This window comes from Oncorhynchus mykiss, chromosome 26 (genome assembly GCF_057628025.1).
Source record: "Oncorhynchus mykiss isolate SJ-2025 chromosome 26, ASM5762802v1, whole genome shotgun sequence".
In the NCBI taxonomy this organism is placed as follows: Eukaryota; Metazoa; Chordata; class Actinopteri; order Salmoniformes; family Salmonidae; genus Oncorhynchus; species Oncorhynchus mykiss.
In genome coordinates this window covers 31,109,843-31,254,021 of record NC_143047.1, presented here as the reverse complement: position 1 = coordinate 31,254,021, position 144,179 = coordinate 31,109,843, and the positions used below count along the sequence as shown (strand labels likewise).

General features: G+C 42.7%; 4 protein-coding genes across 10 annotated transcripts; 3 read left to right on the top strand and 1 right to left on the bottom strand.

Moving 5' to 3' along the window:
* Window positions 1-14,911: 14,911 nt before the first annotated feature.
* On the bottom strand, window positions 14,912-19,024 carry LOC110514353 (nicotinamide riboside kinase 2). Of its 2 annotated transcripts, XM_036963636.2 has the most exons (8): window positions 18,378-19,024; window positions 17,771-17,861; window positions 17,467-17,515; window positions 17,095-17,281; window positions 16,004-16,075; window positions 15,711-15,817; window positions 15,464-15,558; window positions 14,912-15,211 (listed from the first exon to the last, which is right to left on the bottom strand). In XM_036963636.2, exons 1-7 carry the CDS (start codon window positions 18,401-18,403, stop codon window positions 15,473-15,475), a joined length of 618 nt encoding a protein of 205 aa, XP_036819531.1. In that variant the 5' UTR covers window positions 18,404-19,024; the 3' UTR covers window positions 14,912-15,211; window positions 15,464-15,472. The 2 variants fall into 2 exon arrangements, with proteins under 2 accessions (XP_036819531.1, XP_090078804.1); XM_090222678.1 differs by lacking the exon at window positions 17,467-17,515 and having other exon boundaries at window positions 18,378-18,946.
* Window positions 19,025-26,423: 7,399 nt separating this feature from the next.
* Window positions 26,424-34,504, top strand: LOC149971444 (CDC42 small effector protein 2-A-like). Of its 2 annotated transcripts, XM_090222677.1 has the most exons (6): window positions 26,582-27,091; window positions 27,335-27,415; window positions 28,630-28,878; window positions 29,094-29,195; window positions 29,322-29,397; window positions 33,710-34,504. In XM_090222677.1, exons 3-5 carry the CDS (start codon window positions 28,825-28,827, stop codon window positions 29,391-29,393), a joined length of 228 nt encoding a protein of 75 aa, XP_090078803.1. In that variant the 5' UTR covers window positions 26,582-27,091; window positions 27,335-27,415; window positions 28,630-28,824; the 3' UTR covers window positions 29,394-29,397; window positions 33,710-34,504. The 2 variants fall into 2 exon arrangements, with proteins under 2 accessions (XP_090078802.1, XP_090078803.1); XM_090222676.1 differs by lacking the exon at window positions 27,335-27,415 and having other exon boundaries at window positions 26,424-27,091.
* Window positions 34,505-35,334: 830 nt separating this feature from the next.
* Window positions 35,335-46,128, top strand: LOC110526651 (signal peptide peptidase-like 2A). 4 transcript variants are annotated; one of them, XM_090222672.1, is made up of 17 exons: window positions 35,335-35,591; window positions 36,076-36,186; window positions 36,424-36,606; window positions 36,783-36,872; window positions 37,082-37,215; window positions 37,343-37,500; window positions 37,692-37,788; window positions 38,391-38,492; window positions 39,384-39,465; window positions 40,265-40,339; window positions 40,447-40,503; window positions 40,958-41,005; window positions 43,162-43,261; window positions 44,129-44,209; window positions 44,307-44,467; window positions 44,703-44,736; window positions 45,586-46,128. In XM_090222672.1, exons 1-17 carry the CDS (start codon window positions 35,538-35,540, stop codon window positions 45,624-45,626), a joined length of 1,608 nt encoding a protein of 535 aa, XP_090078798.1. In that variant the 5' UTR covers window positions 35,335-35,537; the 3' UTR covers window positions 45,627-46,128. The 4 variants fall into 4 exon arrangements, with proteins under 4 accessions (XP_090078798.1, XP_090078800.1, XP_090078799.1 ...); XM_090222674.1 differs by lacking the exon at window positions 40,958-41,005; XM_090222673.1 differs by lacking the exon at window positions 44,703-44,736.
* An 810-nt stretch (window positions 46,129-46,938) lies between these two features.
* Window positions 46,939-141,140, top strand: LOC110513022 (transient receptor potential cation channel subfamily M member 7). 2 transcript variants are annotated; one of them, XM_090222671.1, is made up of 41 exons: window positions 46,939-47,160; window positions 64,401-64,480; window positions 79,813-79,851; window positions 81,948-82,158; window positions 83,196-83,409; window positions 83,758-83,882; window positions 84,194-84,365; window positions 87,442-87,616; window positions 87,734-87,857; window positions 88,396-88,468; window positions 90,794-90,894; window positions 91,603-91,737; window positions 91,946-91,999; window positions 92,124-92,264; window positions 92,443-92,577; window positions 93,263-93,540; window positions 93,898-94,126; window positions 94,602-94,757; window positions 95,820-95,963; window positions 97,797-97,925; window positions 98,273-98,524; window positions 116,547-116,721; window positions 120,225-120,357; window positions 120,503-120,687; window positions 121,010-121,142; window positions 121,299-122,080; window positions 126,811-126,905; window positions 127,295-127,391; window positions 127,527-127,606; window positions 128,051-128,088; window positions 129,080-129,111; window positions 129,249-129,296; window positions 130,492-130,536; window positions 130,682-130,747; window positions 131,009-131,157; window positions 131,317-131,451; window positions 135,138-135,220; window positions 135,354-135,559; window positions 139,464-139,515; window positions 139,679-139,785; window positions 139,980-141,140. In XM_090222671.1, the coding sequence occupies exons 1-41, from the start codon at window positions 47,158-47,160 to the stop codon at window positions 140,081-140,083; spliced, it is 5,715 nt and encodes a 1,904-aa protein (XP_090078797.1). In that variant the 5' UTR covers window positions 46,939-47,157; the 3' UTR covers window positions 140,084-141,140. The 2 variants fall into 2 exon arrangements, with proteins under 2 accessions (XP_090078797.1, XP_090078796.1); XM_090222670.1 differs by lacking the exon at window positions 46,939-47,160 and adding an exon at window positions 62,237-62,416.
* The last annotated feature ends 3,039 nt before the right edge of the window (window positions 141,141-144,179 follow it).

Sequence of the window (144,179 nt, the reverse complement as noted above, 5' to 3'; positions counted from 1 at the left end):
AGGGCTGAGAGAGGGAGGCTGGTGTGTTTTGACCAGAGACCAGAGACCAGAGACCAGAGACCAGAGCAGGGCAGGACAGAGACCAGAGACCAGAGACCAGAGACCAGAGCAGGGCTGAGAGAGGGAGGCTGGTGTGTTTTGACCAGAGACCAGAGACCAGAGACCAGAGACCAGAGCAAGGCAGAGACCAGAGACCAGAGACCAGAGACCAGAGACCAGAGACCAGAGACCAGAGACCAGAGACCAGAGCAGGGCAGAGACCAGAGACCAGAGACCAGAGACCAGAGCAGGGCAGAGACCAGAGACCAGAGACCAGACCAGAGACCAGAGACCAGAGACCAGAGCAGGGCAGAGACCAGAGACCTGAGACCAGAGACCAGAGCAGAGACCAGAGACCAGAGACCAGAGCAGAGACCAGAGCAGAGACCAGAGACCAGAGACCAGAGCAGAGACCAGAGACCAGAGACCAGAGACCAGAGCAGAGACCAGAGACCAGAGACCAGAGCAGAGACCAGAGACCAGAGCAGAGACCAGAGACCAGAGCAGAGACCAGAGACCAGAGCAGAGACCAGAGACCAGAGCAGAGACCAGAGACCAGAGACCAGAGACCAGAGACCAGAGCAGAGACCAGAGACCAGAGACCAGAGCAGAGACCAGAGACCAGAGACCAGAGACCAGAGCAGAGACCAGAGACCAGAGACCAGAGACCAGAGCAGAGACCAGAGACCAGAGACCAGAGCAGGGCTGAGAGAGGGAGGCTGGTGTGTTTTGACCAGAGACCAGAGACCAGAGCAGAGAGCAGAGACCAGAGACCAGAGCAGGGCTGAGAGAGGGAGGCTGGTGTGTTTTGACCAGAGACCAAAGACCAGAGCAGAGACCAGAGACCAGAGACCAGAGACCAGATACCAGAGACCAGAGCAGAGACCAGAGCAGAGACTAGAGACCAGAGACCAGAGCAGGGCAGGACAGGACAGAGACCAGAGCAGGGCAGGACAGAGAGCAGAGACCAGAGACCAGAGACCAGAGCAGGGCTGAGAGAGGGAGGCTGGTGTTTTGACCAGAGACCAGAGACCAGAGACCAGAGCAGGGCAGGACAGAGTCTGTCTGCATCCCAAATGACACCCTATTTCTTCTCTGGTGGGTGTTTATGTTTGTCCTATTTCACACATGTACTAGTGTGTATTATATGCATGTGTGAATTAGAAATGTGTTTTTGTATTTCCCATCACCCTCGGAGACACCCTGGATGAGTGGGGTCACGGCCAGGGTCTTCGTGCACTACACCATGGGCCCTGGTTAAAAGTAATGCACTATTTAGGGAATAGGGAGATTTGAGATTTTTATTTTACCTTTATTTAACCAGGCAAGTCAGTTAAGAACAAATTCTTATTTTCAATGACGGCCTGTTCAGGGGCAGAACGTCAGCTCGGGGGTTTGAACTTGAACCTTCCGGTTACTAGTCCAACGCTCTAACCACTAGGCTATGTGTTGTTGTAGAGGAGATGTGTTGTTATAGAGGTGAAGGGTTGTTATAGAGGAGATGTGTTGTTATAGAGGAGATGTGTTGTTATAGAGGAGATGTGTTGTTATAGAGGAGATGTGTTGTTATAGAGGAGATGTGTTGTTATAGAGGTGAAGGGTTGTTATAGAGGAGATGTGTTGTTATAGAGGAGATGTGTTGTTATAGAGGAGATGTGTTGTTATAGAGGTGAAGGGTTGTTATAGAGGAGATGTGTTGTTATAGAGGAGATGTGTTGTTATAGAGGAGATGTGTTGTTATAGAGGAGATGTGTTGTTATAGAGGAGATGTGTTGTTATAGAGGTGAAGGGTTGTTATAGAGGAGATGTGTTGTTATAGAGGAGATGTGTTGTTATAGAGGAGATGTGTTGTTATAGAGGAGATGTGTTGTTATAGAGGAGATGTGTTGTTATAGAGGAGATGTGTTGTTATAGAGGTGAAGGGTTGTCTGTATCTCAAAATGGCAACCTATTCCCTACATAGTTGTTGTCTTCACTAGGCTAAAGGCCTTCTCTTCTCAGTGATAAACAATCTTGTTGTTGTTGTCCCTGTCTGTGTAATTACTGCTCTGGTATGTTTCACATCTCAGCAGCAGTACACAAACACAGACTCTGGTGAACCCCAGGAGGTATAGACTTTTACCACCAACCCAGACTCTGGTGAACCCCAGGAGGTAATAGACTTTTACCACCAACCCAGACTCTGGTGAACCCCAGGAGGTATAGACTTTTACCACCAACACAGACTCTGGTGAACCCCAGGAGGTATAGACTTTTACCACCAACCCAGACTCTGGTGAACCCCAGGAGGTTTAGACTTTTACCACCAACACAGACTCTGGTGAACCCCAGGAGGTATAGACTTTTACCACCAACCCAGACTCTGGTGAACCCCAGGAGGTATAGACTTTTACCACCAACCCAGACTCTGGTGAACCCCAGGAGGTATAGACTTTTACCACCAACCCAGACTCTGGGTGAACCCCAGGAGGTATAGACTTTTACCACCAACCCAGACTCTGGTGAACCCCAGGAGGTATAGACTTTTACCACCAACCCAGACTCTGGTGAACCCCAGGAGGTATAGACTTTTACCACCAACCCAGACTCTGGTGAACCCCAGGAGGTATAGACTTTTACCACCAACCCAGACTCTGGTGAACCCCAGGAGGTATAGACTTTTACCACCAACCCAGACTCTGGTGAAACCCAGGAGGTATAGACTTTTACCACCAACTCAGACTCTGGTGAAACCCAGGAGGTATAGACTTTTACCACCAACACAGACTCTGGTGAAACCCAGGAGGTATAGACTTTTACCACCAACCCAGACTCTGGTGAACCCCAGGAGGTATATACTTTTACCACCAACCCAGACTCTGGTGAAACCCAAGAGGTATATACTTTTACCACCAACACAGACTGTGGTGAACCCCAGGAGGTTTAGACTTTTACCACCAACCCAGACTCTGGTGAAACCCAGGAGGTATAGACTTTTACCACCAACCCAGACTCTGGTGAACCCCAGGAGGTATAGACTTTTACCACCAACACAGACTCTGGTGAAACCCAGGAGGTATAGACTTTTACCACCAACACAGACTCTGGTGAACCCCAGGAGGTATAGACTTTTACCACCAACCCAGACTCTGGTGAACCCCAGGAGGTATAGACTTTTACCACCAACCCAGACTCTGGGTGAACCCCAGGAGGTATAGACTTTTACCACCAACCCAGACTCTGGTGAACCCCAGGAGGTATAGACTTTTACCACCAACCCAGACTCTGGTGAACCCCAGGAGGTATAGACTTTTACCACCAACCCAGACTCTGGTGAACCCCAGGAGGTATAGACTTTTACCACCAACCCAGACTCTGGTGAACCCCAGGAGGTATAGACTTTTACCACCAACCCAGACTCTGGTGAAACCCAGGAGGTATAGACTTTTACCACCAACTCAGACTCTGGTGAAACCCAGGAGGTATAGACTTTTACCACCAACACAGACTCTGGTGAAACCCAGGAGGTATAGACTTTTACCACCAACCCAGACTCTGGTGAACCCCAGGAGGTATATACTTTTACCACCAACCCAGACTCTGGTGAAACCCAAGAGGTATATACTTTTACCACCAACACAGACTGTGGTGAACCCCAGGAGGTTTAGACTTTTACCACCAACCCAGACTCTGGTGAAACCCAGGAGGTATAGACTTTTACCACCAACCCAGACTCTGGTGAACCCCAGGAGGTATAGACTTTTACCACCAACACAGACTCTAGTGAAACCCAGGAGGTATAGACTTTTACCACCAACACAGACTCTGGTGAACCCCAGGAGGTATAGACTTTTACCACCAACCCAGACTCTGGTGAACCCCAGGAGGTATAGACTTTTACCACCAACACAGACTCTGGTGAACCCCAGGAGGTATAGACTTTTACCACCAACCCAGACTCTGGGTTAACCCTTTACTATATCAGCCCTGGGTTGGCTAGCCAAGTGCTGGGTTTACCCTCGACTTGGCCTTCGGTTGCAGTTAGTGTTTGGTTAGCTGGATTAGTTAGTACTGCGTTAACTCTCTCTAGCCCTCATGCTGTATCGGCCTTCATTTTAAACTTTTTTTTTTGTTTCCCACAAAAATAACTTCTGTGAGTCCTCAAAACAAGGCTTCAGTAAAGAACCCATTAGAAACAGCAGATTTTATAAATCACCCTGGTTTCAGTGGGATGGGATCGGCTGCTGTTAAATTGGTAAGTATGCAATGTGCCCTACGCACAGAGAGAGAGACGCATTGAAGAGCTGGGTTACTGTGGTGGAGGGAAAGGATGATTTGATACCAATGTGTCCTGCCCTTGTTATTGCTCTACGTTGGGTAACAAAGAAGGAGAGAGAGAGGGAGAAAAAGAGAGAAGGAGAGAGAGAGGGAGAATGTTGACTGTGTACTTTGGGAGAATCAGAGAGTTTATTTTTTCAGACAGACGTCTTTCTGTTGTGTCTGCAGATACACAGTCACCTCAGAGGCCAGGAGAGATGTTGCTGGGTTCTGGTCTAGTGGCTGGCCTTAAGAGAGGTGTGTGTGTGTGTGTGTGTGTGTGTGTGTGTGTGTGTGTGTGTGTGTGTGTGTGTGTGTATTGTATGTACATATACGTATATGATATGCATGCACGTGAATATATGGGTAGATACTCTCCGGTCTAAAACAAACCTTTAACAGTAGAGCAGAGTTAGCCACCAGTCTCCACTTGAATTTATACTCTTGTTTATTCTCTTTCTGAGATGACCACAGACTGACTACTGCTTATCCTGCTGCATCCCTCAGAACAGACAGGGGAGAGTGGGAGGGGGTGAAGAGAGAGGGGAGGTAGAGGAGAGAGAGTGTGTGAGGTAGAGACAGAGAGAGACATAGAGAGGAGAGGGGGTGAAGAGAGAGGGGAGGTAGAGGAGAGAGAGTGTGTGAGGTAGAGACAGAGAGAGACATAGAGAGGAGAGGGGGTGAAGAGAGAGGGGAGGTAGAGGAGAGAGAGTGTGTGAGGTAGAGACAGAGAGAGACATAGAGAGGAGAGGGGGTGAAGAGAGAGGGGAGGTAGAGGAGAGAGAGTGTGTGAGGTAGAGACAGAGAGAGACATAGAGAGGAGAGGGGTGAAGAGAGAGGGGAGGTAGAGGAGAGAGAGTGTGTGAGGTAGAGACAGAGAGAGACATAGAGAGGAGAGGGGGTGAAGAGAGAGGGGAGGTAGAGGAGAGAGAGTGTGTGAGGTAGAGACAGAGAGAGACATAGAGAGGGGAGGGGGTGAAGAGAGAGGGGAGGTAGAGGAGAGAGAGTGTGTGAGGTAGAGACAGAGAGAGACATAGAGAGGAGAGGGGGTGAAGAGAGAGGGGAGGTAGAGGAGAGAGAGTGTGTGAGGTAGAGACAGAGAGAGACATAGAGAGGAGAGGGGTGAAGAGAGAGGGGAGGTAGAGGAGAGTGTGTGAGGTAGAGACAGAGAGAGACATAGAGAGGAGAGGGGTGAAGAGAGAGGGGAGGTAGAGGAGAGAGAGTGTGTGAGGTAGAGACAGAGAGAGACATAGAGAGGAGAGGGGTGAAGAGAGAGGGGAGGTAGAGGAGAGATAGTGTGTGAGGTAGAGACAGAGAGAGACATAGAGAGGAGAGGGGGTGAAGAGAGAGGGGAGGTAGAGGAGAGAGAGTGTGTGAGGTAGAGACAGAGAGAGACAGAGAGGAGAGGTGATGAAGGAAAGACACGAGACAGAGTAACATCCACTATGTCTGGCTCTTGGGCCGTTAGTGGTCAGTGTGGTTGAGATAATTCCAAGTCTCCACAGCCAGCCCAGCCCAGGGGTTATGGTTGATCTGTATAGACTAGACAAGGGGGGGGGGGGGGGGGGGGCAAGGTATACTCTTTGCACTACGATTTTTGGTTCCAAGTAGAACCCGGGTTCTACCTGGAGCCAAAAAGGGTTCTTCAAAGGGTTCTACTATGGGGACAGCCGAAGAGCTTAAGGTTCTAGATAGCACCTTATTTTCTATGATTGTAGAGGTAAGGAGACAGAGTGGTAGAGAAAGAAAAAGAAAGAGAGAAAGGGAATGAGAGAGAGGTGCAGAGCAGTTTGTAGTCAGGGGGCGTTCTGGGGCAGCCAGCTCCGCAGCGCTGCAATTATAGACATTTTCTTCCAAAGAGGAGCACCACTTCTTCCATAACTGCTTATCTGACGCTCTCACGCAGTGCACTCTATCTCATATACACAGAGAGCCTTATTCTAATGTAGCTCCAGAATATTGTGCGGTAACAGGAAAGGCCTCTTTATCTGTCTTCTCTTTGACCTAGAACATTTCCACCTCGTTTTAAAGTTACGTCATGCTGGGGTACGAGTAGGGGGTTGTGGGAGTGTACCGGATACTGTATGAGTGGTGGGTTGTGTGAGCGTATGGGTACGAATATGAGTGTGTGGGTACGTGTGGTGGGCTGTGTGAGTACGTGTGGTGGGTTGTGTGAGTGTGTGGGTACGTGTGTTGGGTTGTGTGAGCGTATGGGTACGAATGTGAGTGTGTGGGTACGTGTGGTGGGCTGTGTGAGTACGTGTGGTGGGATGTGTGAGTGTGTGGGTACGTGTGTTGGGTTGTGTGAGCGTATGGGTACGAATGTGAGTGTGTGGGTACGTGTGGTGGGTTGTGTGAGTGTGTGGGTACATATGGTGGGTTGTGTGAGTGTGTGGGTACGTGTGGTGGGTTGTGTGAGTGTGTGGGTACATATGGTGGGTAGTGTGAGCGTATGAGTACGAATGTGACTGTGTGGGTGGGTACGTGTGGTGGGTTGTGTGAGTGTGTGGATACATATGGTGGGTTGTGTGAGCGTATGAGTACGAATGTGAGTGTGTGGGTACGTGTGGTGGGTTGTGTGAGTGTGTGGGTACATATGGTGGGTTGTGTGAGTGTGTACGTGTTGTGGGTTGTGTGAGTGTGTGGGTACATATAGTGGGTTATGTGAGTGTGTGGGTACGTCTGGTGGGTTGTGTGAGTGTGGGTACGAATGTGAGTGTGTGGGTACATATGGTGGGTTGTGTGAGTGTGTGGGTACGTGTGGTGGGTTGTGTGAGTGTGTGGGTACGTGTCGTACCCACACACTCAGTGGGTTTTGTCCAACATGTCTCTGGACCCACTCACTGTCACAGTCATACGCTGGACCTAGTTTTGTCCCATGGAATAAATGTTGTGGATCTTAATGTTTTTCCTCATAATCCTGGACTATCGGACCACCATTTTATTACGTTTGCAATTGCAACAAATAATCTGCTCAGACCCCAACCAAGGATCATCAAAAGTCGTACTATAAATTCACAGACAGCACAAAGATTCCTTGATGTCCTTCCAGATTCCCTCTGTCTACCCAAGGACGCCAGAGGACAAAAATCAGTTAACCACCTAACTGAGGAACTCAATTTAACCTTGCGCAATACCCTAGATGCAGTTGCACCCCTAAAAACAAAAAACATTTCTCATAAGAAACAAGCTCCCTGGTACACAGAAAATACCCGAGCTCTGAAGCAAGCTTCCAGAAAATTGGAACGGAAATGGCGCCACACCAAACTGGAAGTCTTCCGACTAGCTTGGAAAGACAGTACCGTGCAGTACCGAAGAGCCCTTACTGCTGCTCGATCATCCTATTTTTCTAACTTAATTGAGGAAAATAAGAACAATCCGAAATTCCTTTTTGATACTGTCGCAAAGCTAACTAAAAAGCAGCATTCCCCAAGAGAGGATGACTTTCACTTTAGCAGTGATAAATTCATGAACTTCTTTGAGGAAAAGATTATGATTATTAGAAAGCAAATTTCGGACTCCTCCTTAAATCTGCGTATTCCTTCAAAGCTCAGTTGTCCTGAGTCTGCACAACTCTGCCAGGACCTAGGATCAAGAGAGACGCTCAAGTGTTTTAGTACTATATCTCTTGACACAATGATTAAAATAATCATGGCCTCTAAACCTTCAAGCTGCATACTGGACCCTATTCCAACTAAACTACTGAAAGAGCTGCTTCCTGTGCTTGGCCCTCCTATGTTGAACATAATAAACGGCTCTCTATCCACCGGATGTGTACCAAACTCACTAAAAGTGGCAGTAATAAAGCCTCTCTTGAAAAAGCCAAACCTTGACCCAGAAAATATAAAAAACTATCGGCCTATATCGAATCTTCCATTCCTCTCAAAAATTTTAGAAAAGGCTGTTGCGCAACAACTCACTGCCTTCCTGAAGACAAACAATGTTTACGAAATGCTTCAGTCTGGTTTTAGACCCCATCATAGCACTGAGACGGCACTTGTGAAGGTGGTAAATTACATTTTAATGGCATCGGACCGAGGCTCTGCATCTGTCCTCGTGCTCCTAGACCTTAGTGCTGCTTTTGATACCATCGATCACCACATTCTTTTGGAGAGATTGGAAACCCAAATTGGTCTACATGGACAAGTTCTGGCCTGGTTTAGATCTTATCTGTCGGAAAGATATCAGTTTGTCTCTGTGAATGGTTTGTCCTCTGACAAATCAACTGTAAATTTCGGTGTTCCTCAAGGTTCCGTTTTAGGAACCACTATTGTTTTCACTATATATTTTACCTCTTGGGGATGTTATTCGAAAACATAATGTTAACTTTCACTGCTATGCGGATGACACACAGCTGTACATTTCAATGAAACATGGTGAAGCCCCAAAATTGCCCTTGCTAGAAGAATGTGTTTCAGACATAAGGAAGTGGATGGCTGCAAACTTTCTACTTTTAAACTCGGACAAAACAGAGATGCTTGTTCTAGGTCCCAAGAAACAAAGAGATCTTCTGTTGAATCTGACAATTAATCTTAATGGTTGTACAGTCGTCTCAAATAAAACTGTGAAGGACCTCGGCGTTACTCTGGACCCTGATCTCTCTTTTGAAGAACATATCAAGACCATTTCAAGGACAGCTTTTTTCCATCTACGTAACATTGCAAAAATCAGAAACTTTCTGTCCAAAAATGATGCAGAAAAATTAATCCATGCTTTTGTCACTTCTAGGTTAGACTACTGCAATGCTCTACTTTCCGGCTACCCGGATAAAGCACTAAATAAACTTCAGTTAGTGCTAAATACGGCTGCTAGAATCCTGACTAGAACCAAAAAATTGGATCATATTACTCCAGTGCTAGCCTCTCTACACTGGCTTCCTGTCAAAGCAAGGGCTGATTTCAAGGTTTTACTGCTAACCTACAAAGCATTACATGGGCTTGCTCCTACCTATCTCTCTGATTTGGTCCTGCCGTACATACCTACACGTACGCTACGGTCACAAGACGCAGGCCTCCTAATTGTCCCTAGAATTTCTAAACAAACAGCTGGAGGCAGGGCTTTCTCCTATAGAGCTCCATTTTTATGGAACTGTCTGCCTACCCATGTCAGAGACGCAAACTCGGTCTCAACCTTTAAGTCTCTACTGAAGACTCATCTCTTCAGTGGGTCATATGATTGAGTGTAGTCTGGCCCAGGAGTGGGAGGGTGAACGGAAAGGCTCTGGAGCAACGAACCGCCCTTGCTGTCTCTGCCTGGCCGGTTCCCCTCTTTCCACTGGGATTCTCTGCCTCTAACCCTATTACAGGGGCTGAGTCACTGGCTTACTGGGGCTCTCTCATGCCGTCCCTGGAGGGGGTGCGTCACCTGAGTGGGTTGAGTCACTGATGTGGTCATCCTGTCTGGGTTGGCTCCCCCCCCCCCCCCCCCCCCCCTTGGGTTGTGCCGTGGCGGAGGTCTTTGTGGGCTTGTCTCAGGATGGTAAGTTGGTGGTTGAAGATATCCCTCTAGTGGTGTGGGGGCTGTGCTTTGGCAAAGTGGGTGGGGTTATATCCTTCCTGTTTGGGGTGTCCTCGGATGGGGCCACAGTGTCTCCTGACCCCTCCTGTCTCAGCCTCCAGTATTTATGCTGCAGTAGTTTATGTGTCGGGGGGCTAGGGTCAGTTTGTTATATCTGGAGTACTTCTCCTGTCCTATTCGGTGTCCTGTGTGAATCTAAGTGTGCGTTCTCTAATTCTCTCTTTCTCTCTCTCGGAGGACCTGAGCCCTAGGACCATGCCCCAGGACTACCTGACACGATGACTCCTTGCTGTCACCAGTCCACCTGGCCGTGCTGCTGCTCCAGTTTCTTTCAACTGTTCTGCCTTATTATTATTCGACCATGCCACGTGTGGTGGGTTGTGTGAGTGGGTGGGTACGTGTGGTGGGTTGTGTGAGTGTGTGGGTACGTATGGTGGGTTGTGTGAGTGTGTGGGTACGTGTGTTGGGTTGTGTGTGTGAATGTATGTGTTAGGGATATAAAGTACAGTGTTATCTGAAGTGTGTTTTACTGAGCCCAGCAGTGTAGATTACGGTGGAAAGGTTTGGCGTTGACAGATACATTTATTTCAGGGGCAGGATACGGGTAGATGTGCTGCTAAATTACAACTGTGCCAACAGTTGATATGGCCTATTCAGTTATTATGACATTCTGTAACGTCTTCTTCAAGAACTTTACTGTAACACCATTTAATACACATACTGGATATTGCATCATAAATGATAAACATTGCTTTAATCATTTATCTCAGTCATTAAATCACAGATTCACACGTTCCTCATTTGATCTTGTGAGATTTTATTATGACACAGGATCCACTTGATCCAGCTTGCTGGTAGCATGTTCATTCTCTCCCCTGCAGGGTCAGTTTGCTGGTAGCATGTTCATTCTCTCCCCTGCAGGGTCAGTTTGCTGGTAGCATGTTCATTCTCTCCCCTGCAGGGTCAGTTTGCTGGTAGCATGTTCATTCTCTCCCCTGCAGGGTCAGTTTGCTGGTAGCCATGTTCATTCTCTCCCCTGCAGGGTCGGTTTGCTGGTAGCCATGTTCATTCTCTCCCCTGCAGGGTCGGTTTGCTGGTAGCCATGTTAATTCTCTCCCCTGCAGGGTCGGTTTGCTGGTAGCCATGTTAATTCTCTCCCCTGCAGGGTCTGTTTGCTGGTATTATGTTAATTCTCTCTCCTGCAGGGTCAGTTTGCTGGTAGCCATGTTAATTCTCTCACCTGCAGGGTCGGTTTGCTGGTAGCCATGTTAATTCTCTCCCCTGCAGGGTCAGTTTGCTGGTAGCATGTTAATTCTCTCCCCTGCAGGGTCGGTTTGCTGGTAGCCATGTTAATTCTCTCCCCTGCAGGGTCGGTTTGCTGGTAGCCATGTTAATTCTCTCCCCTGCAGGGTCGGTTTGCTGGTAGCCATGTTAATTCTCTCCCCTGCAGGGTCGGTTTGCTGGTATTATGTTAATTCTCTCCCCTGCAGGGTCAGTTTGCTGGTAGCATGTTAATTCTCTCCCCTGCAGGGTCGGTTTGCTGGTAGCATGTTCATTCTCTCCCCTGCAGGGTCGGTTTGCTGGTAGCCATGTTAATTCTCTCCCATGCAGGGTCGGTTTGCTGGTAGCATGTTAATTCTCTCCCCTGCAGGGTCGGTTTGCTGGTAACCATGTTAATTCTCTCCCCTGCAGGGTCGGTTTGCTGGTAGCCATGTTAATTCTCTCCCCTGCAGGGTCGGTTTTCTGGTAGCCATGTTAATTCTCTCTCCTGCAGGGTCAGTTTGCTGGTAGCCATGTTAATTCTCTCCCCTGCAGGGTCGGTTTGCTGGTAGCCATGTTAATTCTCTCCCCTGCAGGGTCGGTTTGCTGGTAACCATGTTAATTCTCTCCCCTGCAGGTACGGTTTGCTGGTAGCCATGTTAATTCTCTCCCCTGCAGGGTCAGTTTGCTGGTAGCCATGTTCATTCTCTCCCCTGCAGGGTCTGTTTGTGAAGTGTAATCATGTGGCTCTGGTGAGCTGCTAAAATAGCCACTAGGAAATTCCTGGAGTGGTTAGGATTGCAACAAGATAGACTGCTTACTGCTACACTGCTCACACACACACGCACATATGCGCGTACGCACACAAACACATACAGTACCATGCACATGTAGGCTACTTCCACAGCTTTACATTGCAATGAGATAAAACCAAGACTGACAAAGTGAGGATGTTTCCATGTGCTAGTGGCTCCTCACAGCAGCTGCTGCAGGACACTATGTTTCTCTCTCTGTCCTAGTGGGACTGAGCACGCTCTCTCTCCATCCATTACATTACACACAAACACACACTGAAGCTGTTTGTCTGAATGTCATCAGACAGGCATTGCCTGTTCATACACGCTCTGTCTGGTCGCCAGGAGACACAGTGACTGTTAGGTTACACTGCCCTTACCTTAGTTCACTGTTTCAGCTGGTAACTTCCTGGTATTTACTGAGAAATTATGTGCTTTCTGGTATTTCAAATAATTCAAAACAATTGATGATGATTGGTTAGAGATTAATTTCAAAGAAACTAAAGCATGTTTAATTATTATATAACAACCACTTTCTCCTGATATGACCAAGCTTTGTTTTCAGAGGTTGCAAATTGAATTAAATTCAGTTTGAGGTGAATGTAATGGCATAATTGATACAATAGTGTGAATGTGGCAGAATGCACCTGGAACAGAGACAGAGTTATGATTGTGTGTGTAGGTATGTGTGTGTTTGTGCCCACCTGGGTTATTGTATTGTGGTGTCGTGGGGGAGTGTATGAGGAGAGCTATGTTATTGTGGTGTGTGTTGTTGGAGGAGCTCAGGGTGACTCTGGTGACACATCCAACATACACTCACACAAATAGCAAGTTCAAATGTGTCAATGGAGGCCATGTGTGTGTGGATCTTGTCTCTGCGTGTGTGTGCAGGACTATGTGTTTGTATGTGTGTGTACGGTATACATGTCATTTCCTTACATCCTCAAAGTACATATAGACATAGCATGCTCATAATGTATGGACACATTCAATGGGAGAGACAAACAGCTGAACTCTGTTAATTTGAAAAGTGGGCAAGAGGCCAATGCTTGTCCTCATATTTGGCTGTGTCCTATTTTCTCAGCACGTGTTACATAACACGCCTCTACAACCAGAGAGAAAAAAACTTCCCTGGAAAATTCCCCACCTCAACTCGCCTAGCGATCCGCCCTGCATGCTGACTCACACCCCCATGGCCCAAGACGTTCTGTCTGGTTCAGGGTTCTGATGTGGGTTGGTGGTGAGGGCCTTTTCCTTCCACTGCAACATTACTTATACTTCTGACATCTTATTCCCATTACAGGGAAGACATGCTTTACATTGAGTGCATATGAAGGACATATTTAAGACATATGTGGGCATAGTCCTATTTAGCAGAGAGCTAGGAAAGTGATGTGTATCTGGACGTGATCTGCAAAATGCCCCTTATATAAAGTATGTGTACAGTAAGCAACTTCTACTGCATCAGTTGAATAATTAAAGGTGGCACCTCTACTATACCCCTATCATAGGAGGAGTCCTATGGGGAAATCTTTATGGCATTACTAACTCTAGTTCACATCCATTTCAAGTTCAACCTTTTCATTTATCAAATAGCAGACTGTCTAAAATATTTAATTTAACAGATTAAAAGGTTTCAGTTTATAGGCCTATTTGTCTTATTCACCGTTTACTTGAAATGTGTTTTGAAAGGGCTGTTTGGCTCTGGTCAAAAGTAGTGCACTATATAGGGAGTAGTCTGCCATTTGGGATGCAAACATGGTCTCTATGGAAGAGACAACATTATTTGACCTCTCCCAGTCATAGGTCAGTTTGCTCTCTTTCCATAGCCTGGTGGAATACAAACTGAGTTGCCACGTTTCATTAGTGAAGCAGAGTAATTCAGTGTGGATTCCAACCTAACGATTCTCCCTAAACTGAAGGTGTGGCATTTATACTGCATGTCGTTGTACATGTAGCATTGAATCCCAGGCTTCCCCTCCACCAGATTCAATTCAGTAAGCAGAGTGACCGAGAGTATCATGGTGTCAGGCTGTGTGGCCTAACTCTGCTGTACACAACATGCCAGTGGACTAATGGTCTGGGGCTAGATCCAAAAACACACTATGTAGTCTTCTCTGAACAGTTGCACATGGAAATCTAGCCAAAATCAAATATTTTACTATGTCATTATCTGTTGAACAAAACAACGTTCTTCCATAGTTTTGGTTCATTGTAACAGTTCCTTCAGTAACAAAACAACCTTGACATATAGGCTATCCTGGGACAGCAGTGTTTTAGTCTAGAATGTACTAAATGTAATGAGCTACTTGTTGCCAATGAGACAGCAATGTCAACAAACAAACCCAGCGTGACTAGCCAATAGCAACAGAGCATGAGCTGGTGGTGTAGCAGTCTTTACCTGGAGTCCAGTTTGTTACATGGAAGTTCTACAATCTACTATCTATGAAGTCAAAACTCTGTACAAATAAGCACACTGTACAGCGTGGCTAAATTCAGAGAAAAAAGCAGCAACGTCATGAACTTTGAGGGTGGATTTTCCAGTGAAGCAGATCTTACTGGTTGTCTAGGTCACAGGGTAGTCTCGTGATCACACCCTGCTATCACCCGCGCCAACTGTTGCTGGGGGGATAGATAGCGAGCGATGCCGCGAGGACCTGTGTTTAGTGGTGTCCCGCCTCAGGTTACAGCGTTTAAGAAAAGAAAGTGTTGAAAAGGGAAAACCACAATGAGCAGTTAGCTCTGCCCTGGCTGGCTGGGGATGTGTCTGAGTCAGATGTAAACACACTGCCAATGGGAGGTGGAAGCGGAACTAGAAGTCATACCACAGTAAACAGGTGTCTAGTTGGAGCGAGAGTCATGGGATTAAACTCCATTATGTCCAGTAGAACTGGAGGAAGCCTTCATACCCTGGTCCATTTCAACAGTATAGGGATGCACTTCATGCCAACAGGTTGAATAATACAGTAGAAACCAACAGTTATAGAAGACAACAGAGAGTAGAGTGTTTTAGCAGGAGGATTGTTTATTGGTGTTATGCTTTGAGCTGCAACCCTCTGTTCTACTGTCATCTCTGTGACCGACTGCCTGGTGGCTCGTAACAAAGAAATAAATATGGAGGATATAAAACCATGCCTGCATATAACGCCAGGGAATAATTTACACTAGAAAAGAGTAATGACACGGTGGCAGCAGCCGCTGGTAGAAAGTGTGTTGCTAGCTGCAGGCCAGAAAGACGTAGAAATGTTTAAGGCAAGGCCTCTCCTCCTGCACAGATATAGCCTTCTCTTAGCCGATAGACTGACCTGGAAGAACACAGAACACAAATCTATTAGTTGTGACTTATACAACATATACACCAAGTATACTTTTACGCACAAGTATTAGTTGTTTTACACAAGAAAACTCACATTTATTTACACAACAAAATTCTCTCACAAAACACACAATGATACGTTTATTTACATACAACTATTTGTTAGTATTGACAGGTAGTGATGTTTTTAAGGTTGAGATGAGGGGGACAATAATGAGTGTGGGACAGGAAGGAAACGTACCTTTGTTGCTTACAGACACTTCTGGATGTTGTTCAGGACGTCTTCATAGACAGCGTTGTACAGATGTTCCTTTGACTTAGTTCCATCTAGCTGCACTGTAAACACCACACAAATAATCAGTAACATGAAAACAGATATTACACAAGTAGGAGAACACACACACACAGAAGCATTACACATTTATCACAAACACGTGATTTAACGGGAGCACGGATATACTGTGCACATACACAAACCAAACACTTACCAACATCAACTCCTGATGTTTCCATGATGATCTTGTGTTTGGTGTACATGGGCCAGACGTGACCATCAAACAGACCCGGGGGATCTGGTACCTTGTAGTTTCTTGAGCTGCACACAGGACACACACATACAGGACACACACACACACATACAGGACACACACACACACACGACATACACACACACCGGACATACACACACACCTGGGATTAGCTGAAAGGTTACTCCACAACAGTAAAGCAGCAGAAGCTGGATGTTCAGGTAGATATGTCCGTGTTTCAGTGTTTAACTTACCACCTCCTCTTTTTGCATACTTCGTATGGAATGGAAATAAAATAGCGTTGGTTCAGCACGTCGATCAAAGGTCTTCAGGAACACAAATATTATATTTTTAGTTTTATACATTTTACAAGTTGACCGAATGAGATGAAAGTACGTCTCACTCCTGTGTGGAATGGACTGGCCCCTCACCCAGAGTTTTAGGGAGAGAACAGACACTCCTGTGTGGAATGGACCGGCCCCTCACCCAGAGTTTTAGGGAGAGAACAGACACTCCTGTGTGGAATGGACCGGCCCCTCACCCAGAGTTTTAGGGAGAGAACAGACACTCCTGTGTGGAATGGACCGGCCCCTCACCCAGAGTTTTAGGGAGAGAACAGACACTCCTGTGTGGAATGGACCGGCCCCTCACCCAGAGTTTTAGGGAGAGAACAGACACTCCTGTGTGGAATGGACCGGCCCCTCACCCAGAGTTTTAGGGAGAGAACAGACACTCCTGTGTGGAATGGACCGGCCCCTCACCCAGAGTTTTAGGGAGAGAACAGACACTCCTGTGTGGAATGGACCGGCCCCTCACCCAGAGTTTTAGGGAGAGAACAGACACTCCTGTGTGGAATGGACCGGCCCCTCACCCAGAGTTTTAGGGAGAGAACAGACACTCCTGTGTGGAATGGACCGGCCCCTCACCCAGAGTTTTAGGGAGAGAACAGACACTCCTGCGTGGAATGGACCGGCCCCTCACCCAGAGTTTTAGGGAGAGAACAGACACTCCTGCGTGGAATGGACCGGCCCCTCACCCAGAGTTTTAGGGAGAGAACAGACACTCCAGACAGGCTTTTCACTCATAGGTGTGAAAGCATTTCATTTGACATGCTTGTTACTTAATTAAACTGCAACAAAGAGTCAAAGTATTGACGAAGTGTACTGGTGTTACTACTACTATATTACTGTGGTATCATACTTTACATAGAACTACAAAGCTGCTAAATGAACCGGATCTACAACTACTGATGTTCTACTGAGACACAGAAACACATTCTGTCCTCCTCACCCAGAGTTGAGGAGCAGGAGGAGAGGAAGGAGGGGAGAGAGACAAGAGTCCTCACCCGTAGGTGTAAAGCAGGAATCCTTCCACGATGAGGATGTGAGTTCCCTCATCCCTGTGGTCAGACTCCGGGAGAATCTCGGTATCCAAGGTGTTGTTGACGCCGTGCGACCTTTCAAACTTCACCGGGTCGTCAAGCCAGGCGTAGATGGTACTCATCATGGCGTCCATGTCGAGGGCAGTGATGACTGGAGGGATGAAGGAAAGAAAAAGGCATATAAATGGAGAGAGACAGTGAGAAATGGACAGATATACAGCTAAAATCCACCTTCTAGGTTAAGGAGCATGATGATTGTATTAAGTAGTAGTGTGTTACACACCCACACACAGACAGACTCACCCCCCCAACCCTTCCAGAAAGAACCCGTCTTACCATCATACTGCTTAAAGCCATCTTCACCAACTTCAATCTGATCTTGTGGCTGAAACATACATGAATGAGATGTACCCAGGTACATTCTAACATTCTGCCATATGAACACCTCAGGGTCTGCCAACCCTCCCTCACGCCTCTCTCCCAACACACACTGAAGGAAATACCTGCTCTTCTATCCATATAGATTCAAAGCTCTGACGAATCTAGCCCATGTGCAATGTGTGTTTACTCTATCACTAGCATAACGACCAACATAATAACAACAGTAATAGCTATAGTAATACACTCATAAGAGACTCACCTTGAAAAAGTCATCCTGATGAACCACACAACAGTTGGGAAGGTTCTTGATCAGTTTGTTGGTGAGGGTGGTCTTTCCCCCGTTGGTTACGCTGTAAAGACATACACAATCACATATGGTAAAAACACCACGAGGGAGGGCGCTGTATTGTACAACGTCGCTGTCATTACATGTGAATGGCAACTAGTGGGCAGAGGGACAGATAACGATTTACACACGTTTGTATTCTTTTAGCGCCGCAGGTAACATTGTAATGTTAAATCGCCCGACGCTGGCAACATTATTGTCGTGAATTTCGTTACAATGTACACCAACGTTTAATGACGGCTGCACACGTATTACATTGTCACAACCGGAAACGAACCTCTTCGCCACAGACAGAAGGGGTTATAAATATATTAGTATTCGCTCCCGGGGCGATGAGGCTATGTCAGAATCATATTTGGGGTATTTATTAGACAATGGAAATATAGTGCTGAAAAGGGAAGGGCTGTAAAGTCGCCACGATGACAGAAAGACAACGGACAAGCGGTATTCCTATGGAACGCGCCCAGCCCCACGTGCTGCGGCCTAGTAGGCTATATTACCGGTATTTCAAGACACTCACCCTCCGATGCCGATAATGCACTTCATCTTGTCAGACAGTGAAAGTTCAGGAAACTTGCAAAAAACGTCAAAAAAACCAGGACCGGTCAGCCCTCTAGGAACTCAGTGATCAGACGGAAGAAAGCTTCAAAAGAGAAGGTTCAGTAAATGTTAACTACTTGATTCTTCCATATTTCAGAATATGGTGAAAGGTTGGACGATGTCACTTCGCTGTGTGCTTCCACCAAGAGAGAAATTAACTGCTAGGCTCACTACTACGCTTACTGCCAGTTCAACGGTGATTGGCTATATAAACACTTCAGTCCCAGCAGAAACATAAAACCCACAGCCAATCAGGAAGCGATGAAATCTTCACCCCCGCTTTCCCCGCCCACCTGTTTTTCTAGAGCCAATTAAAATAAAACTTTATTGCAAAAAATTGAGATTTTGTTGTCTGAAAAAGGAATAAAATAAAACACTTGTTAGTTCTTTGTCCATTGCTCATGTTTTTCTTTTTCTTCTTTGCAGCAATTCGACCATGAAGGCCTGATTCACACAGTCTCCTCTGAACAGTTGATGTTGAGATGTGTCTGTTACTTGAACTCTGTGAAACATTTATATGGGCTGCAATTTCTGAGACTGGTAACTCTAATGAACGTATCCTCTGATGCTGAGGTAATAGGTCTTCCTTTCCTGTGGCGGTCCTCACAAGAGCCAGTTTCATCATAGCGCTTGATGGTTTTTTGGGACTGCAAGTTCTTGAAATGTTCCCTATTGACTGACCTTCATGTCTTAAAACAAATATGGACTGTCATTTCTCTTTGCTTAGGTTGTTTTTGCCATAATATGGACTCAGTCTTTTACCAAATAGGGCTATCTTCTGTATATCACCCCTATCTTGTCACAACACAACTGATTGGCTCAAATGCATTAAGGAAATCAATTCAAATTTAAGTTAACAAGGCACACCTGTTAATTGAAATGCATTCCAGGTGACTACCTCATGAAGCTGGTTGAGAGAAAGCCAAGAGTGTGCAAAGGATGTCCTCAAGGCAAAGGGTGGCTACTTTGAAGAATCTCAAATCTCAAATATATTTTGATATATTTGACATTTTTTGGGTTACTACCTGATTCCATATGTGTTATTTCATAGTTTGTATGTCTTCACTATTATTCTACAATGTAGAAAATAGTAAGAATACAGAAAAACCCTTGAATAAGTAAGTGATTACCTATGCAAACTTTTGACTGGTCCTGTACTTATGGTCTTAGAACACCCAAGATAATAAGATAAAGGTAATTATTTTTTAATTGCATCATGTTTTTGCTCTCTTCACTTTCTCCTGCTGACCTCGTCGCTTTGTTTACTAGTATCCACCCTTTCCGCAATGTGACACAGTTTGTGGTTTGAAACCAAAATATCTCCTACAGATGGTTTTCTGCCCCCTCAGAACCTCAGCTATGAGTAGCTGGCTGCCAACAGTATGTTTGCTTCCCAAATGGCACCCTATTCCCTACATAGTGAACTACTTTTGATCAGGGCCCAAAGAGCTCTGGTCAAAAGAAGTGCACTATATAAGAGAGAGGGTACCATTTGGGATGTAAAATGAATCAAATTCGGTTCTGACTTGTGTTGTGAGGCGGCTGTGGCCATTCATGGCTACAGGGACTTAATTGTCTTATATATCAATTGAGAGACATACTTTTTTTTCCCTTGTTAAAGTTGACATTGACCATTAAAAGCAAGCTATTAACAACTAAAATACCAAGATAGGATGTGTAAACATTTATAGCCACTTTTATCCATTTCTATTCTGTGACAAAACAGAATATACCAATTAACAATTCTGGTTAGAGTGCCTTGGTCTTTAGGGTTAGCTCCTTAAACATTTAGCCTTTCCTTTCCCAACACTTTCATGTTTTATTTGTGAAACTGAATGCATTCCTCTCAAAACATAGGATTCCGACACCCACCATCTCAGATTGTTTCCCAAAATAGTTTGTTGTTAGAAACAGGTAAGATTAGCATTCCTGCAACATTATTTTGTTGAAATATAATTTGATCTTTGAGAAATTAAGATAATTGATTGCACCCAAATTGGCCATTGTTAATTTATAAGATGTATATAATATTAAATAATTATATTACTTAACATCCGATTTGGACCAAACTTTTTTCCAACTATGAGTAAGACATGGCGAATCCAAAGAAGTGATCAAAAGCCATCCACGGACCCCCCACTCTAATCTCACCCCCAAAATGAGTATATAGTACTGTAGTATCAGTTCTCTATGTTTGACTAGTAGTATGGAGCTGCAGCTCTGAATATGATTTATTCATCCAATGTAATGTATTCTCAGTGAAACTGTTAAAGGGATAGGTCACCCAAATTACAAAGTTATATACATGTTGGTTTTCTTAACCTGTAAGCAATGTATGGACCAGGTATAACAGCAACCAATGCTTTGGTTTTGTTTAACTGGCCACTGTTTCAACTGCTAACTGAGTGCGGAAATGCTAATATAGGTATCATTGACTTGCATTGGATTTGTGAAACAAATGTTAAAAAGTTAGTATTTGAAACAGTGGCCAAGTAAACAAAATCAAAGCATGGGTTGCTGTTATACCTGGTCATTTGACTGCTTACAGGGTAAGAAAATGCATATGTAATTTGTGTGAACTATTCCTTTAACATTGTTAGGTTAGATTACTCGTTGGTTATTACAGCATTGTCGGAACTAGAAGCACAAGCATTTCGCTACACTCGCATTAACATCTGCTAACCATGTGTATGTGACAAATACAATTTGATTTGAACAATGTGGGGGAGAACAGCACCATGTAGTGGTCAGAACCTGGTAATATCAGGATGTCGGATGGGACATAAACCCAACAACTTCAATGATTAAAACATCACCAAATTCACTGAGAATACATAACATAGTATGAATAAACAACACTGAGCCTCAGCTCCGTACTACTAGTCAAACATAGAGAATTGATACTATGTACACACATTTGGGGTGTCATTAGCGTGGGACGTGGGAGGGGGGGGGGGGGGGTCTGTGTATGGCTTTTGACAACTTCTTCGGATTCCTCATGTCTTACTCATTGTTAGAAAAAAGGTTTGGTCCAAATCGGATGTTAGGTACTATATTTATTGAATATTATATGAATCCTATAAATTAAAATGGCCAATTTTCTTAATTTCTCAGAGATCAAATTATATTTCAACAAAATAATGTTGCAGGAATGCTTATCTTCTAACTACAACAACGATTTAAGAGAAATCTAACATGGTGGGTGCTGAATGGCTTGCTGAAATGACATGGAACGACCAATGAGAGTGAGAGTTTCCAGGAGCAAATGCAGTAAGTGTGGAGTATGTAGTGTATGGCTTATTCACTGTATACACATGACCGTCAGCTACAGTTACAGTTGATTTTACTGTTAAATAATATGCACACACAGAATGTTACTCAGGTCTGGAGAGATAGAGGAGACTGTAGTGTGTGTGTGTGTTCAACATGGGAATGTCCAGCAGCTCTATCCTGTGTTCCGAATGGCACCCTATTGCCTACACAGTGCAGTTTTTTTTTACTAGGGCCCAGGGTGTAGGGAATAGGGTGTAGGGAATAGGGTGCCATTTCAGATGCATCCCTAGACAGCCCAGCTCCCGTTTCAATACACAATGCACAACGCCTGACTGAATGGGAGGAAAGAGTTCTCTGAAACTGAATGCCTCTCTGCTTTGTGTTCCATATTTCCACAAAATATGGGATTGTTTCCACAGTGTTATAAAGACTCTCTCTCTTAGATAATGATTTACTGGTATCCATATTACATTCCCAATTCTTTGTTCACAGATAAACAAGTGCGTCAGATGCCAACAAGAATGAACGTAGCATGTGATATAGTTAGTTCACTGACCCACTGTGTGTTTTTCTACAAAAACTGGGCCAGCCAACAGCCCTGCTTGACAGCAGCAATACCACCAGCAAGCAGCAGCAATACCACCAGCAGCAGCACATGGTCAATGTTTACGCCAGGGATCCAAATGGTACCACATTCCCTCTATATAGTGCACTACTTTTGACCAGGGACCATAATGATCTGGTCAAAAGTAGTGCACTATAGGGAATAGGGTGCCATTTGGTACATACTGAAGACATCTGGCAGCGGGACAGAGGCCATGGCCATGCTGCTATATAGAGACATGTGGAGCTGATTCAGCTGACTGCCATCCATATTCATTGTTACCAGTGTGATAGTTGTAACATGATTTTTTTTTATAGTTGTGGAGCCCGACGAGTGAGGGAGTGATGACAGTACAGCTTGTCCCTCTCTGTTCCCCCCAATGCCTCCCTCCCTCCTAGACCGACCTATCAGGTCTTTGTGTTCCTCTTCTGAGCCGAGCCCCCAGAACACACACACACACACACACAGCTCTCTTAAAACACATTGACACAAAACGCATCTCTTGCAGTCCCAGAAGTCTACAATGAAATGAAGCCTTGTTCTGCTGAATAATCAGATTTCTGTCGTTCTACATTCTTAAAAGGGCAATTCCACCACTTTTCAACCTATCTCCAATACCAGTGTCTACATATGTTAAAATGGCACATTTCTACATTTTGTAGAATAAAATAAAGTAAACAAGTTCTACTCGATGACATCATCAAAATTGAAAACAATTGAAAAACATTGATTTTCAAACACTATAAGATTCACGGTGATATGGGGAGCAAGAAAACACCCTTCCACTGAGCACACTGGGTAATTCCAATGGGGATAATTGGGTAATATTTGGTTGAGACATTGATCAATGAGATTGCAATTTATATTCACCCACTCAAAAAGAAAGCCATAAGTTGAGTTTCCAATGTGTTGTCACTATGCTTGGAACCATCTAAAAGCACAACCAAACAATGTCAGATTTCTGGTTTAGTTATCACCAAAATGTCTATCACTGCACTTTTAACCATTTAAAAGCACAGCAAAGTTCAAATGAGAATACAATGTCAAATATTTTGTTTATTTATACAACAGATTGTGTTATCCCTGTGCTTCATCTAATAGCAGAACCAAATGACCTGGATTACAGTTGAGATTACATTCAAAATACATGGTGCAATGATCAACGCTGTTTGAGATTCTGCACAGATTATTACAGCAATTGTGAAGATCTCCACAGACCTGTGAATACCTCTGCATGCTATCTTCAACATGCATGCTTTATTTGATTGAATAAGAAGAAGTGTATATTTACAGTAACCTCAAAATGTGGCCATGGATGTGCTACTCACTTTAAGGTTAAACGTTAGGTTAGATTGTAAAATAGCCTTACATTTATGCTATTTACTGCAGTGGTTCCAAACTGCAGGGCACAGTTCCTTTTTTAATGAACTCAGTCCAGCTTTCAACTTACTCTAGAAGGTTGTAATAGTAGAATGCACAAGGTGCAATTTTGAAATTGAAGTGCATCATCAGTTATCCTCCCTCTTGTCATGTCAGTCATTGGGCTCCCAAGTGGCTCAGCGGTCTAAGGCACTGCATCTCAGTGCTAGAGGTGTCACTACAGACACTGGTTAGATTCCAGGTTGTATCACAACCGGTCGTGATTGGGAGTCCCATATGGCGGCCCACAATTGGCCCATCGTCGTCCGGGTTAGGGTTTGGCTGGGGTAGGCCGTCATTGTAAATAAGAATTTGTTCTTAACTGACTTGCCTGGTTAAATAAATACCTGAGAGAACTATTTATAACTTCTCAGAAATGTCCAGCTCAACCAGCCCATGTCAGCTAGGTTTCTCAGCCAACAGATTTTGTTGTAATGTTTGAGTCACTCATATCACATGAATAAACATTAGACATAGCAAAATGTATAGCAAGAAAATAAGCTTTAAAACTGCAACATTTTCTCTCCAAGGGGTGTGAACAGTTTGAGTCACGAACAGTGCTTGTTCCCATAGACATAGATGTGGCCGGCCACATGGATTCATGTCTCCATCTCATCCAAAAATGTAAGTGAAAGAATAAGACTAAATCAACCTTTAATTTGATGTAGTCCCATTCTTTAACTTCGGTTTTTGGTTGAGATGGAGACATGAATCCATCATATCAATTATTCATTTGAAAACAAACTGGAATTGAAGATGGATAGTCACATCTGTGCCACTGACTTAGTCTAAGCAGAGGATACATCTTCAAATGTTGATTTTGGTTGCGTTGGCAACCAAACACAATTCAATATCACTAAATATAATGTTTTGAAATAATAAACCCTTTGCTAATGCTACATAGTCCTAAATAGTGTCACGGCTTTCTTCTGTTGAAGGAGAGGCGGACCAAAACGCAGCGTGGTTATTGTGATACATCTTTAATAAGGATGAAAATAGAACAATATACAAAAAAAAAGAAAACGTGAAAAACCAAAAACAAACACAAAGACAGGAACAATCACCCACAAACCCCAACACCAAACAGGCTACCTAAATATGGTTCTCAATCAGAGACAATGACTAACACCTGCCTCTGATTGAGAACCATATCAGGCCAAACACAGAAACAGACAAACTAGACACACAACATAGAATGCCCACTCAGATCACACCCTGACCAAACAAAACATAGAACATACAAAGCAAACTATGGTCAGGGTGTGACAAATAGTATCATTAATGATATATGATTGATACATTATGGTCACATGTAATTTCCTCTGTTAAACCTACCCTTTAGAATGGGTTCAATAGCAACAGTGAATCTATTTAGTTTTTAGTTGGAGAGCTTTCAACAATCCTTCTCACGATAGCACATTGGTAATAGTCAGTGACAAATATCATAAGTAACCAGTGCTGGGCATGGTTAAAACCTTGGATTGGATTTCTTCCCTGTACCATCTCATCTGTTGTGATGAAATAATCCTCATTCTGTGCATCAGTTTACACATCTAAATGTACAGTATCTAGCTACATGTGATGATGGCATACACTTAAACACTCCATGCGTGGTGTAACTGTTCCAGAGTCAAGTTATGCCCAGTTGGAGTCATTGTGTAGTGAGTGAGAGATTGCAATACACCTTGTTCTGCTTGGCAACAAACTTTTTTTAAATTATGTGAGTAGATCTGCCCTCTGCTGGGCAATATTGAGACACCACTAGTGACATGAACTTGATGAGGCTTGCCTTGCTGTCACCCGCTTTAAAGGTACAATATGCAGAAATCGCTTCACCATTTCCTGGGTCGTGAAAACTAATAATTTTCCTAACTTCAGTTTGTGAATCATTGTACAATCTAAACAGTTGTGAAATATATTTTCAATAACCCAAAATGTTCTATGTTCAGCTGTTTGAAACTGGTGTACAAAACCAAAAGTAAAAGATGCAAAAATGAAACATAAGAACGGGAAGCGTAGAAATGGCATACATAGAACATATCTACTGCTTGTTAGAATTGCTTTCAATTATGACAAATCTATAACTCACATTTCTACGTAAATTTCATGGTCAGCACAAAAACGTATATACTCATCTTTAATAGACCTCAACTTGTCTTTCTTTCCCCCCAACTCAATTAAGCCAAAACCACGCCTGTTATCAGAGAGGCGTTCTACAAGGCTTTGAGCGCTCTCCAAGTCCGGAAGTGAATATGCGAAATTTTCAGTCACTAATTAATAACATTTGCCCTTGTATTTCAAGATTAAAAAATATAATAAAATAATGTAGTGGTCAGAGCTAGCCATTAAAATCAGATTCAATGGATGTAGCATAGCGTATTCGACTGAATTGATTAGCTCAAATATTTTAGAAATTATGAATAATAAGCATGTGCTTTTACCTGATAATAGACTACAAATGATAATATAACAACTTCAAATGTCGAGCTAGTAACATTAAGTAGCCTAGGTAAACTTAGCTGACCTTCAATTGAGGGAATTCAGCAGAGTTCTGAGACATGTTTACAAGTCATTGAAACTCTGAAAATGAATACATGGGCAAATGTTACCAAACATTATAATAATAGGACTGCATTATGGTAGGCAGCTAATTGTTAAATTACATTTTTCATCCTTACCTTGGAAGGCAACTGTCTCTGCACTGATCGCCTGTGAGTGAAACAACGCTAGCTAGCCAATGGGAGCGTAGCAGAACCCCCTCGTAATAACGGGGCGTAGTTTTGGCTTAACTGCGCTGGGAAAAGAAAGACCCGAGCTCACCTGCTTGAAGACCTAAAACCCGGAAATTAGTTACCATTCATATGGCGAAAATGAATGAGGAAAGAGTAGGCTTTTGGGGTAAACGCGAAAATAAGGTCTGAGGTTAATACAGGCTTAGGATATCTTATACGTTTTGTTCTACGAGATAATATTAGTCAGTTAACATTACCTTTATTAATTATGAAGCATTTATGTGCTTTTTCAAATGACACAAATGCTTCCAAATTCACAAAAAATAACGTTGGCTGATGATTATCTCCTACAAAAAGACGCCATTAGGATAGAAAACAAAAACTGTATCAATAAATTAGCTCAACATTGGAAAAATTGCCCATTTATATTAGTAAAAAACAACAACAAAGAAGCACGAGAGTTTCGCAAGAATTGTCTGCTTTTTCTTGAATAAGTCTGCTTTTATGTAATATTGTTTCATTGAACACTATATCCCAGAAAGCCTTGCGCCAAGGCAAAGCAGGAAGATATTTTTTCGTCTGCAACTTCGGGAATTTAGCCAGAAGGTATGTCTCTTTTACCTTCTTTTTTTACACCCACAAATCTATCTAATTAATTTAAAGTACATTTGAAGTTAGTTCCAACCTTCAAAGTTCACAGCTACGTGTAGATGTATTTCCAAAATCGGTCCTCTTTCAAGTTTCAGAGTACAGTTTACTGATTTAGCAACCGGTAGCGGTTAGCTAGCTAACTTACTTAGCTGTCAGTTTGAAAACCACAACCTCGCTCTTTCCTGCTTGTGTCTTCAGGCCGCTCTGCGCTAGAGAAACCCTGAAATAAGTTGAATCTTCTTGGCCTATTTCAATTTGGCAATGAAATAGCTATTGAGAGTAAGTATCTTCTACTGTAAGACTTTATCGAACTAGTGGCAGTACTACAAATATGGTCCCTCCCTAGTTAGTGAATTGTTTGTAATCAATACAACCCACAGTTCAGTGTCATTTGGTTAGTATCTGAGATCAATGGTTCTAAACCTGTTTGGGCTTCAATGTCATTAACAACACCTTAGATCATTGACGACCATACAAGTATTTTTAGCTACTCAACAACACTTTAATTAAACATGTAAATAGTTAGTGGATTTGTAGACTTCTCTAGTTTGTAGTAGAGATTGTAAAAACACTATAGTAGAGAAGATGGTATTGAGTAATGACATTGTCTCAGTCTCAACTGTTCCAGGGTGAAATGAATAGCTAGTTCCCTGAGTAAACAAAAGTATTTTATTCTAACTCTATCACCACCATCTGTGGAGGGTGAGGCAGAGGCGTCTGAGCTCACACTGCACTGGGTATTTTTATAAAGTGGTCATGTGAAACTACAGACAACAAATGAGATGTCTACTGTCTTGTCTTCCTGGGCCACAAGATGAAGGGCTGGTCTGTGTCTATCGAGTTATGGTTTATCCTCCACTATGGGTAGCACTATTATAGAGTGGTATTTATTAGACTATGTTTTACAACTGAGAAGACGGCATGTTATTAAATATAGAAGAATAGAAGTTTTGAATGTTGAAAACTGACCATCTGGACCAGTTAAACTTGCAATGAAATCTATCTATGCCAGATTTTTTTCCCCCCAGTGTTGGTGGTAAGGGTAGCATGGGGCGGGGGGACGCACTGCTGCTAAATTAATATAATTGAAATAGTGTATGCTATTGTACTGTCCATCGCTGTACTTTCACTCGGTCCCCCCTCAGTCTCCTAGTGTGATATTGAAGGGGAGTTTTGCTAGATAACATTTCAGGGGAAATATACAGTTTTTCTAGTAGGCAGGTACAGTAATGTGTTACTGGTGCTTGGTGCATGTTGCTCGAGTTCCTTCCTCTTATGACTTGGTTAGTTTTTCTCTTTTCCAGACCCACCTCTGTCCTTTTTATCTTTACCACAACTACCAATGCAACACTGTCTAGTTAGAATACCATGCTACTACTAGGACTACATAGCCAGGTCACAGAATCTTCTGTCCATCACCAAATTTCACTTGATATTTAACATAACTAATGCAAAAAATGTGTCAACTGTTCTCTGATTCTTTGTGTCCACAGGAGTGTGTCGCTCAGGCCCTGGGGAGAGTGGTGTGTGTCAGTGTGTGTTACAGAAACACCAGCAGTGAGTGTATGTCTGTCTGTAATCTGCTTCCGCCGGCTGTTTGTGGCATCGGCTGTGAAGTGAACAGGAAGACAGAGGGTTGAAGAGAGAGAAAAAGAAAGAAAGAGAAGAGAGAGGAAGCTGCTGTCAGCATGACTGAGTTCTGGGTGTGTTTCAGCTGCTGCATTGGAGAGCAGCCTCAGCCTGTGAGTACACACACACAAGAAATCACTGTTTTGTTTACTCCTGATCTTTCAGTCTATGAAGTGTGGACACTAAAGGTCAAGGTCCTAGATACTGAAATAGAACCAGGCCTTCTCATCTTCTGTACTTCTTATCAGCCTGTGTGTGAGTGTCTGTTCATAAAGCAGTTGACTGTTGTTGCCTTTAGTAATACTACAATTTCATTAATGCTTTACAGAAGAGGCGGCGGAGGATAGACCGTTCAATGATCGGAGAACCAACCAACTTTGTTCACACAACACACGTAGGCTCAGGAGACATGGGCGTTGGGCTCTCATCAGTATGTACTGACCACCTACCCTCACACAGAAAACAGAGCCTTATGTCATATCAACTAGGTAAAGATTCCAAGCAGTTACAAACCATTATCCAATCTTCTGTTCATTATGACTGTGTGTGTGTGTAGGTGAACTCAGTTCAGGCCCAGATGAAATCTAAAGGAGGTTATCAAGGAGGGTCTGAGAGCAATCAGGAATAATGAGGTGAGACACTTGCTGTTATAATGTGTTACTATTGTGTTAATACTATGATCTCAATGTGTTATCAGTACTGTATTACTACTGTGATATTGACATGTTATCAGTATTGTTACTACTGTAATATCAACGTGTTATCAGTACTGTGTTAATACTATGATCTCAATGTGTTATCAGTACTGTGTTGCTACTGTGATATCAGTACTTTGTTACCGGCCAACAGCTCTGCACCCCCCGCAGCAACTGGCCCAAGACCCCCCCCCCCCCCCAAATCAGCTGGGCTAGACAATCTGGACCCTCTCTTTCTAAAATTATCCGCCGCCATTGTCGCAACCCCTATTACTAGTCTGTTAAACCTCCCTCATAAGAATGTTTTATTTCACCTTTATTTAACCAGGAACAGTGAGGGAAATAAGTATTTGATCCCCTGCTGATTTTGTACATTTGCCCACTGACAAAGAAGTGATCCGTCTATAATTTTAATGGTAGGTTTATTTGAACAGTGAGAGACAGAATAACAACAAAAAAATCCAGAAAAACACATGCCTATAAAAGGTTATAAAATGATTTGCTTTTAATGAGGGAAATAAGTATTTGACCCCTCTGCAAAACATGACTTAGTACTTGGTGGCAAAACCCTTGTTGGCAATCTGAGGTCAGACGTTTCTTGTAGTTGGCCACCAGGTTTGCACACATCTCAGGAGGGATTTTGTCCCACTCCTCTTTGTAGATCTTCTCCAAGTCATTAAGGTTTCGAGGCTGACATTTAGCAACTCAAACCTTCAGCTCCCTCCACAGATTTTCTATGGGATTAAGGTCTGGAGACTGGCTAGGCCACTCCAGGACCTTCATGTGTTTCTTCTTGAGCCACTCCTTTGTTGCCTTGGCCGTGTGTTTTTGGGTCATTGTCAGGCTGGAATACCCATTCACGACCCATTTTCAATGCCCTGGTTGAGGGAAAGAGGTTCTCACTCAAGATTTGACGGTACATGGCCCCGTCCATCATCCCTTTGATGCAGTGAAGTTGTCCTGTCCCCTTAGCAGAAAAACACCCCCAAAGCATAATGTTTCCACCTCCATGTTTGACGGTGGGGATGGTGTCTTGGGGTCATAGGCAGCATTCCTTCTCCTCGAAACACGGCGAGTTGAGTTGATGCCAAAGAGCTCCATTTTGGTCTCATCTGACCACAACACTTTCACCCAGTTGTCCTCTGAATCATTCAGATGTTCATTGGCAAACTTCAGACGGGCATGTAAATGTTTTCTTGTTGACTATGGTCCCAGCTGAGATCATTGACAAGATCCTCCCGTGTAGTTCTGGGCTGATTCTCATGATCATTGCAACTCCACGAGGTGAGATCTTGCATGGAGCCCCAGGCCGTGGGAGATTGACAGTTCTTATGTGTTTCTTCCATTTGCGAGTAATTGCACCAACTGTTTTCACCTTCTCACCAAGCTGCTTGGCGATGGTCTTGTAGCCCATTCCAGTCTACATTCTTGTCCCTGACATCCTTGGAGAGCTCTTTGGTCTTGGCCATGGTGGAGAGTTTGGAATCTGATTGATTGATTGCTTCTGTGGACAGGTGTCTTTTATACAGGTAACAAGCTGAGATTAGGAGCACTCCCTTTGAGTGTGCTCCTAATCTCAGCTCGTTACCTGTATAAAAGACACCTGGGAGCCAGAAATCTTTCTGATTGAGAGGGGGTCAAATACTTATTTCCCTCATTAAAATGCAAATCAATTTATAACATTTTTGACATGCGTTTTTCTGGATTTTTTTGTTGTTATTCTGTCTCTCACTGTTCAAAGAAACCTACCATTAAAATTATAGACAGATCATTACTTTGTCAGTGGGCAAATGTACAAAATCAGCAGGGGATCAAATACTTTTTTCCCTCACTGTTCCTGGTTAAATAAAGGTGAAATAAAACATTCTTATTGGCAGACTCAACAGCCTTGGTTTCTCAAATGATTGCCTCGCCTGGTTTACCAACTACTTCTCTGATAGATTTCAGTGTGTCAAATTGGAGGGCCTGTTGTCCGGACCTCTGGCAGTCTCTATGGGTGTGCCACAGGGTTCAATTCTCAGGCCGACTTTTTTCTCTGTATTTATCAATGATGTTGCTCTTGCTGCTGGTGAATTGTAAATTGTAATTGTTTCGCCACTATGGCCTATTTATTACCTTACCTCCTTACTTCATTTGCACACACTGTATACAGATTTTTTTATTGTGTTATTGACTGTACGTTTGTTTATCCCATGTGTAACTCTGTGTTTTTGTCGCACTGCTTTGCTTTATCTTGGCCAGGTCGCAGTTGTAAATAAGAACTTGTTCTCAACTGTCCTACCTGGTTAAATAAAGGTGAAATAAATAAAAAGACTACTGTGATAGCAACGTATTATCAGTACTGTTGCTACTGTGATATCAACGTGTTTTCAGTACCGTGTTGCTACAGTGATGTCAACGTGTTATCAGTAGTGTTGCTACAGTGATATCAACGTGTTATCAGTACCGTGTTGCTACAGTGATGTCAACGTGTTATCAGTAGTGTTGCTACAGTGATATCAACGTGTTATCAGTACCGTGTTGCTACAGTGATGTCTACGTGTTATCAGTAGTGTTGCTACAGTGATGTCAACGTGTTATCAGTAGTGTTGCTACAGTGATGTCTACGTGTTATCAGTAGTGTTGCTACAGTGATGTCAACGTGTTATCAGTACCGTGTTGCTACAGTGATGTCAACGTGTTATCACTACGGTGTTGCTACAGTGATGTCAACGTGTTATCAGTACCGTGTTGCTACAGTGATGTCAACGTGTTATCACTACCGTGTTGCTACAGTGATGTCAACGTGTTATCACTACCGTGTTGCTACAGTGATGTCAACGTGTTATCAGTACCGTGTTGCTACAGTGATGTCAACGTGTTATCAGTAGTGTTGCTACAGTGATGTCAGCGTGTTATCTGTACCGTGTTGCTACAGTGATGTCAACGTGTTATCACTACCGTGTTGCTACAGTGATGTCAACGTGTTATCAGTAGTGTTGCTACAGTGATGTCAACGTGTTATCAGTAGTGTTGCTACAGTGATGTCTACGTGTTATCAGTAGTGTTGCTACAGTGATGTCAACGTGTTATCAGTACCGTGTTGCTACAGTGATGTCAACGTGTTATCACTACGGTGTTGCTACAGTGATGTCAACGTGTTATCAGTACCGTGTTGCTACAGTGATGTCAACGTGTTATCACTACCGTGTTGCTACAGTGATGTCAACGTGTTATCACTACCGTGTTGCTACAGTGATGTCAACGTGTTATCAGTACCGTGTTGCTACAATGATGTCAACGTGTTATCAGTAGTGTTGCTACAGTGATGTCAGCGTGTTATCTGTACCGTGTTGCTACAGTGATGTCAACGTGTTATCACTACCGTGTTGCTACAGTGATGTCAACGTGTTATCAGTAGTGTTGCTACAGTGATGTCAACGTGTTATCTGTACCGTGTTGCTACAGTGATGTCAACGTGTTATCAGTAGTGTTGCTACAGTGATGTCAACGTGTTATCTGTACCGTGTTGCTACAGTGATATCAACGTGTTATCACTACCGTGTTGCTACAGTGATGTCAACGTGTTATCAGTACCGTGTTGCTACAGTGATGTCAATGTGTTATCAGTAGTGTTGCTACAGTGATGTCAACGTGTTATCAGTAGTGTTGCTACAGTGATGTCAATGTGTTATCAGTAGTGTTGCTACAGTGATGTCAACGTGTTATCTGTACCGTGTTGCTACAGTGATGTCAATGTGTTATCAGTAGTGTTGCTACAGTGATGTCAACGTGTTATCTGTACCGTGTTGCTACAGTGATATCAACGTGTTATCTGTACCGTGTTGCTACAGTGATATCAACGTGTTATCACTACCGTGTTGCTACAGTGATGTCAATGTGTTATCAGTAGTGTTGCTACAGTGATGTCAATGTGTTATCAGTAGTGTTGCTACAGTGATGACAACGTGTTATCAGTAGTGTTGCTACAGTGATGTCAACGTGTTATCACTACCGTGTTGCTACAGTGATGTCAACGTGTTATCACTACCGTGTTGCTACAGTGATGTCAACGTGTTATCACTACCGTGTTGCTACAGTGATGTCAGCGTGTTATCACTACCGTGTTGCTACAGTGATGTCAGCGTGTTATCAGTACTGTGTTAACATGCTCCTTGTGTCTACGAAAGCTTCATTCAACGTAAATTTTCCAGCTGCATAAACACTGCTTTACATGAATGTGATGTGTGTATGTATTATTTGTCCACAGACAGATAAGAAGCCTGTGCTAACTACTGCTGTAGATCTGAAGAGGAGGCGTTGTAAAGACACTCTTACCTGAACCAGACAAAGGACCAAACAATGAAACCACCCAGGAACGTGTATATAATTCATTTATATTAAATCACTGCTATCTGTCTGTCTGCCATGCTGTTGCACTGTAATAGTAGAAAACGGATCACAATCGTGTGTGTGTGTGTGTGTGTGTGTGTGTGTGTGCGCCTGTGTGAACAAATGTTTTACTCAACTGTTCAGGAGTGTGTGGTCGTATTTTTAGGCCTTGCCTGTATTTATAGTCGGATTTGTGGAAAAATTACCTTTCATGTGGTGGCTGGGCCATTGTGGAGATATGAGGCACATGATTAGTAGTATCTGCTTCATTATCAAATCATAAACTACAGACTTGAAATGTCTATCTGTTTGTGTCCCAAATGGAACCCTAGTCCTTATATAGTGTGCTACTTTTGACCAGAGACACATGGGCCCTGGTCAAAAATAATGCACTATATAGGGCATAGGTTGAAATTGGGGACAGAGACCATGTTAACCGCTTTATTCTGTTAAACATCCCATGTTCTTTGAGTTGCCTTCAGGAGTAAGTAAAGAATGCTGTTTTCCAATAAACTTGAAATGTGTAGGTAGGGCACACTGGACCATTTTGTTTCTTGTACACTTGTTCAGAAGCTTTTAAGCTTTTGTATTGATTTCAGCCAATGTGTTTTTATACATGTAGTATTTTTCTCATTCATTAGCTAGAATCTTAATAAAAAAATGTTCTATGCCATCTTAGAGAAGTCTTTCTTTGTCAGGTTTGACTAGCTATATATGATCGTCCTCTCCTGGAACACTCAAATGGCACCCTATATTCCCTATATAGTGCACTATATGGACCCTGGACAAAAGTAGTGCATTATAAAGGAAATGGTGCAATTGGGGAAACATAATCAGTTTAATGACCCAGCACTATGATAAGTAGATGTTATTAACACTTACCCCCTTCCATGGTCAATATGTGGACAAGGAGAAAATCTTGTCGTTTTGACCCGCCTCCTCAAAACCCATTGGAGAAGGTCAGAGAGTAGGGACCCTGGGCTTTCTCGTCCAATGGATTTTGAGGAGTCGAGGAGAGGACGCAAGGAGTATGCATTTAGATTCTACCACTGTCATCTGGCATGACTTTGACATTTGACTCACAAACCAGAGACAGGCTGTGGGTTGAAATGCTGCATTCAAAACAAGTGGGATCTCAGGGATCTCTCACTTCTGAATGGTCAACCAACTTGGAATTCCATGTCGGAAACTAGGCCATCTTTCTAGAGCTCCTTCTTTTGACCTGAAGATCACTGACGTCATGATTTGACAGCGTTTTTTCCCCAGTTGTCTTGAAAGCACAATAATCAGTCATTGGTTGTAATGGATGCCTTAGTTTCCCTCTACACTCACAAACAGAAGGTGTAACCAGACACATCACAGGTGAACTATCTTGGGTTAGTTATAATTAATTACCTTCGGTAAACTTGAAGACAGTTACATAAATATTTCCCATGATATTGAAACTGAGAAGAGATATTGACATCTAATGATACGGAAACAATGAAAGCATTGATAAAATGCAGTGCATGTCAGCATTTGCCAATATTTGGTCAGCTATCACGAGATCCACCAGCATGAGAAACCGGAAGGGAATGGCTAACTAAAAAACGATGATGCGAGTACAATAAAAGGGACGATATTGAAACTAATGGTGTGCCAAACCAACGATTATAGTTTTTTTTTCTTGTGAATACGATTTTTACTCAATTCCGTATGTTACCGACATGGCAAAAACTCCGTGGATTATTATTTTATCAGTCATTCTCCGGTCATCTCAGGTAAAATAGGCAGTTAGCTGTTATGCTAGCTAAAGCTAGCTAGTTAGCTCACGGTATTTATCATAACAGTACAGAGATAGATGTAGCTAGCTAGCAAGCAAGCCAGGTCCAACTATGTCGACAACTATGTGATATTTATTTCACAAATAATATTGACAACTGGATAATATCACCTTTACAATTGTCATTTCGAGTGTCTATCCTGTTAGGCAAGTTTGCCATATTCATGTAGCTAGCTAGCCAATCGCCACCAGCTAAGTTTGGCAGCTGAGTTCTTTCATGGCTTGTCTATGGGGAAGTACCCAACTTTCCAGGCAAGCTTCAGAGTGGAACAGATACTGACAGTGTAATGAAAAAGTGTTACACAGCTAACACTGATCAGTCTCTGAACAAACGATATGTTGTTGTTTCTTAAACTTTGTTTACTTTGAAATACATGTTGGTTGTATGTATTTTACTTAGTTACTGTTTTTATTCCACACAGGTGATCTGTCAAGAGGCAATCTTGCACATCTCAAATGGAGCCACAGATAAAGAATACTGCCTGGTCTACAACTCCCTATGGACCAACCTGTCACTCTCACTCAGCGCTGCTGTAAGTCCAGTACAACAACATCGCCATTCTGATATTCAGCTGCCCTATGCCCCCATTTGCTCCAGCTTCAACTGTGTAAGAGTTTAGTATCTGTTGGTGAACCCACAGAACTTTGTGAACCTCACCTGACATCCAGCCTGCTGTTAGGTGGCTCTGAGATTCAGCCTTGCTACAGTGACAATACATCATAGCTATTAATATATGGGTTTTCTAACTGTACCTGTTGTCCTGTGTTAGACTGCGTATCCCCTGGTGAACTTGTCGTCCAGGCTACTGTGTAGCTCTGCAGGGGTGAGCCCAGCCATAGTGAGAGGCAAGGCGGTGGTGGTCATGAGAGGGGGGTGTAACTTCAGCCAGAAGGCTGAGACAGCCCAAGACCTGGGGGCTGCCGCTCTGATCGTTGCCAGCACTAAACCTATGGTAATACTTTGATAATGGATCTACAATGTATTTACAATATATCAATAGTGTTACCTCCAATGTGTTTATGATGCAACACTTAATTTACATCTATGGCATAACATGATAGGCCTACATCTTTGTGTGTTCTTTTTAAGACGTGTTTTGTTTTATCTCTCATTTGATTGCTTCTAAAGAGTCCCCCGGGAGCCAATGTGACAGAGTATGAGAAGGTCCAGATTCCGCTGGCTCTGATGAGATACATGGACTTCCTGGACGCACAGAATGTGAGTTCTCTGATACTGTAGGTCCTCTGGTATAGAGGTCACTACAACTCACTATAAGATATGGTATAGTGCTTATTCATGCCTTCTAATTGACTTGTCATCTACAGTATTTCTTTCAATCAATAAGAATAGACACGAGACACTAGTGTGTGTGTGTGTGTGTGTCTCTCTCAGGCGTGTTAGTGTTTGATCTCTGTGTGTTTCTCCAGGTGTTTGGTGAGGAGATGCAGGTTAGGCTGTATGCCCCGGCGGTGCCTGTGTTTGATGCCAGCATTGTGGTCATGCTTCTCATAGGAGTGGTGACTGTTGCTCTGGGAGGCTACTGGAGCGGAGCCTGTGAGAGGTCAGACTGCACACACACACGTTTCTTTATTTCCTTCGGAAAAGGACAGCCATGCATGCTGTCCACTCTTCAGCCACTCTACACTCTGTGTAACAGTCTGTGTGTTGTGTGTGTGTCTGTGTGTCAGAGAGAGGCTGAGGGCGTCTCGAGGAGGAGGAGGAAGAGGAGGAGAGGAGAAGAGTGACAGTGGGGACTTGGCTCTGTACTCTCCCCTAAAGGTGGTCATTTTTGTAGGTCTGATGTGTCTGATGCTGGTACTCATGTACTTCTTCTACAAGTACCTGGGTGAGTCTTTCACTCTGGACAAACACTGATTAATACATTTTCATAATGTATTACGTTTATTAACAGTTTATTAACAGTTTTATATGCAAAGCAAACATACCACCCCAGAAGTTGTTAGACACTCAGTGATCGTCTCATAATGAGTTCGTTCAGGAGTATTTTGACACTTAGTGTGTGTGTGTGTTTTCCAGTGTATGTGATCATCGCCATATTCTGCTTAGCGTCAGCCACCGCCCTCTTCAGCTGTCTGGACGCCCTGTTGGACCTGGCCAAGTGTAGCCCCATGAGGTACACACACACACCACACACACCACACACAGAGAGTCACCATTTTCCTGGGATTTTCATCCCAATTCAAAAAAAAAATCCCCATAACAACATAGTCTCCCCCCCCCAAACAATGAAAACAAAGTATTGTCTGACAAATGTCACAGCTCATTACAATCATGGTATTTACAGAGAGTCAAGGTTTTCTATAGTAACAACGTACAGTATGATTTCCCTGTTCCACATACATCTGTCCTCCCTGTCAGTTTCTCTGTCTGTTCCATAGACATCTGTCCTCCCTGTCTGTTTCTCTGTCTGTTCCATAGACATCTGTCCTCCCTGTCTGTTTCTCTGTCTGTTCCATAGACATCTGTCCTCCCTGTCAGTTTCTCTGTCTGTTCCATAGACATCTGCCTTCCGTCTGTTCCTCTGTCTGTCATAAACAACTCATAGGTCATAGTTTCATATGGAAGTTCTGAGAAGTAAAAAATAAAGAAGTGAATCAGACACATACCAGTCTCCTTGAACATCTCTCTCTCTCACACACACACACACACATGCAGACCTTTCTGTGGTTGCTTGCGGTCTTTCTCTCTTCTCTCATGTGTGTTGTGTTCTTCCAGTGTGACGGTCCTGGGTGGGAGTGTATCTGTGAGGTCGGTGCTGCTGTCTGCTGTGTGTGTCACTGTAGCCGTGGTGTGGGGAGTCTACAGGAACGAGGACAGGTACTGTCCGTCTCTCTCTCACGCACACACACACACACACACACACTGACACATCCCATGGGAATTCTGTGGGTGGGACAGGAAGCAGGAAGTGGTGTTTGGGGTGAGGGAGTCTGGAGGACTCGCACATCATCAGCAGAGTAGAGGTGTGTTGTTGCTGTTAGTTTTAGTTTAGTTCAGCATCACTCACTGCCTCATTGACTCTGACTACTGTCTCTGAATGTGTCTCAAATGGTTGGTATAGTGCTACTTATGCTGGTCAAAAGTAGTGCACTTGTAGGGTGCAATTTGAGACTCACATTCTGACAGACAGAAACTCTTAGTCTCTCTAATTTCCAATAACAGAATAACATCATGGTGGGTAATGTTTGTGTGTGTATTCATACAGGCCAATGACTGTCCTTAGACCTTAGCACAGTAGAAGTATTAGTGGACAGGATAATTAAATGTCCCCAGTCTACAACAGCAACACACGGTCCACAGCTAATTTCCTATGAAACTTTTCCATGAGCGAAAGCATGGTGGATAATTCTAATGTTCTAGAGAATGTGGTTTCACTTCCCTTTCCACCCCCACACATTATAACTCACTCAGATTATACATTTACTCATTCACTGGATCATTACTTGGAAAATGCTCTCATTTCTGCATTTATAAAACTCTAACTAAAACTAAACTAACAATGAATTCCTGGGCCATTTCAGGGTAAAGCACAGGAACCATTGTCAATGGTTGTCCTCATGTTTGTGAGGATGCTAAGCTTGACATTCACTTATAACCTTTTTCTTTATTCCCTTTATTTAATCAGTTTGGTTATATTTAATAGTTAGTTGACAGGGTGTTGTTGAAAAAAATGAAGAAAATAAACCTTGTACTCTACTTTATTGGCAGGTGGATCTGGATCCTGCAGGACCTCCTGGGTGTGGCCTTCTGTCTCAACTTCCTGAAGACCATCTCACTGTCCAACTTCAAGGTGAAATCATCACTCTGACCCTCTGATTTCTCATCTTCAGTCACAAAGAGGGCCACTCTCTGGCTGAGGTTGGACACATCCATAGAAATAGATCACAACTTGGAAATAAACTGTTTTTACATTGACATACACATTGAGGACTTCCACCATTTTAAAGTAGTCAACTGGGTGGGATCAGCCAATGAATTATACTTGTGAGCAAACATTCCATAACTGCAGGTGGCAGTAGATCACCGACCTTGACTTTATACCTGTTCAGACAACACACTCCAAGTAGCAGTATGCACCATTTCAGTTTGTTTACCAACTCATAGAAGTAGTAGAAGAAAAAGTACTACTTCAAAATGGAGATGGCCTCAATGGCGCTGCCTATACTCTCACAGACGCCATAACGGGTCAGGTAAAAATATGTCGTCTAACTAAGTCTATGGACACGTCTCTAAACATCTGTTCTCTCTTTCCCTCTCTCTTTCTTCTCTCTCCCCCTCACCTGTCTCCCCCTCACCTGACTTCCATTCCATCCCTCCTCCACCCCCCTCTCTCTCCCCCTCACCTGTCTCCCCCTCACCTGACTTCCATTCCATCCCCCCTCTCTCTCCCCCCTCTCTCCCCCTCACCTCTCCCCCTCACCTGTCTTCCCCTCAACTGACTTCCATCCCTCCTCCACCCCCCCTCTCTCTCCCCCTCACCTGTCTCCCCCTCACCTGTCTCCCCCTCACCTGTCTCCCCCTCACCTGTCTCCCCCTCAACTGACTTCCATTCCATCCCTCCTCCACCCCCCTCTCTCTCCCCCTCTCAGATCTGTGTGATCCTGTTGAGTCTGCTGCTGTTGTATGATGTGTTCTTTGTCTTCATCACTCCTCTGTTCATGCCGGTGAGTCACTTTCCCCGTTAAATACAGTGCAATGTTATTGTCCTATTTTTTTTTTACTAGAAAGGTTAAATACATTGTCCCACGTTTTAAATGTTTTATATTTACAGAATGGAGAGAGCATCATGGTCCAAGTGGCCCTGGGTCCAGATGCAGCAGGAGAGAAGGTAACCACTCATCTGTCTGCCTGTCTGCCTGTCTGTCTGTGCCTGCCTGTCTGCCTGTATGTCTCTCTCTCTGTGTCTGTCAAAACTTGAATCTTCAATCTCTGAATGTTAAGATGGCTTGATTAACAATCAGTAGGGTCAGGAGTTTTCCTTGACTGAGTGTTCCCCGACCCAGTAAACACTCCTGCCCCTAACTAGAATCAGGCTTCGTAGCTGGGATCTCCTCTGCTGTGTACCGTTGCAGCATTGCGGTGTAGATTAGATTCCCCTCTGGGTCTGAATGGCTGACTGTCTGAGGATGCATCCCAAATGGCACCCTATTCCTTACCTAGTGCATTACTTTTGACCAGAGCGCTATGGGCCCTGATTAAAAGTAGTGCGCTATGTAGGGAATAGACTGCCATTTGGGATGCAAACTGACTGCGTCTGGTTGGGGTGTTCTGTCTCGACGCAGGGTAACACGGTGGAGGTGCCAGCCGAACCCTCGACTCCATATGAGAAAGTAAGACCCCAGCTTTACTACTCAGCTTCATATGTACTGTTAATTATCATATCTCTTTACTACACAGCTTCATATGTACTGTTAATTATCATATCTCTTTACTACACAGCTTCATATGTACTGTTAATTATCATATCAATTCATCTCTTTACTACTCAGCTTCATATGTACTGTTAATTATCATATCAATTCATCTCTTTACTACACAGCTTCATATGTACTGTTAATTATCATATCAATTCATCTCTTTACTACACAGCTTCATATGTACTGTTAATTATCATATCATCTCTTTACTACTCAGCTTCATATGTACTGTTAATTATCATATCAATTCATCTCTTTACTACACAGCTTCATATGTACTGTTAATTATCATATAAATTCATCTCTTTACTACTCAGCTTCATATGTACTGTTAATTATCATATCAATTCATCTCTTTACTACTCAGCTTCATATGTACTGTTAATTATCATATCAATTCATCTCTTTACTACACAGCTTCATATGTACTGTTAATTATCATATAAATTCATCTCTTTACTACTCAGCTTCATATGTACTGTTAATTATCATATCAATTCATCTCTTTACTACTCAGCTTCATATGTACTGTTAATTATCATATCAATTCATCTCTTTACTACTCAGCTTCATATGTACTGTAAATTATCATATCAATTCATCTCTTTACTACTCAGCTTCATATGTACTGTAAATTATCATATCAATTCATCTCTTTACTACTCAGCTTCATATGTACTGTTAATTATCATATCAATTCATCTCTTTACTACTCAGCTTCATATGTACTGTAAATTATCATATCAATTCATCTCTTTACTACTCAGCTTCATATGTACTGTAAATTATCATATCAATTCATCTCTTTACTACTCAGCTTCATATGTACTGTTAATTATCATATCAATTCATCTCTTTACTACTCAGCTTCATATGTACTGTTAATTATCATATCAATTCATCTCTTTACTACTCAGCTTCATATGTACTGTTAATTATCATATCATCTCTTTACTACTCAGCTTCATATGTACTGTTAATTATCATATCAATTCATCTCTTTACTACTCAGCTTCATATGTACTGTTAATTATCATATCAATTCATCTCTTTACTACTCAGCTTCATATGTACTGTAAATTATCATATCAATTCATCTCTTTACTACTCAGCTTCATATGTACTGTAAATTATCATATCATCTCTTTACTACTCAGCTTCATATGTACTGTTAATTATCATATCATCTCTTTACTACTCAGCTTCATATGTACTGTTAATTATCATATCATCTCTTTACTACTCAGCTTCATAGTTTAGAGCTATATGTGGTTTAGTTTTACAAAGACATTGTTTAAAAACAATGAAGTAAAACAGCCATTTATGTTATGCTGGGGTAAGACAGTTCTACTAAGTTCATAAGGTATTTATTTATAAGATGTATTCTTCAAGAATAAATGGGCATTTATATCAATATTGGAGATTGTTCCTTGCTTTGGAAATGTAAACATATGTTTACTATGCCAATAAATACCCTAAAATTGAAATGGAATTGAATTGAGAGACAGAACATACAGTACATACCAACCAACTGTCACATGACCGGCTCTTATGTCACAGCTGTGTTATTGTCTGATTCGTCATGTGTAGGGCCAAGGGTTTTATCAAGTAATCCTGGCTCTAACAAACTTTATGATACTATTATACAATATTACACAATCTCAAGTCATTGCATTGTAGTTTAAGTGTTTAAATAATGAGAGGGCTTGATCTGAATTTAATTAAACATTGATATATTTGTTGTGTGATTTGGTGATGAACTGATTGCTTTCCTGTGTGTCTCATGTTCATGTCATTAACAAACCCTACGGCTTGACAGTTGGCATATTGACATTACATGTATGTCTGTTTTCTGTTTTGTAATGGAAGTACTGTAATTGGTTTTGATATAGAATCTATCATAGTGAATCCTCAGTATGTCTCTCTGTGATTGATTTGAGTTTTAGTTTAGTTTTGGTTGAGCTTTAGTTAACTGTTAGTCAATTGTTATTTAACAGAGTGTTAGATGGTTTTTATTTAATCATTAGTTGACCGTTAGTTGACTGTTACCTGTGTTGTCTCCCTGGTAGCTCCCGGTAGTGATGCGTGTTCCACGGTTCTCTGCGTGGACACAGAACCTGTGTGGCATGCAGTTCTCCATCCTGGGCTATGGGGACATCATCGTACCAGGTGAGATAAACATGCTTGCATCCCAAATGGCATCCTATGCCCTATATAGTGCACTACTTTTGACCACAGCTAGGGTTGCAAAGGGGGGGGGGGGGTATATTACTGTAAACTTGAAAAGTTTACAATTTTATTTTATCAAATACCATCTAGTGGGCTTTTTGGGTACTTCAGATTATCTATATACAATAAAACATATACAATGACAAAATAGAATGACAACTATAAAACATTATCCTAAATATGAACCATCAACTTAGTGAATACCATTAGTGTTTATCAGGAGGGTTTCAGCATGAAATATCCTTCTATTTATTTAACTATGCTAATATGTCTTTGTTGTCAATGTTTTGGCGCCAAACTGGTGACAGTTGTGAAGAAAGTCAATAGTTGGAAGAGTTGCAGATTTAATTGAAAAAAAATGCCATTGTTGTTGAAATGCTTTTCTCATTATTATTATTATAATTTTTTTCTTGAACTATATGGTCTATCCACTGGAAACTCATGGACAATATGGACACAGAAAAATTACCATAGATTACCTATTAATTACCAAAATGACAGAAGATTCTGGTAACTTTGGTAAATTACCGGTAGCTTTGCAACAATAACCAGAGCCCCTATGTCTCCATGTTTCTAGACAATGATCTAAGGTCAGTATTATGCTTCCCTCTGTAATGGTTATAATTAGGATGTGTGGAGTGTAAGCTGATGTGTAAGCTGATCCTAGATCTGTTTATAAGGTCATTTTCTTCCTGGTGCGATCTAAAGCTTCAGAATCAGCTCCTTCTTCACACCCTTCTGTTCTGCCTTCTCATTGGACGATAGCTTCAGACCTTCATATATTATGTTTGCTGATTTGTCCAACAGGTCTTCTTGTGGCCTATTGCAGCAGGTTTGATGTGTGGGTCAACAGCCCCAAGAAGATCTACCTTTTCTGCTGCTGCATAGGTAACGACATGGACATTGTCAATATGTTACTGATCATTATCATTATCATCATCGTGTTGATCATCTCCTCTCCATCTCCTCTCCACCCCTCCCCCAGCCTATCTGTGTGGTATGGTTTTGACGTTTGCGGTGATGTTGGTGACTAAGATGGGGCAGCCAGCCCTGCTCTACCTGGTTCCATTCACCCTGCTAGGATCTGCACTGTTGGCCTGGAGGAGAGGGGAGATGAGGCAGTTCTGGAACGGGACCACATACGAGGTGAGAGGACAAGACACTTTTCCTTAGCTAGTGGGGATTCTATTTATTTGATTACATTTATTCAAATATTTGATCACTTCAAAGGGTTTGGGCCTAATTCAATTTGAATTCACACAACTCAGGAAATGAATTTAAATTTGATTATACATGTTTTTGTTCTCATTATGTATTTCTAATATGGAGGGTTGTTATACAGTAGTGTGTGATGTAATGATGATGATTTAATCTCCATCAGGTGTTGGACTCCACCAGGGAACCCTTACTGCCAGGTGTGCTTTCACCCCATGACCTCTAACCCTGAGGCCAGTAAGGGCTACTCACGCACTCTTCTACTGCATCCTCCCCGCCATCTAGCTACCCTCTGTCTCTAGACTAGCATTATGTTTTCTTCTTACACAGCCTTTCAGCCTTTACCTCAAACCTTTAGCTAATCAAAAACATAACACTGGAATGTCAACTTGAGTTGTGTAATATCATGTTACATACTCACACCAGCAGTACCCGATGTGGTCACTAGATGTCACTAGAGTCCTGGAAATGCCAGTGGCGCCACAGATTTCACTCTAGCTTGGACACACACACACACACACACACACATTTTGGTTAGAAAGTCTGTTTCTATTGTTTTATTTCTTTAGTCTGTTTGTCAATGTCTGCATCCCTTAATTTTTTTCCCAACAGCCGTCCATCTCTCCTAACCAGAGTACAACCATCTCATAACGTTTTTATGAGTTTGAATTTTCCCCGTGCAGCTGTGTTTTATTCAGAGGGGGAGTTGCCACGTGGGAGCTTTGTTTGTTGTTTATGTTTTGTCATGTGCGTGTCGTCATGCTTTCTGTAAACCTGTGGTTTGCTTCTGTTCAGAAGGGTGAACATTTCAGAACGTTGCAGTTACAAATGCAATGCATAGAACAGACACAATAGACTATCTATGATAACAAAGATAAATGTCTGTTCTACATGAACGTTCTGTACAGTTTCACCCTCCTGAATAAGCTGTGCAAAGCAGACTGTCTGTTGGCTACTGGACTAAGCTTTATGTTGTATGACATATGTCTGTTTTTATACTGATAAACTCCTCCTCCTCTCTGTTCTCTCTCCTCCACTCCCTCTCCTAGATGGAACACCTGACTCTGGCAGCGGAGGAGGAAAGTGCTGACTGCAGCTGATCTATGAGCCAACTAACAAACCAATCGCAGGGGCTCTTTTCTACTCTTCAAATCAAGCATCTAGTTTATCATCCATGGAATGCAAGGGAAATACTATAGCTAGTCTATCAATCAATAAGGATGTATACTGGGGAGGGGTTAGGGGTATGGGTTGTACAGTGTGGGTCTCTGTTGATTGGACAGTGAGACAGTTTAATTTGAGAGGCTTACTAGTGGCTAAGAATGCAGTGGCTAACTAGGGGCTATAATATTAAATGATGCCTAAACTGTGTTGCCTTGGTAAACGATGCAGGTGATTTATTGAGAAAGCACTTTAATACTCATGTTGGCAGGTATTGGGGATTTTAAATTCAAAGTTAGACTGTAGGTGAAGATAGATTTTTTTTGTTTTCTTCGATAACAGCTGTTCTGGGGTTTTCTGTATAACTTGTTTGTTTTATTGAAAAACATGATCTTTGATTGCTTTTGTTGCCTTAAATGAGTCCAATCTGATTTGAGCTCTGTGTGTTCTTATTATGTGTTCTATGGCCTGTACTTTATCTAACACTTCATGTCTTTTTAAAGCTCACAGTTAACTATGACATAACTGATTGAAATAATTATAGACTCTTAACAAAAACTCACTGTATAAGTTGAATCAGCTGTGTTACTGCCTGGCTGGAGCAAAAGCCTGCACCCACACATTTTGCAACAGTACAAAAAGCCACCTCCCTAACTCATGAGTTTGGAGGGAGGGGGAGGAAGGCCTGGGAAGAGTGAGGAGGAAGGCCTGGGAAGAGTGAGGAGGAAGGCCTGGGAAGAGTGAGGAGGAAGGCCTGGGAAGAGTGTGGAGGGAGAGGGAGGAAGGCCTGGGAAGAGTGAGGAGGGAGGGGGAGGAAGGCCTGTGAGGAGGGAGGGGGAGGGCGAGAATAGCAGAGAAAGGGAGGGAGATGGAGAGATCAAACTTGGACAGTACAGTAAAGAGGGAGAATGAGTTAGGGAGGTGGCTTTTTGTACTGTTGCAAAATGTTATTTTTTTGGGGTTCATCTGTGAAGTTCGTCATGTTTCAGCCTGTTGTGACTTGCCACTTATTGCCTACGTACCAGTCAGAATGAGAAGTATGTAGATCTACCACATTGACCTTAGAAACCTGTTTACAGTACACGCTTACGCCTGTTGCAAAATATACTTATCAAAACACTCATCCCATGGCAATACACTTTAATATCAATGCGGGTATTAATCAATCAAATAATAGATCAATATTCAGGTATTTGACCCCCCCCCCCCCCCCCCCCCCCCCCCCCCCCGTCATGTGACGTGCTCAGTGCTCCGGGGCTGACTCAGCTGGCTTCGTCACGCAGCGGCGTCAGTTCAGAGTCGCACAATTATGAAAAGGCAACCTTCCGCTGGAGCTGCAGCTAGGGCAGATTTCACCAGCGACAACTGGACTTTCCTTCCAAGGCTAACAGAAAATAACACCGCCGATAGATGGATAACGACATCGGAGAAGCTCTTCCTGAGTCTCAACGGTGAAAAGAATGGTACGAGATCCAACCAAAGTGTTCTTCTGCGGGTTTTTTGTTATCCAGTAGAATGTTTGAGGTAGAATGTGAGCTTCTAGAATGTCAGGTCGGAGGATCGTGTGAGTCAAGGAAGGAGATATGAGTAGTTGGCAGTTATTTACATGCTACGTGATTGTCAAGAAGATCATGATCAGTTGGTATTGCGTACTTGTGTTTAACTATCTATCTACAATAACGTTGGATATGGTTCAGTGGCTAGCCTTTGTCACTGACATCTGGGTAAAACATCTGGGCACCTTTTGCATTGGTAGTAAAAAGGCATCGGCCGAACGCTCGGTGAAATGCAAACTGCGGCTGGCTGAGTAGCGATGCCGCGGCTAGGTAGTTGAGCTAGCTAACGTTCGCATTACCATCCATCCACAATGGCGTTAGATGCTAACTAGTGAGCCAGCTCCAGTTAGCTCTGTCCGCCAACGGACTTGAGTACAAAGCGATGTGACTGCAGAGCCATGCCAACTCGTGCGTGTACTCGTGCGATGACTTGACAAAGTTGGATTCCAAGAAAAGGGGTGGAGATGACATTGTCCCGGTGAGACAGTACTGGGACCCAAAATTCAAGGCTTGCCTTTATCAGTCTTGACTAGCTAGCAAATTAGCCTACTAGTTTTCATTTTGCGTAAATGATCAGAGATTGTGTCGCTAACTCGTGGTATTGTTGTCTTTGCTATGGCATGTTGTCATTAAACAATAGCTTAGCCAGCTACATTAGCTTACGAATTTCTGTCTTTGTGGAACCCCCGAGGGGAATCAGTCTCTGGATTGTTCCTCATCTAGTTAACCACCACAGACTAGCATAGTTAAGCTATATATAATGGTTTGAAGCTTCTGATCAGCTTGTCATCAGACCGCTAAAAGTCAGTTGAAAACACACCAGACTTTTTAAAGGCATCTCTCTTGAAGAGTTTCAGGCTACATCGGGCCACTGTCAAGTCGCCGCCGGTTCGCGGTTTGGCCAGACAGACAGACACTGCATGTGGCGTCACTAATTGTGCGCGGTGGTCTGGTTGTCATGCTGCTGTGTGTGATGCTTTGTTGTAGTCCACATGTGTTCACTGTCCAGCGGTTTACCAGGCCAGATGAATGCATGCAGGCTACAGGATATAGAACGGACACCAGCAAATGGTCCCCGATATAATAGAAGATAATTTAATGAAACAATATAACCACATAAGTCCTACTTCCATCTGTTTTAGACTACAGGGGATCATTAGACCACGCATAATTTTTTTTGCAAGTGTCAAAGGCCTTTATACAGCTCTGTCCATTCTATACTGAACAAAAATATAAACGCAACATGTAAAGTGTTGGTTTCATGAGCTGAAATAGAAGATCCCAGAAATGTTCCATACACAAAAAGCTTATTTCTCTAAAATGTGTTTACATCCCTGTTAGTGAGCATTTCTCCTTTGCCAAGATAATCCATCTACCTGACAGGTGTGGCATATCAAGATGCCAATTAAACAGCATGATCATTACACAGGTGCACCTTGTGCTGGGGACAATAAAAGGCCACTCTAAATGTGCAGTTTTGTCACACAATACAATGCCACAGATGTTTTAAGTATTGAGGGAGCAAGCAATTGGCATGCTGGCATGCAGGAATGTCCACCAGAGCTGTTTCCAGAGAATTTAATGTTAATTTCGCTACCATAAACTGCCTCCAACATTATTTTAGAGAATTTGGCAGTACGTCCAACCGGCCACATAACTGCAGACCACGTGTATGGTGTTGTATGGGCGAGCGGTTTGCTGATGTCAACATTGTGAACAGAGTGCCCCATGGTGGCGGTGGGGCTAGTGTATGGGCAGGCTTAAGCTACGGACAACGACACAATTGGATTTTATCGATGGCAATTTGAATGCACAGATACTGTGATGAGATCCTGAGGCCCATTGGTGTGCCATTCATCTGCCGCCATCTTGTTTCAGCATGATAATGCACAGCCCCATGTCGCAAGGATCTGTACAGAATTCTTGGAAGTTGAAATTGTCCCAGTTCATCCATGGCCTCACCCGTCGAGCATGTTTGGGATGCTCTGGATCGACGTGTACGACAGCGTGTTCCAGTTCCCGCCAATATCCAGCAACTTCGCGCAGCCATTGAATAGGAGTGGGACGACATTCCACAGGCCACAATCAACATCCTGATCAACACAATGCGAATGAGATGTGTCGCGCGCTGCATGAGGAAAATAGTTGTCACACCAGATATTGACTGGTTTTCTGATCCAGCCCTACCTTTTTTTTAAAAGGTATCTGTGACCTACAGATGCATATCTGTATTCCCAGTCATGTGACATCCATAGATTAGGGCCTTAAACATGTATGTCAATTGACTGATATCTTTATATAAACTGTAACTCAGTAAAATCTTTGTTGCATGTTGCGTTTATTTTTCTTCAGTATAATTTCAGTAAGAAGGACTTGATGGTGATGGCCGTGGGTTGAATACTGGGTGTAGGAAAACCAGTCCGGTCTGAACCTGTAATTTCCTTGATGGAGTGAGTGAATGTTATCATTTGTGTTCTCTCAACGTTCTTCCTCCCTCTGCATCATATGCAGGTTGTTGTAATGCTACTCCTTGTTAGTGTAATGGTCACAGAAGGTTCATGAATAATTCATTACAATGACCTATTATGATGCATTGCTATCACTTTTTACAAGACCTCTAGGGGCCTCTTAAATGGAACGATTTTCCTTATAAAGTGTACTACATAGTAGTACACTATATAGGGAATATGGTGCCATTGGGACACAGCCCTAGATTGTGGACACCAACCATGGGTTTTCTGTCAAACTTTCCCAGAAGAGCCTGGTTCTGCAAAAAGTTCTGGCCAGGGCAGGTGTTGTGGAACTGCTCCTTGTTTCCCTCAGTCCCTGTCCCCTTTCAGCCTGTCACATGCCTCAGCTTACAGCCACTTCGCACGTTGTAGCAGTAGGGTGGTTTACCGTAGCCCTGCTGCAGTCAGGCCAGCGCTGCAGAGACATGCTGAGTAAGTGTGACTGTCTCGAAGATCGGCCAACCTGATTTAAATTTTAAAAACTCACTGATCTACAAATAATTTTGCATCCCAAATAAATGTGTTTAAAATGTATGGGACCTGGACAGTGACTTGCGTAGGGCAAGCCCCCTGGAATGCACCCCCTGACTGTCAGTTTGCTAGAGGGCTAAACATGGACCAAAGGAGACTACTACTGTATAGGAGTCTGGCCTGTTCTATATACAGTAAGTAGTGTATAGACTGTTATCACTGCCTTCACTACTTCACGCAGTGACACAGTATAGTAGTGAAGGCGGCAGTGTTCTTGTGAAGTAGCAGTAGCATCACTAGCTATCCTCCTCCTGTTCTACCTTATTCACTCTGAGAGAAGAGTCTCTTATATTACACTACTATGCCTACAAGGGCTCCCTGGGAGTGTGAACTGAAGGCTCATCACACTGCTGTCCCGTGACTTTTCACATGGCTCCACACTTGGCTTCGTTTCAAGTTTTATTAGTCACATGGACAGGTACAGCGAAATGCTTAACTTGCCAGCCCTACCCAACAGGGCAGTATTCAATGTCAAAATAGTATCATTAATAGGAATAAATAAATAGAAGAATGTAAGTTATATACAGTACAGGGTAAATGCCAGTACCACATTTACAATGTGCAGGAATAGTGGAGTAGTTAAGGTTGATATGTACATGTAGGCAGGGATCAGGAGGAAGTGACTGGTAGCAGGATGAAGAATAATAATAATAATAATAATAATAATAATAATAATAGTAAACAATATGGCTGTCGTATAATGATGCTTGTGTGCTAGAGTGTCAGTGTATGTGTGATAGGTGAATATACATGTAAATAAGAGTAATAGTGACCAGTAGCAGGATAAATATACAGTGCCAGATACACCTACTCATTCAAGGGTTTTTCTTGATTTTTACTATTTTCTACACTGTAGAATAATAGTGAAGACATCACCTGGATTTCTGCATAAATTTGACATTGTCACAACAAACACAGTGTCCTTAAACTAGTAACACACACATGATTGTATTTTTCTTGTCTATATTGAATACATCATTTAAACTTTCACATTGTAGGTTGGGAAAAGTATATGAACCCCTAGACTAAGACTTCTCCAAAAGCTAATTGGAGTCAGGAGTCAGCTAACCTGGAGTCCAATCAATGAGATGTTGGTTAGAGCTGCCTTGTCCTATACAAACACTCACAAAAGAGTGAGTTTGCTATTCACAAGGAGCATTGCCTGATGAACCATGCCTCGAACAAAAGAGATCTCAGAAGACCTAAGTTTAAGAATTGTTGACTTGCATAACGCTGGAAAGGGTTACAAAAGTGTCTCTAAAATCCTTGATGTTCATCAGTCCACGATAAGACAAAATGTCTATAAATGGAGAAAGTTCAGCACTGTTGCTACTCTCCCTAGGAGTGGCCGTCCTGCAAACATGACTGCAAGAGCACAGCACAAAAGAATCAATGAGGTTAAGAATCCTAGTGTCAGCTAAAGACATGCTAACCTCTCTGTTGACGAGTCTACGATATGTAAAACACTAAAGAAGAATGGTGTTCATGGCAGGACACCATGGAAACCACTGCTGTTAAAAAAAAACATTGCTGCACCTCTGAAGTTTGCAAAAGCGCACCTTGATGTTCCACAGCGCTACTGGCAAAAGGAAAAAAGACACAGCACACCAACATCAAAACATCATCCTAACTGCATCCCAAACTATCGTTGAGGGAGCATCATGGTTTGGGGCTGCTTTACTGCCTCAGGGACTGGACAGCTTCCTATCATCAACAGAAAAATGAATTCCCAAGTTTATCAAGATGATTTGCAGGAGAATGTAAGGCTTATCTGTCCGCCAATTGAAGCTCAACAGACGTTAGGTGATGCAACAGAATGGCTTGAACAGAAGGAAAATAGGCTTTCTGGAGTGGCCCAGTCAATCCTGACCTCGACCCGATTGTGATGCTGTGGCATGACCTCAAGAGAGCAGTTCACACTAGACATCCCAACAATATTGCTGAACTGAAACAGTTTTGTAAAGAGGAATGGTCCAACATTCCTCCTGACCATTGTGCAGGTCTGATCCGCAACTACAGAAAACATTTGGTTGAGGTTATTGCTGCCAAAGGAGGGTCAAGCAGTTATTAAATCCAAGGGTTCACATACTTTTTCTTTCCACTGTAAGTCCTGGGTCCTGGGTCGCCCCCTGTAATGCACTGAGCTGTCTGCACAACCCTCGGTAGGGCCTTCCGTCTGCAGTTGCAATACTAGATGGTAATACAAGCAGTCAGGATGCTCTCCATAGTGCAGCTGTAAAAGTTCCCAAGGATCTGAGTGGCCATTCCAAATGGTTTCAACCTCTTAAGGGAGAGGAGGTGCTGCCGTGCCTTCTTCACCACCGTGCTGGTGTGAGAGGACCATGTTAAGTCCTCAGTGATGTGGACACAGAGGAACTTGACCCTCTCCACTGTGGATGAGGGGTGTGCTCCCGCCCCAGTTTCCTGTAGTCCACGATCAGCTCCTTAGTCCCGCTGACGTCGGGAGTTTAACCTGCCTGAGGCAGCCATCTACAGCCAGCTATAGATACTTTAACAACATTATCATCATGTAGCTACAGTTAATATAAATAACATTATCATGTCGTGTGGTAATAGGACTTATAACAACATTATTATGCCATGTTGATGATTGTAGTACTTTTTGATCAATCATAGTGACAGCCTGAATCTTATCTTTTCCAATGTCAACGTTTATTGACCTTCATTAATGCTGTAAAATGTCAGGCAATGATTGTAGTTGTATCACAACTCTGGGTCATTGAGGGCAGTAGTTTATGGTGTTTTATGAAGAGCAGTGCAGACATTTAAGGACGTGTTTATGGTAGTGTCTACAATAAATGTTGATTTATTATGAAGGGAGGAGAGTGATAGTTCCCTTAGAGTAGACTCCACTGTGCAACTGTTACGGACCGTACCACTACCTACCCGGGGAAGTGGGGCCGCGCCACTACCTACCCGGGGAAGTGGGGCCGCGCCACTACCTACCCGGGGAAGTGGGGCCGCGCCACTACCTACCCGGGGAAGTGGGGCCGCGCCACTACCTAGTGGTGTAGGGTGAAGAGGGACTGGGGAGAGGTTGACAGCGTTGTTAAGGACAGACGAGGTAGGTCCTACAGGTCCTAGTTGTCGTACCTGGACTACTGTCCAGTTATGTGGTCAGATGCCACAAAGAGGGACTTAAGAAAATTACAACTGGCCCAGAACAGGGCAGTACGGCTGGCGCTTAAATGTACACGGAAAGCTAATGTGTCAATCTCTCCAGGCTCAGGTAATTGGACTGGACTGATTTGAGTAGAGGAAAGATTGACTTCATCACTACTTGTATTTGTGAGAAGTGTTGACATGTTGAATGCACAGAGCTGTCTGTCTAAACTACTAGTACACAGATCAGACACCCATGCATACCCCACCAGACATGCCACCAGAGGTCTCTTCAGTCCCCAAGTCCAGAACAGATTATGGGAGGAGCGCAGTACTACAAAGAGCCATGACAACATGGAACTCTATTCCACATCAAGTAAGTGATGCAAGTAGTAAAATTCAATAAAATAAAGATAATAATACATGTTATGGAACAGCGGGGACTGTGAAGAGACACACACACCGACACACACACACAATATCATACTCACTATACACACATGTACACATGGATTTTGTGTTGTGGGTATGTGGTAGTAGAGTAGTGGACTGAGGGGGCACACTTAATGTGTTGTGGGTATGTGGTAGTAGAGTAGTGGACTGAGGGGGCACACTTAATGTGTTGTGGGTATGTGGTAGTAGAGTAGTGGACTGAGGGGGCACACTTAATGTGTTGTGGGTATGTGGTAGTAGAGTAGTGGACTGAGGGGGCACACTTAATGTGTTGTGGGTATGTGGTAGTAGAGTAGTGGACTGAGGGGGCACACTTAATGTGTTGTGGGTATGTGGTAGTAGAGTAGTGGACTGAGGGGACACACTTAATGTGTTGTGGGTATGTGGTAGTAGAGTAGTGGACTGAGGGGGCACACTTAATGTGTTGTGGGTATGTGGTAGTAGAGTAGTGGACTGAGGGGGCACACTTAATGTGTTGTGGGTATGTGGTAGTAGAGTAGTGGACTGAGGGGGCACACTTAATGTGTTGTGGGTATGTGGTAGTAGAGTAGTGGACTGAGGGGGCACACTTAATGTGTTGTGGGTATGTGGTAGTAGAGTAGTGGACTGAGGGGGCACACTTAATGTGTTGTGGGTATGTGGTAGTAGAGTAGTGGACTGAGGGGGCACACTTAATGTGTTGTGGGTATGTGGTAGTAGAGTAGTGGACTGAGGGGACACACTTAATGTGTTGTGGGTATGTGGTAGTAGAGTAGTGGACTGAGGGGGCACACTTAATGTGTTGTGGGTATGTGGTAGTAGAGTAGTGGACTGAGGGGGCACACTTAATGTGTTGTGGGTATGTGGTAGTAGAGTAGTGGACTGAGGGGGCACACTTAATGTGTTGTGGGTATGTGGTAGTAGAGTAGTGGACTGAGGGGGCACACTTAATGTGTTGTGGGTATGTGGTAGTAGAGTAGTGGACTGAGGGGGCACACTTAATGTGTTGTGGGTATGTGGTAGTAGAGTAGTGGACTGAGGGGACTGTTGTGAAATGTATTTTGATGTTTAGATTGTATTATAATGTATATTACTGCCTTCATGTTGCTGGACCCCAGAAAGGGTAGCTGCTGACTTGGCAGCAGCTAATAGGGATCCTTAGTAAATACAAATGCTGGTGTGTGTTGAAGTTGCCCCTAGACGCTAGTTTGGGGTCAGTTTTTCATTTTCTGTCCCTCACTAATGGCTAAGTTTGGGATGGGCCCGTAAGTAAGCATTAGTTACTCTACACCCGTTGTTTACAAAGCATTTGACAAATAACATTTGATTTGATTGGAGGAGGGGAAGCTAATCCTACATATTCACCGGGGGGATACTTGTCTCTTGTGACAGGCTAGTTACATGGGCCTACATGTTAACATGTTGCGTATCTCAAGTGGGTTGAGGTCGTGTGATTGTGGAAGCTAGATCATCTGATGTAGCGCTCCATCACTCTCCTTCTTGGTCAATAGCCCTTACACAGTCTGGAGGTGTGTTGGGTCATTGTTGAAAAACAAATTATATTCCCACTAAGGGCAAACCAGATGGGATTGTGTATCGCTGCAGAATGCTGTGGTAGCTATGCTGGTTAAGTGTGCCTTGAATTCTAGTTCATTAGAGTTATCGGCCATAATCGGTGTCCAAAAATGCAGATTGCAGTCAGCATGCCAATTGCACACTCCCTCAAACCTTGAGACATTTGTGGCATTGTGTTGTGTGACAAAACTGCACATTTTAGAGTGGCCTTTTTATGTCCCCAGCACAAGGTGAACCTGTGTAATGATCATGCTGTTTCATCAGCTTCTTGATACCTGTCACCTGTCATGTCACCTGTCATGTAGATGGATTATCTTGGTAAAGGAGAAATGCTCACTAACAGGGATGTAAACGGATGTGTGCAAAATATGAGAGCAATAAGCCTCTAGGATCTTTTATTTCAGCTCATGAAACATGGGACCAACACTTTACATGTTGCATTTTATATTTTTGTTCAGTGTAGTTCCTCCCCTCTGTTATCTCCTTATCTCTCCCTTGTGGTGTGTCCACCTAATCCTTCTGTCTTTGTTTTAGTAATATTAATAATGCCTATTTAGAGGTGAGAAAGATAGCGGTCTGTCTGTGTCTGCTACAGAGGCAAGGCCAGTGTGCAAACCACTTTATGTGCGAGGTAAGCCTATTCACCCAGCCTCTCGTAGAGGACAAAGGAATTAGATTTGAAGCATTTTCAATTATCTTTATTGTAAAAAAAATTTAAACGCAGAGCATTTTTCAATCAACACTGACCTTCTGAAGATGACTCCACACCTCTTTTACACTTAATTTTTGTTGTCATATAGCAGACGCTGTTATCCAGAGCAACTTACACAAGCAATTAGTACCTTGCTCAAGGGCACAACGACAGATTTTTCACCTAGTTGGCTCTGGGATTTGAACCAGCGACCTTTCAGTTACTGGTCCAACGCTCTTAACCAATAGGCTACCTGCCTTTTACACATTCTCCTGTTTGACCCTGAGCTTCTCAGCTTTGTCATGCGCCTTGCCGGGCCCGCCAGCCTGGCAGGTAACAACAGTATAAACTGTCTCTTGTTATTAACACCCCAGCACCACTACTTCATGCTAATGTCTTCTCTCTCCCCCAGTTTATAGACTCATTATGAGTGTGAGAACAGGCTGGCTGGCCAGATGTTATCTGGAATTCTATGAGTCAGTCAGGCATGTTGGCCAGAGGAGAGGTTAACTAGGGCTGCAGGCCAGGGCTGTGGTGTGCATTTAGCCACCTTTCTCTGTCACTGCCACAGCCCTCCGACCTAGGAAACGGGTTGGAGAGTGGGTGGGGAGTTGGGTGCTTCGTGAAACCGACTCATGTCGTCAGAAGGTAAAGGGTCAACAGAGGTGTGTGTGTGTGTGTGTGTGTGTGTGTGTGTGTGTGTGTGTGTGTGTGTGTGTGTGTGTGTGTGTGTGTGTGTGTGTGTGTGTGTGTGTGTGTGTGTGTGTGTAAATGGGGCTGGTTAATTTCCTACAGGAAGACTAAGTGGCCAGAAAGAGCCCTTCCTCTGTTTGGCAGAGAAAGAGGGAGGGAGGTAAGGGGAGAGCTAGTGACGAGGGAGGTAGAGAGGGATATAGAGGTAAAGAGAGAGGGGGAATGAGGGAGGTAGAGAGAGGGGGAACGAGGTAGAGCGAGTGAGGGATGAGGAGAGGGAGAGGGAGAGAGACGTGTTTGTGTTCCTGGCTGGGGCTTTAAAGTGCATCTAAATTGAGTCTTTTGTTGCCTGACATTCTCAGGTACCATGGATACAGGTCAGCGGGGACCAAAGCCTCTCTAACAACCCTCTGTTAACACTTATTAACCATCAGACCACCTGAATGAATGAGACGTCCTGTGTTCATTATCTGAAGCATTCAAATCTTCTCCTGTTATCATAATATCGCCATCCTATTGAAGATAGTTTTACCATAATGAATAGTCCTAGGAATTGCCAGGGACTCACGATACAATATTATCACGATACTTAGGTGCCGATAAGATATGTATTGCGATTGTCACTATTCTATATATATTGCGATTCGATACTGTGATTTTGTGCTTTGACGTTCTAAACATGTTGACTCACTATAGAGTGTCTGCTGCAGAGAGACAAGAAGAGAGCATGAGAACGAGATCTGATCAGTCAGGGAAATAAAAGAGCTGAAAACATGTTGACTCACTATAGAGTGTCTGCTACAGAGAGACAAGAAGAGAGCATGAGAACGAGTTTTGATCAGTCAGGGAAATAAAAGAGCTGAAAACATGTTGACTCACTATAGAGTGTCTGCTACAGAGAGACAAGAAGAGAGCATGAGAACGAGATCTGATCAGTCAGGGAAATAAAAGAGCTGAAAACATGTTGACTCACTATAGAGTGTCTGCTACAGAGAGACAAGAAGAGAGCATGAGAACGAGATCTGATCAGTCAGGGAAATAAAAGAGCTGAAAACATGTTGACTCACTATAGAGTGTCTGCTACAGAGAGACAAGAAGAGAGCATGAGAACGAGATCTGATCAGTCAGGGAAATAAAAGAGCTGAAAACATGTTGACTCACTATAGAGTGTCTGCTACAGAGAGACAAGAAGAGAGCATGAGAACGAGATCTGATCAGTCAGGGAAATAAAAGAGCTGAAAACATGTTGACTCACTATAGAGTGTCTGCTACAGAGAGACAAGAAGAGAGCATGAGAACGAGATCTGATCAGTCAGGGAAATAAAAGAGCTGAAAACATGTTGACTCACTATAGAGTGTCTGCTACAGAGAGACAAGAAGAGAGCATGAGAACGAGATCTGATCAGTCAGGGAAATAAAAGAGCTGAAAACATGTTGACTCACTATAGAGTGTCTGCTACAGAGAGACAAGAAGAGAGCATGAGAACGAGATCTGATCAGTCAGGGAAATAAAAGAGCTGAAAACATGTTGACTCACTATAGAGTGTCTGCTACAGAGAGACAAGAAGAGAGCATGAGAACGAGATCTGATCAGTCAGGGAAATAAAAGAGCTGAAAACATGTTGACTCACTATAGAGTGTCTGCTACAGAGAGACAAGAAGAGAGCATGAGAACGAGATCTGATCAGTCAGGGAAATAAAAGAGCTGAAAACATGTTGACTCACTATAGAGTGTCTGCTACAGAGAGACAAGAAGAGAGCATGAGAACGAGATCTGATCAGTCAGGGAAATAAAAGAGCTGAAAACATGTTGACTCACTATAGAGTGTCTGCTACAGAGAGACAAGAAGAGAGCATGAGAACGAGATCTGATCAGTCAGGGAAATAAAAGAGCTGAAAACATGTTGACTCACTATAGAGTGTCTGCTGCAGAGAGACAAGAAGAGAGCATGAGAACGAGATCTGATCAGTCAGGGAAATAAAAGAGCTGAAAACATGTTGACTCACTATAGAGTGTCTGCTACAGAGAGACAAGAAGAGAGCATGAGAACGAGATCTGATCAGTCAGGGAAATAAAAGAGCTGAAAACATGTTGACTCACTATAGAGTGTCTGCTACAGAGAGACAAGAAGAGAGCATGAGAACGAGATCTGATCAGTCAGGGAAATAAAAGAGCTGAAAACATGTTGACTCACTATAGAGTGTCTGCTACAGAGAGACAAGAAGAGAGCATGAGAACGAGATCTGATCAGTCAGGGAAATAAAAGAGCTGAAAACATGTTGACTCACTATAGAGTGTCTGCTGCAGAGAGACAAGAAGAGAGCATGAGAACGAGATCTGATCAGTCAGGGAAATAAAAGAGCTGAAAACATGTTGACTCACTATAGAGTGTCTGCTACAGAGAGACAAGAAGAGAGCATGAGAACGAGATCTGATCAGTCAGGGAAATAAAAGAGCTGAAAACATGTTGACTCACTATAGAGTGTCTGCTACAGAGAGACAAGAAGAGAGCATGAGAACGAGATCTGATCAGTCAGGGAAATAAAAGAGCTGAAAACATGTTGACTCACTATAGAGTGTCTGCTACAGAGAGACAAGAAGAGAGCATGAGAACGAGATCTGATCAGTCAGGGAAATAAAAGAGCTGAAAACATGTTGACTCACTATAGAGTGTCTGCTACAGAGAGACAAGAAGAGAGCATGAGAACGAGATCTGATCAGTCAGGGAAATAAAAGAGCTGAAAACATGTTGACTCACTATAGAGTGTCTGCTACAGAGAGACAAGAAGAGAGCATGAGAACGAGATCTGATCAGTCAGGGAAATAAAAGAGCTGAAAACATGTTGACTCACTATAGAGTGTCTGCTACAGAGAGACAAGAAGAGAGCATGAGAACGAGATCTGATCAGTCAGGGAAATAAAAGAGCTGAAAACATGTTGACTCACTATAGAGTGTCTGCTACAGAGAGACAAGAAGAGAGCATGAGAACGAGATCTGATCAGTCAGGGAAATAAAAGAGCTGAAAACATGTTGACTCACTATAGAGTGTCTGCTACAGAGAGACAAGAAGAGAGCATGAGAACGAGATCTGATCAGTCAGGGAAATAAAAGAGCTGAAAACATGTTGACTCACCATTTAAAAAGAAGACGAGCTATAGGATGAAAAATAAAGGAGTTTTGGTGCAGGTACATCCGACTAGCGCTAGCTAAGCCTACCTACTATAGCATAAATAAATATATTATACAGTACATGTCAAAAGTTTGGACACCTACTCATTGAAGGGTTGTTCGTTAAAAGAACATTTTTTTTTTTTTTACATTGCAGAATAATAGTGAAGACTTCAAAAATATGGAATCATGTAGTAACCAAAAAAAAGTGTTAAACAAGTCAAAATATATTTTTTATTTGAGATTCTTCAAATTAGCCACCCTTTGCCTTGATGACAGCTTTGCTTACTCTTGGCTTTCTCTCAACCAGCTTCACCTGGAATTATTTTCCAACAGTCTTGGAGTTCCCACATATGCTGAGAACTTGTTGGCTGCTTTTCCTTCACTCTGCGGTCCAACTCATCCCAAACCATCTCAATTGGGTTGAGGTCAGGTGATTGTGATGGCCAGGTCATCTGATGCAGCGCTCCATCACTCTCCTTGGTCAAATAGCCCTTACACAACCTGCTGTTGTGTTGGGTCATTGTCCTGTTGGAAAACAAATGATAGTCCCACTAAGTGCAAACCAGATTGGATGGCGTATCGCTGCAGAATGCTGTGGTAGCTATGCTGGTTAAGTGCCTTGAATTCTAAATAAATCTAAGACAGTGTCACCAGCAAAGCACCCGCACATCACACCTCCTCCATGCTTTACGGTGGGAACCACACATGCAGAGATAATCCGTTCATGTACTCTGAGTCTCACAAAGACCACAACGGTTGGAACCAAAAATCTAATTTGGACTCTAAACAAAGGACAGATTTCCACCGGTCTAATGTCCATTTGCTCGTGTTTCTTGGCCCAAGCTAGTCTGTTCTTCTTATTGGTGTCCTGTAGTAGTGGTTTCTTTGCAGAAATTTGACCATGAAGGCCTGATTCATGCAGTCTCCTCTGAACAGTTGATGTTGAGATGTGTCTGTTACTTGAACTCTGAAGCATTTATTTGGGCTGTAATTTCTGAAGCTGGTAACTCTAATGAACTTATCATCTGCAGTGGAAATAACTCTGGGTCTTCCTGTTCTGTGCTGGTCATTATGAGAGCCAGTTTCATCATAGCGCTTGATGGTTTTTGCGACTGCACTTGAAGAAACATTCAAAGTTCTTGACATTTTCAGCGTTGACTGACCTTCATGTCTTAAAGTAATGATGGACTGTTTCTCTTTGCTTATTTGAGCTGTTATTGCCATAAGCTCTATTTGGTAAAAGACCAAGTCCATATATCTTCTGTATACCACCCCTACCTTGTCACAACACAACTGATTGGCTCAAATGCATTAAGAAGGAAAGAAATTCCACAAATGAACTTTTAACAAGGCACACCTGTTAATTGAAATGTATTCCAGGTGACTACCTCTTGAAGCTGTGCCAAGAGTGTGCAAAAAAATCTATTTTGTTGTTTTGGTTACTACATGATTCCATATGTGTTATTTCATTGTTTTGATGTCTTCACTATTATTCTATAATGTAGAAAATAGTAAAAATAAGAAGAAACCATTGAATGAGTAGGTGTGTCCAAACTGTTGACTGGTACTGTATATAGGCCTATACATATATTTATTTTTTACAAATCGATACTTTGAGTCAAATATCTATATAATATTGCAATATGTAACTGTATATATCCCCCAGAGATAGCCTTGTGAAACCAGCTTGATCTCGCGATCGCTCACATTCTGGTTCACGTCACGTCAACGTGAACACAGCGGACAGTCTGCTTGACCAGGCTAGAACATATTTGAATAGCAGTAATGCCAGTGACCAGAGAGTTGGGCCTAGTTTCAGTGGGAAGTGAGTCGCTCCCAGTGGCTATTAGTTGCCTAGTAATGGTAAGCCTAACCAAGTCGTCCTATAAGTACCTAACCTGTGGTCCCTGTGTATATAGCGGAAGAGGTTGGTTGAGTGAAACATACTCACGTGACGAGTGAGACTGTCTCAGCAGGTGGTCTGAAGAAGATCTAAATTACTGAGGCCTCTACCATCCTGCCCCTCTCTCTCTCTCTCTCTCCTCTCTCTCTCTCTCGGGTAATAAGCAGTGTGTCTCCGACACATTCATCAGCCCTCTGAGTGTCTCTGTCTTAGATTAACTCCTATTCACAGTTAGAGTAACACAAGGTTTCTCTCTACTGCTCACTGATCACTCAGCTTTTAACAGACACGGATTTGCAATTTTCCATCACCTTTTAGACTTTGAGACTGGAGCGATTATGTGGTGAGGGACAGAGCGTGAGAGAGGAAGATATAGAGTGACAGATGGTATCTGTGGAGATCTGTTGATGCTGTGCTGCTGGTCTGCAGTGCTGGTGTGGTTGGTTGGCCAGGAGATGCGTGAAGGTTATTTGGTATGTTCCTGTACTCAGCCCTTGAACACCACCGCGATGAAGAAGAGGACAACTTCCAGGTAGACGACCTGTTTTATCTGTGTTCTAGAACTTCTGTTGTTCTAGAACTTCTGGTCTTCTACCTCCTGTTTTAGAATTCTGTCCTACTTCTGTTGTTCTAGAACTTCTGGTCTTCTACCTCCTGTTTTAGAATTATGTCCTACTTCTGTTGTTCTAGAACTTCTGATCTTCTACCTCCTGTTTTAGAATTCTGTTCTACTTCTGTTGTTCTAGAACTTCTGGTCTTCTACCTCCTGTTTTAGAATTCTGTTCTACTTCTGTTGTTCTAGAGCTTTTGATGTGCCACTGCTGTGTTACAACTTCCATTTGACCTTTGATCTTAGCTCTCTGCCAGTAAACCACTGTACCCAGTACTTCTCTGAGTTAGGAGGAGGTGAAGAATTTCAGCCTGTTCCTTTGTGAAGGGAAGGATTATTGGTGCTAATCGTCTGTGAGGCCCTGTGTTGTTTAGAACCAGGAACAAAAAGCTATCGGAACGACGGAACCCTGAAAAATAATTGAAAATTCTTCTGACATAAAGCCCTCACTCTCGCTGGACGCTCGGCCGCCTGTCTCAGGAGAGTGAGAGAGTTTGTGGTTGTGAACGGATCGCTGCTGTTCACACACACACACACTGCTGTCCACTTGGCAGCACTAGCAGCTCTGGTCTAATACACAGCAGGATTTAGTCTGATTACATTTATTAGTTTATCAATCAGAATACTGAGCCTCCTGGATTAGGGGGTCACTAGGAGCTCCTGGCTGACTAGTTTGGGGTGCCCCTGAGGGGAGCTCGGCTCTGTGGTTACTGGTTAGTTACCACAGCAAACATTGATTGGACTGCCTTTAACTGTGAAAATATTGTCTTGTGTTATTTTGTGTTGACATGAGTTCAAATTGTATGTATGTACAGTCGTGGACAAGTTTTTGAGAATGACACAAATATTAATTTTCACAAAGTCTGCTGCCTCAGTTTGTATGATGGCAATTTGCATATACTCCAGAATGTTATGAAGAATGATCAGATGAATTGCAATTAATTACAAAGTCCCTATTTGCCATGCAAATGAACTGAATCCCAAAACACATTTCGACTGCATTTCAGCCCTGCCACAAAAGGACCAGCTGACATCATGTCAGTGATTCTCTCGTTAACACAGGTGTGAGTGTTGACGAGGACAAGCATGGAGATCACTCTCATGCTGATTGGGTTCGAATAACAGACTGTAAGCTTCAAAAGGAGGGTGGTGCTTGGAATCATTGTTCTTCCTCTGTCAACAATGGTTACCTGCAAGGAAACACATGCCGTCATCATTGCTTTGCACAAAAAGGGCTTCTCCCAACCGTTCAGGAACAGTTTGGTGACGAACAATGCATTTTCCAGCATGATGGAGCAACTTGCCATAAGGCAAAAGTGATAACTAAGTGTCTCGGAGAACAAAACATAGATATTTTGGGTCCATGGCCAGGAAACTCCCCAGACCTTAATCCCATTGAGAACTTGTGGTCAATCTTCAAGTGGTGGGTGGACAAACAAAAACCCACAAATTCTGACAAACTCCAAGCATTGATTATGCAAGAATGGGCCCAGAAGTTAATTGACAGCATGCCAGGGCAGATTGCAGAGGTCTTGAAAAAGAAGGGTCAACACTGCAAATATTGACTCTTTGCATCAACTTCATGTAATTGTCAATAAAAGCCTTTGACACTTCTGAAATGCTTGTAATTATACTTCAGTATTCCATAGTAACATCTGACAAAAATATCTAAAGACACTGAAGCAGCAAACTTTGGAAATTAATATTTGTTATTCTCAAAACTTTTGGCCAAGACTGTATGTATGTTGAATGTTCAGGGTAAGTCAATTAAGCAACCAAGTAGACCAGCTACAGCCTCGTTTGAACTGTACATTGGCCCATGGTGTCCCTACTATAGTGATCTCTGATACAAGGAGCCAATTTGTAACGTTGTGATTCATGATATTTCTGTCTCCTCTCTCCACAGTCCCAGAAATCCTGGATAGAAAGCACTTTCACCAAGAGGGAATGTGTCCACATACTTCCAGTGTCGAAAGACCCCCACAGGTATCAATCAATCAATCAAATGTATTTATAAAGCCCTTTTTACATCATCAGATGTCACAAAGTGCTATACAGAAACCCAGCCTAAAACCCCAAACAGCAAGCAATGCAGACGCAGAAGCAAGAGGAAGAAACCTAGAGAGGAACCAAGCTCTGCAGAGTGGGCATTCCTCTTCTGGCTGTGCCGGGTGGGGATTATAACAGTACATGGCCAAGATGTTCAAACGTTCATAGATGACCAGCAGGGTCAAATAATAATAATCAGTGGTTGTAGAATGTGCAACAGGTCAGCACCTCAGCAGTAAATGTCAGTTGGCTTTTCATAGCCAATCATAGAGAGAGAGTCGAATGCAGCAGGTCCGGGACAAGGTATCACATCCGGTGAACAGGTCAGGGTTCCATAGCCGCAAGTAGAACAGTTGAAACTGGAGCAGCAGCAGGTGGACTGGGGACAGCAAGGAGTCATCAGGCCATGTTGTCCTGAGGCATGGTCCTAGGACTCTGGTCCTCCTAGAGGAGAGAGTTAGAGGGCGCATACTTAAATTCACACAGGACACCGGATAAGACAGGAGAAATACTCCAGATATGACAGAGTATGTCTGTCTGTCTTTCTTCTGTCTCTTTCTCTCGCATGTATCTCTCTCTCCCGTCCCTCCATCCTTGAGTGTTTATTACCTGCATGGTGGGGTTAGTACACTGCAATCTGTAATTACACTGAGTGTGTCTGTAAAGGCCAGAAGGTGAAACTTAACCACTACTGTAGTAAGTAAGAGTTGGTGTTAGGGCAGGGTGTAGCCCAACTACTAGGTTATCCTCCAACAGCCAGCCAGCCAAGGGTGTAACTTTGTGTTGGATATTGGAAGGGTCAGGGTCAATTGGTTCCAGTGTCAACACCCCTCTACAGGGGGTCCGGGGGCTTGGGAGATTTTATTTTATTTGCTGTGAAATGGTTGTTTCTGTTGACTTTCTAAGGGAAAATGCATCTATACCCCAATCACAACTGCAAAAACCAATATTTGTCTATATTACTTCCTACTCTTAACAGTTAACAAAAAGCCACCACCACACCCATTATTTAACTCCATTTGAATGTCAAAGCCCATTATTCTATTTGTGTACCCTTCGCCACGCTTGGCTAGTACATGGTCTTGAATAACTCATTTCTTATACCCAACTAACTTGTTGTAGCACTTGGGCTATAGTCTGCAAAGATGAGTTGAACTTATAGTGCCTTATAACTCATTCTCACCTGATGACCTGTTCGTCCTCTCCCTGCCTCAGCATGGGGGATGCTCACTCTCTATGTTGCCTGTCTTTGAACCCTGCCATAATCATATGACGAAAATGTCTGGCCTTAACAATGATGGGGTTACCTTATAAAGACGAATTACATTCTGCTTTTATTAGCTAAATTATTGATTTACTGTCTGGGAATAAGTATAGCTAGCTAGCTGACTGCATAGTACCAGTCTATTATAAATTGTACAGTGTAGATGGCTATGTAGCCATTCATTTACTTAGTCTACTGCACTCCTTCAATCTTATGTCTGGCACTTTTCTTGTCTTTTGTATTGGCACCTCCATTAAGCTACTTTTTCACTAGGGTGACCACTGACTCACTGAGTGCTGCTCATCTGAAACTGCAGCTGGAAAGATGAAAGGGAAGATCAAGATACTGTGCTAGCTTGCTAACGTTAGCCTAGCTAAAATAGCAAACCTAGCAGTGCATCACTTGGTATAAAACTGTTTTTATACTATTATCTCATCACCAATAGTTTGCTAAATAGACAACAACCTAGGACTACATTTTGTAAAATGTTCATGAATTTTTACTCTTTTTAAACTTTCAAAACATTTCTACATTGGAGCGCTCGTGAATATAGCTTCCCAGGGCTCAAGACTAATGTTGATTCAGGAGTGGCACCGGAGACAGCGTCTTCCATCAACAAAGCACCAAATTATGGAATTTCTTGTGGAAGAATGGTTTGGCATCCCTCCAATAGAGTTCCAGACACTTGTAGAATCCATGCCTATGCACATTGAAGCTGTTCTGGCAGCTCGTGGTGGTCCAATGGCCTATTAAGATGCTTTATGCTTTCTCTCCATGTCTCCCATCCCACCCATGGCATTATTAACCGAAGCTAGCAGAGCGGAAACCAAAGCCTACTGGAGGCACGAAAGGCCAGTGCCTGTTGGGCACCGCGTATCATCCACCTTGCACCTCTGAGCGGAGAGAAAGGCACCGTGTATCATCCACCTTGCACCTCTGAGAGGAGAGAAAGGCACCGCGTATCATCCACCTTGCACCTCTGAGCGGAGAGAAAGGCACCGCGTATCATCCACCTTGCACCTCTGAGCGGAGAGAAAGGCACCGCGTATCATCCACCTTGCACCTCTGAGAGGAGAGAAAGGCACCGCGTATCATCCACCTTGCACCTCTGAGAGGAGAGAAAGGCACCGCGTATCATCCACCTTGCACCTCTGAGCGGAGAGAAAGGCACCGCGTATCATCCACCTTGCACCTCTGAGCGGAGAGAAAGGCACCGCGTATCATCCACCTTGCACCTCTGAGAGGAGAGAAAGGCCAGTGCCTGTTGGGCACCGCGTATCATCCACCTTGCACCTCTGAGCGGAGAGAAAGGCACCGCGTATCATCCACCTTGCACCTCTGAGCGGAGAGAAAGGCACCGCGTATCATCCACCTTGCACCTCTGAGCGGAGAGAAAGGCACCGCGTATCATCCACCTTGCACCTCTGAGCGGAGAGAAAGGCACCGCGTATCATCCACCTTGCACCTCTGAGCGGAGAGAAAGGCACCGCGTATCATCCACCTTGCACCTCTGAGCGGAGAGAAAGGCACCGCGTATCATCCACCTTGCACCTCTGAGCGGAGAGAAAGGCACCGCGTATCATCCACCTTGCACCTCTGAGCGGAGAGAAAGGCACCGCGTATCATCCACCTTGCACCTCTGAGCGGAGAGAAAGGCACCGCGTATCATCCACCTTGCACCTCTGAGCGGAGAGAAAGGCACCGCGTATCATCCACCTTGCACCTCTGAGCGGAGAGAAAGGCACCGCGTATCATCCACCTTGCACCTCTGAGCGGAGAGAAAGGCACCGCGTATCATCCACCTTGCACCTCTGAGCGGAGAGAAAGGCACCGCGTATCATCCACCTTGCACCTCTGAGCGGAGAGAAAGGCACCGCGTATCATCCACCTTGCACCTCTGAGCGGAGAGAAAGGCACCGCGTATCATCCACCTTGCACCTCTGAGCGGAGAGAAAGGCACCGCGTATCATCCACCTTGCACCTCTGAGCGGAGAGAAAGGCACCGTGTATCATCCACCTTGCACCTCTGAGCGGAGAGAAAGGTCAGTGCCTGTTGCTCACCGCGTATCATCCACCTTGCACCTCTGAGCGGAGAGAAAGGTCAGTGCCTGTTGCTCACCGCGTATCATCCACCTTGCACCTCTGAGCGGAGAGAAAGGTCAGTGCCTGTTGCTCACCGCGTATCATCCACCTTGCACCTCTGAGCGGAGGCAGTCAGCAGTTGGAAAGTAGCCTAGACAAAATCAGACCATAGAAATTGAGGGAATTATTTGATAAATACTTCCTTATGCCATTGAAACCAGCTTTCTTTCATTGTTCCAGCAGCCAAAGACACAATCCTAGTCATATTAGCAACCCATGCTAGTTGTTGGATCTTTAGATCTCCCCTCTTTCTAAATGCTTTTTAGTGTCTTCCAGCTACTTGCAGTCTGGAACATTCATGCAGAGCCTACTGCTGTGTGTGCATTGTTGCGCTTATTCTGATCTGTTGCATCAGCCTAATTGCTTTGTATTTATGTTTTATATACAGTGGTTATATGAATTTTGGATCGGTTGTCCCAGAACAGTCCTAAGGTCTGTTTTGAACCGTCCCAGACATCTCATTTTTAACGTCCCGGGGCGAGAGGGACACCTTTTTTAATTTTGAGCCCTGTAGCTACGTCTCCTCAGCAAACAGCACAAAGAGAGAGAGGTAGTGCATGCTGCTGAACTGTTACTGCAGGGCTGCCACCTCTGGGGACCGAGCGCAACCTAAAGCGTTTTGAGGCTGGGGGATCCAATTGTAAAATGAGGAGCAGGTGTTGTCTGTTTATAATCTGACAATATAATATGATGGTGTGACGTGTAGGCTAGGTTGTGTGTGTTGTGTTTAAGGCTTGTATGAACTTGAAGGTCTCCTGCCGCTTAGTACTGTAGTATTTCCTACTTGAACTTGCTGGAATGTGACATTGCAGTGCTGGAATTCTACAGAGGTCCCGTTTGTACACTTTTCACACTACTGAACCATGCTGGTCGGGTTACAATGCTGCAACTGTTGGGAAAGACAATCTGAAAAGAAAAATCCAAGCACAGTACGGTTTGGGTTTGAGGCAGTGTGATAGGGTGCTAGTGTGTGTGGTGTAAGTGTGTGGTAGAAGTGTGTGGTAGGTTAGTCATTCAGTTCACCACGTCTACTGGCCAGCTAGACACTCAAATAAGTCGGCTCTTTTCAAAACATGTATTTTATTGTGAGGTACTAACAAAAGATTTCACACTGGCTATTTTTCCAAATATGACATCAATCGTTGCCAGTTTACCCTCAGTGACACGCATTCCATCCCCACACTCTAAAAGTAGTGGTTCCCAACCTGGTGTCTTGAGTTCCTTAAGGACCTTCCATGCTGCAGACATTTTTTGGTACCCTTCCCCCAGATCTGTGCTTCGACACAATCCTGTCTCGGCGCTCTACGGACAATTCCTTCGACCTCATGGCTTGTTTTTAGCTCTGACATTCACTGTAAACTGTGGGACCTTATATAGACAGGTGTGTGCCTTTCCAAATCATGTCCAATCAGTTGAATTTACCACAGGTGGACTCCAGTTGTAAAAACAAGGATGATCAATGGAAACAGGATGCACCTGAGCTCTATTTCCAGTCTCATAGCAAATGGTCTGAATATGGTTTTATTTTTTATACATTTGCAAAAATGTTATCTGTTTCCACTTTGTCATTATGGGGTATTGTGTGTAGATTGCTGAAATTTTTTATTTTTATTTCATCCATTTTAAAATAAGGGCTGTAACGTAACATGTGGAAAAAGTGAAGGGGTCTGATTGCTTTCCGAAGGCACTGTGTCTATATACACATCAATTACACGAAAAGCAGAACACAAACATATGAAACAAACACTTTCTTCAGTAAAAAGGCCATCTAACGTCTTCCTGAATTTCCCCTAGAGCCACCAAATCCACCAACTTTAGGCACTTTTGGAGATAATTCCTAACTCGGTGGAGATCATATCCAATATCAGCTTTCTGTATAAACTAGAGGAGTCTGTTGGCCCGACCAACCAGTGCTCCCGCACATTGGCTAACCGGACTATCTGCATTGTGTCCCGCCACCCCCAAATTGCCAACCCCTCTTTTACGCTACTGCTACTCTCTGTTCATCATATATGCAGTCACTTTAACCATATCTACATGTACATACTACCTCAATCAGCCTGACTAACCGGTGTCTGTATGTAGCCTCGCTACTTTTATAGCCTCGCTACTATATATAGCCTGTCTTTTTACTGTTGTTTTATTTCTTTACCTACCTATGGTTCACCTAATACCTTTTTGCACTATTGGTTAGAGCCTGTAAGTAAGCATTTCACTGCACACGTGACAAATAAACTTTGATTTGATTTATATATCGGTGTGAGTGTTACTCAATCAATGCTAGCTGGTTTACTTATTGATCATACTAACGACACTACTGCTTCCTGTGAAGTACAACCCCGAGATGGGCTAACAATGGGTACATGATGAACGTGTCTTCAAACAAGACTAGATAGAAACTATTGTCTGGGTTCATCTCTCTTATTTTATAAGGCCAGGTTACAGCTAAACTATATATGCAAAAGTATGTGGACACCCTTTCAAATTAGTGGATTTGGCTATTTCAGCCACACCCGTTGCTGACGGGTGTATAAAATCTAGCATACAGCCATGCAATTTCCATAGACAATCATTATCAGTAGAATGCCTTATTGAAGAGCTCAGTGACTTTCAACATGGCACCGTCATAGGATGCCACCTTTCCAACAAGTCAGTTAGTCGAATTTCTGCCCTGCTAGAGCTGCCCCATTCAACTAAGTGCTGTTATTGTGAAGTGGAAACATCTAGGAGTAACAACAGCTTAGCCGTGAAGTGGTAGGCCACACAAGCTCACAGATCGGGACCACCGAGTGTGTAGCATGTAAAAATCATCTGTCCTCTGTTGCATCACTCACTACCGAGATCCAAACTGCCTCTGGAAGCAACGTCAGCACAAGAACTGTAAGTCGGATTTCCATGGTCAAGCAGCAGCACACAAGCCTAAGATCACCATGCGCAATGCCAAGCATCGGCAGGAGTGGTGTGAAGTTCGCCACCATTGGACTCTGGAGCAGTGGAAACGCGTTCTCTGGAGTGATTAATCACCATCTTCACCATGGCATTCTCTTAACCAGCTTCACCTGGAATGCTTTTCCAACTTCACCTGGAATGCTTTTCCAACCGTCTTGAAGCAGTTCCCACATATGCTGAGCACTTGTTGGCTGCTTTTCCTTCACTCTGCAGTCCAACTCATCCCAAACCGTCTCAATTGGGTTGAGGTCGGGTGATTGTGGAGTCCAGGTCATCTGATGCAGCACTCATCACTCTCCTTCTTGGTCAAATAGCCCTTACACAACCTGCAGGTGTGTTGTCATTGTCCTGTTGAAAAACAACGGATAGTCCCACTAAGCCCAAACCAGATGGGATGGCGTATCGCTGTGATAGCCATGCTGGTTAAGTATGCCTTGAATTCTAAATAAATCACAGACGGTGTCACCAGCAAATCACACCTCCATGCTTTACGGTGGGAAATACACATGCGGAGGTCATCTGTTCACCCACACCGCATCTCACAAAGACGCAGCGGTTGGAACCAAAAGTCTCCAATTTGGACTCATCAGACCAAAGGACAGATTTCCACTGGTCTAATGTCCATTTGATCAGGTTTCTTGGCCCAAGCAAGTCTCTTCTTATTATTGGTGTCCTTTAGTAATGGTTTCTTTGCAGCAATTTGACCATGGAGGCCTGATTCACACAGTTGATGTTGAGATGTGTCTGTGACTGGAACTCTGTGAAGCATTTATTTGAGCCGCAATTTCTGAGGCTGGTAACTCAAATTAATTTATCATCTGCAGCAGAGGTAACTCTGGGTCTTCCATTCCTGTGTCGGTCCTCATGAGAGCCAGTTTCATCATAGCGCTTGATGGTTTTTAAGTTCTTAAAATGTTCAGTATTGACTGACCTTCATGTCTTAAATGAATGGTGGACTGTCGTTTCTCTTTTGTTTATTTGAGCTGTTCTTTCCATAATATGGACTTGGTCTTCTACCAAACAGGGCTATCTTCTGTATAACACCCCTACCTTGTCACAACACAACTTAATGCGTTTGAGCCAATCAGAAGGAAAGAAATTACACAAATTAACTTTTTAAAAAGGCACACCTGTTAATTGAAATATATTCCGGGTGACTACCTCATGAAGATGGTTGAGAGAATGCCAAGAGTGTGCAAAGCTGTCATCAAGGCAAAGGGTGGCGACTTTGAATAATCTCAAATCTAAAATGTAATGTTGATTTAACATGATTCCATATGTGTTATTTCATAGTTTTGAGGTCATCACCATTATTCTACAATATAGAAAATAGTAAAAATAAAGACAAACCTTTTGAATAAGTAGGTTGTAACGGTTTTGACTTGAGGTTATATTTATAGGGGTGCCAGGTAGGTTGTGCCTACCAGAGAAAACATTGGTTTCTCCTTTTAGTTTGGGAGGGAATGAGTCCCGTCTGGTCCGTCAAGTCTACACCAATACAAAGGACTTATGTAAACGTCAGGAGGGAAATCAACTTTTCATAAACCCTTAAAACAGTGAAAAGAACTTCAAAAACAACTATTATTTTGCGTGGGTTGTATTAGCAACATCAATGGATTACACACACATAATAATATAACACAATGAGTTCTGGTTCCTCCAGAAATGTCCTGTACCTCGGGCCTAAAAAGAGTCCAGCCCGGTAAAGGAGTTCAGTGAACTTAAGTGACTTTTGTCACGCAATGTTTGTCCGTTCATTCCGTGTAGCGTAAACCCAGTATTAAATCATACAATCAATATAACAATTTTACCACAGAACTTTAAAGCGTATCAGCTCTTACTAAGTCCTCAACTACATCTAACTACATAAATCATCACCGTATACATCATATCAAAACAAATGAAATACCGTATACAAAAAAGGTGGTAGTCGGTCAGTCAGACAATCCGCCAATAGATCTCCAGCGGAGAAAGGCCACGAAGAATGGAGAGGTGTAGTCCTCGGACGCAAAGAGTGGATCCGATCCTGGGTAAACTCTCTCAGGCTACAAAACACACGTTTAACCTTTCTGATCTCCCCATCCCGGATCCGGTATTGTGAATACAGACTCAAGCTCATTACCATAACGCAACGTTAACTATTCATGAAAATCGCAAATGAAATGAAATAAATATGCTAGCTCTCAAGCTTAGCCTTTTGTTAACAACACTGTCATCTCAGATTTTCAAAATATGCTTCTCAACCATTGCAAAACAAGCATTTGTGTAACAGTATTGATGGCTAACGTAGCATTTAGCATTAGCATTCAGCTGGCAACATTTACACAAAAAAACAGAAAAGCATTCAAATAAAATAATTTACCTTTGAAGAACTTCAGATGTTTTCAATGAGGAGACTCTCAGATAGCAAATGTTCAGTTTTTCCCGAAAGATTATTTGTTTAGGACAAATCGCTCCGTTTTCTGCGTCACGTTTAGCTATGAAAAAACCCCTGTATCCAGGATTGTGTAAATCTATCAGCAAGCTCATTAGCATAACACAACGTTAACTATTTATGAAAATCGCAAATGAAATGAAATAAATATGCCATCTCTCAAGCTTAGCCTTTTGTAAACAACACTGTCATCTCAGATTTTCAAAATATGCTTCTCAACCATAGGAAAACAATCATTTGTGTAAAAGTAGCTAGCTAGCATTAGCATTTCGCGTTAGCATTTCGCGTTAGCATTAGCGTTAGCATTAGCGTTAGCATTAGCGTTAGCATCCAGCACGCAACATTAACAAAAACATAAAAGCCTTCAAATAAAATAATTTACCTTTGAAGAACTTCTGATGTTTTCAATGAGGATACTCTCAGTTAGATAGCAGATGCTCAGTTTTTCCAAAAAGATTCCTTGTGTATTAGAAATAGCTCCGTTTTATACATCACATTTGGCTACCAAAAAAAATCCGAAAATTCAGTCCTCAAAACGCGAACTTTTTTCCAAATTAACTCCATAATATCGACTGAAAACATGGCAAACGTTGTTTAGAATCAATCATCAAGGTGTTTTTCACATATCTCTTCATTGATACATCGTTCTTGGACACATGCTTTCTCCCCTGAATCAAATGGTAAAGTAGAAGCAGCTGGCAATTGCGCACCGAATTCGACGCAGGACACCAGGCGGACACTTGGAAAATGTAGTCTCTTATGGTCAATCTTCCAATGATATGCCTACAAATACGTCACAATGCTGCTAAGACCTTGGGCGAACGACAGAAAGTGTAGGCTCATTCGTTGCGCAATCACAGCCATATAAGGAGAGAATGGAAAACAGAGCTTCAGAAATTCTGCTAATTCCTGGGTGATGCATCATCTTGGTTTTGCCTGTAGAATGAGTTCTGGGGCACTTACAGACAAAATCTTTGCAGATTCTGAAACTTCAGAGTGTTTTCTTTCCAAAACTGTCAAGAATATGCATAGTCGAGCATCTTTTCGTGACAAAATATCGCGCTTAAAACGGGAACGTTTTTTATCCAAAAATGAAATAGCGCCCCTAGAGCTCTAACAGGTTAACAGCAACAAAACAACCGGAATAGAGAAGCTTCGGGAACACATCCTCAGTCACGTCTCCATCACAACCCCCACCTTTGCGCAGCTGATGCTGGCTATTTAATTGGGAATTAAAGGGAAAGCACCCTATTGGAAGGAGAAGCACTGAGACTGCTCAAAATAATTCAGGGCCGTCACACACCCCCTCCCCTGGAAAAATCCGACCATTGCCCTGGAAGGCACATCTTGTTCGGGGAAACCGAGAAAGGTCTCCTCATCACTTTCCTCTACAAAACTTTTCTTGACTTTTTGGAGCTCACGCTCCTCAGCTGAGGGGTCACAGGCCTTAAGGTGTGAGACTTCTGGGTCTGGGAATCCGAGAAAAGTCTCCTCACTTTCCTCTTCAAAGATATCCAAGATCTTGCGGCGCTCAATCGCCTCCAATTCCTCAGCCGAGGGGTAACAGGCCTTAAGGCGTGAGACATGGACAATGCGCATATCTTCACCTGTGTCCTCTTTCACCACTCGGTAGTTCAAAGGGCCCATCTGCTCCACAATCCTATATGGTCCTTGCCATTTAGGAGTGAGCTTGGCAGAGAAGAATTGTTCAGCTTTCGAGTAAGGATGAGAGCGAAGCCACACCCGATCACGAAGCTGAAACTGCATGTCTCGTCTGTTCTTATCATAATTTCTCTTCTGCTTGAGTCGAGCCTGGGTCATGTTCTTTGAGACAAGAGCTCTCAAGTCATGGAGATGGACTACCTGGTCATAGCAAGCAGCGTCTGGAGTAAGCTGCTGGGGCTGTAGCACCATATCCAAGGGTCCTCGGAGGGGACGACTTAGGTTCAGCTCTGCAGGTGTGACTCCAGTGGACTCTTGCACAGCAGAATTCAGGGCAAATCGAAACTCGTGAAGGTGCTTGTCCCAGTGTTTGTGCTGGGTCCCTACATAGGAAGCAATCATTGTCTTCAAGGTTCGATTTACTCTCTCAGTGAGATTGGTCTGTGGGTGATAGGCCGTGGTCAACTTCTGTCTCAGGTTCCATCTTTGGCAGGTCTCCTCAAAGAGATCAGAGACAAATTGGGAACCTCGATCAGACAGGATGTAATCAGGCACTCCCCAGCGAGTCAGGATCTCTTTCGTAAGGATGTTAGAGACGGTCCTTGCTGTGGCCTGACGCAGGGAAAAGAGTTCCACCCACTTTGAATAATAATCAACAAAAACAAGCATGTACACATTCTGATTGGAGCTTCTAGGAAATGGACCCATCAAATCCACTCCTAGCATTTCCCAAGGTCGGGTAACCACCGTTTGCTGCAACTTGCCAGCAGGCTTTCTACCTTCTGGTTTGTAGATTTGACAAACCTGACAGTTTCGGATGTGTGACTTCACATCCATGCTCAGATGTGGCCAGTACAGTAACGCTTGCAACCGCTTGTAGGTTTTGAACCTGCCCAAATGACCAGCTAATGGGTCTTCATGGAAATGTTGAAGCAGTTGTAGGCGTAGAGTTTCAGGTATGTACAATTGGTAGAGGGTTCTGTGAGGTAGTTGTACAACACGGTAGACTTTGTCTTCCATGATGGTCAGCTTTGTGGTAGGATTGACCATCTTTTCTCCATCTTCCAGGATAGTCTGGTACAAAGCCTGTACTTCTGGATCATCCTGTTGGGCTTTCCATATGGTCTCATCAGAGATGGGAAAGTCTGTTTTGGGCGAGTCTCGACTGCTTGACAGGACAGTAGCACATGTAAAATGAGGGCCACCGTTATCACAAGCAGGAGCCCTGGATAAGGCATCTGGAACAGTGTTGTATTTTCCTTTCCTGTATTCTACTGCAAAGGTGAACTCTTGCAACCGTAGAGCCCATCTTATGAGTCTGGTGCTTGGTTTGTTGGTCTTGAACACCCACACAAGGGAGGAATGGTCAGTGACCACAGTGAAGTGTCTTCCCTCCAGGTAGTACCTCCACTTTTCCAAAGCCCAGACAACTGCAAGGCACTCTTGCTCGGTTGTGGAGTAGTTCCGTTCTGCTCCATTCAATGTCCGACTGGCGAATGCTAGCACTTCTTCAGTGCCAAGTCCAGTCTGTTGGACTAGGACAGCACCAAGTCCAACATCACTTGCATCAGTGTAAACAACAAAAGGGGAATCAATGTTGGGATGACCTAAAATGGGAGGTGTGACGAGGTGTCGTTTCAGGGTTTCAAAGGATGTCTGGCACTCTGCCGTCCATAGGAATTTCACTCCTTTTCGCTTCAACGCGTTGAGGGGTTCTGCCACCTGGGAGAAGTTCGACACAAACCGATGGTACCATCCAGCCATCCCAAGGAACCGTTGAAGGGCCTTGAGTGTGGTTGGCACAGGAAAATCTTGTACCGCCTTGGTCTTTTCAGGATCCACATGAATGCCGTCGAAAGACACAATATGGCCAAGGAACTTCAGGGAAGTTTGGCAGAAGTTGCTCTTCTTCATATTCACGGTCAGACCAGCTTCTCTTAGCTTGTCCAACACTGCTTGAAGATCTTGAAAGTGTTGTTCTCTGTTCTGGGAGTAGATAATTATATCGTCCAGGTAGACGAAACAGATCTTCCCTTTGAGCTCACCTAACGCAATCTCCATCAGTCTTTGGAAAGTGGCAGGTGCATTCTTTAATCCAAAAGGCATCACCTTAACGGAAAACAAGCCCTCAGCACAGACAAAAGCAGTCTTGTCCTTGCTTTCCTGGTCCATCTCAACTTGCCAATAACCACTATTGAGGTCAAGGGTAGTGAACACAACAGCGCCAGACAATGACTCCAGGATCTCGTGGATGGTAGGAAGAGGATAGGCATCAGTCTGGGAAACATTGTTGGTCTTCCTATAGTCCACACAAAATCTAAGACCACCAGTCCTTTTTGGGATGAGGACAACAGGAGCAGCCCAAGGAGAGGAGGAACGTTCTATTATATCTTGTGTTAACATATCATTAATGAGTCCCTTTTGGATGATTAGCTTCGCTGGGGACAAACGATATGGCTTTTGCTTGATCGGCATTTCCTGTGTAAGGAATATTTTGTGCTTCAGGAGCCCGGTGCGTCCTAGCCTTGAAGTACATACATCAGCATTATTCTGCAGCTGTTCCAACAGCCTTAACTCCTCTGGATGTTCCAGCTGAGCTCTTCTTACAGCCTGTAAAAGGAGATCGTCAGAAGGATTATCAAGGGTTAGTGGTAACGGAGCAACGGCAGAGAAGACTGCTACATTTGAACCCCAATCATGTAACTTCGTAGCTTCTGATTGGAAGAAATGCTTCTTGCTCGGATTGTATGGAAACCAGTAGCAATTGTGTGCGATATCAATCTGGACACCACTGAAGTACATGAAATCAATTCCCAACACGACAGGAAAAGCAAGGTTCTTGGTTTGTAGGATAACCGAAGGAATCATATAGGAGCGGTTACACAGGCAGAACTCTACCTCACTCCATCCAAGTGGTCGTTTAGCCTCACCATCAGCCAGATAGAGTGGACCTTCTGTCCACGGCTTCAAGTTGTATTGCGGACCTTTAACCTCCTTCCACAGTTTCTCATTGAGCAGTGTGTAGGATGACCCGGTGTCCAGGATGGCTCTTCCTGTCCATGGGCCTATGGACAGGGGTAACACCAGTTGGTGCGGTATGAACTGAAAGGAAGGGGATGTCGATGGGGGGGCGTAGGCAGTGACTCTTGGGATTTCAGCTCTGGTTAAAGCACCCAGAGAAGGATGGTCATTCCTGCGAAGAGAGTTAGGTGTGTTGGCCTGTTGTGATTTGTGGTTTGTGGAAGGGTTTTCTTGATACGGTCTTGGACATGTAGCTGAAGAATGTCCCTTTTGGCTACATCTCCAACAGAACATGAGAGGGGTCATGGCTTGAGATTCTGGCTGTTGTTGATGGTCTGTCTTGGGTAACTGTTTGGGTGTCTGTTTCTTTCTCTGGTCATATTGCGATTGGCATTCTCTGTCCTTCTCAAACTGCTGTCCCAAGCGAACCAGTCCATCGACAGTGGTGACTCGTTCTCGGAGTTGACTGGCTAGTAGTGGGTTGATGTTCTTCAAAATCAATTTAATGACCTCTTCCTCCTCAATGCCAGGTTTCCACCTTCTGCACAGGGAGTGGTAACCGTATGCAAAGTCACGGATACCCTCTTTCTCGCTTTGCACTCGATTCCTGACTCTGTCTGCCAGCTCATCTGTGTAGTCCTCAGACAGAAATGCAGAGGAAAACTTGGCCTCAAAGTCAGCCCAGGAGGTAGTGGTGAGACGTGCCACATCCCACCAGTCTCGAGCTGTCCCATGCAACACATTCCTCAATGTGGCAAGGAGTTCTTCCTAAGCCAGGGATTGTGGGTTCAAGTCCCATCTGGGGTGCCATTTTTTATGTAACAGTTTTGACTTGAGGTTATATTTATAGGGGTGCCAGGTAGGTTGTGCCTACCAGAGAAAACATTGGTTTCTCCTTTTAGTTTGGGAGGGAATGAGTCCCGTCTGGTCCGTCAAGTCTACACCAATACAAAGGACTTATGTAAACGTCAGGAGGGAAATCAACTTTTCATAAACCCTTAAAACAGTGAAAAGAACTTCAAAAACAACTATTATTTTGCGTGGGTTGTATTAGCAACATCAATGGATTACACACACATAATAATATAACACAATGAGTTCTGGTTCCTCCAGAAATGTCCTGTACCTCGGGCCTAAAAAGAGTCCAGCCCGGTAAAGGAGTTCAGTGAACTTAAGTGACTTTTGTCACGCAATGTTTGTCCGTTCATTCCGTGTAGCGTAAACCCAGTATTAAATCATACAATCAATATAACAATTTTACCACAGAACTTTAAAGCGTATCAGCTCTTACTAAGTCCTCAACTACATCTAACTACATAAATCATCACCGTATACATCATATCAAAACAAATGAAATACCGTATACAAAAAAGGTGGTAGTCGGTCAGTCAGACAATCCGCCAATAGATCTCCAGCGGAGAAAGGCCACGAAGAATGGAGAGGTGTAGTCCACGGACGCAAAGAGTGGATCCGATCCTGGGTAAACTCTCTCAGGCTACAAAACACACGTTTAACAGCAACAAAACAACCGGAATAGAGAAGCTTCGGGAACACATCCTCAGTCACGTCTCCATCACAACCCCCACCTTTGCGCAGCTGATGCTGGCTATTTAATTGGGAATTAAAGGGAAAGCACCCTATTGGAAGGAGAAGCACTGAGACTGCTCAAAATAATTCAGGGCCGTCACAAGGTGTTCTAAAACTTTTGAATGGTAGTGTAGGTATATAATGTATGTATAATACTTATATTTTACTTCATACTTTAATGTGAAGATGTGTTTGTTGATGTTGTTTCAGATGCCTTCCAGGATGTCAGATCTGCCAGCAGTTGGTGAGGTGAGTCTTTGGCCCTATTCTGATCTCTCAGCCAGACGTGAGCCCAGTCCTTGACTCAAGACCCTGGGACCTCCTCAATTCAACCAACCTCTTCTAAAATACTGTACTGACATAAACAATAACTGGTATTAAAGTTCTGTGTGGAAGTGTCACCTAGTCTCTATTGCACTCCACGCCTATGGTTCTTCACTGTATGTAGTGCTGTATCAGTGGCAGTCGGTGCCATTTTAAGATGAGGAAGGACGATTTTTTTACTATATTTTTATGAGCATGCCGTTATTTCTGTTACAGCATATTTGATGACTGTCATTTATAATCACCCAACTCAATGTAACATCGTTTAGGTTACTACATGATAGTCCAATAGTTGCAAACGAGAGTTTCTATTGGACAAATGAATGTATGTGTATCCCCGTTTCGTTACGTTTGCTCCAGTTTAAGAAAGTTTTTCGGCGGAATGAATACACCCCTGATCACACGCAAATACAGTTAACTTTCATAGCAGCCACATACAAACAGCATGATCACTTTGCTTGTTAATTCCTTCTCAAATCTATGTGCTTTCTTCATCTCACCTTTCCCCTTCATTTGTGGGCTTCAGTGCACAACACATCAGCTGTCTGTGACCAGGCGAAAAAACCTTTCCATGCCAAACCTTTATATCATAACCGCTAACCTCTACATATAGCCTACGTCGTTGTCACCATATTAGCCAATATCAGTCAACATAGCTACTAGATCTAACGTGTTAGTAAACCCGCTACAGTCATGCAGTACAGTTAGCAAGCAGTTTAGCAGTTACACCGGCGGGCCCCGGTGGCAATAAATTTATAAAGCTTACCCTGACTTGGAAAAGTTCCAGTGTTGAATAGCCATACCCAGCTAGCTAACATGGCATCCCTCTCTGTTTGAGCCAGGTGTTTTGAGTAGGCTAAACTAGCTAGCTGCATTCGCTAGCTAAAGTAAGCGAAAGTAAAAAATATAAAATGAATATAGTTTGTTCTCTCGATCTCTCTGGCTTCTCCTTCATTTTAAAATACATTTAATTGTTCATAACTGTTCAACTATTGTCTTTCTCTCTCTTTGAGTCAACTACTCACCACATTTTAAGCAGTGCTAGCTAGCAGTAGCTTATTCTTTCAGTACTAGTCATTATCTGATCCTTTGATTGGGTGGACTATATTTCAGTTCAAGCTGCAAGAGCTCTGATAGGTTGGAGGAAGTCCTCCGGAAGTTGTCATAATTACTGTGTAAGTCTATGGAAGGAAGTGAGAACCTTGATAATCCTAGGTTTTGTATTAAAGTCAATGTACTCTGAGGACGGAAACTAGCTGTCCTCCGGCTACACCATGGTGCTACACTACAGAGTTCTGCTGAGGCTACTGTAGACCTTCATCGCAAAACCGTGTGTTTTAATCAATTATTTTGTGACACGTGAATATATTTAGTATATTTTTATCTAAAAAGGATAACATTACTATTATTATTTTTTATTCACTGAGGATGGTCCTTCCCTTTCTCCTCTAAGGAGCCTCCACTGTACTGTATATAGTACTCCACTGTATATTACTGTGTATATAGTACTCCACTGTATAGTACTGTATATAATACTCCACTGTATATAGTACTCCACTGTATAGTACTGTATATAGTACTCCACTGTAAAGTTCTGTGTATATAGTACTCCACTGTATATTACTGTGTATATAGTACTCCACTGTATATTACTGTGTGTATATAGTAATCCACTGTATAGTACTGTATATAATACTCCACTGTATATTATTGTGTATATAATACTCCACTGTAAAGTATTGTGTGTATATAGTACTCCACTTTATATAGTACCCCACTGTATATAGTACAGTACTACACCCCGGTCCTGAAAAGAAACCATTACCTTCCAGGCTTTGTGTGTCAGGAGGAACACATCATCTCTCTGAGAGAGGGTGTAGCAGGACCTAGACTGCCCTGTGTGTGTGTCACTTGATAGAAATGTAGAGGGGTAAAGTTGATGATTCATATGGGGCTCTGATTTGTCTGTGTGTAAAATAATATTTATCTCTGTGTCTCCCCCCCACCCCCCCTTCCTCTAGATGCTGCTGTGGTCGGCTGGTACGGCAGCATGCTGGGTTTACAGCCAGCCTGGCCATGAAGTACTCAGACGTGAACTTGGGTGGGGGGGCAGAGGGTGGGGTGCAGCCGGAGTTGGAGGAGTGGGCTGTGGACAAACACACACAGGAGAGCCCTACAGACGCTTACGGCATCGTTAACTTCCAGGGAGGGTCGCACTCTTACAGAGCCAAGGTAGGGTGGAGAGAAGCTTACGCACGCACGCACGCACGCGCACTCTCTCACATCTCCATGGTGGACCTCACAGAGATAGACACTCTCTAAGCGCTTAGCTCAACAAATCAAACCAGTGTCTCAGTCACATTGTCTCTGGCCATCGCCACCAGCTCCAAAGGTATACATTATAAGACATCCTTTGACCTGGCCTAGCATTCTGGAAACTCTTCCCTGAGCTGAGCAGCCTAGCCTGTCTAGTCTGCCTCCATAGCCAGTATGTGAGTCCCAAATGGCATCATATTCCCTATATAGTGCACTACATTTGACCATGGCCCATTGTGCTCTGGTCAAAACTAGTCCCAAATGGCATCATATTCCCTATATAGTGCACTACATTTGACCATGGCCCATTGTGCTCTGGTCAAAACTAGTGCACTATGTAGGTAAAAGGGTGACATTTGGGATGCTGACACCTATACAACACCTAGGAAAACACTTTTACCTCAGACTAACTTACTTACTTAGGCCTGTGTATTACTTGCAAAACATACGCAATGTTTTTGATGAGTCACCTCCATCCCTTTTGGGCTAAACTAAGTGTTTATTGTTAGTTATTCTACATGTAGTAGGTGAATATAATCACACAACGCCATTTAGTCTACTATTTTAGAAACAGCAGTGACTGTAATACGGGCAAATCCCCCTGTTAAAACTCCAGGTTTATTATGCCTTGGAACAAGAGAAGGGGTTGTGTGGCTGTGAGACTGAGAATATCCTTTACGGTACGTTCAGGACCGCTTTCCACGGCCCAGATTGACACATTTAATGGTGACGATGTATCAAGCATGTCCATGTAGGTCTGGGAAATCCACCCTCAAAGACCCCAGTGTTGACATTGGAACATCATTAATAATCATCTTAAGCTTGAGTTCAAACTTTAAAATTAAAGAGGGGTGTATTTTGAAAGGACTGCAACATTTAGTTTGTACAAGAGAAGTTCAAACCCTCCAATCTCTCCTTTCCTCCCCTCCTCTCCACTCCTCTCCTGTCCCCAGTATGTGCGTCTGTCCCATGACAGCAGGCCAGAGAGCATCCTGAGGCTGATGCTGAATGAGTGGCAGATGGAGCTTCCTAAGATCCTCATCTCTGTCCACGGAGGCATCCAGAACTTTGACCTGCACCCCCGAATCAAACAGGTGGTGGGGAAGGGCCTGATTAAAGCTGCTGTCACCACCGGGGCATGGATCCTGACAGGAGGGGTTAACACAGGTGATACACATACTCTCACACACAGTGACTTCCTGTTCTTATTAGGTAAAAGACACACAAGTCGGGTGTTCTGTCTTAGCAGAGTTGTGTGTCTCCATCCCAGCGCTACTGGGACCTATATACTGTGTTTAACTCATTATGGAGACCTAATGATAATGGTTGACTCCTTACTTAATGACAGTGTTTAACTGATTACCTAGTGGGTTAATTAACCAGACTGGTGTTTATTCTGACTGGTCCTGATAGTAACACTCAGCTACAGCAGACTGGTTGTCCAGACAACTACACTAGTCTGTTTTGATCCATTACTTGGTGTTGATTGGTTGTATTTTAACCCCTGACCGCCAGGTGTTGCCAAACATGTGGGTGATGCGTTGAAGGAACACTGTTCTAGATCGTCAAGGAAGATCTGTACAATTGGAGTCGCTCCCTGGGGCGTCATTGAGAACCGCAATGACCTCATCGGGAGAGACGTGAGGAACACACACTCACACACACAAAAGTTTGTTTTTTACTATCCTTGTGGGGACCAAACAATTGATTAAAATCCTATTTTCCCTAACCTTTAACCTCTAAACCTAACTCTCAAACCTAAAATAGCCTTTTACCCCGTGAGGACCGGAGAAATGTCCTTTTCCTTGTTTTACTATCCTTGTGAGGACTTCTGGATAGTGAAACCAAAACACAAACAAGCACATCACAATACCTATTTACCCAGTATTTATTTTAAGTGGTCAAAAATATCTGCTGTCCAGTCTGAGTAAAGTGTGTGTGTATGTTCCAGGTTGTAGCCCCCTACCAGACGTTGCTGAACCCCCTGTCTAAGCTCAACGTGTTGAACAACCTCCACTCCCACTTCCTGCTGGTGGATGATGGGACGGTGGGGAAGTACGGAGCTGAGGTCCAACTACGCCGCGAGCTGGAAAAACACATCAAACTGCAGAGGATACACGCACGTAAGAGACACACACACACACACACACACACACACACACACACACACACGATAAACACATCCAACTGCAGAGGATACACGGACGTAAGAGACACACACACACACGATAAACACATCCAACTGCAGAGGATACACGCGCGTAAGAGACACACACACACACACACACACACACACACACACACACACGATAAACACATCCAACTGCAGAGGATACACGGACGTAAGAGACACACACACACACACACACACACACGATAAACACATCCAACTGCAGAGGATACACGCACGTAAGAGACACACACACACACACACACACACACACACACACACACACACACACATCCAACTGCAGAGGATACACGCACGTAAGAGACACACACACACACACGATAAACACATCAAACTGCAGAGGATACTTTAGCAATAAGGCATGAGAATCGTGGATTATAGTGAATTACACACAATTCTGGGCTGTAGTTAGGCACAGTGGGAAGCTGCGTGCCGGGAAACAACCCTTGACTCTGTTATTCATGATCATCTACAGGTTTGAGTCTGTTATTCATGATCATCTACAGGTTTGAGTCTGTTATTCATGATCATCTACAGGTTTGAGTCTGTTATTCATGATCATCTACAGGTTTGAGTCTGTTATTCATGATCATCTACAGGTTTGAGTCTGTTATTCATGATCATCTACAGGTTTGAGTCTGTTATTCATGATCGTCTACAGGTTTGAGTCTGTTATTCATGATCGTCTACAGGTTTGAGTCTGTTATTCATGATCGTCTACAGGTTTGAGTGCCTTATTGCTTATATAAAATGATGTTTAACATGTTTTCATAAAACAAAAAAATGAGTACATTCATTTTATTAATCTTTCCACCCAATTATAGTGTCTGGACAAACCCCAGTTGTGTGTTCTATTTATGTGGTTGCTTGCCAAAAACAAATTTTTTTGTTTGTTTTATTGGCACATTAGCTAGCCAAGTGGACTGGTCGTCCGTTCTAATTGATAAAGGTTACTATGCAGGCTAGCAATTTTTCCTTTTCTAGCTAAGCAACTAAAGCTAACACAATCACACCAAGCAGCTGGAATGACAGCAAACTAGCTACATTTTTGTTTGTTTCACCTTTGTTTATATTGCCATTTCTTTGGATATATCCATAATAATTATGCTGATGCATGAACCCGCCCATTAGACAGGATTAGGTGGTTGCCTAGGGCGGCAGATTGATGAGGGAGGCATTTTACGAGCTAAACTGACCAGGAATCACCTCCAACAACACATAACGCCTCACATAATTCTGCCCAAAAACAATGAAAACGTATCTCGCCCAATGGCATACGGGCTATTTAGGTGAGTGTTGATACCACCCCATGATAAGGAGTGCCCACTTTGCCAAAGTCAGGGTTGCAAAATATTTAGCTTGTCCATTCCCAGCATGCCTCTCCAGGGTGCTGTTGGAGATGAGCAGAACGGCGGTGCTCCACCAACACTCAAGTCACATAACATGAATCATGTAGCCTATAGTAGAAAGAGTAGTAACCTGTGGTTTTTCTGTTGTCTACAGACTGGAGACCATATTTATGACAATGTTATGAGACAGACACTTTTTTTTACATCAAGCACGTCTCTTTGACCAAATAGCCCTATTAAATAAAAATACAATTCAATATCCTAAAACCAGGATGTGTCCAAATAAAATGGACAATATGGAATTAAATTAGGCTTCTCACGACTGCTGTCTGGGAGTTTCACTCCGTGGGCTAAATGGTCATGAATCAATTGTAGGCCTATTTGTCCATTTTTTTTTACGAGCTGATCATAGCAAAGAAGAAAATACTTCTGTATTTCCGGCTGTATAAACACACGGATTCTCACTGAAATGGACTCATAACTCCTGATAATCTTGGGTATCTCATATGCAGATCTTAAATAGACAAAATGATTAGTCTTCCGCCTTGGTCAGGAATCCGGATTAGGCTAATAAAATGCTACTACCTGTTTTACAATCAGTAGTACATGGATGGGCATTCATAAAATTGCATTGTGGGCTGTCACTGTAGGCTACACTATTCTAGTTTTTCTGGGATAGGAGGAGGGCGGTAATTTTTTCTCGCCTAGGGCGGCAGAACGGCCAGGACTGGGCCTGCCTGAATTCACCTGGCTCAGAGAAGCTGTCTGTCTCGTCCAGACACGTTCAGTCTCATTTTGCACGTTGAAGGTTGCATTCCAACATTGTTGCAGAGATTGGAGAGACAGACTGCAGGGTTTAGACAAACCCCCACTGTTGCAAACCAAATGTTAGGCTAGAAACATGGGGAAATAATGTCAAGATGCTGTTTCCGGTAGAGAGAAAGGTTTGGAATAGCCTGGCTGGGCTGTGGGACAGCGAATGCGCAGTGATAATTCAAATTGAACTGTTAACAAGCATTACCTGAGGATTATCGTAAATAAATAATGACTATCAACCAATTAGCATCCAGGATCCAAACGTAACGTTTTATAATTATTATTTCCACCCCAGGCGTCTTCTCTGCGGCTGTGTGTTGAGAGTACTTTAACACCTGAAGGCAATATCTAAGAATAATGGTCAGGTCCAAAATTATTGGCACCCTTGATAAAGATTAGCAAAAGAAGTCTATCAGTCAGTGTCTACTGTAGTTGCTGTATCTCCGCCTTTTCTGTCTCTGTGTGGTGCTTCTAAGTGCCAGTGTGTGACAGAGGCAGTTACCAGAGACCGGCTATTATCACAATAACCTTAGATCCCCTATTATTAAAATAGCCTAGGCAGACACCCATACAGAATGCACACCCACTGTTATTATGGTGTGGCAGTCTGCTGACCTGCTGAAACACCCTCTTAAAATGGAGCTTTAAGACCTGTCACATGTCTCTCTGTTAACCCTTTACTGCTTTCCTGTTGTCATCACAAACAGAGACCAATAGAATACAGCATCTCGATGAACATACAGTGTTAATATTTGAGATGTTTCCAATGTTCTTAACAGCATATTTAGTAATCTTCTGGCTTTCTCTCTCTTTCTCTGTCCTTTCTTTCTCCCTCCCCCCCAGGAATTGGTCAGGGTGTTCCTGTGGTAGCGTTGATATTTGAGGGGGGTCCCAATGTAATTCTGACAGTGTTGGAGTACCTTCAGGAGACTCCACCTGTTCCTGTGGTGGTCTGTGAGGGGACTGGGCGTGCTGCTGACATGCTGGCCTATGTCCACAAACAGACTGAGGAGGGGGGGTGAGACACACATTCTTCTAACAGATTGCATCACATATAATGGGGTTCCACAGGGTTCTGTGCTAGGACCGTTACTTAGAGGAATGATCGTGGATGTAACTTCCTTTAACCCTTCAGGGGTCTACCTGACGGTGTGGAGATAGAAATCATCGCTACGATCAAAAAGACGTTCAACTTCAGCCACAGCGATGCTATACACCTCTTCCAGACCCTTATGGAATGTATGAAGAGCAAAGAACTGGTAAACACATGGTTAACTCACAGTGAATACATGGAAATCTATTCCACATTAGGTAACTGATGCAAGCAGTAGAATCAGATTTTAAAAAACAAATAAAAATACACCTTATGGAACAGCGGGGACTGTGAAGAGACACACACACACACATACAGGCACAGACACATACACATAAGACACACACGTACACATGGATGTTGTTTTGTAAATATGTGATAGTGGACTAAATGTATTGGGTAAAGTGTTCTGAAATGTAATGTCATGTAATATTTCAAATTGTATATAACTGCCTTCCTGGACCCCAGGATGAGTAGCTGCTGCCTTGGCAACAGCTAATGGGGATCCTTAACAAATACTGAATGAATTTTAAGAAAAAGCTGAATCCTACAATGCATACTGTGTCGTCTGTTCATAGTCTGATTAATATAATGATACTGATGACGCTTATCGTTTTTCATAAATACCAGAACGTATTGCATTACTTTAGATTTTTTAATGACCATGTGGGTTTTTCTCCCTCTCTCCTTCCTCTGAACGACAGATCACTGTGTTTCATATCGGCTCTGAGGACCACCAGGATATCGATGTGGCCATACTGAGGGCATTACTGAAAGGTGTGTTGGGTAACTTCATCTCAGTGTCCTGTTGTTTGACTGACAGAAGATCTGTGCCCATGACTCCCCTCTGACCTAGAGAAAGGGAGAGGGCAAATGAAAAGATCCCAATAATAAAACAAACAGAAGGGCGAGACAGTGGGTTGTGTAACCAAAGTTTTCATTTTGAAACTGATACTATAGATATGTTTTGAGAAGTCAACACTCTCCTCCCTCCGTCTGTCTGTCTCTCTCGTCCTGCTCTCTCCCTCTACTCCTGAGCTCTCCTACTATCTATCTCTCTCTTGTCCTGAGCTCTCTCTTGTCCTACTCTCTCGCTATCTCTCTCGTCCTCTGTTTCTCTCACTATCTCTTGTCCTGCCGCTCTCGCGCTCTTTCTCTCGCTCTCTCACTTGCTCTCTTTTGGGGTTTCCCTGTGGGTCTCAGAGGGGCTTATTGCTAGACACTCCGAGACCCCATTCTCACAACACATAAAGCTGTCCTCTTCTCACTTTTCTCTGTTCTATTCTATCCGATCTGGCTCTAACACAGAGGGCAAGAGAGCTCTGAAAGGATAGGTATTCACATGAACTAGTCTGTCCCTGTGTATTCAGTAGTTGTCTGTCATTGAATAAGAAGTTCAGACAAATGCAGGAATGTGTTCAAAGTCCGCCCCACGCAGCTTGTCTACCAGCTATGTAGATCCCGTAGTAGAGGAACCAGTCCAGTCAGTTAAGAGTTCAGGACATTCTGACTGAGCATAATAGATCCCCAGCCAGCAGGAAAATATAAGCCTGTCAAACCAGCATTAGTCTTGGTCAACCAGTAACAAATCCTCAATAGAAGGCCTCAATAGCTCATTCGACCCTAAAGGATACATACACAAGCATATGGAAATACCTTTAAAATAGCTGTCCAGTGTTTCCAGATTTCTATGAAATATGACCTACACTGCTCAAAAAAATAAAGGGAACACTAAAATAACACATCCTAGATCTGAATGAATTAAATATTCTTATTAAATACTTTTTTCTTTACATAGTTGAATGTGCTGACAACAAAATCACACAAAAATTATCAATGGAAATCAAATTTATCAACCCATGGAGGTCTGGATTTGGAGTCACACTCAAAATTAAAGTGGAAAACCACACTACAGGCTGATCCAACTTTGATGTAATGTCCTTAAAACAAGTCAAAATGAGTCTCAGTAGTGTGTGTGGCCTCCACGTGCCTGTATGACCTCCCTACAACGCCTGGGCATGCTCCTGATGAGGTGGCGGATGGTCTCCTGAGGGATCTCCTCCCAGACCTGGACTAAAGCATCCACGAACTCCTGGACAGTCTGTGGTGCAACGTGGCGTTGGTGGATGGAGCGAGGCATGATGTCCCAGATGTGCTCAATTGGATTCAGGTCTGGGGAACGGGCGGGCCAGTCCATAGCGTCAATGCCTTCCTCTTAGCCACATCAGCTAATGAGCCAGCTCGGTGATAATGAGAAGTCTCCTCTATGAGGAAATATGAGACGTGTCCTCTATGAGGAAATGGTCTGTTTGAAATACAACTTTGAGGTGGTGTTTTTGAAGAGGTTGTTTTTTCCTGTATTTTATGCTTTGGTCACATGAGTATATATAGGAAGAGTATGATTTGTGTTAGAGTTAACAGATTATGAGCTGTTAAACGTGAGATTTTCTTTGGACAGTTACTTTAAGATGTCGTCCATAAACATATCAGATGAACCGTAAGGTTACAGAGACATGTTTGTAAATATGGAAATGTCCCGTCTCCCACATCAGGATTTACAACTTGAACTTTAAACTTTACCAAAAGGAAATCCTGTAGATTAGAGTGTACATTGGATCCCATGTTAGGAAATGGTTCTGTGTAAAACAGTAGTGGTGATTTAGTATGGTAATTCATCTGTATTATTCTGTATGGTTGTTTCTGTATTGTCCTTCCCCAGCCCTGTTCTCTAAATCCTGCTGCTAAGTCAACAGGAAACACACAATTAATGTGGCTTTGCCTAGCAATTAGTTTGTGTGTGTGCTTACGCTGCTGCTACTCTGTTTATTATATATCCTGATACCTAGTCACTTCTAACCCTATCCACATGTACATACTACAAACTACCTGGTACCCCTGCACATTGACTCAGTACTGGTACTCCTCGTATATAGCCTCGTTAATGTGTTTGTTACTATTTCCTTTTTATTTAGCTAATATTTGTCTTTTTATCTCTGCATTGTTGGGAACGGGCTCGTAGGTGAGCATTTTCCTGTAAAGTCTACACCTGTTGTATTTGACGCATGTGACCAATAACATGTGATTTGTGTGCTGCTCCTCCAGGCACCAATGAGTCTGCGTTTGACCAGCTGGTTCTGACTCTGGCCTGGGACCGGGTGGACATCGCCAAGAACCATGTGTTTGTCTACGGACAGCAGCTACTGGTACGTCTATCTGTGGCTGGCTGGCTCTCTTCGGCTCTTTCTCTGACTGGCTGGCTCTCTCTGTTTATGTGGCGGTCTGTCTGTGTGGCTGGCTTTCTGTCTGTCTGTGTGGCTGGCTTTCTGTCTGTCTGTGTGGCTGGCTTTCTGTCTGTCTGTGTGGCTGGCTTTCTGTCTGTCTTTGTGGCTGGCTTTCTGTCTGTCTGTGTGGCTGGCTTTCTGTCTGTCTGTGTGGCTGGCTCTCTGTCTGTCTGTCTGTGTGGCTGGCTCTCTGTCTGTCTGTCTGTGTGGCTGGCTCTCTGTCTGTCTGTCTGTGTGGCTGGCTCTCTGTCTGTCTGTCTGTGTGGCTGGCTGGCTCTCTGGCTGTCTGTGTGGCTGGCTCTCTGGCTGTCTGTGTGGCTGGCTCTCTGTCTGTCTGTGTGGCTGGCTCTCTGTCTGTCTGTCTGTGTGGCTGGCTGTCTGTCTGTCTGTCAAGACTGCATCTATTATGAACGTGCTGTTCATCAGTATCAGCCTAAATGGAATAAATGTAATTTAAACCCCAAATATCTCCTAAGCTAGCCACTCCAGAGTCAGTGGTCCTATATGACCCAAGGGACAGGCTACAGGAAGACTGTTTATTTTGACTAATCTGAACTGGTCTGGTGTATTTATTCATTGTTAGTGCAGTCAATGTTGGATCCATGTTGAGGTGTGTGTGTGTGTGCGCAGGTGGGTTCGTTGGAGCAGGCCATGCTGGATGCCTTAGTGATGGACCGTGTGGAGTTTGTGAAGCTCCTGATTGAGAATGGAGTTAGCATGCACAGGTTCCTTACCATTACACGGCTGGAGGAGCTATACAACACGGTAACACACACAGCTCACCAATTTCACACACATACATGTAATGATGCTCCACAGGGCTCTATGCTGGTACCATTTACTGTTCTCATCACACGTGCAACTTCTCAATTCTAACGTTTGATTCGTATTCTGTCAAAATCATTTCTAAACGGTCTGTTTATCCATGGTCCTGCTGGGCATGGTGTTTTTATCTGTGTCGCTTCTGTTCCAGAAACAGTCCCCTACCAATCCCACGCTCTTCAACCTCGTAAGGGATGTCAAACAGGTGCATCTTTGACTTCTTGTCAACCATTGATTGTCAAAGTTTGAATTAATTTGAACAATAGTAATTGATGATGATGATGGTGTTGTTGATTAGTATGGCTCACTATGACTCTAATTGTTTCCAGGGTAATCTCCCCCCTAACTACAAGATGACCTTAATTGACATTGGCCTGGTGATAGAGTACCTGATGGGCGGGACTTACAGGTGCAACTACACCAGGAAACGCTTCAGGATCATCTACAACAATCTCCATGGCAACAGCAGGGTAAGGGTTAACGGTTAGTGTTAAGGGTTGAAGATAAAAGGTTAAAACGTCAGTTCGCTTCAGGGTCAAGGGTTAAAGTCATTGTTCACACAGGTTATTTTGATCTTTGACTGATTGATTCATTTAGAGTAATGGTGAAAGTAAACTGTTCTCTATCTTTTTCTCTGTCTCTCTCCAGAGGTCAGGTCGCCACTCTGCAGGGCCTGGGTCCCACCTGAGGAAGAGCCAAGAGTCGTTCAGTATCCAGGCCGACAAGAAGGAGAAGACCAGGCACAACCACTTCATCAAGACTGCACAGCCATACAAACCCAAGGTACACACACACACACGCACAACATGGAGAGTCATATTTGAGAACACACTGTGACTTGTGTGATGGCAAGAAACAGCCTGTCCACTGATGACCTTGTGGAAATCTATACCAATGTAATCTGACCATGCCTGGAGTATGACAGTGTGTTGCTGGTAGGCTGCACAAAGATGCAGCAAGCTGCACTGGATAAGGTACAGGAAAGGACAAGCAAGATAATAACAAACAGAGACATCCCACTGACCCTTCCACCACTACAGCCATGGAGAGAGCAAGCAGCAGTAAGATTGATCACTGACATGCACCAACCTGACCACCGTCTACAGGATCTCCTACCACAGAGAAGGGGAGAGTACTGGCAGAGTCCTCCGCAACCAGAACCAACTGTCCAGCATCAACGCAAGGAAAAATGGGCTGAAAAATTCTACCATTGACATCTGCCATCAGACTTTTTAATAACAAAATGTGTCACTTTAAACTGTCATTTCTTTTTTTATTTAATGTAGTATCTTGTTTTTGAAGTATTGTCTGAATGTAACTGTGCATTCTGCATTACTCTTGTTGACTGCGAGCATGAATGAAATAAATCAATCAAATCACTACAAACCCAAGGTGTGTACACACCCACAGAACCGAGCCATCAGATTATTCAAATCGCCCTCTTGACGCCCACCCCTCTCCCTCTTAGTTGGAGTCGGCGACAGACCAGTCCAAGAAAAAAGCCAAGGAGGAGATTGTTGACATCGATGACCCAGAGACACGCAGGTTCCCGTACCCGTTCAATGAGCTGCTGATGTGGGCCGTCCTGATGAATAGGCAGAAGATGTCTCTGTTCTTCTGGCAGCATGGGGAGGAAAGCATGGCCAAGGCCCTGGTGGCCTGTAAACTCTGTCGCTCCATGGGCTATGAGGCCAAGAAGAGTGACGTGGTCGACGACACCTCCCAGGAACTCAAGGACTACTCCAAGTATGACACATTACACACCAAATAACTAGGACACTTCAATCCTCACTAATACTCAAGACTACTATAATATGTGACAGATTACATACTAATACTTTAAGTACTCCAAGTATGATGCATTACTACTAGTAGTCACTAATACTCAAGGCTACTTGAAGTATGAGTATTACTGAGTATTAGTATGTGATGTATCAGACTATTTTTGTGAGTGAAGTGACCATGAGGAGCTGTGTTGTGGTGACTGATGAGGATGTTCATGATGGTGTTTTCAGTGAGTTTGATACCGTGGTATGTGTGTGTCATGTTCAGAGGGATGATGTCTGGACTAATGTAAGGTTGATGATGATTATTATTTCATAGTGAATTTGGCACCCTAGCAGTGGACCTCCTGGAGCAGTCATTCAGACAGGATGAAACCATGGCGATGAAACTGCTGACCTACGAACTGAAGAACTGGAGTAACAGCACCTGTCTGAAGCTGGCCGTGTCGTCGCGGTTACGACCCTTTGTGGCTCACACCTGTACCCAGCTGCTGCTGTCAGACATGTGGATGGGACGACTCAACATGAGGAAGAACTCCTGGTACAAGGTGACACTGCCCAGCAATGCAGTGTGTGTATATATATATATATATATACACACACACACACACACACACACACACACACACACACACACACACACACACACACACACACACACACACACACACTTGGATGGTTTGAGTAAACATATACAATAAATACATTTAAAAACTAAATATAATAATGTATATATCTCTAGGTGATCCTCAGTATCCTGGTCCCTCCTGAGTAAACATAAATAAACATATACAATAAATACATTTAAAAACTAAATATAATAATGTATATATCTCTAGGTGATTCTCATTATCCTGGTCCCTCCTGAGTAAACATATACAATAAATACATTTAAAAACTAAATATAATAATGTATATATCTCTAGGTGATCCTCAGTATCCTGGTCCCTCCTGAGTAAACATAAATAAACATATACAATAAATACATTTAAAAACTAAATATAATAATGTATATATCTCTAGGTGATCCTCAGTATCCTGGTGCCTCCTGCAATCCTCCTGTTGGAGTACAAGACAAAGGCAGAGATGTCCCACATCCCTCAGAGTCAGGACGCCCATCAGATGACCATGGAGGACAGCGAACACAACTTCCATAACACCACCGACAACATACAGATGGTCAGAATCAATATGACAGAGTTCATCTCATCTGTTTTCTTTTCTTATCTTACTGTGTCTGTTCTGGCAAGTACACTGGTGCTACTGGTATTCTGATGATCCTGGGATTTAGCTATGAGGGTCCTGGGGTTTAGCTATGAGGGGAAGCTATGATGATCCCGGGGTTTAGCTATGAGGGGAAGCTATGATGATCCCGGGGTTTAGCTATGAGGGGAAGCTATGATTATCCCGGGGTTTAGCTATGAGGGGAAGCTATGAGGGTCCTGGGATTTAGCTATGAGGGGAAGCTATGAGGGTCCTGGGATTTAGCTATGAGGGGAAGCTATGATGGTCCTGGGGTTTAGCTATGAGGGGTAGCTATGAGGGTCCTGGGATTTAGCTATGAGGGGAAGCTATGCTGATCCTGGGGTTTAGCTATGAGGGGAAGCTATGCTGATCCCGGGGTTTAGCTATGAGGGGAAGCTATGCTGTTCCCGGGGTTTAGCTATGAGGGGAAGATATGCTGGTCCCGGGGTTTAGCTATGAGGGGTAGCTATGAGGGTCCTGGGATTTAGCTATGAGGAGAAGCTATGATGATCCCGGGGTTTAGCTATGAGGGGAAGCTATGAGGGTCCCGGGATTTAGCTATGAGGGGAAGCTATGATGGTCCTGGGGTTTAGCTATGAGGGGTAGCTATGAGGGTCCTGGGATTTAGCTATGAGGAGAAGCTATGATGATCCCGGGGTTTAGCTATGAGGGGAAGCTATGAGGGTCCTGGGATTTAGCTATGAGGGGAAGCTATGATGGTCCTGGGGTTTAGCTATGAGGGGAAGCTATGAGGGTCCTGGGATTTAGCTATGAGGGGAAGCTATGATGATCCCGGGGTTTAGCTATGAGGGTCCTGGGATTTAGCTATGAGGGGTAGCTATATGAGAGAGAGGGTTGGACTGCAGTGCTCTCTTCATTCATGGTTTCTTAATTTCTGGTGCTGTGGTCTGTTTTCAGTCTGCATGTATATATATGGACATATACATGTCTATACAGTCTATTAAAGAGGCGTTATTAAACATTATTCTTCTCCAGGATGTGTTCCAGGAGGCGAAGGCGGATGACAACGTGGAGGTGAAGGATGAGGCGGAGACACAGGTCCGCTCCCGAAGACTTCCTCTAACCAGGAAGTTCTACGCCTTCTACCACGCCCCCATCGTCAAATTCTGGTTCAACACGGTATGAATCCCTAGCCCCTGGCTCTACCCCCTCCATGTGAGCTGACTAGCAGACACTCTGGGCCCTACTATGTTTAATGGTACAGCAGAGTTCTGACTACCAAGGTTTTCCCTGTGGAGCCGCTAAGCAGCTTAAATGGAAGGGATGTTTCCTTTCTCCTCCTGGGATATTTCCTGTATCCTGCCCAGTGTGTGTGTGTGGATGAGTTCATTTTGAATCGCATTGTGTCCCGGGTGGGTGGAGATTTCCCTTTTTAGAAAGAATATAATTGTCTAAAACTGAGCACCACTTGCCCAGTGTGTGTACTCTGAGACCAGGGAGGGCTGACATGAAACGTGTTCATGTTGAGAGGACCGAGGGAGGCTGGGGCGTGTGTGTACTTTTCCAGAGCTCTACCTCCCACACCCTGCATACTTCACACACACACACGTACCCTCAGGTGGTGTTCCAGGTGCCCTGGCTTCATTTGCATGTCCCGATAGCATCAGTAGAACAGTCCTTAACATAACTATATCTGCTGTACCCAGATCAATGCTCATCTACCCCACAATCAACATCAACATAATTATGCTGCCTGCCACACAATGATCCATCTCTCACTGCATGTCTGTCACATCATGATCTCTGCCTCCACATAATAACCCTGCCTGCCCCCGTCAGCACTGATCCCCACACTGATCAGTCTCAGTTTAGTCACGGCCCTCCAACAGCCACACACACCCTACCTAACCCCCGGGCCATAGTTAGAATGACTGATGTCTAGGGTGGGGGGGGGGTCTGTATAATGGCTGAGAGGTGTTGTTGAATGCTGTAGTTTCCTTCACTTCATGCTTCGCTAGTCAGGCTCACAGTGTTCACCTCTAAAAAGACCTGGGGGTATGTCACAAAGCAGGAACAAAGTAGGACTGCTGATATAGGATCAGTTTAGCCTTTTAGGTCATAATGACCCCTACAGATCAGACTTTTTCAAACCTCTCCTCTAACGGCCCTAAACTAGCACACCGGTTTTACCTGGTCGAGGGCTTGATGATAAGTTAACTAGTTGATTCGGGTGTGCTAGTTCTGGAATAGTTCAAATACATGGAATATCTGGGGGTCTCTGAGAAAAGGTTTGAGAAGGGTTGATATAGATTTTAAATAAATAAGATTATATGGACGGGGGGGGGACACTTTTTAAATATGGGCCCTGGGCATTGTCTTGGACAAGGGTTTAGTAACAATAAAGAAGCATTTTCAATCAGCTTTACGCTTACCTGGTTCTTTCTGTATTATTGTGTGTGTGTGTTACCAGTATCGATACTGGTATCACAATACTACAATACCAGTATCACAATACTACAATACCAAAACAAGCACAAAGCAGACTTCACTCTGTGGTGCTGTTGTACAACCGTGCGTGCTATTGATTGCTAAATAAACAAATGTGACTCAGTGACAACATAAGGCAGTTCTTTTCCAACATTAGGACTGTTTTCCTCAAGTAATTAAGTCTGCTTCATTTTTCCTTTCCTTCCTTACTTCCTAGTATCGCGGTACTGGTATCTTGATAACCCTAATTTAAGGTGTATGTGTGTGGTGTGTGTCTCCTGGCTAGCTGATGTACGTTTGTGGGTCTGTATAATAGCCTGTGTATGGTATGTAAATGTGTGTGTTGTGGGTCAATATAATAGCCTGTGTATGGTATGTAAAGGTGTGTGTTGTGGGTCAATATAATAGCCTGTGTATGGTATGTAAAGGTGTGTGTTGTGGGTCTGTATAATAGCCTGTGTAAAGGTGTGTGTGTGTGTGTGTGTGTGTGTGTGTGTGTGTGTGTGTGCGTTTTCCCCTGGATAGCTGGCGTACCTGGGTTTTCTGATGCTTTACTCGTTTGTCGTTCTGGTCCGGATGCCCGAGTTTCCGTCTCCTCAAGAGTGGGTGGTCATCCTCTACATATTTACCTCCGCCATTGAGAAGATACGAGAGGTACGCTAATGCTGCTCCCTGCTCTCTACATCAATAGGGTTATGTTCCAATTGGCACCGTATTTGCTATATAGTGCACTGCTTTTGCCATTTGGATTGGACCCTATGACTGTATGAGAAGGACAAGACACTTACCCAGCTATCTTTGTCTCTCAGAGGATTCAATACCATTTAGTTTAGTTCAATTTGCTTTAAACAAGCTCATTCTTCTAGGTGACAGTTTAAACAGAGAAGTACTGAGTCCACATTCACGTTGATAGAATATGTTTCCATTGTTGATTTGATTTGAGCTCTCAGGTCACTGGATGCACTCATGTCCTATTGTCTGTTCTGTATCTTTCTTTGCAGATGTTTATGTCTGAAGCTGGGAAGATTAGCCAGAAGGTTAAAGTCTGGTTCAGTGACTATTTTAACCTCTCAGACTTCCTGGCTATTGTCACCTTCTTTGTGGGCTTTGGATTGAGGATCGGAGGAGAGGATGTGCTTGTCCCAGGCCGGACTGTGTATTGCTTGAATATCATCTTCTGGTACGTGAGACTCCTAGATATTCTGGCAGTCAACCAGCAAGCAGGACCGTATGTGATGATGATCGGTAAAATGGTGAGTGTTCTTTTTTTCCCCTAATGCTTTACTAATCCAAATTCGTTCTTCAACTGTGTCAAATCAAATTGTATTTGTCACATGCACCAAATACAACAGTGAAATGCTGAATACAACCTTACAGTGAAATGCTTACATACGAGCCCTTAATCAACAATGCTTTAAGAAGTTAAGAAGAAAAATGGATAAGTAGAAAAAAAGGAAATTCAAGTAACAAATAATTAAACGGCAGCAGTGAAATAACAACAGCGAGGCTTTATACAGGGAGTACCAATACAGAGTCAATGTGGAGGCTTTATACAGGGAGTACCAATACAGAGTCAATGTGGAGGCTTTATACAGGGAGTACCAATACAGAGTCAATGTGGAGGCTTTATACAGGGGGTACCGGTACAGAGTCAATGTGGAGGCTTTATACAGGGGGTAACAGTACAGAGTCAATGTGGAGGCATTATACAGGGGGTAACAGTACAGAGTCAATGTGGAGCCTTTATACAGGGGTACCGGTACAGAGTCAATGTGGAGCCTTTATACAGGGGGTACCGGTAATGAGTCAATGGGCACCGGTTAATTGAGGTAATAAACAAAAAAAGAAACATCATCGCACTGTCAACTGCTTTTATTTTCAGAAAACTTAACATGTATAAATATTTGTATGAACATAAGATTCAATAACTGAGACATAAACTGAACAAGTTCCACAGACATGTGACTAACAGAAATTGAGTAATGTGTCCCTGAACAAAGGGGTGGTCAAAATGAAAAGTAACAGTCAGTATCTGGTGTGGCCACCAGCTGCATTTAGTACTGCAGTGCATCTCCTCCTCACCAGAGTTGCCAGTTCTTGCTGTGAGATGTTACCCCACTCTTCCACCAAGGCACCTGCAAGTTCCCAGACATTTCTGGGGGGAATGTCCCTCACCCTCCGATCCAACAGGTTCCAGACTTGCTCAATGGGATTGAGATCCGGGCTCTTCGCTGGCCATGGCAGAACACTGACATTTCTGTCCTGCATGAAATCACACACAGAACGAGCAGTGTGGTTGGTGGCATTGTCATGCTGGAGGGTCATTTCAGGATGAGCCTGCAGGAAGAGTACCACATGAGGAGGATGTCTTCCCTGTAACGCACAGCGTTGAGATTGCCTGCAATGACAACAAGCTCAGTCCGATGATGCTGTGACACACCGCCCCAGACCATGACGGACCCTCCACCTCCAAATCGATCCCGCTCCAGAGTACAGGCCTCGGTGTAACACTCATTCCTTCGACGATAAACGCAAATCCGACCATCACCCCTGGTGAGACAAAACCGTGACTCGTCAGTGACAATCACTTTTTGCCAGGCCTATCTGGTCCAGCGACAGTGGGTTTGTGCCCGTAGGTGACGTTGTTGCCGATGTCTGGTGAGGACCTTCCTTACAACAGACCTACAAGCCCTCAGTCCAGCCTATTGCGGACAGTCTGAGCACTAATGGAAGGATTGTGTGTTCCTGGTGTAACTCGGACAGTTGTTGTTGCCATCCTGTACCTGTCCCGCAGGTGTGATGTTCGGATGTACCGATCCTGTGCAGGTGTTGTTACACGTGGTCTGTCACTGCGAGGACGATCAGATGTCGGTCCTGTCTCCCTGTAGCTCTGTCTTAGGCGTCTCATAGTACCGACATTGCAATTTATTGCCCTGGCCACATCTGTAGTCCTCATGCCTCCTTGCAGCATGCCTAAGGCACGATGAGCAGGGACCCGGGGCATCTTTCTTTTGGTGTTTTTCAGTCAGTAGAAAGGCCACTTTTAGTGTCCTAAGTTTTTATAACTGTGACCTTAATTGCCTACCGTCTGTAAGTTGTTAGTGTCTTAACGACTGTTCCACAGGCGCTTGTTCATTAATTGTTTATGGTTCATTGAACAAGCATGGGAAACAGTGTTTAAACCTTTACAATGAAGATCTGTGAAGGGTCCTGAAAAGGGACGTTTCTTTTTTTTATGTGCATGTAGGTAGAGTTAAAGTGCCTGTGCATAGATTATAAACTGAGAGTAGCAGCAGCATAAAGAGGGGTCTGGGTAGCCCTTTGATTAGCTGTTCAGGAGTCTTATGGCTTGGTGGGGGAAGCTGTTAAGAAGCCTTTTGGACCTCGACCTGGCGCTCCGGTACCGCTTGCCGTGCGGTAGCAGAGAGAACAGTCGACTAGGGTGGCTGGCGTTTCAATGCTAACATTTCAATTTATATCTAAATGTTTTATATATCAGGGATTATGTACATCAACATATTTTATATAGTGATGATAATGTCAATATTTATTACAATGGAGTTGTCAATTCAATTGTCTATTACGATTACATTTATATTATGTATAGAGCTGACAATGTACAGGTAACTGCCAAAATAAAGAAAACACCAACATAGAGACATTGAACACTAGTCACTTTAACACTTTACATACTGTTTTTATCCACTTTTAGAGCCCTGCACAGGCATTCATCTGAAGTCCAAACCCTACCCATGCTCGTGACGTTCAGGCCTTACAAGCCCGATTTGCTTCTGCCAAATTAAGAGCCGGCCCTGCCCAAAACCAGAAATAACTTCTTCCGTTTAGTAAATCCCTTAGCTGCTCGTCTCTGTCACTCACTCCCTGCGCAAATCTCACTCTGCATGTACTCTAAGTATCCATAGCAACGGCTCCACTTGGGCTGCTCTGCTCAATGAAGAGAACAGTTAGCTGCTTTTCATCACTCTAAACTCTGACAAACCTCAAGAAACAGTATTTTCTCTGAAATAATATAATGTAGTATATATTTGACAAGGTTGAAGCACTTCTGACACCATGTTATGATCTTAGTCAGATATGACTGTGCTGCGTAGCAGAGCACGAGCAAATGGCTCAGCTTCAAAAGGTTAGTGATCAATTTAGTGAGAGGAGCTCTACCCATTTTATATGTACAGTGGGGCAAAAAAAGTATTTAGTCAGCCACCAATTGTGCAAGTTCTCCCACTTAAAAAGATGAGGCCTGTAATTTTCATCATAGGCACACTTCAACTATGACAGACAAAATGAGAAGAAAAAAATCCAGAAAATCACATTTTACGATTTTTTATGAATTTATTTGCAAATTATGGTAGAAAATAAGTATTTGTTCACCTACAAACAAGCAAGATTTCTGGCTCTCACAGACCTGTAACTTCTTTAAGAGGGTACTCTGTCCTCCACTCGTTATCTGTATTAATGGCACCTGTTTGAACTTGTTATCAGTATAAAAGACACCTGTCCACAACCTCAAACTGTCACACTCCAAACTCCACTATGGCCAAGACCAAAGAGCTGTCAAAGGACACCAGAAACAAAATTGGAGACCTGCACCAGGCTGGGAAGACTGAATCTGCAATAGGTAAGCAGCTTGGTTTGAAGAAATCAACTGTGGGAGCAATTATTAGGAAATGGAAGACATACAAGACCACTGATAATCTCCTTCGATCTGGGGCTCCACACAAGATCTCACCCCGTGGGGTCAAAATGATCACAAGAACAGTGAGCAAAAATCCCAGAACCACACAGGGGGACCTAGTGAATGACCTGCAGAGAGCTGGGACCAAAGTAACAAAACCTACCATCAGTAACACACTACGCCGCCAGGGACTCAAATCCTGCAGTGCCAGACGTGTCCCCCTGCTTAAGCCAGTACATGTCCAGGCCCTTCTGAAGTTTGCTAGAGAGCATTTGGATGATCCAGAAGAAGATTGGGAGAATGTCATATGGTCAGATGAAACCAAAATATAACTTTTTGGTAAAAACTCAACTCGTCGTGTTTGGAGGACAAAGAATGCTGAGTTGCATCCAAAGACCACCATACCTACTGTGAAGCATGGGGGTGGAAACATCATGCTTTGGGGCTGTTTTTCTGCAAAGGGACCAGGACGACTGATCCGTGTAAAGGAAAGAATGAATGGGGCCATGTATCGTGAGATTTTGAGTGAAAACCTCCTTCCATCAGCAAGGGCATTGAATATTAAACGTGGCTGGGTCTTTCAGCATGACAATGATCCCAAACACACCGCCCGGGCAACGAAGGAGTGGCTTCGTAAGAAGCATTTCAAGGTCCTGGAGTGGCCTAGCCAGTCTCCAGATCTCAACCCCATAGAAAATCTTTGGAGGGAGTTGAAAGTCTGTGTTGCCCAGCAACAGCCCCAAAACATCCCTGCTCTAGAGGAGATCTGCATGGAGGAATGGTCCAAAATACCAGCAACAGTGTGTGAAAACCTTGCGAAGACTTACAGAAAACGTTCGACCTCTGTCATTGCCAACAAAGGGTATATAACAAAGTATTGAGAGAAACTTTTGTTATTGACCAAATACTTATTTTCCACCATAATTTGCAAATACATTCATTAAAAATCCTACAATGTGATTTTCTGGATTTTTTTCTCCTAATTTTGTCTGTCATAGTTGAAGTGTACCTATGATGAAAATTACAGGCCTCTCTCATCTTTTTAAGTGGGAGAACTTGCACAATTGGTGGTTGACTAAATACTTTATTTAGGTAATGTGTGACGGTTGATCAGATGGTTTTCAGTCAATAGCACATCTCTAGGGTTCCATGCTAGTTTGGTTTGAAAGAGGCTAATGAGTGCAGGTGGGGGTGTTTTTAAAGGGGTAGCCCCGCCTCTCATGTGGACATGATCTGGTTGATTACATTGAATGAGGTGTGTGGTGACCAATAGGTGGCAGGTTCCCCTCCAGGGTAGGAGGGAAGTGGGAGGAGTTGTTTATTTTCCGGACTCTGATATTGCTCCTTCTGATTTTTTTTTTTGGGGGGGGGGGGGGGGGGTGGGGGGGTGTCTGTATTGTATTTCTAGATTTTACTGCCCTGTTGGAGCTAGAATGGTGTTTTGTTGATGGAAAACATTGACTCAGGTGCCGTTCCAGAATCTCACATTAATGTTCAATTGGGTTGAGATCTGGTGACTGAGACACACCCTTTAAACCCCCCCCCCTATGCTCCTTTGAGACCCCTAATTGGCAACTGGGCATTTTTATTTGGATGTTAATAGCTTAATTAACTCAGGAACCACACCTGTGTGGGAGCACCTGCTTTCAATATACTTTGTATCCCTCATTTACCCAAGTGTTTCCTTTTAATTTGGCAGTTACCTCTATATATCAACATGTTTTACATAGTGGCAGTTACCTCTATATATCAACATGTTTTACATAGTGGCAGTAATGTTTACTATCAACAACATGTTTTACATAGTGGCAGTTACCTCTATATATCAACATGTTTTACATAGTGGCAGTTACCTATATATAACAACATGTTTTACATAGTGGCAGTTACCTCCCATATAACAACATGTTTTACATAGTGGCAGTTACCTATATATAACAACATGTTTTACATAGTGGCAGTTACCTCCTATATAACAACATGTTTTACATAGTGGCAGTTACCTATATATAACAACATGTTTTACATAGTGGCAGTTACCTATATATATCAACATGTTTTACATAGTGGCAGTTACCTATATATAACAACATGTTTTACATAGTGGCAGTTACCTATATATATCAACATGTTTTACATAGTGGCAGTTACCTATATATATCAACATGTTTTACATAGTGGCAGTTACCTCTATATATCAACATGTTTTACATAGTGGCAGTTACCTAATATATAACAACATGTTTTACATAGTGGCAGTTACCTCCTATATATCAACATGTTTTACATAGTGGCAGTTACCTATATATATCAACATGTTTTACATAGTGGCAGTAATGTCTACTATCAACAACATGTTTTACATAGTGGCAGTTACCTATATATATCAACATGTTTTACATAGTGGCAGTAATGTCTACTATCAACAACATGTTTTACATAGTGGCAGTTACCTCTATATATCAACATGTTTTACATAGTGGCAGTTACCTCTATATATCAACATGTTTTACATAGTGGCAGTAATGTCTACTATCAACAACATGTTTTACATAGTGGCAGTTACCTCTATATATCAACATGTTTTACATAGTGGCAGTTACCTCTATATATCAACATGTTTTACATAGTGGCAGTTACCTCTATATATCAACATGTTTTACATAGTGGCAGTTACCTCTATATATCAACATGTTTTACATAGTGGCAGTAATGTCTACTATCAACAACATGTTTTACATAGTGGCAGTTACCTCTATATATCAACATGTTTTACATAGTGGCAGTTACCTCTATATATCAACATGTTTTACATAGTGGCAGTTACCTCCTATATATCAACATGTTTTACATAGTGGCAGTTACCTCCTATATATAACAACATGTTTTACATAGTGGCAGTTACCTATATATCAACATGTTTTACATAGTGGCAGTAATGTCTACTATCAACAACATGTTTAACATAGTGGCAGTTACCTCCTATATAACAACATGTTTTACATAGTGGCAGTTACCTCCTATATATCAACATGTTTTACATAGTGGCAGTTACCTCCTATATAACAACATGTTTTACATAGTGGCAGTTACCTCTATATAACAACATGTTTTACATAGTGGCAGTTACCTATATATATCAACATGTTTTACATAGTGGCAGTTACCTCCTATATAACAACATGTTTTACATAGTGGCAGTTACCTCTATATATCAACATGTTTTACATAGTGGCAGTTACCTATATATAACAACATGTTTTACATAGTGGCAGTTACCTCCTATATATCAACATGTTTTACATAGTGGCAGTTACCTATATATATCAACATGTTTTACATAGTGGCAGTTACCTCCTATATAACAACATGTTTTACATAGTGGCAGTTACCTCCTATATATCAACATGTTTTACATAGTGGCAGTTACCTCCTATATATAACAACATGTTTTACATAGTGGCAGTTACCTCCTATATAACAACATGTTTTACATAGTGGCAGTTACCTCCTATATAACAACATGTTTTACATAGTGGCAGTTACCTCCTATATAACAACATGTTTTACATAGTGGCAGTTACCTCCTATATAACAACATGTTTTACATAGTGGCAGTTACCTCTATATATCAACATGTTTTACATAGTGGCAGTTACCTCCTATATAACAACATGTTTTACATAGTGGCAGTTACCTCCTATATAACAACATGTTTTACATAGTGGCAGTAACCTCCTATATATCAACATGTTTTACATAGTGGCAGTTACCTATATATAACAACATGTTTTACATAGTGGCAGTTACCTATATATAACAACATGTTTTACATAGTGGCAGTTACCTCCTATATATCAACATGTTTTACATAGTGGCAGTAATGTTTACTATCAACAACATGTTTTACATAGTGGCAGTTACCTCTATATATCAACATGTTTTACATAGTGGCAGTTACCTCTATATATCAACATGTTTTACATAGTGGCAGTTACCTCCTATATATCAACATGTTTTACATAGTGGCAGTAATGTTTACTATCAACAACATGTTTTACATAGTGGCAGTTACCTCTATATATCAACATGTTTTACATAGTGGCAGTTACCTCCTATATATCAACATGTTTTACATAGTGGCAGTAATGTTTACTATCAACAACATGTTTTACATAGTGGCAGTTACCTCCTATATATCAACATGTTTTACATAGTGGCAGTTACCTATATATAACAACATGTTTTACATAGTGGCAGTTACCTCTATATATCAACATGTTTTACATAGTGGCAGTTACCTCCTATATATCAACATGTTTTACATAGTGGCAGTAATGTTTACTATCAACAACATGTTTTACATAGTGGCAGTTACCTCTATATAACAACATGTTTTACATAGTGGCAGTTACCTATATATAACAACATGTTTTACATAGTGGCAGTTACCTCTATATATCAACATGTTTTACATAGTGGCAGTTACCTCCTATATATCAACATGTTTTACATAGTGGCAGTTACCTCTATATATCAACATGTTTTACATAGTGGCAGTAATGTTTACTATCAACAACATGTTTTACATAGTGGCAGTTACCTCCTATATAACAACATGTTTTACATAGTGGCAGTAATGTCTACTATCAACAACATGTTTTACATAGTGGCAGTTACCTCCTATATATCAACATGTTTTACATAGTGGCAGTAATGTTTACTATCAACAACATGTTTTACATAGTGGCAGTTACCTCCTATATAACAACATGTTTTACATAGTGGCAGTTACCTCTATATATCAACATGTTTTACATAGTGGCAGTTACCTATATATAACAACATGTTTTACATAGTGGCAGTTACCTCCTATATATCAACATGTTTTACATAGTGGCAGTTACCTATATATATAACAACATGTTTTACATAGTGGCAGTTACCTATATATATCAACATGTTTTACATAGTGGCAGTTACCTCTATATATCAACATGTTTTACATAGTGGCAGTTACCTCTATATAACAACATGTTTTACATAGTGGCAGTTACCTCTATATATCAACATGTTTTACATAGTGGCAGTTACCTCTATATATCAACATGTTTTACATAGTGGCAGTTACCTCTATATAACAACATGTTTTACATAGTGGCAGTTACCTATATAACAACATGTTTTACATAGTGGCAGTTACCTCCTATATATAACAACATGTTTTACATAGTGGCAGTTACCTCTATATAACAACATGTTTTACATAGTGGCAGTTACCTCTATATATCAACATGTTTTACATAGTGGCAGTTACCTCCTATATATAACAACATGTTTTACATAGTGGCAGTTACCTCTATATAACAACATGTTTTACATAGTGGCAGTTACCTCTATATAACAACATGTTTTACATAGTGGCAGTTACCTCCTATATATAACAACATGTTTTACATAGTGGCAGTTACCTCCTATATAACAACATGTTTTACATAGTGGCAGTTACCTATATATAACAACATGTTTTACATAGTGGCAGTTACCTAATATATAACAACATGTTTTACATAGTGGCAGTTACCTCCTATATATCAACATGTTTTACATAGTGGCAGTTACCTAATATAACAACATGTTTTACATAGTGGCAGTTACCTATATATAACAACATGTTTTACATCTGGGCAGTTACCTATATATAACAACATGTTTTACATAGTGGCAGTTACCTCCTATATATCAACATGTTTTACATAGTGGCAGTTACCTCCTATATAACAACATGTTTTACATAGTGGCAGTAATGTCTACTATCAACAACATGTTTTACATAGTGGCAGTTACCTCTATATATCAACATGTTTTACATAGTGGCAGTTACCTCTATATATCAACATGTTTTACATAGTGGCAGTAATGTCTACTATCAACAACATGTTTTACATAGTGGCAGTTACCTCTATATATCAACATGTTTTACATAGTGGCAGTTACCTCTATATATCAACATGTTTTACATAGTGGCAGTTACCTCTATATATCAACATGTTTTACATAGTGGCAGTTACCTCTATATATCAACATGTTTTACATAGTGGCAGTAATGTCTACTATCAACAACATGTTTTACATAGTGGCAGTTACCTCCTATATATCAACATGTTTTACATAGTGGCAGTTACCTCCTATATAACAACATGTTTTACATAGTGGCAGTTACCTCTATATATCAACATGTTTTACATAGTGGCAGTTACCTCTATATATCAACATGTTTTACATAGTGGCAGTTACCTATATATATCAACATGTTTTACATAGTGGCAGTTACCTCCTATATAACAACATGTTTTACATAGTGGCAGTTACCTCCTATATAACAACATGTTTTACATAGTGGCAGTTACCTCCTATATAACAACATGTTTTACATAGTGGCAGTTACCTCCTATATAACAACATGTTTTACATAGTGGCAGTTACCTCCTATATAACAACATGTTTTACATAGTGGCAGTTACCTCCTATATATCAACATGTTTTACATAGTGGCAGTAATGTCTACTATCAACAACATGTTTTACATAGTGGCAGTTACCTCTATATATCAACATGTTTTACATAGTGGCAGTTACCTCCTATATATCAACATGTTTTACATAGTGGCAGTAATGTTTACTATCAACAACATGTTTTACATAGTGGCAGTTACCTCCTATATATCAACATGTTTTACATAGTGGCAGTAATGTTTACTATCAACAACATGTTTTACATAGTGGCAGTTACCTCCTATATAACAACATGTTTTACATAGTGGCAGTAATGTCTACTATCAACAACATGTTTTACATAGTGGCAGTTACCTCCTATATATCAACATGTTTTACATAGTGGCAGTTACCTCCTATATAACAACATGTTTTACATAGTGGCAGTTACCTCCTATATATCAACATGTTTTACATAGTGGCAGTTACCTCCTATATAACAACATGTTTTACATAGTGGCAGTAATGTCTACTATCAACAACATGTTTTACATAGTGGCAGTTACCTCCTATATAACAACATGTTTTACATAGTGGCAGTTACCTCTATATATCAACATGTTTTACATAGTGGCAGTTACCTATATATAACAACATGTTTTACATAGTGGCAGTTACCTCCTATATATCAACATGTTTTACATAGTGGCAGTTACCTAATATATATCAACATGTTTTACATAGTGGCAGTTACCTATATATAACAACATGTTTTACATAGTGGCAGTTACCTCCTATATATCAACATGTTTTACATAGTGGCAGTTACCTCTATATAACAACATGTTTTACATAGTGGCAGTTACCTATATATATAACAACATGTTTTACATAGTGGCAGTTACCTATATATATCAACATGTTTTACATAGTGGCAGTTACCTCTATATATCAACATGTTTTACATAGTGGCAGTTACCTCTATATAACAACATGTTTTACATAGTGGCAGTTACCTCTATATATCAACATGTTTTACATAGTGGCAGTTACCTCTATATATCAACATGTTTTACATAGTGGCAGTTACCTCTATATAACAACATGTTTTACATAGTGGCAGTTACCTATATAACAACATGTTTTACATAGTGGCAGTTACCTCCTATATATAACAACATGTTTTACATAGTGGCAGTTACCTCTATATAACAACATGTTTTACATAGTGGCAGTTACCTCTATATATCAACATGTTTTACATAGTGGCAGTTACCTCCTATATATAACAACATGTTTTACATAGTGGCAGTTACCTCTATATAACAACATGTTTTACATAGTGGCAGTTACCTCTATATAACAACATGTTTTACATAGTGGCAGTTACCTCCTATATATAACAACATGTTTTACATAGTGGCAGTTACCTCCTATATAACAACATGTTTTACATAGTGGCAGTTACCTATATATAACAACATGTTTTACATAGTGGCAGTTACCTAATATATAACAACATGTTTTACATAGTGGCAGTTACCTCCTATATATCAACATGTTTTACATAGTGGCAGTTACCTAATATAACAACATGTTTTACATAGTGGCAGTTACCTCCTATATATCAACATGTTTTACATCTGGGCAGTTACCTATATATAACAACATGTTTTACATAGTGGCAGTTACCTCCTATATATCAACATGTTTTACATAGTGGCAGTTACCTCCTATATATCAACATGTTTTACATAGTGGCAGTTACCTATATATATATATATAACAACATGTTTTACATAGTGGCAGTTACCTCCTATATAACAACATGTTTTACATAGTGGCAGTTACCTCCTATATATCAACATGTTTTACATAGTGGCAGTTACCTCCTATATAACAACATGTTTTACATAGTGGCAGTTACCTATATATAACAACATGTTTTACATAGTGGCAGTTACCTCCTATATAACAACATGTTTTACATAGTGGCAGTTACCTCCTATATAACAACATGTTTTACATAGTGGCAGTTACCTATATATATCAACATGTTTTACATAGTGGCAGTTACCTATATATAACATGTTTTACATAGTGGCAGTTACCTCCTATATATCAACATGTTTTACATAGTGGCAGTAATGTCTACTATCAACAACATGTTTTACATAGTGGCAGTTACCTCCTATATATCAACATGTTTTACATAGTGGCAGTTACCTATATATAACAACATGTTTTACATAGTGGCAGTTACCTCCTATATATCAACATGTTTTACATAGTGGCAGTTACCTATATATATAACAACATGTTTTACATAGTGGCAGTTACCTCCTATATATCAACATGTTTTACATAGTGGCAGTTACCTATATATATAACAACATGTTTTACATAGTGGCAGTAATGTCTACTATCAACAACATGTTTTACATAGTGGCAGTTACCTATATATATAACAACATGTTTTACATAGTGGCAGTTACCTCCTATATATCAACATGTTTTACATAGTGGCAGTTACCTATATATATAACAACATGTTTTACATAGTGGCAGTTACCTCCTATATAACAACATGTTTTACATAGTGGCAGTTACCTCCTATATATCAACATGTTTTACATAGTGGCAGTTACCTATATATATAACAACATGTTTTACATAGTGGCAGTTACCTCCTATATAACAACATGTTTTACATAGTGGCAGTTACCTCCTATATATCAACATGTTTTACATAGTGGCAGTTACCTCCTATATATCAACATGTTTTACATAGTGGCAGTTACCTCCTATATAACAACATGTTTTACATAGTGGCAGTTACCTCCTATATAACAACATGTTTTACATAGTGGCAGTTACCTCTATATATCAACATGTTTTACATAGTGGCAGTTACCTCCTATATAACAACATGTTTTACATAGTGGCAGTTACCTCTATATAACAACATGTTTTACATAGTGGCAGTTACCTCCTATATATCAACATGTTTTACATAGTGGCAGTTACCTATATATATAACAACATGTTTTACATAGTGGCAGTTACCTATATATATCAACATGTTTTACATAGTGGCAGTTACCTCCTATATAACAACATGTTTTACATAGTGACAGTTACCTCCTATATATCAACATGTTTTACATAGTGGCAGTTACCTATATATATAACAACATGTTTTACATAGTGGCAGTTACCTCCTATATAACAACATGTTTTACATAGTGGCAGTTACCTCCTATATAACAACATGTTTTACATAGTGGCAGTTACCTCCTATATAACAACATGTTTTACATAGTGGCAGTTACCTCTATATAACAACATGTTTTACATAGTGGCAGTTACCTCCTATATATCAACATGTTTTACATAGTGGCAGTTACCTATATATATAACAACATGTTTTACATAGTGGCAGTTACCTCCTATATAACAACATGTTTTACATAGTGGCAGTTACCTCCTATATAACAACATGTTTTACATAGTGGCAGTTACCTCCTATATAACAACATGTTTTACATAGTGGCAGTTACCTCCTATATAACAACATGTTTTACATAGTGGCAGTTACCTCCTATATATCAACATGTTTTACATAGTGGCAGTTACCTAATATATAACAACATGTTTTACATAGTGGCAGTTACCTATATATATCAACATGTTTTACATAGTGGCAGTTACCTCTATATATCAACATGTTTTACATAGTGGCAGTTACCTAATATATAACAACATGTTTTACATAGTGGCAGTTACCTCCTATATATCAACATGTTTTACATAGTGGCAGTTACCTATATATATAACAACATGTTTTACATAGTGGCAGTTACCTAATATATAACAACATGTTTTACATAGTGGCAGTTACCTCCTATATATAACAACATGTTTTACATAGTGGCAGTTACCTATATATAACAACATGTTTTACATAGTGGCAGTTACCTAATATATAACAACATGTTTTACATAGTGGCAGTTACCTATATATAACAACATGTTTTACATAGTGGCAGTTACCTCCTATATATCAACATGTTTTACATAGTGGCAGTTACCTCCTATATAACAACATGTTTTACATAGTGGCAGTTACCTCCTATATATCAACATGTTTTACATAGTGGCAGTAATGTTTACTATCAACAACATGTTTTACATAGTGGCAGTTACCTCCTATATATCAACATGTTTTACATAGTGGCAGTTACCTCCTATATAACAACATGTTTTACATAGTGGCAGTTACCTCCTATATATCAACATGTTTTACATCTGGGCAGTTACCTATATATAACAACATGTTTTACATAGTGGCAGTTACCTATATACAGTGCCTTGCGAAAGTATTCGGCCCCCTTGAACTTTGCGACCTTTTGCCACATTTCAGGCTTCAAACATAAAGATATAAAACTGTATTTTTTTGTGAAGAATCAACAACAAGTGGGACACAATCATGAAGTGGAACGACATTTATTGGATATTTCAAACTTTTTTCAAAAATCAAAAACTGAAAAATTGGGCGTGCAAAATTATTCAGCCCCCTTAAGGTAATACTTTGTAGCGCCACCTTTTGCTGCGATTACAGCTGTAAGTCGCTTGGGGTATGTCTCTATCAGTTTTGCACATCGAGAGACTGAAATTTTTTCCCATTCCTCCTTGCAAAACAGCTCGAGCTCAGTGAGGTTGGATGGAGAGCATTTGTGAACAGCAGTTTTCAGTTCTTTCCACAGATTCTCGATTGGATTCAGGTCTGGACTTTGACTTGGCCATTCTAACACCTGGATATGTTTATTTTTGAACCATTCCATTGTAGATTTTGCTTTATGTTTTGGATCATTGTCTTGTTGGAAGACAAATCTCCGTCCCAGTCTCAGGTCTTTTGCAGACTCCATCAGGTTTTCTTCCAGAATGGTCCTGAATTTCGCTCCATCCATCTTCCCATCAATTTTAACCATCTTCCCTGTCCCTGCTGAAGAAAATCAGGCCCAAACCATGATGCTGCCACCACCATGTTTGACAGTGGGGATGGTGTGTTCAGCTGTGTTGCTTTTACGCCAAACATAACGTTTTGCATTGTTGCCAAAAAGTTCAATTTTGGTTTCATCTGACCAGAGCACCTTCTTCCACATGTTTGGTGTGTCTCCCAGGTGGCTTGTGGCAAACTTTAAACAACACTTTTTATGGATGTCTTTAAGAAATGGCTTTCTTCTTGCCACTCTTCCATAAAGGCAGGATTTGTGCAATATACTACTGATTGTTGTCCTATGGACAGAGTCTCCCACCTCAGCTGTAGATCTCTGCAGTTCATCCAGAGTGATCATGGGCCTCTTGGCTGCATCTCTGATCAGTCTTCTCCTTGTATGAGCTGAAAGTTTAGAGGGACGGCCAGGTCTTGGTAGATTTGCAGTGGTCTGATACTCCTTCCATTTCAATATTATCGCTTGCACAGTGCTCCTTGGGATGTTTAAAGCTTGGGAAATATTTTTGTATCCAAATCCGGCTTTAAACTTCTTCACAACAGTATCTCGGACCTGCCTGGTGTGTTCCTTGTTCTTCATGATGCTCTCTGCGCTTTTAACGGACCTCTGAGACTATCACAGTGCAGGTGCATTTATACGGAGACTTGATTACACACAGGTGGATTGTATTTATCATCATTAGTCATTTAGGTCAACATTGGATCATTCAGAGATCCTCACTGAACTTCTGGAGAGAGTTTGCTGCACTGAAAGTAAAGGGGCTGAATAATTTTGCACGCCCAATTTTTCAGTTTTTGATTTGTTAAAAAAGTTTGAAATATCCAATAAATGTCGTTCCACTTCATGATTGTGTCCCATTTGTTGTTGATGCTTCACAAAAAAATACAGTTTTATATCTTTATGTTTGAAGCCTGAAATGTGGCAAAAGGTCGCAAAGTTCAAGGGGGCCGAATACTTTCGCAAGGCACTGTATATCAACATGTTTTACATAGTGGCAGTTACCTCTATATATCAACATGTTTTACATAGTGGCAGTAATGTTTACTATCAACAACATGTTTTACATAGTGGCAGTTACCTCCTATATAACAACATGTTTTACATAGTGGCAGTTACCTCCTATATATAACAACATGTTTTACATAGTGGCAGTTACCTCCTATATAACAACATGTTTTACATAGTGGCAGTTACCTATATATAACAACATGTTTTACATAGTGGCAGTTACCTCCTATATATAACAACATGTTTTACATAGTGGCAGTTACCTCCTATATAACAACATGTTTTACATAGTGGCAGTTACCTATATATAACAACATGTTTTACATAGTGGCAGTTACCTCCTATATAACAACATGTTTTACATAGTGGCAGTTACCTCCTATATATAACAACATGTTTTACATAGTGGCAGTTACCTCCTATATATAACAACATGTTTTACATAGTGGCAGTTACCTATATATAACAACATGTTTTACATAGTGGCAGTTACCTATATATATCAACATGTTTTACATAGTGGCAGTTACCTCTATATATCAACATGTTTTACATAGTGGCAGTTACCTATATATAACAACATGTTTTACATAGTGGCAGTTACCTCTATATATCAACATGTTTTACATAGTGGCAGTTACCTATATATAACAACATGTTTTACATAGTGGCAGTTACCTATATATAACAACATGTTTTACATAGTGGCAGTTACCTCTATATATCAACATGTTTTACATAGTGGCAGTTACCTATATATATCAACATGTTTTACATAGTGGCAGTTACCTCTATATATCAACATGTTTTACATAGTGGCAGTTACCTATATATAACAACATGTTTTACATAGTGGCAGTTACCTATATATATCAACATGTTTTACATAGTGGCAGTTACCTCCTATATATCAACATGTTTTACATAGTGGCAGTAATGTTTACTATCAACAACATGTTTTACATAGTGGCAGTTACCTCTATATATCAACATGTTTTACATAGTGGCAGTTACCTCTATATATCAACATGTTTTACATAGTGGCAGTTACCTCTATATATCAACATGTTTTACATAGCGGCAGTAATGTCTACTATCAACAACATGTTTTACATAGTGGCAGTTACCTCTATATATCAACATGTTTTACATAGTGGCGGTAATGTCTACTATCAACAACATGTTTTGATAGACTACGGGGATCCAGCACCAGTTCTGTTCATTCTGAGGCGCCGTAGCTGTGAGTCCGGAAATTCTATCAGTATTTCCCAGGAACTTGGACGTTTATTCTCAGAACTTAGACCTGGTTAACTGCATGCACATGCCCTTAATATAGTGGTGGTAATGTCGCTATTCATACAGATGGCTGTTTTGTATTGTTGTGATAATGTATAGGACAATGTATATATTCCTCTAGGTGGCGCTGGTGTTGCGTTATGGCATGCCCCAGAAAGCCATCCTGTAATGTGTGTATGTAATATACATATTATTCCTCTAGGTGGCGCTGGTGTTGCATTATGGCATGCCCCAGAAAGCCATCCTGTAATGTGTGTATGTAATATACATACTATTCCTCTAGGTGGTGCTGGTGTTGAGTTATGGCATGCCCCAGAAAGCCATCCTGTAATGTGTGTATGTAATATACATATTATTCCTCTAGGTGGTGCTGGTGTTGAGTTATGGCATGCCCCAGAAAGCCATCCTGTAATGTGTGTATGTAATATACATATTATTCCTCTAGGTGGTGCTGGTGTTGAGTTATGGCATGCCCCAGAAAGCCATCCTGTAATGTGTGTATGTAATATACATATTATTCCTCTAGGTGGTGCTGGTGTTGAGTTATGGCATGCCCCAGAAAGCCATCCTGTAATGTGTGTATGTAATATACATATTATTCCTCTAGGTGGTGCTGGTGTTGAGTTATGGCATGCCCCAGAAAGCCATCCTGTAATGTGTGTATGTAATATACATATTATTCCTCTAGGTGGTGCTGGTGTTGAGTTATGGCATGCCCCAGAAAGCCATCCTGTAATGTGTGTATGTAATATACATATTATTCCTCTAGGTGGCCAATATGTTTTATATTGTGGTGATCATGGCGGTGGTGTTGTTGAGTTATGGCGTGCCGCGGAAAGCCATCCTGTACCCAAATGAGGAGCCCAGTTGGACGCTGCTCAAAGATGTGGTCTTCCAGCCGTACTGGATGATGTACGGGGAAGTGTATGCGTATGAAATTGACGGTAAGGAAGACGAGCCTGGTATAAACGACTACGATGGTAAGAGTTTTCTTAAGGATTCTCACCACGGCATGAGAAGCTGATTAGCACTGGAAATCAATCAAAAACCCAGGTTTGGTCTAGTCAACGCGTCCTGCACCGCACCACACAGTCACCTCACACAGTCGCTGTGTTTAAATGATTTTGATTTAGAGTACAGAATGAGACCCTAGACCCTTGATTGGATATGCATATGTTTTACTATGCCTATCCAGTTCTTTCATAAGTAATCAAGTCCTTAGGAGGTAGGGGCTAGGAGTTGATTGAGGACACAGCCAGTCGGCCCCTGTTAGGGAAGGTATAGCCAGCAATGGTAGAGAACAGCAGCTTTTAACCAATCAGGGCTTTAGTTTAGATTATTGGGTCCAGATTTCTCTTGAGGCATGTCAAATATAAGTGATTTACTTAAAGTACAGGCTCAGAGCTTCAAAATGGCGTATCCTACACTAGTTTGAGTAAACATGGGAGTCAGCATGGCACTGTCCTCCAGAAAGTAGTCTCTCTACTTAAACCCTGCTAAATTCAGGGCAGCAATGTTTTTGAGAGCTGTAGGAACACTTTTGCAGTTTTCCATACTTTTATCTTTCCAAAAAATCTGTGATTTAAAGATGATCTGTGAATTTACCAGAGAAGAGCCCATTCTGTTATATCCAGAAGTGAATTTACCAGAGAAGAGCCCATTCTGTTATATCCAGAAGCCTGTGACATGACAAACCAAACAGGGATCATATCTCGGCATACCCAACCATTATCTCAGCCAATCATGACTAGCCAGGAAATATCCTGTCTTTCTCCCAGTATAGCTCAGTGCTTTCTCCTTGGCTAAACTAGGCACATTTGCCATTTTTATTCATATTTACCAATCCCATACAAGTTTGTATTTAAGGCACATGAAAGTTCACATGTTCAAGAAGCCATTTCTGGGGGGAAAAAACGTATTTTGAATCGGCCCTACTGTGAAGTAGGAACCAACGTCAAATGCCTCATCCTGTAACATTTAGTAAACATTGTTGTACACATGGGGATAATTCTTAACTTCCAGTTAAGGGAACTTTTCACTTAGTCTCCTATTGACATAATTGCGAGACTAAGTGACATTCAGATTTGCTGCATAGAGCACATTTGAGATAGTGTGTTTATGATATTGAGTAATGATATTTACGGAAGATACATTGTGTAATATACAGTGAGGGGAAAAATGTATTTGATCCCCTGCTGATTTTGTACATTTGCCCACTGACAAAGAAATGATCAGTCTATAATTTTAATGGTAGGGAGTGCTCCTAATCTCAGTTTGTTACCTGTATAAAAGACACCTGTCCACAGAAGCAATCAATCAATCAGATTCCAAACTCTCCACCATGGCCAAGACCAAAGAGCTCTCCAAGGATGTCAGGGACAAGATTGTAGACCTACACAAGGCTGGAATGGGCTACAAGACCATCACCAAGCAGCTTGGTGAGAAGGTGACAACAGTTGGTGCAATTATTTGCAAATGGAAGAAACACATAAGAACTGTCAATCTCCCTCGGCCTGGGGCTCCATGCAAGATCTCACCTCGTGGAGTAGCATTGATCATGAGAACGGTGAGGAATCAGCCCAGAACTACACGGGAGGATCTTGTGAATGATCTCAAGGCAGCTGGGACCATAGTCATCAAGAAAACAATTGGTAACACGCTACGCCATGAAGGACTGAAAGTCCCCCTGCTCAAGAAAGCACATATACATGCCCGTCTGAAGTTTGCCAATGAACATCTGAATGATTCAGAGGACAACTGGGTGAAAGTGTTGTGGTCAGATGAGACCAAAATGGAGCTCTTTGGCATCAACTCAACTCGCCGTGTTTGGAGGAGGAGGAGGAATGCTGTCTATGATCCCAAGAACACCATCCCCACCGTCAAACATGGAGGTGGAAACATTATGCTTTGGGGGTGTTTTTCTGCTAAGGGGACAGGACAACTTCACCGCATCAAAGGGACGATGGACAGGGCCATGTGCCGTCAAATCTTGGGTGAAAACATCCTTCCCTCAGCCAGGGCATTGAAAATGTGTCGTGGATTGGTATTCCAGCATGACAATGACCCAAAACACACAGCCAAGGCAACAAAGGAGTGGCTCAAGAAGAAGCACATTAAGGTCCTGGAGTGGCCTAGCCAGTCTCCAGACCTTAATCCCATAGAAAATCTGTGGAGGGAGCTGAAGGTTTGAGTTGCCAAACGTCAGCCTCGAAACCTTAATGACTTGGAGAAGATCTGCAAAGAGGAGTGGGCCAAAATCCCTCCGGAGATGTGTGCAAACCTGGTGGCCAACTACAAGACACATCTGACCTCTGTGATTGCCAACAAGGGGTTTTCCACCAAATACTAAGTCATGTTTTGCAGAGGGGTCAAATACTTATTTCCCTCATTAAAATGCAAATCAGGCCTCCCGGGTGGTGCAGTGGTTAAGGGCTCTGAGCCGCTTGGGTTCGCGCCCAGGCTCTCTGTCGCAACCGATCGCGACCTGGAGGTCAGTGGGGTGACGCACAATTGTCCTAGCGTCGTCCGGGTTAGGCCGGTATGGATATCCTTGTCTCATTGCGCACCAGCGACTCCTGTGGCGGGCCGGGCGCAGTGCGCGCTAACCAAGGTCGCCAGGTGCACGGTGTTTCCTCCGACACATTGGTGCGGCTGGCTTCCGGGTTGGATGCGCGCTGTGTTAAGAAGCAGTGCGGCTTGGTTGGGTTGTGTATCGGAGGACACATGACTTTCGACCTTCGTCTTTCCCGAGCCCGTACGGGAGTTGTAGCGATGAGACAAGATAGTAGCTACTAACAATTGGACACCACGAAATTGTGGAGAAAAGGGGGGTAAAAATTCAACAAAAAATGCAAATAAATGTATAACCATTTTGACATGCGTTTTTCTGGATTTCTGTTGTTGTTATTCTGTCTCACTGTTCAAATAAACCTACCATTAAAATTATAGACTGATCATTTCTTTGTCAGTGGGCAAACATACAAAATCAGCAGGGGATCAAATACTTTTTTCCCTCACTGTATAGTAGTCGCAGCTACCTGTCTCGCTCATCAGACTCAGGGAGCTCCACCACAGTTGTGTGGGAGATACAGCGGCTGTGGGAAGAGACTACCTATTGATATATAGAGCAGAATGTATACAGTAGCAGTAGATACTGTGCAGTATAATGAAATGTTATTCTACAAATTAGATGGTAGTCGCTGGTTTTACTGACCCAAATTATGTTTACTCCTAGACAAAAACAAAAAATCTGGAGAGACAAAGACAATAGAAAGCTTAATTTGGCTGTACAAAACCAGTGCTTGGAGTTTAGAGGTGTGTGTGTGTGTGTGTGTGTGTGAATGATCTACACTTGTCACTGTGTGTTGTTTGGGATGTGTGTGTTATTTGTGTTGGGATGTGTGAAACACTGTGTGTGTTTCTCTGACCCAGTCCCCTCTCTCCACAGTGTGTGCCAATAATACTGATACGAATGTGAAATCCCTGTGCTCCACTTCAGTGTGGATCACTCCTTTCCTACAAGCAGTCTACCTCTTTGTCCAATACATATTGATAGTTAACCTTCTCATCGCCTTCTTCAAGTAAGATTACACACACAATGGTGTTCCACAGAGCGCTGTTCTGTGACCAATACTATTCTCATTATTCATTAATAACAGTATGTTTTTCCCCAATTTTCTACATCACTGTGTATATCTATTTTTGCCATCTCTCTCTTCTCCTCAGTAATGTGTACCTCCAAGTGATGTCAATCAGTAATCTGGTATGGAAGTACCAGAGGTATCATTTCGTCATGGCCTACCATGAGAAGCCAGTCCTCCCTCCTCCCCTCATCCTCCTCTCCCACCTAGTCTCTTTCTTCTCCTGCATCTGTCACAAGAGGAAGAAGGACAGTCACTCTTACGGACCAAGTACGGGAACTACCATTTATCGCTCTAAAATGTGGATATGACAGAACCACTTGGTGATCAGAGAGAACAAGAGAGGCCCTAGTACTGAGCTCTGGGGGACACCAGTAGTGTATGAACAGACTATAAAATGTATAGGTGTCTCTGGGATCTCTAGTTTATCAGTAAAAATATATGCAGCTACAATAACTTATTTGAAAATGTGTACTAGTAGTTACGTTGATCTGTAAAAGAGGTGAAATGCCTTGTTGAAACTAGAAAGCTCTTCATCCTCTCCCTTCCCATCTCCCCATCTTTCCTTCCTTCCCTACCTTCCTCCCTCCAGAGTTGTTTCTAACGGAGGAGGATCAGAAGAAGCTCCATGACTTTGAGGAGCAGTGTGTGGAGACGTACTTCCATGAGAAAAACGACCAGTTCCACTCAGGGAGCGATGAGCGCATCCGCCTCACATCAGACAGGTAACTGTTACATTAGTTACCATTCACCCCAGTTTTTATTTGACCCTTGCGCTGACAGTAACAGTTATAGTGTATATATAACATAAGAGGATTAGGAGGTTAATTGAATATTGAACTCTGTGGCAACATAGATGTGTTTCTCCTTTCTCTCCTCAGGGTTGAGACCATGTGTATCCAGCTGAAGGAGGTCGGTAATAGAGTGAACTTCATCAAGCGTTCCCTCCACACGCTGGACTCTCAGATCGGCCACCTTCAGGACCTGTCAGCTCTGACCGTGGACACCCTGAAGACCCTGACCGCCCAGAGGGCCTCTGAAGCCAGCAAGGTCCACAACCAGATCACCAGGGAGCTCAGTCTGTCCAAAAACTTTGCCCCCAGTCTGGCCCCCACCCCCCAGGACCCTACCCCCCAATCCAAGGGGGTAAAACGCAGCGTGGGCGCCTACTTCGGTTCCTCCTTCCCCCAGGTGTCCGGGGTGGTGGTGGGGGGCAACATGGCTGATTCTCTGTTTGGGAGTGGGGTGGACCCAAACCCGCCACTGACGCTCAGTCCCCCAGAGCGGAGAGGAGACTGGGCTGGGCTGGGGCACCAAGCTACTGCTGCTATAGAGGCTGGATCCTCCACGGGTGGCAGTGCTAGTCACAGTGCCTTCTCCCTCTGCCCAGCTCCGGCGCCCCCTACTGTCAGTCCTCCAGAGCTGCGGCTACGCGGCCACTCCTTCACCCAGTGGCAGCTGACCCGTCCAGTGCAGGTGGGCATCTCCGACTGCCCCTCCAGCCTGCCCAGCGTGCCCTCTGCTAGGGCTGCTTTCTACGTCAGCTCTACCCCCTCCCAGCCCTCTGTCTCCAGCCACCCAGAACTCAGCCTGGCTGGGCCAGACAAAGACAGAACCTCTGCTTCCACCTCTGCCTTTGCTGTAGAATTTGGTGCGTTTGTTGGTAAGTGTAACTGTGAGGAGAAAGACGAGGACACTAGCTGTGTGTACCCCACTGTTGTTGTTGTTGTGTCCAAGACTTCTGACATTGCTCGCCCCGTTTGCTTGCCTGCTTCCATTGAGAAACGGGAAGCAATTGGTGAGAAGGAGGGGAGGGGTGAGGGAGGGGAGAGGGCGAAAGGGAGGTGTGAGAGGGAGGGGAGGGCAGAAGGATATGTGAATGAGGCATTTTCTGATGACGAGGGAAGACCGGAAGGAGTTCTGATGGGTGGGCAGGGCAGAAATGCTGAGCTTCCGTTGGCTCCTGAGACCGCCCGTCAGGCCGCACCCTCGCCGCATGCTGACGCTCACAGGAACAGCCCCCTCCCTGGCTGCGCCCTGGCCTCTGCAGTGGTGCCCAGGAGACCCCGCGGCTGTAGAACCAGAGAGGTGGGGTCCTCAAGCCCCATGGCCCAGCCAGGGTCCCCTCAGCAGGGGGAAAGAAGGACTGAAGCCCCCCTGAGAAGTGACAGCAGGGAAACTACCAGAGACAGAGGTTTGAGTCGGAGTTTGAGTCAGAGTTTAAGTTGGCAGTGGGGAAAATCTCAGATCACACTCTACCTTTCACCTGTAACACACCTTTTCCTAACCAGGGTGAAGTATGGTTGTTAGTGGTCTAACGGGGTGGTATGGGGTCTAACTAAAATGAAATAACCACAGGTGTGTTCTCAAAATTCAAAAACCCTGAGCATAACCTGATATGGCACCTGCTCAATCAACACTTCAAAATAAACCAATCAGTATGGCACCTGCTCAATCAACACTTCAAAATAAACCAATCAGTATGGCACCTGCTCAATCAAGACTTCAAAATAAACCAATCAGTATGCCATCATGTTCAATCAATAGACTTCATAAACTCATAGCAACAACTCATTGTCATTCGCCAGTAAAACATACACATTCGATAACAGTCAATAAACGGTTGCAAACTTTAAGGAACAACCTGTGGTACCCTTAGTGGCTTGCGAAAGTATTCAGCCCCCTTGGCATTTTTCCTATTTTGTTGCCTTACAACCTGGAATTAAAATAGATTTTTGGGGGGTTTGTTTCATTTGATTTACACAACATGCCTACCACTTTGAAGATGCAAAATATTTTTTATTGTGAAACAAACAAGAAATAAGACAAATTGAACTTGAGCGTGCATAACTATTCACCCCCCCAAAGTCAATACTTTGTAGAGCCATCTTTTGCAGCAATTACAGTTGCAAGTCTCTTGGGGTATGTTTCTATAAGCTTGGCACATCTAGCCACTGCGATTTTTTTTTTTTGCCCATTATTCAACGCAAAACTGCTCCAGCTCCTTCAAGTTGGATGGGTTCCGCTGATGTACAGCAATCTTTAAGTCATACCACAGATTCTCAATTGGATTGAGGTCTGGGCTTTGACTAGGCCATTCCAAAACATTAAGATGTTTCCCTTAAACCACTCGAGTGTTGCTTTAGCAGTATGCTAAGGGTCATTGTCCTGCTGGATGGCGAACCTCCGTCCCAGTCTCAAATCTCTGGAAGACTGAAACAGGTTTCCCTCAAGAATTTCCCTGTATTTATCTCCATCCATCATTCCTTCAATTCTTACCAGTTTCCTAGTCCCTGCCGATGAAAAACATCCCCACAGCATGATGCTGCCACCACCATGCTTCACTACTGTGGGGATGTTGTTCTCGGGGTAATGAAAGGTGTTGGGTTTGCGCCAGACAGTGTTTTCAATTTTAGTCTCATCTGACCAGAGTACCATCTTTCATATGTTTGGGGAGTTTCCCACATGCCTTTTGGTGAACACCAAACGTGTTTGCTTATTTTTTTCTTTAAGCAATAGCTTTTTTCTGGCCACTCTTCCGTAAAGCCCAGCTCTGTGGTGTGTACGGCTTAAAGTTACTCCAATCTCCTCTGTGGAGCTTTGCAGCTCCTTCAGGGTTATCTTTGGTCCCTTTGTCGCCTCTGATTAATGCCCTCCTTGCCTGGTCTGTGAGTTTTGGTCTCTTGGCAGGTTTGTTGTGGTGCTATATTATTTCCATTTTTTAATAATGGTTTTGATGGTGCTTCGTGGGATGTTCAAAGTTTCTGATATTTTTTTTATAACCCAACCTGATCTGTACTTCTCCACAGCCTGTTTAGAGAGCTCCCTGGTCTTCATGGTGCCCCTTGCTTAGTGGTGTTGCAGACTCTGGGGCCTTTCAGAACAGGTGTATGTATACTGAGATCATGTGACACAGATGGACTTTATTTAACAAATTATGTGACTTCTGAAGGTAATTGGTTGCACCAGATCTTATTTAGGGGCTTCATAGCAAAGGGGGTGAATACATATGCATGCACCAGTTTAATTTTTGGGAATTTTTGGAAACAAGTAATTTTTTACATTTCACTTCACCAATCCAATGCAGGCGATGGTGGTCCTTAGCCAGTGCGGCAGTGGGAAACAGAGGGCTAGTGTTGCTAGTTAGCAGGATGATGTTTCTTCACAAGACTCATAGAAAACCCTAGTATCTCCTGGTGTCTAGGGTTGCTATCTGAGCTCGAATAAAACTATGGTAGCGTACATACAATATACATGTATTTGCCTCTTATGGAGATGGCTTGCTACGCTAGTTATCTAGTGTTGGCTAGCTAGTGGCTAATATTAGCTAGTGTTACATCGTACCTTCAGACGGGACACAAAGCAAACTGTAGAATTGCCCGTTTCTAGAGTCGCTATCTGAGAGGTATACTACGATTTGAAACTAGATCTACTCAAGACTTTTATAAAGCTAGCCAGCTTCAGTTAGCTTCACATTCAAGCCCAGGCTTCATCCATACTAAGGTGGATTTTGATCATGCAGCTAATGCAAGCAGGCTCAGAGGGGATTTCCACATAACACAATAATTTGGATAGCCTCTCAAGCTTCCCCTTATGTGGGTGCTAGAAAGTTAAATATCAAGCAAGGTTGTTTCATTGCCCCCCATCGTGTTATGTGGAAATGCACTGTCAGTATGTTTTTTTTTTAACTACACTTGTATGCCGCCTCGCCATGCTAGCTTCGCCCTCGTGTGGGTGCTAGCAAGCTAGGTAGTGCTCGGTATCAACAGCCAATCCAGTAGGGACTGGAAGCTATGCTGAGCTTTAAGTACATCGCAAAGTATTTGCATAAAGTTCCGGTTTCCTCATCTTTGGTCCCATCCTGTTCACGTCCCTTGCCCATGCTCGCATCGCCCAACAGTCCCCCGCCCACTTAGCTTCTCTTCCATTGGAAATGAATGGCTTATCGTAGTTTCATCGCCCACGTCACTTCATGTGCAACATGCACGTACAGTTAACTGGCTAGTCGAACACCGAACTCTTAATTGAGACAATGTTCGCATTTTTATGTTTTAGGCTGAAATCAACATGAAAGAAAAGTTATTTTGCAAATTCAGCAGGCTATGCTGTGACATAGGCTATTAGAAGTGCCGTTTAGTTAGTGCCGTCTTTGTGCTTTCGAATGCTTATCAATGCACAAGTCCCTTTTTCCCTACCTATCAATAAAATCATTTTAGAAAATCATACAAACGTTTCACTATGCATCAACTTTCAAATGCATGCTGTGATTACTACATGTGTAATGTGGTATTTTTAATATTACTATAGAAAAAAATACAGTTAAAATAGTATAAAATAGTTCATCAGTCGTCCTAAAATGAAGGGGATGACAACGTAGTCTTGGTGAGAGGGGGGAATCTAATTTCATTGGTCCTCAACTCACGGCTCAGACGCTTCATTCAGATAAATGGAGTTAGCCCTGAGTTAGCCTGCCCCTGATCAGGTTAGTTCTGAAGGATCCCTTGCAAAATGTTACTCCGAGTTGACCACACTTACCTCGCTAACTCCTCTTTGTAGTATAGGGCTCTGGTCTCGTCACTCAGTCATCAACTCTTCTTAGCTACTTATACAGGTTCACATGCTAGTATGCTACATATACAACAGCTACTTACATTACAGCTAAACGGTTACAGAAATCTGCCTTAAACTGGGAATCAAAATCACCTCAGAACTAACTCCGCCCTCCAACTATTGTAATTTGTTCCCTTCACTTTCCCTACTGACCCTCTGATTTGGCTAAGGGGGATCTTTAAAGGAGTTGCATGGTCAATCCTACGTCTGCATTGGCCATGTAGCGTTTATGGTAATACGGCCTAGGAAGAGGTGCCTGGGCTGTAGGGTGCTAGGATCAGATTTGTAATTAACTCGTCGTTGTTGTCTCAATTTCAGATTTCTCTCTTTCTCTTGCTCTACCTGTCAATTATTATGTCAACCTTTTGTCTTGTCTAATGTCATTGTTGTGTTGGGGTGTTGGCCTCTGGTTGATGGTGACAGAGTTGTGACTGTATCGCCATGGATTGATTGATTGGTTGAAATTTGCAACCTTTCCTGAAATTGTCTGTATTGGTTAAAGGGTTTGTCACATGGAAAGGTTGAGGCACCTACCCTCTGTCCATCTGTCTTTCAGTGACTGTCCCAGAGGTCTAAGATGTTCTCGCTAAGGCACAGAACCAGGTTTGGCCAACTCCTGACCTGGATCAGGGTTTGGGTCAATTCCATTTTAATTTTAATTCAGAAAGTTATCAAATTGAAATGACCCCAACAAAAAAGCCTGCAGCCTTCCAGGACAAGTGTTGGCCACCCTTGGTGTGATGCTGTCTCTGTATCTGTCTAACAGTGTTCCCCGTCCTCCAGGTCATAAAGACAACCTTCACCTGGACCTGCAGCGCTCCTTCCCCAGAGACATCTCCTCCAGACAGCTCAGCCCAGCCACGCAGCCCAGGGAACAGGTGAGACAGTATGTGGGGTTATGTGTGTGTTCCTCCTCCTAGGTATTGAGGCAGTTATTTACTTGCTCTTAGTTCCTGGTTGGGAAGTGGTTGTTGGTTGGTAGAATGTCAGTCAATGTTATGACCATTTAAAAAAACAACCTGTTAGTTCTAGTTCCCAGGGCGGAGCAGTTTATTTACATGAAACATCACAGAGACACTTCCACAGAACAAACAAGAATTCCTTAATGGCTTCCTGTCCAAACACATTGTCCCCACATATCCTAACCTTAGCCTCACTATGTGAAAAACAGGAAAACAGATCTCATCAGCTGAGCCCAGTAGGAGGAAGTTGCTCCTAGACACTGATGCCAGTGTGTCTTTCTCTGTGTCTTTCTCTCTGTCTACAGGGTCATCCTGAAGGCCAAGGTAATATGAGGACGGTCAACTCATATGCTGGCTTCACTGAGTTTGACCGGAGTCCCTCCTTCCTCCATCCAGACTCCTGTAAGTCCAGGAAGATAGACCTGTGCTGCTAGACACATGAATACACTGCAGAACCCTGACAAGACCTGCCAGAGGTCATGACATGTATACTATGTGTGCTAACTGAAAGGGTCTTTGGTTGTTGTGGGTCTGCAGCTCTCAGTAAGCGAGAGAGGAGCGGCGTGTCAGCGGAAGACATCCTCATCCACGAAGACCCCAGAGCTGCACTACTACTGGTGAGAACTGTCCCATAACTGTATGATGTCTTACACCCCTTCAGGTTCTGAAATCAGTACTGACTCACTGTACCACTGACTCACTGTACCACTGACTGACTGACTGACTGTACCACTGACTGACTGACTGACTGCACGACTGACTGTACCACTGACTGACAAGTGATTGACTACAAGTGACTGACTGACAAGTGATTGACTACAAGTGACTGACTTTACCACTGACTGATTGACTGTACCACTGACTGATTGACTGTACCACTGGCTGACTACGACTGACTGACGACAGCCGACTGATTGACTGACGACGGGTGAGTGATTGACTGACGACAGCCGACCGACTGGCTTGACTGTACGACCAACTGGCTTGACTGTACGACCAACTGTACAACCGACTGACTGTGTGACTGACTGTGTGACTGGCATGTTTTCCTCTCTCCTCAGGAGAGGGCTCAGGTCAAGACAGCTCAGGCCAGCAGTCTGTAAGTACCTGACATGCATTCCTACCATCATCCTGGTTTTTCAGCTGGGGTCAACTTACACTTACAGCCCTGGAAGAGTAGAGTAGATGAACTCACTTACAGCTGTGGGTCTAGTAGATCTCTTGGTTGTTGATCAGTTCAGTGTTCCCACAGTTTGGTTCGTAACCCTGGGCCAAGCCTGGCTTACCGTTACCATGGTGACCGGAAACAATGTTCCAATCACATTCCCAAAACAGCTATTAGGGGGAGTGGGTGGTTGCCCGTAGTGTTAGTATGTGTTAATTAATAGGTGAACGGTGTTTTACTACTGTTCTACTGTATAGTGTCTGTGAGAGTATAGGCAGCGCCATTGAGGCCATCTCCATTTTGAAGTAGTACTTTTTATTCTACTACTTCTATGAGTTGGTAAACAAACTGAAATGGTGCATACTGCTACTTGGAGTGTGTTGTCTGAACAGGTATAAAGTCAAGGTTGGTGATCTACTGCCACCTGTAGTTATGGAATGTTTGCTCACAAGGATAATTCATTGGCTGATCCCACTACTTTCAAATTATGGAAATCCTCATTGACGATGCACATGCAAAATGGGTTATTTCTACGTTTTTTATTTATTTAACCTTTATTTAACTAGGCAAGTCAGTTAAGAACAAATTCTTATTTACAATGACGACTTACCAGAGGGCAAAAGGCCTCCTGCGGGGATGGGGGCTGGGATTTAAAAAATCACGTCAAGAGAGACAGCACTACATAAAGAGAGAATTAAGACAACAACATAGCATGACAGCAACACATGGAAACACTGCGTGGTAGCAACACAACATTATTACAACAACATGGTAGCAACACAACATGGCAGCAGCACAACATGGTACAAACAATTATTGGGCTCAGACAACAGCACAAAGGGCAAGAAGGTAGAGACGACAACAAATGTAATGATCTCTATCTCTGAGGTGGATGTTAATGTCCGTTGTGTGTTCTCTCTCTCAGCAGGGCACCAGGGGAGGACTCAGGTATAAATGGTATGTGTCCATTGGAACTTGCTTTCTGTACTATTACTGTAACTTGATAGTTCCTGATTTCTTTCTCTGAGATGAACAGGCGGTTCACCTCTCTATTCGCCTCTTTGACAAATGATATTTTCTCTCCTTCCTCTCAGCTGCATCATGTCTCTACAGACACGCCCATCTGGGGAGCAGGAAGGATTGTGAGTGGCTGTAACTTTCCCTTTAACTACTTCTAACTCCTTGAGATGTGAACCATCCCTGTAACTCCATCTAACTCATTGTGATGTGAACTATCCCTTTAACTACGTCTAACTCATTGTGATGTGAACTATCCCTTTAACTACGTCTAACTCATTGTGATGTGAACGATCCCTTTAACTACGTCTAACTCATTGTGATGTGAACTATCCCTTTAACTACGTCTAACTCATTGTGATGTGAACGATCCCTTTAACTACGTCTAACTCATTGTGATGTGAACGATCCCTGTAACTCCATCTAACTCATTGTGATGTGAACTATCCCTTTAACTACGTCTAACTCATTGTGATGTGAACTATCCCTTTAACTACGTCTAACTCATTGTGATGTGAACGATCCCTTTAACTACGTCTAACTCATTGTGATGTGAACTATCCCTTTAACTACGTCTAACTCATTGTGATGTGAACTATCCCTTTAACTACGTCTAACTCATTGTGATGTGAACGATCCCTGTAACTCCATCTAACTCATTGTGATGTGAACGATCCCTGTAACTCCATCTAACTCATTGTGATGTGAACTATCCCTTTAACTACGTCTAACTCATTGTGATGTGAACTATCCCTTTAACTACGTCTAACTCATTGTGATGTGAACGATCCCTTTAACTACGTCTAACTCATTGTGATGTGATCTAACCCTTTAACTACGTCTAACTCATTGTGATGTGATCTAACCCTTTAACTACGTCTAACTCATTGTGATGTGATCTAACCCTTTAACTACGTCTAACTCATTGTGATGTGATCTAACCCTTAAACTACGTCTAACTCATTGTGATGTGATCTAACCCTTAAACTACGTCTAACTCATTGTGATGTGATCTAACCCTTTAACTACGTCTAACTCATTGTGATGTGATCTAACCCTTTAACTACGTCTAACTCATTGTGATGTGATCTAACCCTGTACCACTAAAATGAATTCACCTCTTCACCTCTGTACTTTTTCATCCTTATTCTCTTCCCTACATGCTTATTTTTTATTGTACTTTTATTAGCAATAGTCATGAGAGGAGAGCTTGCAAGTAAGCATTTTGTTGTGTTGTGTACACTTCCTGTAACCATGCATATCACAAATACACTTTATATTTAATTGGATTTGAATAACTGACCATTTTATTTTTCTTAGCAATTGGTTCCCCTTTCAAGCCAATGGAAAGCTACCAATACTCGGGTGAGGTTTGGACCTTAAAGCATACTGTAGTCAGTCTCAAGTCACACCCTATTCCCCACTACATGGAGTAGGATGTCATTTGACTACTGTAGCCTCCTGCCAATGTTGTGTGTATTTGACTCTGTGTGTGTTTCCCTCCCTGTAGCTGTGGAGCGTAACAACCTGATGAGGCTGTCTCAGAGCATCCCCTTCACCCCAGTGCCCCCTAGAGGTAAAATACAGTATTTACACGTCCCCTTCACCCCAGTGCCTCCTGGGTCCATTTCATCAGGCACCACACCGAGTCAGGGTTTCAATTTCTTTCACAGACTGGGTCCCAGGTGTGAATTGGAAATGTGTTTTTGCATACCTCAACTCCCCCTGACACACCCAAACCAGTTGAACCTATAAACCATCTATCCTGTGTGGCTGCAATTATGTATTTAATACACACCCACACTCTCTCTCTGTCTGTGGGTGCTGCTCCCTGTAGGTGAGCCAGTAACAGTGTATCGTCTGGAGGAGAGTTCTCCCAACACCATCAACAACAGCATGTCCTCCTGGGCTCACAAAGGTCTCTGTGCCAAGATAGAGTTCCTCAGTAAGGAGGAGATGGGAGGGGGGCTGCGACGTGCACTCAAGGTACAGTTGGTGTGTGTGTGTGGTCACTACTGTCTAGTGTCTTCACTACATGTAACAGAGATGGAACTGAACATTAAAAAGTATTGGTTTGTTGCATTGTTGTACAATAATGTATTTCTCGGGAGGACAATAAACTATAACTATTGTATTGTACTCTAGGTGCTGTGTACGTGGTCGGAGTATGACATTCTGAAGCCAGGTCACCTGTATATCGTTAAGTCCTTCCTACCAGAGGTGGTCCAGACCTGGCAGAGCATCTACAAGGAGGACACTGTACTGCTGCTCTGTCTCAGGGTAGAGGAGAACACACACTCACACACACTGCGCTTCACCCAATGATATATATATATATATATATATATATACACACACAGCCGTGGCCAAAAGTTGAGAATGACACAAATATTAATTTTCACAAAGTTTGCTGCTTCAGTGTCTTCAGATATTTTTGTCAGATGTTACTATTGAATACTGAAGTATAATTACCAGCATTTCAGAAGTGTCAAAGGCTTTTATTGACAATTACATGAAGTTGATGCAAAGAGTCAATATTTGCAGTGTTGACCCTTCTTTTTCAAGACCTCTGCAATCCACCCTGGCATCCTGTCAATTAACTTATGGGCCACATCCTGACTGATGGCTGCCCATTCTTTCATAATCAATGCTTGGAGTTTGTCAGAATTTGTGGGTTTTTGTTTGTCCACCCACCTCTTGAGGATGGAACACAAGTTCAATGGGATTAAGGTCTGGGGAGTTTCCTGGCCATGGACCCAAAATATCTGTGTTTTGTTCTCCGAGACACTTAGTTATCACTTTTGCCTTATGGCAAGGTGCCCCATCATGCTGGAAAAGGCATTGTTCGTCACCAAACTGTTCCTGGATGGTTGGGAGAAGTTGCTCTCGGAGGATATGCTGGTACCATTCTTTATTCATGGCTGTGTTCTTCGGCAAAATTGTGAGTGAGCCCACTCCCTTGGCTGAGAAGCAACCCCACACATGAATGGTCTCAGGATGCTTTACTGTTGGCATGACACAGGACTGATGGTAGCGCTCACCTTGTCTTCTTCGGACAAGCTTTTTTCTGGATGGCTTCTTTGCTGCCCTTCTTGACACCAGGCCATCCTCCAAAAGTCTTCACCTCACTGAGTGTGCAGATGTACTCACACCTGCCTGCTGCCATTCCTGAGCAAGCTCTGTACTGGTGGTGCCCTGATCCCGCAGCTGAATATTTTTTTGTTTGTTGATGATCCGATAAATGGTTAATTTAGGTGCAATCTTACTGGCAGCAATAGCCTTGCCTGTGAAGCCCTTTTTGTGCAAAGCAATGATGACGGCACGTGTTTCCTTGCAGGTAACCATGATTGACAGAGGAAGAACAATGATTCCAAGCACCACCCTCCTTTTGAAGCTTCCAGTCTGTTATTCGAACTCAATCAGCATGACAGAGTGATCTCCAGCCTTGTCTTCATCAACACTCACACCTGTGTTAACGAGAGAATCACTGACATGTCAACTGGTACTTTTGTGGCAGAGCTGAAATGCAGTGGAAATGTTTTTGGGGGATTCAGTTCATTTGCATGGCAAAGTGGGACTTTGCAATTATTTGCAATTCATCTGATCGCTCTTCATAACATTCTGGAGAAAATGCAAATTGCCATTATACAAACTGAGGCAGCAGACTTTAAAAATTAACATTTGTGTCATTCTCAACTTTTGGCCACGACTGTGTATATACAGTGTGTATGTATGTATGTATGTATATATATATATATATATATATATATATATATATATATATATATATATATATATATATATATATATATATATATATATATATTTTACACTCAGGGTACAAAACATTAAGAACACCTTCCTAATATTGAGTCTCCCCCCACTTAAATCTTTTGTCTTGCCCATTCACCCTCTGAATGGCACACATACACAGTCCATGTCTCAAGGCTTAAAAATCCTGTTTTAACATGTCTCCTCCCCTTCGTCTACACTGATTGAAGTGGATTTAAAAGGTTACATCAATAACAGATCATAGCTTTCACCTGGTCAGTCTGTCATGGAAATAGCCATGTTTAGTACACTCCGTGTGTTTGTTCCCTGATTCATTCCCATTACTTAAAGCCCTGAAAGGAGGAGTATGAATATGGCGTCCTGGTAGCTTCAAAGGCTCTTATTGGCCAAGACATATTGTCAACTTTCCAGGGTTTACAGTGCATTCGAAAGTATTCAGACCCCTTGACTTTTTCTACAACTTTATTTTCAAATGGATTCAATTATTATTTTTCCTCATCAATCTCTACACAATACCCCATAATGACATATCGAAAACAGTTTTTTAGAATTTTTTGCGAAATGTATTAAAAATGTAAAACAGACACCTTATTTACATAAGTATTCAGACCCTTTGCTATGAGGCTCGAAATTGAGCTCAGGTACATCCTGTTTCCATTGATCATCCTTGATGCTTCTACAACTTTATTGGCGTCCACCTGTGGTAAAGTCAATTGATTGGACATGATTTGGAAAGGCACACACCTGTCTATATAAGGTCCCACAGTTGACAGTGCATGTCAGAACAAAAACCAAGCCATGAGGTCGAAGGAATTGTCAGTAGAGCTCCGAGACAGGATTGTGTCGAGGCACAGATCTGTGGAAGGGTACCAAAACATTTCTGCAGCATTGAAGGTCCCCAAGAACACAGTGGCCAAACTGAGCAATCGGGGGAGAAGGGCCTTGGTCAGGGAGGTGACCAAGAACCTGATGGTCACTCTGACAGAGCTCTAGAGTTCCTCTGTGGAGATGGGAGAACCTTCCATAAGGACAAACATCTCTGCAGCGCTCCACCAATCAGGTCTTTATGGTAGAGTGGCCAGACGGAAGCCACTCCTCAGTAAGAGGCACATGACAGCCCGCTTGGAGTTTGCCAAAAGGCACCTTAAGGACTCTGACCATGAGAAACAAAATGATCTGGTCTGATGAAACCAAGATTGATCTCTTTGGCCTGAATGCCAAGCGTCACGTCTGGAGGAAACCTGGCACCATCCCTACGGTGAAGCATGGTGGTGGCAGCATCATGCTGTGGGGATGTTTTTCTGCGGCAGGGACTGGGAGACTAGTCAGGATCGAGGGAAAGATGAATGGAACAAAGTGCAAAGAGATCCTTGATGAAAACCTGCTCCAGAGCGCTCAGGAACAAAGTCTGTGGCGAAGGTTCACCTTCCAACAGGACAACGACCCTAAGCACACAGCCAAGACGACGCAGGAGTGACTTTGGGACAAGTCTCTGAATGTCCTTGAGTGGCTCAGCCAGAGCCCGGACTTGAACCTGATCGAACATCTCTGGAGAGACCTGAAAATATCTGTGCAGTGACGCTCCCTATCCAACCTGACAGAGCTTGAGAGGATCTGCCGAGAAGAATGGGAGAAACTCCCCAAATACAGGTGTGCCAAGATTGTAGTGTCATACCCAAGAAGACCCGAGGCTCTAATTGCTGCCAAAGGTGCTTCAAAGTGTCTGAATACTTATGTAAATGTTATATATGTAAATGTTATATTTCAGTTTAGAATTTTAATACATTTGCAAACACTTCTAAAGACACTTTTTTTTTGCTTTGTCATAATGGAATATTGTGTGTAGATTTGATGAGGGGGGGAGGGGAACAATTGAATCCATTTTAGAATAAGGCTGTAACGAAACAATGTGGAAGGGGGTCTGAATCCTTTCTGAATGCACTGTATAAACTGTACGTCATTGGCTTCACCTCTGTGTACACACACTCTTCATAATCACACACCATAGCAGGACAACTATGTTTAGTTTTCCTCTTTAATATATGATCATTTCCACCACCCTCTTCCTCCATTCTATTCATCCTTCCTTCCTTCTCTATCCTTCCTTCCTCTGGTTTATTCAAGGTTATTCAATGTGGAAATACCTCATACACTGGTATCATCTCTCTTGACAGGAAATTCAACAGCAGAGAGCTGCTCAGAAACTGACATTTGCCTTCAACCAAATGAGGCCCAAGACCATCCCTTACTCTCCCAGGTAAACTAACACACCAGAGCCACACTTCTCATTTAGCTGCTTGTTTTCAGCTGCTATCCATTTAAAAATGTATGTCTTTTGACATTTGAAACAAGAATTTCAGAAGACACAGTGCCTACCTCTCTCTCTGTAGGTTTCTGGAGGTGTTTCTGTTGTACTGTCACTCAGCAGGCCAATGGTTCGCTATAGAGGAGTGTATTACTGGAGAGTTCAGGAAGTTTAACAATAACAACGGGGACGAGATTGTCCCAACCAACCTTCTGGAGGAGACCATGCTGGCCTTCAGCCACTGGACATATGAGTACACCCGGGGAGAGCTGTTAGTGCTGGACCTACAAGGTAATACTGACATTCAACCCTTAACCTTTAACCCCTGATCCTTCAGTAGGGTTGCAAAGGGTCTGAAACTTTCCAGTAAATTTCCAGAATTATTTCGGAAATTTTCCATGGGAAGTTAAGCCCGGGTATTTTGCTTAAATTCATCAAAAAAAGTTAGCTTATAACAGTGAACCTTTTTGTGGGATACACATAAGGCAATTCTAGGTCTTGTGACATATTTTGTTTAACATATCCCCAATTAAATGGAATTGCAACCCTCTGCATGCACAGTGCATTCTTCCATCACATGTACAGCTGATTCTCATCTTGCACACTAATGAGATGCTATTGAGCCCACACTACTACACTGTCTGAGCCAAGGACTACATGCTTACTGGTAAATTTTGATTACAATACTGGGTGGGGTGAATATATTTTATGACATACGTGATTTTTTGTTAACTAGTAAATAGTAGCCTACAGCAAAGTGTGTTTAAATCATTTCTAACTTGTTAACAATTTCTGCTAGTTAATTTTGCTACCATGTGGGTTTTAGCTTGCTTGTGCCTGTTAACTGAGGAGTGTTAATTCACCTGTTTCCATACATGTTTCCTTTTAAAACATTTGTCTTACAAAGGAGTTGTTTAATCTAACTGCTTAACTATTTATCTGTACATGGAATTGTATTTATTTTTTTACTCATTTTTTCTAATCTTTACAGGAAAATGCCACATCTATCTGATGTGTGGAGACATTACACTGCAGCTAATGTAGTAGGAAAATCTGTGTACATTGCAAATACTGTGCCAAATCATATGTGAAGAATGCAACAAAGATGCAGAATCATCTGGCCAAGTGCATAAAGTTCCCTCAGCACTCACAACAAGCAACCTCTGACAAAAGTCCCTCTACTTCTATTCAAGGTGAAAACGATGAATCAGACACCTTATCGATAGCAACAGCTCATGGTCCTCCTGGAATCAGACGTTTTTTTGACTCAATGGAGGAACGTAGTCAGAGAAATGCTGATGAATGACTTGCTCGAGCTGTGTAGGCAACTGGTTCACCTCTGATGCTCACAGGCAATGTGTATTGGAAGATATTTCTGAATGTTCTTTACTCAGCATACACCCCTCCAGCCAGACATGCTTTATCTACTCATTTGCTGGATGCAGAGTTCAACAGAGGTCAAGCAAATCATAGAGAAAGCAGACTGTATTGCAATCAATCAATCAATCAATCAAATTTATTTTATATAGCCCTTCGTACATCAGCTGATATCTCAAAGTGCTGTACAGAAACCCAGCCTAAAACCCCAAACAGCAAGCAATGCAGGTGAAGAAGCACGGTGGCTAGGAAAAACTCCCTAGAAAGGCCAAAACCTAGGAAGAAACCTAGAGAGGAACCAGGCTATGTGGGGTGGCCAGTCCTCTTCTGGCTGTGCTGGGTGGAGATTATAACAAAACATGGTCAAGATGTTCAAATGTTCATAAATGACCAGCATGGTCGAATAATAATAAGGCAGAACAGTTGAAACTGGAGCAGCAGCACAGCCAGGTGGACTGGGGACAGCAAGGAGTCATCATGTCAGGTAGTCCTGGGGCATGGTCCTAGGGCTCAGGTCCTCCGAGAGAGAGAAAGAGAGAAGGAGAGAATTAGAGAACGCACACTTAGATTCACACAGGACACCGAATAGGACAGGAGAAGTACTCCAGATATAACAAACTGACCCTAGCCCCCCCGACACATAAACTACTGCAGCATAAATACTGGAGGCTGAGACAGGAGGGGTCAGGAGACACTGTGGCCCACTCCGAGGACACCCCCGGACAGGGCCAAACAGGAAGGATATAACCCCACCCACTTTGCCAAAGCACAGCCCCCACACCACTAGAGGGATATCTTCAACCACCAACTTACCATCCTGAGACAAGGCAATCATCTCTGATGGGTGGTCGAATGTTTGTGGGCAAGGAATAATTAACTACATCTCCACCCCTCAACTAGTATTCTACAAGAGCACAGACACAAGGGACAACATACACACCTGTCTCTACATTGAAGATGAGCTAAAGGCAGTCATCAATGACCTTGGACCACAGAAGGTATTTGCACTGGTGACCGACAATGCTGCTAGCATGAAGGCTGCTTGGTCTAAAGTGGAGGAGTCCTACCCTCACATCACACCCATTGGCTGAATCTGCTCCTCATGGACATCATGGCACTGAAAACAATGGATACACTCGACAAGAAAGCCAAGGAAATGGTTAGGTATGTGAAGGGTCATCAAGTTATAGCAGCAATGTACTTCACCAAGCAAAGTGAGAAGAATAAGAGCACCACATTGAAGCTGCCCAGCAATACATGTTGGGGTGGTGTTGTCATGTTTGACAGTCTCCTGGAGGGGAATGAGTCTCTCCAAGAAATGGCCATATCACAGTCTGTCGATATAGACAGCCCCATCAAGAGCATCTTCCTGGGTGATGTATTTTGGGAGAGAGTGGTAAGCAGCCTGAAACTCCTGAAACCTATAGCAGTAGCCATTGCACGGATTGAGGGAGACAATGCCATCCTGTCTGACTCTGCTTGCAGATGTAAGAGGAGAAATCCGTACTGCCCTGCCCATTTCACTGTTGCTCCAAGCAGAAAAAAATGCAGTTCTGAAGTACATCAAAAAGCATGAAGACTCCTGCCTGAAGCCCATACACGCCGCACCATACATGTTGGACCCCAAGTATGCTGGCAAGAGCATCCTGTCTGGTGCAGAGCTCAACAAGGCCTATGGTGTCATCACTACTGTGTTTCACCACCTTGGCCTGGATGAGGGCAAGTTTCTTGGCAGTCTGGCGAAGTACACTGACAAGCAAGGACTTTGGGATGGAGATGCAATATGGCCATCGTGCCAACATATCTCATCAGCCACCTGGTGGAAGGGACTTTGGGATGGAGATGCAATATGGCCGTTGTGCCAACATATCTCATCAGCCACCTGGTGGAAGGGACTTTGGGATGGAGATGCAATATGGCCGTTGTGCCAACATATCTCATCAGCCACCTGGTGGAAGGGACTTTGTGGATCTGAGCCTCTTTCCCGTTGCCTCCATTATCCTCCAAATCCCACCAACATCAGCCGCCTCAGAGCGCAACTGGTCCTTGTTTGGGAACACGCATACCAAAGCACGCAAGCACCAAGGCTGACCAATACAAAGGTTGAAAAATTAGTGGCCATATGGGGCAAATTTGAGGCTTTTTGAGCCTGACAACGAGCCATCCTTAACAAGGTTGGAAAGTGACAGTGAAGATGAGGCCTCAGAGTCTGATGTTCAAGAGGTGGACATTGAGGAGGTCCAGGGAGAAGACATGGAAGCCTGAGAGGAAGACAACCAAAGCTTTAGTTTCTAGACTATCATTTTACAGATGTATGTTGAAAACCTTTTTGTTGTTCAGTGAAATCATCCCATGTGAAGAGTCAACTAATTTCATTAAAGTTCAATTCGTAACTAAATTGTTTTGGGTTTTTTTCTATTGGAAGCATTTAATCATTTGCAATTATGTCAATGTAAAATGTTTGTGTCTCCATATGATATGGTAAATATATCCAATGCAAAAACATCTACATTTAAATGGTATTAATTTGCATATATTCCCATTAATTCCCACGGAAAGTTTCCACCTGAAATTCCCCAAAATATGCAACCCTACACTTCAGTGACTGGACATATGAGTATACTCAGGGAGCGCTGTTAGTGCTGGACCTGCAAGTTAATACTGACCCCTAACTTCTGACCTCCAACCCCTAACTTTTAACCCCTGACCCTTCAGTGACTGGACATACGAGAACACCAGGGAAGAGTTGTGCTGGGCTGGTAGAAATCCTGTAAATACAAATCCCTCCCATTAGTAACTGCTATATTTGTGTTTTTAGGAGTGGGGGAGATTCTGACTGATCCGTCTGTCATAAAGAGTGGAGAGAAGGGGTGTGTAAACCTGTTTTCTGTTCTCACATTCAAAAATCATGTTTCACTTTGTTATAAAAGATTTTACACTCACATTCTATTTTAATCCATAGATCATACAACACAATATTTGGACCTTTAGAATGATCACATAATTAATAATGTTCTCTTGACTAATCTGTAGGTCATATGACATGATATTTGGTCCTGCCAACCTGGGAGACGACGCCATCAGAAACTTCCGGGCCAAACACCACTGCAACTCTTGCTGCAGGAAACTCAAACTTCCCGGTAGGGAATTCTCTCTCTGTTTGTTTACCGTTTGCATCCGAGTGTGTACATTACTATGGAGACGAGGTGAGCTTATATTTTGCTAATATAAGGCTCTAGGACAATGAAGTAGTGACATTGTTATTTCAGCTTTATGTAGTAGATGGATGCCTGGCTGTCTGCCTCATCTCTCTCCTCTTCCTGTGTCTGTTAAGATCTGAAGCGGAACGAGTACACGCCGGACAAACTGATGCTGCCTCAGGACGAATCACACGACCCCGGAAGCGGGACCCGCCATTCAATGAGGCTCATGCTCTGATCCTATAGGACACAGCCAGAGAGAAGAGGCCGGTGCTGTTATTCTATTGGCCAATGCCAGAGAGGACAAAGGAAAAACTAGTGTGCACACCTCATGGCTAGAAGGGATCCAGCTTTTGTCAAATTAGCATCAGATTTGACTTTTGGTAGCAGGTTGGGAGGACTTAATGCAGCAGGTTAGGAGAATGATGTTAATGTTAGGAAAAGATTTAGGATTAGCGACAAAAAAAATATATACTTTTTACATTAATTTGACAAAAGCTGGATAAGGTGGGTCTAGCCATGACCCATCTCATCCAATCAACTGGAAGAGCCACGCCTGTGTTTCCATGGAGACCCATGTATGCATGCAGAACTGTGTTACTTTTGTATCTGTCCAACCAATGCCAATCAGCAACCAACATGATTATTCAAAAAATTTGTAAATGGGGAACAAAACTTTTTAAATATGTTTTTTACTACAAGTTTATATGGTGTGTGTGTGTGTATATATCTATATAAATGGCTATCAACAGGTACAATATCATTGCATAAAGAGACCAGTACTTATTCTGAACTATGAAAAGTTGCCTTGTATAAACTAAAGTGCATTGTCTGTCTGTAGTGCAGGACTGTAAGGGTCAACCTGCTGAGATACAATTTGCAACACTTTATACAGAATGTCACCAGATACTTTTTTTATAAATGTAAAATACATGTATTATTATGGAATTAGTGGTTCATATTTAATGAGAAGACACATGAATTTGAAAATCTTGTAAAATATGGGCAGATTGCAATGCAACTTTTACAGTACATATATGTACTAATTGTGTTGAACTCTTCTGAAATGTGTCCACTGATTATTTCTGATAGTTTTTAAATGTTACAATGCTGGTACTATTATTGTTATTTCTTTGTCATCACGCAAATACCAATCTAGTGTATCTTATAGATACTTATATCTGCTACTGAGCAGAAGCAGATGCTGTTTTATTCAGGGGCGTGTAAGGGTCTATAACTCTATACATGTTCTACTGTATAACATTTTAAACTAATAAAATGACAGTTATGTCCCATTCCTTGTACAGTATGATGCTGATACTGTCTGGTGGGGATGAGGTCCCCACATTCTTCAGTAAGACTGCAGCTGCTGGCAGACAGGCCCACAGAGAGAAACACTCTCACACACACCTGTTGATGAGCCAGCTGATAAAGAACCCAGTAGCCAACAGTTATTCATCAGTTACTCGTCTGTAACCCGACACCTTTACCCTACAGTTAGGTCTGGATGGGAACTCCACCTACATCTTTAGCAGTTTGGGAACATCGATCAACAGTGGTGAAACTCTTCTTGGTGTTGTCACATACAAAGTCCAGTGGAAAGCAACATTGTGTAAAATAAGAGTATTGTAATGAAACCGCAGGGAGCAGGCCTTGAACCCTCGACCTTCTAGCCCGAGGTCTGGCGCGCTATCGACTGCCGCAAAAGCATGCTCTGTTTTTATGTCTTATGAATTTGTAGTTCGCAAATTTCTGTGAAAATAGACAAAATGCTTTTTGATCTTCGGCCAATAGAGAGAGCAGAGTACAGTATATTGAAAGTCTGTTGGTCGAATAGCAGATTATTTTAACCACTTCCTGTCTAGGCTTGATAAACCAGTCTACTTGTTACCTGAAGGGCGTGGTTATATGGGGGCCAGTGAATCTGCCGTTTACTCACATTGTTCGTAACAGTGCTCACCTGCTCTCACTTTGTCTCTTTCCCATTGCTCTCACACACAAAAACACGTCCCAGAGGAGAAACTACCAAGAGAGAAGAATCATGTCTGTGGAAGTCCACATAGAATATTGGTAAGTTATTGTTTAACGTTGTACTACATCTGTTAATGTCTACTCTACAATGTTAGGAGATCTGTTAATGTCTACTCTACAATGTTAGGAGATCTGTTAATGTCTACTCTACAATGTTAGGAGATCTGTTGTTATACTAAAGAAAACAACAGTGAGACAGTGAACAAACTGTCTGAATGTGTTGGTATTGGTTCAGGTTATTGATTTAATTTGCAGACAAAAACAAAACATTAACATGATTTTCCAGTTAGAGAAACTCATTATTTACATCATCAGTCTAACATTTACCAACATTTTAACTACCCTCTCCATTTCTATTGTCCAGTGTAAAGTTATAGATTTGACATGCCATGTGCAGCCTGTGTGTGTGTTTACGGTGTGTGTGGGTGTAACGGTGTGATTGTGGTCTGCAGTAGTGGATGAGGGTACGAGTCTCGCTATCAGGACCTAGCATCTGCCATCAAGCGGAACGTTCCTGATGTGACGGTGACGGGAACCACAGGGCGGCGCTGTAAGTCACTCACACACACACACACACAGCTTGAAGTTACCCTGTCAGATAGTGACCTCACAACTGTGCTTTACACACAGAACGACGTTACAGATCTCATCGGATGTCAACTACACTCTAATGTTTCTAAAATGCCGACTGCACATGTGAGAGGTTCCATGGACAGAGATAGAAACATCCATTAGATTTGATCAATACCTCAGTAGATTATTATGTTATATTCTAACTGATAATGGTTTGTCCCACAGCCAGTTTCGAGGTAACAGTGAATGGTAAACTGGCCTACTCTAAACTGGAGGCAGGAGGATTCCCAGACACCAAGGAGGTGGGTGTTACTCCTGTTCTGAACACCAGGTAACACCATACTCACAATGTATCTTCATGTATCGTCTGAGGTAAAGCCACAGTATCTGAACCTGAACAGTAGTTCAGAAGTGTTAAATTAGGGAGCATGGATAAATGGGATCCAATCCCAGTCAAGTCATACTATTTCTTTAAGCATTTCATTGTACTGTATAGTATACACCACGTGTATCCTGTGCATATAATATGACAAATATACCTTCATTTGATTTATCTCCTACATGCTCTCTCTGTAACATGTGCTCTACTGTCTGACCAGATGGTGGCGATGGTGAAGGAGGTGAGCCGTGGAGGAAAGGTCGAGAAAGTGAAGAAGAAGAATAATAAGTGTTTTCTCCAATAGATGAGTGGTTATTGAGAGAAGGAGAGTGTTTTTTTAAGATCCTGGGTCCTGATCTGATTCTATTAATGATTGTTCACAATGAAACTAGGGATGTGAACATGAAGTCTACAGTCATTTCAACTCTGTGATCTGAGGGAAATACTCTCATCCTGTGTCTCCGTGTTATACTGTCATGTCTTATGTTATTCCTTGCCTGTTTTTCTTTCCTTATACAGACCAAGATATTATAGACTGACTGGCATTTAGTTTTACATTCTAAAAATATTGTACTCAATGTAGACTAGACCTCTGCAGTTGAATAGGCTGTACGTGTATTTTTAAATGATCAAATAAATTCTAGGAATCAATTAGTATTGAGTTTGTGTGTTGGGAGGATGCTGTTGGACATTTACAATAATGCTGTTGGACATTTACAATAATGCTGTTGGACATTTCCAATAATGCTGTTGGACATTTACAATAATGCTGTTGGACATTTACAATAATGCTGTTGGACATTTACAATAATGCTGTTGGACATTTACAATAATGCTGTTGGACATTTCCTGGTGTTGTTGGACATTTCCTGGTGTTGTTGGACATTTCCTGGTGTTGTTGTGTTATTATTGGATGTTGTGCCAGGCAATCTTTCCTATCTTCACTTTGCCTCTTTCACTTTCTTTCTTACCGGGTGTGATGATGCAATAGATATACTGCCACGGCCTTTATAGCGGTCAAGGGATTTTATTTGATCTTATCTGATTTTGTGTGTAGGCCGAGACTGGATTCTATCCCCAAAAATGTTATTCCTCTGTGTGTTATATAATTGTAGAGGTACAAAGTCTTTAGTATTAGTTTTTATATGGCTGTATAAAGATGACAGTTTATTATCAAACTTGTGATAGAGATCACACTTCAGCCAAGAGGGGAATTTAATGCAGTTGAGATGTGGGAAAGGGAATTACCACTCTGCCATCTGGAGTTTTACTACATTTTTACCAAAACTAGATTCCATGTAACTTAGAGGTGATTGATTATTCATTATATCCTCTCTATTAGCCTCTGTCA

Excerpts from the sequence above, each read along its gene's own strand:
- LOC110526651 (XM_090222672.1), top strand. The coding sequence starts at position 35,538 with ATGGCAAAAACTCCGTGGATTATTATTTTATCAGTCATTCTCCGGTCA. Across the intron at positions 37,789-38,390 it reads GCCAAGTGTAGCCCCATGAG|TGTGACGGTCCTGGGTGGGA; the intron begins GTACACACACAC and ends GTGTTCTTCCAG. Across the intron at positions 38,493-39,383 it reads GTCTACAGGAACGAGGACAG|GTGGATCTGGATCCTGCAGG; the intron begins GTACTGTCCGTC and ends CTTTATTGGCAG.
- LOC149971444 (XM_090222676.1), top strand. The coding sequence starts at position 28,825 with ATGACTGAGTTCTGGGTGTGTTTCAGCTGCTGCATTGGAGAGCAGCCT. Across the intron at positions 28,879-29,093 it reads TTGGAGAGCAGCCTCAGCCT|AAGAGGCGGCGGAGGATAGA; the intron begins GTGAGTACACAC and ends AATGCTTTACAG. Across the intron at positions 29,196-29,321 it reads TGGGCGTTGGGCTCTCATCA|GTGAACTCAGTTCAGGCCCA; the intron begins GTATGTACTGAC and ends GTGTGTGTGTAG.
- LOC110514353 (XM_036963636.2), bottom strand. The coding sequence starts at position 18,403 with ATGAAGTGCATTATCGGCATCGGAGG. Across the intron at positions 15,818-16,003 it reads GTATGCAAAAAGAGGAGGTG|CTCAAGAAACTACAAGGTAC; the intron begins GTAAGTTAAACA and ends TCCTGTGTGCAG. Across the intron at positions 15,559-15,710 it reads AACATCAGGAGTTGATGTTG|TGCAGCTAGATGGAACTAAG; the intron begins GTAAGTGTTTGG and ends TGGTGTTTACAG.
- LOC110513022 (XM_090222670.1), top strand. The coding sequence starts at position 62,360 with ATGTTCCTGTACTCAGCCCTTGAACACCACCGCGATGAAGAAGAGGAC. Across the intron at positions 79,852-81,947 it reads ATCTGCCAGCAGTTGGTGAG|ATGCTGCTGTGGTCGGCTGG; the intron begins GTGAGTCTTTGG and ends CCCTTCCTCTAG. Across the intron at positions 87,617-87,733 it reads AAACAGACTGAGGAGGGGGG|GGGTCTACCTGACGGTGTGG; the intron begins GTGAGACACACA and ends TTAACCCTTCAG.